Here is a 144,179-nt window from a genome sequence, read left to right on the forward strand (position 1 = left end):
ACGCTGGAAAGTTGCACAGGTCACACCAATATTCAAGCAAGACAGTAGGAGTAATACACTAAATTACAGGCCCATATCGTTAACGTCGATATGGAGCAGGATGTTGAAACAATATTTTGTGTTCGAACATTATGAATTACCTCCAAGAAAACTGTCTATTGACACATAGTCAACATGGGTTTAGAAAACATCGTTCCTCTGAAACACAACTAGCTCTTTATTCACATGAAGTGTTGAGTGCTATTGACAAGGGACTTCAAATCGGTTCCGTGTATCTGGATTTCCGGAAGGCTTTTGACACTGTACCACACCAGCGGCTGGTAGTGAAATTGCGTGCTTATGGAATATCGTCTCAGTTATGTAACTGGATTTGTGATTTCCTGTCAGAGAGGTCACAGTTCGTAGTAATTGACGGAAAGTCATCAAGTAAAACAGAAGTGATTTTTGGCGTTCCCCAAGGTAGTGTTATAGGCCCTTTGCTGTTCCTTATCTATATTAACGATTTGGGAGACAATCTGAGCAGCTGTCTTCGGTTGTTTGCAGATGACGCTGTCGTTTATCGACTAATAAAGTTATTAGAAGATCAAAACAAACTGCGAAACGATTTAGAAAAGATATCTGAATGGTGCGAAAAGTGGCAGTTGGCCCTAAATAACGAAAAGTGTGAGATCATCCACATGAGTGCTAAAAGGAACTCGTTAAACTTCGGTTACACGATAAATCAATCTAAACTAAAAGCCGTAGATTCAACTAAATACCTATGTTTTACAATTACGAACAACTTAAATTGGAAAGAACACACAAAAATTGTTGTGGGGAAGGCTAACCAAAGACGACGTTTTATTGGCAGGACACCTAGAAAATGTACCAGACCTACTGAGGAGACTGCCTACACTACGCTTGACCGTCCTCTTTTAGAATACTGCTGCGAGGTGTGGGATCCTTACCAGATAGGACTCATGAGGTACACCTAAAAAGTTCAAAGAAAGGCAGCATGTTTTGTATTATCGCGAAATATGGGAGAGAGTGTCACAGAAATGATACAGGAGTTGGGATGTAAATCATTAAAAGAAAGGCGTTTTTCGTTGAGACAGAATCTTCTCACGAAATTCCAATCATCAACTTTCTCCTCCAAATGCGAAAATACTTTTTTGACACCGACCGACATATGGAGGAACAATCACCACGATAAAATAAGGGAAATCAGAGCTCGTACAGAAAGATATAGGTGTTCATTCTTTCTGCACGCTTTACGGGATTGGAATAATAGAGAATTGTGAAGGTAGGTCGATGAACCCTCTGCCAGGCACTTACACGTGATATGCAGAGTATCTATGTAGATGTAGATGGTTTTCTTCGTCCATTCTATGGCGTGGATCTCACACTTCTCGATTTCCATCTGTTAGGTTCAATGAAGAGTCCCTTCTGTGGACAGCAGTAAATAGGTGGTGGGAAGGTTACTGATGCAGCAAGACATTGGCTCTGATGTCCACCAGAAAGTGTTATGACGTCAGCACACAGGCGCTCCCAGTAACATGGCGTAAGGCTGTCACATTGAACGGAGAAATAGAGTTTTGCAGCCAAAAGAGTGGGGAATAACATGGTTTATTGGAATACTGAATAAAATCAAACTGCTTTCAGAAAATAAAGAGTTGCGTTACTCACTGAACACCCCGCGGGAACAACCTGGCACGTCTGGCATTGTAACATCACAGTGCCTGTCCAGTATTCCAAGTTTTGGATTCTGACGCCATCGAACATGTCCCATTATTCAAAGTGAGCACCGTTTTGAATTTTCCGCCCATTTATACTTAAGACAACAGCCTACTTCCTTAATAAATACATCAGCACAATTGAGCATATTTTGATTTCCTGCGAAAACTTGCATCTGTGGCGGGGGAAACATGTGAATCATAGATGACGTCATTGATGTAGTAGAGGACATCATCATTGACGCCATAGCAGGAGGGAAATCAACATCCTTTGTTGTCTCAGACTTCTCCTGACGGTCTACTAACCACTGTTTGCTCCCCATTCAGACTCCATGGATGTCTGCAATGCATTTCGGATTGCTAAACACTGCCTAGACTTTCCAGCGCTTCACTGGTGAAATAATAGAGACTCATCTATTCAATATGGAAGGGCTCCAAGACAGGAGAGTGGAAAAAAACTGGTCTGTAGTCACCACAAGACAGGAAAACAACAGTTAACAGGTTATAGAGTACTGGAAGAACAACATGGCCTCTAGTTTACCTATCCAAGAAGAGGGGTGCGAAGAAGAAAAAAGAGAACAGAAACTACGAAGTAAAATAAAGTGAAATAATTAGCCAATTTAACATAATCAGTAATCTGAAATTGATTGAAAATCATTATCACTACTCACTATAACACGTTATCTAGTACTGTTACAAGGGTTAGATTTGTTATCATTTCATCTACATCTACATGGTTACTCTGCAATTCACACTTAAGTGACTGGCAGAGGGTTCATCAAACCATTTTCATACTACTTCTCCACCATTCCACTCTCGAATGGCGCGTGGGAAAAAGGAACACCTAAATCATTCCATTCGAGCTCTGATTTCTCTTATTTTATGATGATGATCATTTCTCCCTTCGTAGGTGTGTGTCAACAAAATACTTTCGCATTTGAAAGAGAAAGTTCGTAACTGAAATTTCGTAAATATATCTCACCGCAAAGAAAACCGCCTTTGTTTCATTGACTGTCATCCCAATACGCGTATCAAATCAGTGACACTCTCACCACCATTGAACGATAATAAGAAACGAGCTGGCCTTCTTTGCACATTTTCGATGTCCTCCACCAATCCTACCTGGTAAGGATCCCACCTGCGCAGCAACATTCCAGCATAGGAAGGATAAATGTAATGTAGGCTATCTCTTTAGTGGATCTGTCACATCTTCGTAGTGTTCTGCCAACAAAGTGCAGTCTTTGTTTCGTCTTCCTCACAATATTATCTATGTGGTCTTTCTAATTTAAGTTGCTCGTAATTGTATTCCTAGGCATTTAGTCGAATTGACAGCACTTAGATTTGTGCGATTTACCGTATACCGAAAATTTATTGGATTTCTTTTAGTACCCTTGTGGATGACCTTGCACTTTTCTTTGTTTGGTGCCACTTTTTGCATACATAAATTCTCTCTAGATCATTTCGTAATTGTAATTGATCGTCTGATGATTTTAGTAGACAGTAAATTATAGCGTCATCTGCAAACAATCTAAGGGGGCTACTCAGATTATCACCTAGATCATTTATGTAAATCAGGAACAGCAGAGGACCTATGACACTTCGTTGTGGAACGCCAGATATCACTTCTGTTCCACTCGATGACTTACCATTTATCCACAGTAGTGGGGCAACCTATGTATCACCCCACATTCCATTCGCCAGATGTATCCAAGATGGCAGCGATGACGTCATCCAGGATGGCGTCATGTAGACTTGGCAACAGTGCATGACGTTATTCAAGATGACGACCAGAGTTAGCATTCGACTGTGGATCTGCCGCATGTTACATCCGGATAGGTGTTGAGATGTGGATCCACAATATGCCATTCCTGGGATTGGGTTTGGAGGTGGATCCATTACGCGCAATGTATGAAGCGTTGTTTAGGATGCAGATCCACAATCCATCACATCTGAGTTAGCGTTCAGGTGTGGATCTGTCATGGGCTATATATACGGAGCTACACTCCTGGAAATTGAAATAAGAACACCGTGAATTCATTGTCCCAGGAAGGGGAAACTTTATTGACACATTCCTGGGGTCAGATACATCACATGATCACACTGACAGAACCACAGGCACATAGACACAGGCAACAGAGCATGCACAATGTCGGCACTAGTACAGTGTATATCCACCTTTCGCAGCAATGCAGGCTGCTATTCTCCCATGGAGACGATCGTAGAGATGCTGGATGTAGTCCTGTGGAACGGCTTGCCATGCCATTTCCACCTGGCGCCTCAGTTGGACCAGCGTTCGTGCTGGACGTGCAGACCGCGTGAGACGACGCTTCATCCAGTCCCAAACATGCTCAATGGGGGACAGATCCGGAGACCTTGCTGGCCAGGGTAGTTGACTTACACCTTCTAGAGCACGTTGGGTGGCACGGGATACATGCGGACGTGCATTGTCCTGTTGGAACAGCAAGTTCCCTTGCCGGTCTAGGAATGGTAGAACGATGGGTTCGATGACGGTTTGGATGTACCGTGCACTATTCAGTGTCCCCTCGACGATCACCAGTGGTGTACGGCCAGTGTAGGAGATCGCTCCCCACACCATGATGCTGGGTGTTGGCCCTGTGTGCCTCGGTCGTATGCAGTCCTGATTGTGGCGCTCACCTGCACGGCGCCAAACACGCATACGACCATCATTGGCACCAAGGCAGAAGCGACTCTCATCGCTGAAGACGACACATCTCCATTCGTCCCTCCATTCACGCCTGTCGCGACACCACTGGAGGCGGGCTGCACGATGTTGGGGCGTGAGCGGAAGACGGCCTAACGGTGTGCGGGACCGTAGCCCAGCTTCATGGAGACGGTTGCGAATGGTCCTCGCCGATACCCCAGGAGCAACAGTGTCCCTAATTTGCTGGGAAGTGGCGGTGCGGTCCCCTACGGCACTGCGTAGGATCCTACGGTATTGGCGTGCATCCGTGCGTCGCTGCGGTCCGGTCCCAGGTCGACGGGCACGTGCACCTTCCGCCGACCACTGGCGACAACATCGATGTACTGTGGAGACCTCACGCCCCACGTGTTGGGCAATTCGGCGGTACGTCCACCCGGCCTCCCGCATGCCCACTATACGCCCTCGCTCAAAGTACGTCAACTGCACATACGGTTCACGTCCACGCTGTCGCGGCATGCTACCAGTGTTAAAGACTGCGATGGAGCTCCGTATGCCACGGCAAACTGGCTGACACTGACGGCGGCGGTGCACAAATGCTGCGCAGCTAGCGCCATTCGACGGCCAACACCGCGGTTCCTGGTGTGTCCACTGTGCCGTGCGTGTGATCATTGCTTGTACAGCCCTCTCGCAGTGTCCGGAGCAAGTATGGTGGGTCTGACACACCGGTGTCAATGTGTTCTTTTTTCCATTTCCAGGAGTGTATGTTTGGAGACAGATCCACCATGCACCACATCTACTATAGGGTTCACGGGTGGACCAACCACGCATTACATACGGACACGTATTCTGTGTTCAAAGTTTGGTCGACCAGAAGATGGGACTGGGTCCTGAGAGCCGTCCACGAGGCGTGCATATACACAGACATACAGAAAGCAGAGCAAATACTCTCTGAATGTGCAGGTGACTGGATACAGTCGAGTGCAGTGCTATATTACACGTCCTGATCAATGCATTTGGGATAGATGGTGGCAGCTGTGCTACATTTACAATCAATTTTAGAACACAGAACGTGATATTATGTAATGATCGCATATATAGATTTGGCCTCAAATCGATAGAATTGCGAAAAATGACGAGGCAATAGGTATATATTGATCGAATATGGAGCCTAATGTGGTGAAATTGAGGTAGTACTTTGCTATCATATACAACAATTTGTATATGGGACCAAGTATGCTGCAACAGGAGGAATCCTGGAAAACGTGGACATCGAAACGAAGGGAATAAGGGAGGCAGTCAATTTTTTTTTCCCATTGAGGCCCCATTGTACTGTATGTCTATTGAGGTACCAGTGATTCCGGATGCACCAGTCACGTGACATAGCATGCATTCTACACGTATACAGCTATGCGTTCCATATGTGTTTTAAAGCACTGTCTACTTGCGATCGTTAACGGTAAACCTGTCGGTCATCAGAGGACTTCCTTCGCATGTGTGAAGAAACTTGACACACTCCTCTAAAGGAGCTTTGATTTATGTGACCGCCCCTGTCGCATCTTGGGTGTAAAATCGAGACTTCAGGGTCATAACTAACTTAACGGTGAGAGCTTGTGATACGGAGCAAAACTCTATGTACACATTTGCCTGACTGATGCGCTGTTTACAGAGTTAGTAACGGAATGACTTGTAATTTTTACATGTTGGATGCTGCTCCCGTGCGTTTATCTGTTTCTTTGTAGGATGTATCTCCTGCTACTATCATTTTATGTAGGCCTTATGCAGGCATCGTTTAATTTCTGAACCGTGATCGGATGTGAACAGTGGACGCTATATGTCTGCACAAAGCTATATCGCGCTCGTATCATGCAAAGCAAATGTTTTTCGATTCGATAAGATAGTTCAACGTAGAGAAACTGTGAAGAAGGATGTGTGTCTGATAGGCTAGAAAGGTATTCGATCTAACATTATAGCCCGTTTTTAAGTGCAGAACGTTGTAGTCCTAGGAGTGTGTGTGTTTATGTTCTCTATCTTACCAATACCTTCCAGGTACAGATCCCAGACTCTAGAACAATAATTTAGAGTTGATAGCTTCGTTGATTTAAGTAAAAATGTGTCCAACTGAATTTGTCTCGAACTCCATCACGTATAAAAATAAGTCTTTTCTTGTTCTTCTTAACTGCATTGTATTACATTACGGCACTTTGAAATCTGTTACTGTACATCGATGAGGAGTACTAAGCTCCTCGACATGGTCACATCTCGAGAAATCTCCTGCACTTGGATGGGTTGGGACTTGGAAAGCTATATTCATTCACGAAACGTGGAGTGTAGCGCTCTTCTTCTGATCGCTTGGAGATTAATTCTCTAATGGTGCTGCAGGGTGGGTTGATCAATGACTGTGTGAGGTTGGTCTTTTAAGCTAAGAGGGTGAGAATGCTGTCTGCCTCCCATACGCTGAGAGATGGATCGTAAATTATAGACTATGCTCGAGGTGATATAAATATGTAGAGCACTGTCTCGTATACTTTGATGATTTATGTGTTCGAGAATTAAGAGTTAATGGATGTACTGCTCAGTCGTCTGTCGATGTTCGCAATGATACTTGCAACGTGGAGAGGGCATGGTTTAGCTATGATTCTGAAATTGGGGAAACATGCTGTCACATCATTGGCCAGTGCTGAACTTAGTGTACAATTTTTCGCACTATCAAGTCTGTTGCTTAATATTACCGTACATCGATAGTTTCTTTTCCATCACATCCGCGCATTGGTTACCACATAATGATTGAGTGACATAGCTTGTTTGAGTTGGGGAAAAAGTTTTGTGGGTGGGTGACAACTTCTGGGGGTTGCTAGCAGCGATCACGTACATGAGTGCAAAATTACGAATAACTCTAAATGGAACACAGAGCCATCATCTATTCAGTCATGGTGACATATGAGTTTAAATATAGAAGACATGAATCACTTTCGGACGGTAGTTGGGAAGCTCTCGACAAGGCTGCCAAACTCTTCTAGTTTCCTCATGCTGTAAGTGTGTTTAATTTAAAAATGATTCAGTGTTATGCTATCCGCCGTAAGAATATGATTTACGTCATGTGATGTCTAGTTTTCTGTGAGAGGTCGTGGATCAGAGCGTCTTAATGTCAGTTTAGAAGCTGACACAGATCTCGAAGTCGTGGCAGAAAACGAAATGCTTGGTGTTGTACAAAAGCGTGTTAGAAAGCAGTGTTTGAAACAGGAGCAGATGGAGCGTCTTATACGATAATTCGCTTAGAGTACATATGATGAAAATTTAAAGTGATCTATGCGGTGTTTGTATATTTAATATGGTCGTCTCCACATCGGCAGCTGCGGTTTGATGTGTCGGACTTGGTGAACCATTAGGAATGCCATGGTGGCTGCACGCTACACTATTCTGGGGAAGTATTGTGAAATTTCTTTCTTCGCGCTGGAGGCCCACTGCAGCTATATGTAAATGCACACGCATCGGTGCCTAGATGACTTGTAAATAGGATGAGGTTTTATAGTTAGTAATTTTTCTATGTTGAAGGGGTAGAGAATAATGATGATATCATGTCTGGCTGATTGATTTGAATGGACGCGGATGTGTAGTACTTGTATCTAGTATGGGGTCGTAGGACATTGCGCGCATTTCCGTCGAATGGACAAAACACGCTCCTGTTGCAGTAACTCTGGTCGTTCTGTTTCTATATGGAGTGCGGAATGTCTTGGGTATGTATTTCTCAGACTTCTGTTCAATTCAGACTTAAATTGGAACTAACACTTGTGGAAAGCTGTAGAAATGGGAGCGACTACAAGATGTGTAGAGCGTGACTAAAGGAGGTTGTAATTTTACTGTAGCAGACAGGTTCGAGGAAGTTGACTCGTTTAGAGATATGAGAGTGCGTGAAATATGATTGACATGTGGGTGTGAGGCTATGCAAGTATGTGCTTGAATGGATATTCCAAATGATGGATATAATTTCTAACATACAGCATAACACTAGAGATCTGAGAAGCTAGTGTACCTCAATCGACACATCATCTACTACTACTGTTTGTGCTCCTTGTCAATAAGTCATCGCCTATAACTCAGTGGATATATCGTGGAATGTCTGATATGGTCTCGAGACAGAATGCGATGGAAATAGTATAATAATAATAATGAACGTATGGCATTGGTGGCCGGGAGACCCCTCGCGGGGCGGTTCGGCCGCCGCTCCACAAGTTCTTTAACGCTACTACGGCGACTTGCCAGTGAATGAGGATGAAATGATGATGAATGACACACAACGGAACCCAGTCATCTCGAGGCAGAGAAAATCCGGGAATCGATCTCAGGACACCATGCGCAGGAAACGAGAAAGCTACAGCAACACCACGAGCCGCGGACGAAATAGTATAGATTTATATGTTTGAAGGAGTCGCAAATACCACGTTCCTTAGCAGAATCACTTCCAAAGTTCATTGATTTTATCACGAGGTTGAATCGTTAGCTTATAATACGTATATGTACGATCACTGTCACGGTATTTGCCCGGAAAACACCACCTCATTCAGAGGTAATATCGTACCGCGATTTGTAAAGCGGGTATAGCATTTAACATGGATACTTGTGTGCACCTGTAGAACGGAGACTGCTTGTGACAGAAACATAAGCCGGCCGCGGTGGCCATGCGGTTCTGGCGCTGCAGTCCGGAACCGCGGGGCTGCTACGGTCGCAGGTTCGAATCCTGCCTCGGGCATGGGTGTGTGTGATGTCCTTAGGTTAGTTAGGTTTAAGTAGTTCTAAGTTCTAGGGGACTTATGACCTAAGATGTTGAGTCCCATAGTGCTCAGAGCCATTTTGAACAGAAACATACAGCAACTGTTGGGATAGAGTTTTTTTGCTTAAACATCCAGTCGATTACGTCTATGACATGGTGGTAGGACTTGCAAGAAGAACGTAAGACACATGCACACGAATCGTTGATTTTGGGTCAGTATTATTTCGTATAGTAGGCAAACACTTATTCACGAAATATATAATTTTTTCGGGTGCTATACAGGTACAAAAGGTAACTGTACTGTTTCTGTAAAATATGTATATATTGAATTGTAAAGTTAGTGTGGCTTACATTGTTTAAAATGTGTATATATTGCATTGAAAAGTTATTATGGTTTATGTTAATATGGCCTGACTAAAGAGGATGACTTTGTGTCCTATCGTAAGGGACGTATAGATTGAGCACATCGATGAAGACTAGGGTATGAGAGAGAGTTTTTAGGTGGAAAATTATAAGCGCTATAGATAATGGAGAACAGTCGCCAAGAGGAGACATTACGTGTACAATGATTGGTGTCGGACTGTAGCAGCAATGGTGGTATTTAATTGTAGTTACATTGGTAAATATATTCCGAGTTTCGAATATTCTTGTCAGCCTGGTATGTATTTGATAAGGTGGAGACAATTTTGCAGGTTTAACTGACAATGCAATTTAGTGATCTGTGTAAAATAACAGCTGGAAGTCGGAGAAAGAATACATGGATGGCGTTTTGATACCTGCGGCATAAGTAAATCGGCGTTTAAATTCGGTAAGAGCCAATCCGAAAGCTTGACTCATTGACATCGTTTGCGTTGTGACATACGAGTCTCTACATAGTAGAGGGACCGTTTGCGTAATTTGAAATCTGGAGAGGTAAGACGTTAGGATCGCTGGGGAGAGTGTATTCGCCGTTATTATCATAAACAGGTTCTGTTAGTTACGGTATGTCGATAATTTCTACTTATGGACCGTCTGACAGCAACTGAAGAAAACACAATTTTAGTGCCATACGCGTTTCGCCTTTATTTTCTGCAAGGCATCATCAGTGGCCTGCAAGATGTACATATGTTAGCTATTTAATTTACATTTTTGTTACTGTGCCTACAGGTTATAAACAATTCTGATGGTTGGTGTTTCCTATTAAGTAGTAATGTTTTGAACTGTACTTACAGGATGCGTGGACAATTTCTTACATATTACGCTCCTGTTGCGTTTTTGGTGTTGTTCTTTTTCTAAGGAATGCCAATTTGCTGTTTTTTTCCACATTCCACAGCACTATGAACTAAACGCTTGTTTCAATACAGTGCTTTGGTTTCTGTTGTCAACTGTCAAATGTTTTTGCCAAAGATCGAATGTTATTGCCAAACTTTCGAGTGTAAATGTTTAAGTATCTGTGATCTTTTCGTGTCTGCATTTCTGTGTGTGTGTGTGTGTGTGTATGTGTTAAGGTGTGTTGTATTTTTTTTTGTTTTCTGGCTCTGCGTATGTGTTTGTGTGTGCGTGCGTGTGTGTGTGTGTGTGTGTGTGTGTGTGTGTGCGTGTGTGTGTGTGTGTGTATTTTGGTGTGCTGTTTTTTTGTGGGCTAGTGTGTGTCCAGATGGTGTGAGGAAGAGTTTTTTTTGTTTTATGTTATCATTTCCTTTATTAAGTGTAGTAAGGAGCCTGTGCTGATGTGTGTTTGTTCATTTATCACATGTTTGTTTTCTGCTATGGCTTTCTGAAAATGTTCGAGTACAGTATATCTTCCAAAATCCTAAAGCAAATTGGGGTCAGGTCATGTCTGCAATTCAATCGGTTTCCCCGTTTTTGTTTTCTTGAATATTGGTGTGACCTGTAATACTCTCCAGTTTTTAGGAACAGACCTTGTGTCAAGTGAGCGGTTATATATGATTGCTAAGAAAGATGCTATTGTGTCTGCATACTCTGAAAGAAACCTGATTGGTATAGCATCTGGATCGGAAGACTTACCTTTCTTACGTGATCTGAGTTGTTTTGCAACACCTATGATATCTACTTTTATGTCACTCATGATTACAGCTGTTCTGGTTTCGAATTCTGAGATATTTACTTCTTCTTCTTTGGTGAAGGAATTAGTGATAACTATTTGGTAACTCCACTTTAGTGGCACCATCATTGGTAACATTTCCATCGCCATCACACAGTGACGGTATTTACTGTATTTTGCCACTGGTGTATTTTACATATGACCAGAATCTCTTTGGGTTTTCTACTATATTTTGAGACAATGTTTCATTGTAGAACCTATTAAAAGCATCTCGCATTGACGTCCATACTAAACTTCGAGCTTCTGTGAAAATTAGCCAGTCTTGGGGATTTTGCGTTCTTTTGAATTTGGCATGCTTTTTTCTTTGCTTCTGCAACAGCGTTCTGACGTGTTTTGTGTACCATGGTGGATGAGTCCGGTCTCTTATTAACTTATGTGGTATGAATCTTTCTATTGCTGTCGATACTGTATCTTTGAATTTGAGCCATATCTGGTCTACACTTCCATAATTAGATTGGAAGGAATGGAGACTCTCTCTTAGGAAGGCATCAAGCGAATTTTTATCTGCTGTTTTAAATAGATATAGTTTGCGCTTATTTTTAGTGGTTTTGGTTGGTATGGTTTTGAGCCTCGCTACAATGAGCTTGTGTTCACTAATTCCTGTATCCGTCATGACGCTCTCTATTAGATCAGGATTATTTGTGGGTAAGAGGTCAAGTTTGTTTTCGCAACCATTTACAATTCGTGTGGGCTCATGAATTAATTGTTCAAAGTAATTCTCAGAGAAAGCATTTAGTACAATTTCGGAAGATGTTTTCTGTCTACCATCAGCTTTGAACATGTATTTCCGCCAAATAACCGAGGGTAGATTGAAGTCTCCACCAATTATAACTGTATGAGTGGGGTACTTATTTGTAATGAAATTCAAGTTTTCTTTGAACCATTCAGCTATTATATCATCTGAGTAGGACGGTCGGTAGAAGGAGCCAATTATTAGTTTTGTATGGCTGTTGAGTATAACCTCTACCTATAGTAATTCGCAGGAACTATCTATTTCAACTTCACTACAAGATAAACTGCTACAAACATACAGAAACACAAGATCACCTACTTCGTTAATCTATCCTTTCTGAACACGGTTTGCACCTCTGTAAAAATTTCGGCAGAATTTATCTCCAGCTTTAGCCAGCTTTCTGTTCCTATAACGATTTCAGCTTCAGTGCTTTCTATCAGCACTTGAAGCTCTGTTACTTTTCCAACACAGCTATGACAATTTATGTCTACATTGGTCACCTGCTTGTAATAACAAAACTTGAGGCAGAGCACCTGGCCCATCTACAGCAATTTCTCATTCGAACATGGCTTAGTTTGACTAAGCCATCAAAACGTATCTTTGGTGTGATGGTACCTTGCTAGTTTTTTATTCATTTATCTAACTAGATCTGATTAGGGTCATTAGGCCTCTCTTACATTGGACCAGGGTTTCACTCATAAAATACCTTTTTGTCATAGTTTCCTAAGATACAACAATTTTATTTTGGCAAATAATATTATAATGATTTCAGTGTCTCAGGTGGCAATGTGAGTAAATAATACTGGCTATGAACTGATAAAGTTAATATGGGAATACTTATGCTACAACAGCTGCTGCCATTGATAATGATAATAATAGTAATAATAGCAATGATAATAATAATAATAATAATCCTGACAATAATAATGACAGTAATGTCTGTAATGATAGTGACAGATATATAAAAAATTTCTAGGTATACAAGACATAATAATAATAATAATAATAATAATATACAATTACAGAAATCCGTAATTATTGATACATGTTCAATTACCCGAAAGTTCCTAAATGCAATATAACATGTACCATACAGCAAAAAGGAAGTGACGCTTGATAAAGGTCCGCGTCACTCCATTCTTAACCAGACTTAACGTCTGAGAAAGTAAAGAAATAATAATAATAATAATAATAATCAACAACTCAACCAATTACTAAAGATAACAGAAGTATCCAGCAATGATATAAATATGGCTTTTGGAACAGAGAAATGTAAGAAAAATAGCATAGTCAAGGGAAAACACACTAAACAAGAAGATTACAAATTTGAACAACCACAGTGACTCCATAGAAGCGATGGAAAAAACAGATGCCTATAAATACCTAGGATACACCACAAAAAATAGGAATAGATAATACAAATATTAAAGAAGAACTAAAAGAAAAATATAGACAAAGGCTAACAAAAATACTGAAAACAGAATTGACAGCAAGAAACAAGACAAAAGCTAATAATACTTATGCTATACCAATATTGACCTACTCATTTGGAGTAGTGAAATGGAGTAACACAGACCTAGAAGCACGCAATACACTTACACGTTCACAATGCCACAAATATAGAATACATCACATACATTCAGCAACAGAAAGATTCACATTAAGCAGAAAGGAAGGAGGAAGGGGATTCATCGACATAAAAAACCTACATTATGGACAGGTAGACAATTTAAGAAAATTCTTTCTAGAACAAGCAGAAACTAGCAAAATACACAAAGCAATCACTCACATAAATACATCGGCTGCACCACTGCAATTTCATAACCACTTCTACAACCCTTTAGATCACATAACATCAACAGATACGAAGAAAGTAAATTGGAAGGGGAAGGCACTACATGGCAAGCACCCGTCTCATCTAACACAGCCACACATCGATCAAGACGCATCCAACACATGGCTAAGAAAAGGCAATATATACAGTGAGATGGAAGGATTCATGATTGCAATACAGGATCAAACAATAAACACCAGATATACAGCAAGCATATTATTAAAGATCCCAATACCACAACAGATAAATGCAGACTTTGCAAACAACAAATAGAGACAGTAGATCACATCACAAGCGGATGTACAATACTAGCAAATACAGAATACCCCAGAAGACATGACAATGTAGCAAAAATAATACATCAACAGCTTGCCTTACAACATAAACTTATAAAACAACACGTTCCCACATACAAGTATGCACCACAAAATGTACTGGAGAATGATGAATACAAATTATACTGGAACAGAACCATTATAACAGATAAAACAACACCACATAACAAACCTGACATCATACTCACCAATAAAAAGAAGAAATTAAGACAACTAATCGTAATATCCATACCCAATACAACAAATATACAAAAGAAAACAGGAGAAAAAATTGAAAAATACATCCAACTGGCTGAGGAAGTCAAGGACATGTGGCATCAGGATAAAGTTGACATTATACCAATTATACTATGAACTACAGGAGTCATACCACACAATATCCACCAGTACATCAATGTAATACAGCTACATCCAAACTTATATATACAACTACAGAAATCTGTATTTATTGATACATGTTCAATTACCCGAAAGTTCCTAAATGCAATATAACATGTACCGTACAGTTAAAAGGAAGTGACGCTTGATCAAGGTCCGCATCACTTTCCATTTTTAACCAGACTTAACGTCTGAGAAAGTAAAGAAATAATAATAATAATAAAAGGCGACGAAAAGAACAAACCACTAATAGGGCTAAACCCCCTTTTAGTGTGATTAGTTGGTTCAGGACAGAACTAATGGAGCCTCGGACAAGTGTTGTCATGGCCGGGGATGGCGCTTGAACCCATGCCTGTCCACAATGGTAACGACACTGCTAGCCACACGGAAAATGATTTAAATCCAAATAGAGGTGTTTTGCAGGACATGCTTCCTGCAACCACCCTAGAAGGAAAACAAAGACAGAGGATGAGATGATCTGATGAAGTTAACCGACACCTCATGTTCTGTTATTACCAAGCAATAAACTTAGGAGCCAACACAACTGGATACAGATCACAAGTATACACAACATTTATTACCAGATACCCAGAATTAAAATTTTTAACAGAACAACGACTAGCTGATCAGATCCGTATAATAATCAAAAATAACAGGATACCCCAGACAGAATTAGAAAACATCAAACAACAAGTACAACAAATACTGGAACAAAATAATGTACAGTCAGAAGAAGTAGAAAATACAGTAATGGACTCAAACATTCCAGAGCAAACAAACCAAGAACAACACGCATCAATTAAACAATCAGAGGAAAACGAAATCTTAAGACAGCCACCAGAACAAGCACAAAGAGAACACGAAGTGACACACATGTTAGATATAGAAGAAAATTTCAGCTGACATATATAGAATTCAAAGACACAAATACAGACATTAGACCATTCTTGCATAGACCACCAAATAACCCACAAGTCGAAACAATAATAACAACTATCAGTACAATCATACACAACAAAATAAATGAAAATACAACTATGGAAGAGTTACAACTACTGGTCTATACAGGAGCACTCACTACACTAAATATACACACTAGGCAGAGATCAGAACCAACCAACACACAGAAGAAACCCAAAAAACCAGTATGGCAACACGGGCTACAGATCAGAATAGAAAAACTTATGAAAGACATCGGACAGCTAACAGAATTTATAAGAAATGAAATATCAGACAAAAAACGAAAAAGGTTAGGTAAAATCTCACAACAAGAAGCGATAGAGCAATTAGATGAAAATAAGCAAAAATTACAAGCATTGGCCAAACTAACTAGAAGATACAAAAAAAGTGAAAATAGAAGGAAACAAAACCAAACATTCAACACAAACCAAAAGAGATTTAACCAGACAATAGATAACACACACATTAAAATAGACAATCCACCAAACATAACAGACATGGAACACTTCTGGAGCAACATATGGTCAAACCCGGTACAACATAACAGACATACACAGTGGACACAAGCAGAAACAGACATATACAACATGATACCACAAATGCCTGAAGTGGTAACTTTGCAACATGAAGAAACCTGAGCAATTAATTCTACACACAATTGGAAAGCCCCTGGAAAAGATAAAATAGCAAATTTCTGGCTAAAGAAGTTCATCTCAACACATTCACATCTAACTAAATTATTTAACAGTTACATTGCAGACCCATACACATTCCCTGATACACTTACACATGGAATAACCTATCTGAAACCTAAAGATCAAGCAGACACAGCAAACCCAGCTAAATATCGCCCCATAACATGCCTACCAACAATATACAAAATATTAAACTCAGTCATTACACAGAAATTAATGACACATACAACACAGAACAAAATTATAAATGAAGAAAAAAAGGGTGTTGCAAAGGAGCATGAGGATGTAAAGAGCAACTGATAATAGATGCAGAAGTGACATATCAAGCTAAAACCAAACAAAGGTCGCTACACTACGCATACATTGATTACCAAAAAGCTTTTGATAGTGTACCCCATTCATGGTTACTACAAATATTGTAAATATACGAAGTAGATCCTAAATTGATATAGTTCCTAAACATAGTAATGAAATATTGGAAAATCACACTTAATATCCAAACAAATTCAAATAATATCACATCACAGCCAATAGAGATTAAGCATGGAATATACCAAGGGGACTCATTAAGTCCTTTCTGGTTCTGCCTTGCTCTGAACCCACTGTCCAACAGGCTAAACAATACAAATTATGGATACAATATGACTGGAACATACCAACACAAAATCACACATTTGCTATACATGGATGATCTAAAACTACTGGCAGCAACAAATCAACAACTGAACCAATTACTAAAGATAACAGAAGTATTCAGCAATGATATAAATATGGCTTTTGGAACAGACAAATGTAAGAAAAATAGCATAGTCAAGGGAAAACACACGAAACAGGAAGATTACATATTGGTTAACCACAGCGACTGCATAGAAGCGATGGAAAAAACAGATGCCTATAAATATCTAGGATACAAACAAAAAATAGGAATAGATAATACAAATATTAAAGAAGAACTAAAAGAAAAATATAGACAAAGACTAACAAAAATACTGAAAACAGAATTGACAGCAAGAAACAAGACAAAAGCTAATAATACTTATGCTATACCAATATTGACCTACTCATTTGGAGTAGTGAAATGGAGTAACACAGACCTAGAAGCACGCAATACACTTACACGATCACAATGCCACAAATATAGAATACATCACATACATTCAGCAACGGAAAGATTCGCATTAAGCAGAAAGGAAGGAGGAAGGCGATTTATCGGCATAAAAAACCTACATTATGGACAGGTAGACAATTTAAGAAAATTCTTTCTAGAACAAGCAGAAACTAGCAAAATACACAAAGCAATCATTCATATAAATACATCAGCTACACCTCTGCAATTTCATAACCACTTCTACAACCCTTTAGATCACATAACATCAACAGATATGAAGAAAGTAAACTGGAAAAAGAAAACACTACATGGCAAGCACACGTATCATCTAACACAGCCACACATCGATCAAGACGCATCCAACACATGGCTAAGAAAAGGCAATATATACAGTGAGATGGAAGGATTCATGATTGCAATACAGGATCAAACAATAAACACCAGATATTACAACAAGCATATTATTAAAGATCCCAATACCACAACAGATAAATGCAGACTTTGCAAACAACAAATAGAGACAGTAGATCACATAACAAGCGAATGTACAATACTAGCAAATACAGAATACCCCAGAAGACATGACAATGTAGCAAAAATAATACATCAACAACTTGCCATACAACATAAACTAAGAAAACAACACGTTCCCACATACAAGTATGCACCACAAAATGTACTGGAGAATGATGAATACAAATTATACTGGAACAGAACCATTATAACAGATAAAACAACACCACATAACAAACCTGACATCATACTCACCAATAAAAAGAAGAAATTAACACAACTAATCGAAATATCCATACCCAATACAACAAATATACAAAAGAAAACAGGAGAAAAAATTGAAAAATACATCCAACTGGCTGAGGAAGTCAAGTACATATGGCATCAGGATAAAGTTGACATTAAACCAATTATACTATCAACTACAGGAGCCATACCATACAATATCCACCAGTAGATCAACGCAATACAGCTACATCAAAACTTATATTTACAACTACAGAAATCTGTAATTATTGATACATGTTCAACTACCCAAAAGTTCCTAAATCAATGTAACATATACCGTACAGTTAAAAGGAAGTCACACTTGATCAAGGTCCGCATCACTTTCCATTTTTAACCAGACCTAAGGTCTGAGAAAGGAAAGAAGATAATAATAATACTGACAATAACAATTACAATGATGACAGTAGTAACAGTGGTAGATAAATAAAGAATTTATAGGTGTACAAGACTGATGGTTTCTGATACAGTGAATTCTGGAGAAAAGAAATTTAAGGAATTGCACTAGCTAAGAATACTGGGAAAAGAGGAATATTTGGTTGGGAAGAAGGATGTACAAGGAGAACGAGTGTGTACAGGGAAAATGGTAATCCTTATTGCTGGTTTACTACTAACTGTCTTCTGAAGCTGGGCTGCCTTATTAATACACAAGAAAGGCTTCCACCTAAGGGGAGAGTGGAAGCTATTTATTAATTTCCAAAGCCCACAACAATATGTAAAAAGCTCCGTTTGTTGAACTTGAGAAATGTTTATTAACATTATACGTGCAGCTGTGCCTAGATGGCAACACCATTCAACAAATGTTTTAAAAGTTAGCTTAAACTTGGAGCAATTTTGCAATGTACTGATGAAAAGGAAGCATCGTTCAAAAGAGTGAAAGCTGCTATGGACTAGCCTGCTTAAATTAGCTCATCTTCCTGTTGACATGCCTTTTTCAGTTATGGAGGGTGCGTCATCAGTGCCACTGGACCTGTATTACAACCATGTGTACAGCATGACTGGCAAACTCTAGTCTCTTTGAAGAAAAATTATAACCAACGAAAGCAAACTATTGAAGATACAACTACGAAATCTATGGAACATGTATCACAATCCTAGTATTTAAGCATATACTCAAAAGTAGACCGTTATCACAGACCAAAAATCACTAGTTTTCGCATTTCCATCAGAAGCCAGACAAGCCATGCCAGATCCAGCATTTGGATTTCATCACGCAATTAACTAGGGACTACAGTGAAAAGAATATACCAGTAGACTCACAATTTCACATGAACACCAAAGTAAAGGAATTTGAATTTATAGCTCTGCTTTACGTTCAGGAAGGAGACAACAAACCGAAGCATTCCATTAGCATCTTCAGACTTACAGCTCTGATGTATTCAAATATCATCCTTGAACATTTCTCTACACTGTGACATAGCTTCTCAAGCATGGCCGTGTGTTGTGGCAAATTTTCGTCAGCAAGTAATTCCTTCTCTCCACAGTCTCTCTTATCTAAGTTTGAAGGGGCGTTCACATGATGCCTTTTTCTGTTCAATGTTGTGCATGCACATAAATTTCCAACGGCACACATTTGTGTATCCATATTTTTCTGGAAATTTTGGCCTTGTATAAAGATCACTGCTTTACGCCTTCAGTGGGAACTGTTGTCCTTCTTGATGACTGGGTGTTGTGTGATGTCCTTAGGTTAGTTAGGTTTAAGTAGTTTTAAGTTCTAAGGGACTGATGACCATAGCTGTTAAGTCCCATAGTGCTCAGAGCCATTTGAACCAACTGTTGTCCTTCTTAGCAGATGACAGACAGTTGGAGCCCATGTGTGTTTCATTGCATAGTTTGTTGAGAATACACTTTGAAGTGATTTATGTTTAATAATGTCCGTTGACTCCAAAGGGAGTGTCTGTCTGTTCATCTCATACTTCCACCTCTATCTGTCTAGCTCCTCCTCCCATTCTCTCTCTTTCTTAATCTCCTCCTACCCCTCTCTTTGTCCATTTCCTCCACCCACCGCTCTCTGTCCATATCTTCCTTCCCCTCCCTCTGACAATATACTCCTTCCCCCCTCTCTTTCCATTTCCAGCTCAACCTCTTCCTTTTCCACATACCCACCTTCCATCTCCCCCTCCTGCCCTCTTTCTGTTCATTTACTCCTCCCCCACACTCTATCCATCCCATCCTCTTTCCATCTCTGCCTGCCACCAGCCAAACTCATCAGCACATGTAGACCCTTCAATACAGCTCAGTAAAACAGGCCAATACTACTCCCGTGATACATCTGTCATGCACGGCGTGCAGGATGTGCTATACATAGGGGACTTGAAAATCATTTATTTGCCCCTGACATACAGGTCGCCACCAAAAACAGGTTGATTTAGTAGGCCTGTACTGTCCCCACACAAAATGCCTGTTATGCAGAGCAGGCTATAAGCCAGAGGTTTGAAAAACATGTTTTTGTCCATACCTCCATTCCTACTGGAACTAGGAGGCTATAAACCCCATAGAGCTGATACTTGTGAGGCCTGTTGTTCCTGTCCAAATTTTCGTTGAAATCAATACAGAGGTTTGGCATGAGATTTTGGACACACAGTCTGCTCCAGATGTGCACCCTGAGCATGAAGTATTAGATGAATAGAGTCTGTTATCTGATAATTTCACTGTAAATAATAGATACCATGAGTTTCTATGTAGAAAAACAGAGAAGAATAGGCTAGAAATTTATGAAAAGTGTATATGAAAACTGTGGATGAAAATTCATGCTATGGCGACACAATATCACAATAACTGTGAAGGTTGACATCTGTATGTGTCACTTCTCAACAAACTACTAGAAAAATAAATTAAGAACGTTGATGATGCAAAAAAAAGAAGTTGGAGAACATAACCTCCATTCCAGTGGATTCTGCCTTCTTTGAAATCCCCAGATTTGTTGAGTCTGAAGATGTTGATCTACATGTAAACTTTCATAATTGAAGTTGTGTAAACAATTTATTTTATAAAATACATTACAAATGATACATTGAAAAATTAATTAACCTTCACATAACAACTATTAATGTCCTTAAGTATTTCGTAATTTCAAGAATTAATAATTGCATAAGCTCCCAAGCAAACGAGTGGATTCATATCAGACTGCTTACACAACGAGGCAATGAATGGACACCAGTATGTCCATGCGTACGTGTGTTCTTTCCACAATTTTTTTTGCATGTCCTTTTATTCCCGTGTGTGTAACATTCTGCGTGATGGAAGAGCCATCACGTGGGCGTACCTCAAGAGTAACTAAGCAACTAGCGAAAAAGACAATATTGAAAAGTACTACGAAACATTTGCCGGCCAGTGCAATGTTTGCTGGAGGAAAAAATTATAACAACTCAGTACGTACTGCTTGGTACTTAAACCACAAATAGTCAACTATTAGAGCGTGTCCATATTTACATCGCTGTAGAATTACCGCTATCAGAAGGGTGCCAATACTGCCTGATACTGACGGATTGTTTCTCCCTTTGACCCAAGGCCATCGAATGAGAGATGCAACAGCAACAACTGTGCCCATAGTCTTCCTTCGTGAGTGGAATGCCTGCCTCAGCATTTTCCAACATGTAACTACCAATCACCACAAAAAGTTCACGTCATATCTTTTTAAAGTACTTTCAACATTGCTTGTCATCAACTGAACTCGAATCTGTGCCTACGACCCCATGCTAAATGGTCTCACAGGATGGTTCTACCTACAATTAAGGGCTTCACTCACTCGCTAGGTCAAAGAGCATTGGACTGACAGTTTCCGTATTGTTCCATCATCTTTTGGACGTGCATCTGAGGTAGTATTATTTCATGTTCCGATATTTCAGCTGATACATGTACAAACATCTTCAAAACAAATTGGTGACATGTCACTGTGACACCATGCTGTGGAGAAAATGTACATTTATGCTAGAATTTTTGTTGAAAATTTTTGATAAATTTATGTTTTGATTTATGTACAGCACATGTTTGTAGGTATGCTAGTACACCACATATCAAAAAGTACACAGCCTTTAAAGTACAGAAATGCATTTATTACTCGCAATACAAGATAAAAAATTTGTGTCACATGGAAACACTAGACAAGGAGAGAGATACAAGTTGATATTAAAGGTAGTATTATAATGGTCGACTGCTAGAGCGATTATTCCCACACAGCGCCCACATCCTACCTAAAGTGCGAAGCTCTTGGAAAGTAAGGGAACTGAAACTTTATTCGCTGGTCAACTCCTGTATGGATCGCTGGTCATGGTGCAGATGGGGCAGTAGGGTTGTTCAGCACTACACAGAGCACAGGACCATTTGGCATCCAAGTGACGCAAGCCACTGTTTGGTGCAATAAGCTGAGAGGGGCGCCCGAACCAAAATGTTCAAAACATAAACAATAAAACAGAGGAACTGGAGGTAATATTACAGGAATATGGGTCAAACATTCTAGTAGTTACAGAACATGGGCTAAAAGAAAATCACATAGGAATTTAAAACTTGAAGAATCATGTGAAAGTAGCCAGTTTTTTGCAGAACTTCCTATAAAGGTGGTGGGGTTGCCATTTTTTCTAACTATAAATCAACTAAAGCTATAAACATAACAAATTATGCTATAGAATTGAGTTTTGAAGCTACAGCACTGGAAGCTAAAATTTCTGGGAATTTAAGTTTGTACCGATCACCAAATGGTGTAATTAAAGCCTTCTTTGAACAGCTGGAAGACATAATCCAACACCTCTCAAAAACATATGCTTATTTGATCATTATAGGAGATCTGAACATAGACACAAGTAAAAATACAGACAATAATAAGACCCTACTGGATGTATTGTGCATATACAATCTAAAAATAAAAATAGATAAACCAACGAGAGTAACAAAGCATAGTGAAACTATAATTGATCATGTAATAACAAATATTCCTAGATGATAATGTGACACACAGGTAATAAACTCCACATTAGCTGACCATTTTGCGATCATGACAGATATAAATATAAAGACTAGTGATTCAGTGCAGATATGGGATCTGCTAAAAAAGGTGTTAGAGGCAGAAAACTTGGAAACAATATATGCAACTAAAGATGCAAACACCAAATGGAATCAGTTTTTTTAATTATTCAATTATTATTATGATGTTACATGTTCTGTTAGTAAAAGGCATGTCAAAAAGCAGCAAGAAAAGAAAATCTGGGTGACTGGAGAAGTAATCCATACCAGAAATAATATGAGAGTGTATTGTGACATCTCCAAAAAAAATACTGAGGTGTACAACACACTGTATAAAATAAAAAAGAAAGCGTACTGTAGTTTTATCAGAGAAACTAAAGCATCATTCATCCAGATGTCTATAGATAAGGGAAAGAACTACTCAAAAGGTTTATGGTCTTTCATTAATGAAGAGAGAGAGGAAAAGTAACAAATCGAGCAGAGGACATGTGGCCACAGATGAGTGGGAAAAGCAATGCAAACCCTCTAGAAATAGCCAATACTTTTAACAGATATTATATAAATGTTGCAGACGAATTAATAAGACAAAATAAAACAAATGCAGCAAGTAAATTGTTAAACTCCCCACATACAAATCATACTATGGTTTTCATACCTACAACAGGTACAGAAGCGTCAAACCTAATAAAACAACTTAAAATTAAAGATTCATCTGGCTTGGATGGTGTCACATCACATCTCATAAAGGAATGCTGAGAATGTATATTAAAACCATTGACACACATGCTGAATGCTGCGATAGAAGAAGGTATATTTCCAGATTCACTGAAAGTAAGTAAAGTGAAGCCAATATTTAAGAAAGGGAACAGGGATGAATTAGGAAATTACAGGTCAATATCACTGATCTCAACATTTGCTAAAATCTATGAAATGATAATAAAGAATATAAATGTAAGTTTTATAATGAAGTATAGTATACTGCATTCGTCACAACATAGTTTCAGAGAAGGGAAGTCGACAAAAACAGCATCAACAGATATAATTGAGCATATTGTTAGTTTCCTTGACAGGTAACAAAAGACATGTGGGATTTTTATGGACCTATCTAAGGCATTTGCCGGCCGCGGTGGTCTAGCGGTTCTAGGCGCTCAGTCCGGAGCTGCGCGACTGCTACGGTCGCAGGTTCGAATCCTGCCTCGGGCATGGATGAGAGGGATGTCCTTAGGTTAGTTAGGTTTAAGCAGTTCTAAGTTCTAGGGGACTGATGGCCATAGATGTTAAGTCCCATAGTGCTCAGAGCCATCTGAACCATTTTTATCTAAGGCATTTGATTGTGTGAACCACTCGAAATTAATGATGAAATTATGTCAGAATGGAATTAGAGGAAACTGCTATGACATATTTAAATCATACATTACAAATAGGAAACAATGCACGGAAATCAGACATACTAGTGGGGGAAATATAACAAACTACAGATCAGAATTGCCAACAGTTAAACATGGTGTGCCACAAGGGTCGGTGCTTGGGCCAATACTATTTATACTCTATGTAAATGACTTCCCTAGCTATATAAATCAGAAACTTATAATGTATGCTGATGACACAACGATCTTTTGCACAGCTGACACAAAGGAGGAGATTGAGAAGGAAACACTTCTGAATATCGAAAATGCAAATAAATATTTAACAGAAAACGACCTGTTTATGAATCAGTTTAAAACAATGAATGTAGTATTTCAGACCGAGTGTAGTGAAAATTATAATATAAATGTTAATATAAATGGAAAGACTATTAAAGAAGTAACCAGCACAAACTTTCTAGGAGCTATAATAGACAAACATTTGGCACGGGGGAGCACATAGATGCACTGTGTAAAAAGATAAACAAACAGATCTTCATCATGCATAAAACAGCCAAGACTGTGGATGATAACGTCCTCAGATCAATGTATTATGGACTTCTCTTCCCACATTTGCCTTATTCAATTCATATACGAGGAGGTGCACAAGCTGGCTACTTAAAAAGAATATTCATAATTCAGAAAAGGGCAGTGAGATGCATTGCAAAAATACCACCAAGACAGGCCTGTAGGCAAGCTTTTGTACACTATAATATTATGAGAGTATATTCACTGTACATAGAACAAAGCATAATGGCGGTAAGGTCAAGCGATAAACACCTCCTAAATGAAGATGTACACAAACACGGTACAATAGGAAATGAAAATTACTACATGTTAAACATAAATCTAAAACTGTCTATGACTGCCCTGAAGAAGCAGGCAAAAGGTTTTTTAATAAACTCCCCAAAAATCATTAAAAAAGAAATAGACCTAAAATGTTTTAAAATTCATTTGAAACTATATCGCACAGAGAAATGTATATACAGTTTGAGTGAACACTCAAATGGTGTTTAAATATGTTATGTCATTACTGAAATATACCTTTAAAAATAATCATTTCTGTATGTTGTTTGGATTTGTGTGTATATATAATGTGAAACATGTAATATCTTTGTATGCTTATAGACTATTTCTGTTTAATTATTTGTTTCATTTATATATAATGAAATCAAGTTTGATGTTAATAGCCTATTGTATGACACACCCAATAAACTCATCTGGATTTTAGCTGGAGTCCATGGGCAAAGAATAAATAAATAAATAAATATAATATTTCCATGCAGGACATGTACCAGCTGAGAGAGGCATGTGGCGAGCCCAGGTGCGAGATATGTATATAGAGAGTATCACAATTAGTAACGAAAACTGATGCACGTGAAAGCTTATGAGGGAAATGGAGAGAAAAGGGTGATGCCAAATGAAAAGTTGCTTCTCTGGAAAAATGTTCTCGAACTGGTCCCAGCATAGAGGTTTGGTCTATTAGGACTCAGAGTTGTTGCACCAACTCTGACAGTTTTGCTGGGAATGGAAGAAGTGCAGTTGTGAGACATTCAGCAGGAATGTGTCCAATGTCCAGCTTGTACAAGTGTGTAAATTTTTCTGTGGCCCATTTTAAAGAGCTTCTGAGTTGGATGCTTGATTAGTGCAGTTCAGATCACTAGCCCTAACTAGTGAAGATTCCAGTGCAACATGCATGCTTTTCATGAGGGAATGTTTTTTCTCTTCTGTTTCATATTGTTTACCTCTTTCAGTGATGATATTTCATCTGGTTTATTGTCAGGTGCTCACTGGGCTGGGAGTGTGCTGACATATGAGAGCATGTCAACCAGTAAGATCATGCCTGTATGACCATCTGATACATACAACTTTTGTGAAACAGCGGGACTTGTTGGCAGCTGTAGTATGTGAGGAGCTTTTGTGGATGACATACTGCTGCTGTAGATGTAAGAACTGTTATGGTGTGGTTTGTTTCTTGCTGTGCAACGATGTTGGATTTAGAGCAGGTGTTTCTTCTTGTTGCACACTATTGCTGTTTTGGTAGGCGCAAGGTATTGTGCTATGCTTGTAGATCAAAAGGCCTGTGATACCAGTGAATATGAATTACATTTTCCCTGTTGCTTGCACTCCCGTGGATGAGGTTTTGTAGTCGAAAACGCGTATGTTTACTGGTTCGCCCTGTTGCTGCTGCACCTGGAACTGCCTGGCTAGTGTCTCAGCTGTGGTGCGTAAATGATGGAGGTCTTTGGAAATACTTGGTATATGTTGGGGCATGATGGTGGGGTAGTGCAGTGTCGTCTTTTCAGCCAGGCTCGGCGTCCATAGGATGGAGTTGGCAGATGCGTCGTTTGCTGGTGACGTCATGGCAACCATTGCCAATTACTCCAGTATTGCATGCACTCTATCAGCCACTTTGAGCTACTTATACAATGGTTGACCATGTTGCATGGACAATGAAACTTTAACTTTTGATGCTAGTTGCAGTTACCAAATATGTACAAGTCATCGGCAACTGTTTATCATACCTCATAGATGCTTCAAAAATTCCAAAGGATTATGTTGCATAGTTTGCTTTTTTCTTTTTTTGATAAAGGACTTGTCTGAACCTTTCGTCTGGTGATTTGGTGCTATGAGGAATTACATCAGTTTTGAAGACAAAGTAAGTTTGCTGACTAGGTCGATGTGAAATAATGTGTGAAGTAAATGCAATTGCCTTCTGATCCATTTTGTTGACTGCTGAGGTAAATTGTTCATGATCACCTGAGATGTACAGAAGCACAAAAATATTTTCAATGAATGCAAACCAGTTTTGTGGTTGGTTGGGCGTAAATGACAGGTGCCCTTAACAGCAGATGGCATGAAAGAGCTGTTCGACCCAATGGATGTATAGTTTATTGTTCATTAATGTGGTTGTTAGGGTGGAAGAAATCACTGGAACTGACAAGTCTGAGTTAACGTTGCCTCATGGCATGCCAGAAATATCTAATGCAATGTGGTGTGAAAACGGTACTGCTGCTTATATTTGTCTAATGGGTACTGCATTTCCATTTGGCTCTTTACACAACACTGTGTCGACAGTTTCCTATGGGACAAGAGAGAGTTCCAAACCACTGGATCTCATAGCGAATTTCTTGAATATCGGTGTCAATGGCGTGCAACACCTTGTTTTTGTCCTGCATTATGGCATTGTATTTTACTGACCATAAAATAAATGGTCCACACAGTAACTCACTTTTTCTTCATTGCTGAAGTCACCAATTATGGGTGTAAGACTGGTACAGTACATATAAAAAGTAAATGGCTTTTAAGCTTACAGAAATGCATTTATTACTCACAACACAACATACATGTTATCTTGTTATATGAGTCACAAGATATAGATATAGAACTCAAAGATGCAAGTTAATAAGAAAGCTAACATATACCAAAGTCGATTGTTAGAACTGTTGTTCCCCACAGGCTTTCAGGCCCAAGAATTGTAAAAGCTAAATCTCTTTTGTTTCCAGATATTTGTGAGTCAATGACATAACTTAAACCACTCGACCCAATACTGCCTAGTAGATGTGCATTTAATGTTGTCACTGGCTCACCCTGAAGATGGCTGTACAGTACATATAAAAAGTAAATGGCTTTTAAGCTTACAGAAATGCATTTATTACTCACAACACAACATACACGTTATCTTGTTATATGAGTCACAAGATATAGATATAGAACTCAAAGATGCAAGTTAATAAGAAAGCTAACATATACCAAAGTCGATTGTTAGAACTGTTGTTCCCCACAGGCTTTCAGGCCCAAGAATTGTAAAAGCTAAATCTCCTTTGTTTCCAGATATTTGGCCTCTTTTGTGGAAGAACATTCACATTCATCTTCAAAGTGAGTCAATGACATAACTTAAACCACTCGACCCAATACTGCCTAGTAGATGTGCATTTAATGTTGTCACTGGCTCACCCTGAAGATGGCTGACAGTAATCAGCCAATATATCAGAAGAAGAAATAATACTATTCCAGATGTACTCCCATAAAGGTGAAAGAATATTTTGAGAACTAGGAAAACTTCAAGAGCCTCCTCATTGTCCTACTAAGACTCCGAATGGCTTTCAGATAACATCACAACACTGAAATGGCAGAGTTAGTATGTGGCCAAACATTCTGACTGCCAGGAGAATTCCTCACTGGCATATCAGTCAATATCATTGAGGCATCAAACGTCACACAACATGAGTGCATATAGGTCAGAAAGTTCTGCCTTGCAGGATAGTATCAGTATTAAGTAACTATCAGTGAAAGAGTTTATTAATGGATAAAGAAAAGTCCATATGACAAACGTTGTATGGTACATTTTTCCAACCTGCTGAAAAGTGAAAGAAATATTTCATAACATAGAAATATTTCACAACATTGGCACTTATTTATACTTAGAAGGTAATGTATCAAGCCTTTTTAACATACCCATTGTGTTTTCTTTATAAGTACCAAATAGCAAAAATTAACCTCTGGTTTTTCTTCTTCAGTAGTATAGACTTTTTCACTCTCAATAAAAAGGCATTTATTAAAAATTGTATGAGCAATTTATGTTCTTCTTTATGTGTAGTGTAGGCTTTCATTGGGCAGAAGCTTAATCATTTGCTGATTTCAGATATTTCGCCTCTCTTATTGAAGAATGCTATCATGAAAAATGTCGAAGTCTTCATGAACCCTTCACGAAATTTCATGAAAACAAAGAAAACAATGAAATAAAGATTAGAAAAGCTGAAGTCTCACACCATACAGATATCTTATCTAAATCATTTTGCAATTCGTTTTGGTTATTTGATGACTGTACTAGATGGTAAATGAATGGCAGCATCATCTGCAAACAATCTAAGAGGGCTACTCAGATTGTCTCATATGTTGTTAATAACTTCTGATGTTAGCAGGTGACACTACTCTCCCCCTCCCCCCTTACCACACGGTACTATTTGAAGTACTATCCACCACGTACTAGTGGAAGTGGTTTAATTTATCCAGATACAATTCACATTGGTCGAATTTCATCAGAAAATACATAGCATGAAAAAATAATAATAGAAGGATGTGTTGTGTAGTACCTTACACAATATAACATTCAAAACTGCACATACAACTTTGATTAATTACATAAATGTATGAAAAAGATATTTTATACAGAATACATTCCGCAGTTAACATTTACATACAAGTAAATAAGAGTTCTAAAATGTTTGTTCAAAATATAGTTTCATGTCATAGCAAGCAATTGATTGAAAATACTGTTGACATATACTACATGGATGTAATTATTTGCTACAATGTTAATGCAGATATTTGGTCATACTATAATAGCAGTTGGTCATTAAATATTGGAATACTACTTTTTAAAATGAGGACAAGTTCTTTTTCTTTCTTTTATCTGTGCAGAAGTTTGTTGCATAATCTAGTATTTTGAATGTTTGTTTGTTTTTGTGCTAAAGGCATGTTTACTCTTTTTACGTGAATGTCATTGCACATTCTTGTATTGTAAGAATGAGAATCTGAATTAGTTTTCAATTTTCAATGTAGTGGTACCTGATATTAATTGCAGTGTTTTTATACAAAGGCATGACAGGGGTAGAATATTCAGCTACTGAAATAATAACTTGGCGCGTATTGGCCTTCAACCATCGGTAATTAATCTAATAGTTTGTTTTATCTAGTATTATGGTGATTTTCACGTTTATAATATTATGAGCCAAGAAGCTCAGACCATACATAATGGCAGAATGGATACAAGCATAGCAGATATTTCTGCTACACTGTCTAATACACACAGAATTATTATGAACAATGCAAAGCATGCAGAGCTTAACTTGTTAGTGAGCTAGAGAGTGTGGGCTTTTAATGTAAAATTTCATCTATATTCACACATAAAAATTCTGTAACAGCTGCCCCATCCAGTTTGTTTATTTTGAACTCTGAGGCCCAGATCATAATGTGAATTTGTTTTCCCATTATGAATATAATTACTTTTCGAAATATTTAGGGTTAAATTGTTCATCTCAAACTAAATTTCTACATTGTACATGTGGCAATACCTGGATTATATCAGTTACAATAACTTTTTGCCATCAGTAAATGAGTATATGTGAGTACTATTTAATGGAATCTTGGTTGGTTTGTGGGGGTTGCAGGGACCAGACTACAATGTCCATCAGCCCCTTATCTTGATGTGTTTTTCATGTATATGAAATAAGGGAGGTACTAGAACACAGCCCTGTGGTATCACAATTGGTACACTCTGAATATCAGACCAGTTACTGACACCTTTCTTTTTAATGTTTGTGGAAGTAATTTCTACTACCTGTCTCCTATTATGGACATATGACCGAAACTATTGTTTCTTCAATTCTCGTATAGCAGTTGCTACTAATTTTCCCAGCAAAATATCATGTTGTCATTATCAGATGCCTCCGATAAGTCCACATTTATTCCTAGTGTACTATGGTTTCTATGTAGTCCCTCTATAATATTATCAGTGAACTGAATAATAGCTAATTCTGTACACATGCCTTTGCAAAAACGTTGTTGATTTACAGGCAAGAAATTGAACTTTTCGAGGTGATTTCTAATTCTATGTTATATGACTGTCTCTCTTACTTTTGAAAATAGAGATAACAGAGCTATTGGTCTATAGTTTCCCACTTCATATATACTGTCCTTTTTATACAATGCTTTTCCTTTTGAATTTTTATGTGTTCATGACATATGAGAATGGTTCTGATATGACACAAACACATGACTGAAATAGGAATCCCATCAGTCCTTGAAGACAATTTATTCTTCTTTGTTTTTATTATTCTAAGAGCTTCTAATTTATTTGGGGGACGTTGCAATATTGAATTATCACTTTGTTTTCTTGGGACTGATTTTTCACTATTTCTACAGCAATTTTTGCTCACGTTGACTAGAGTATGTACGAGGTAGTCATTTATTGGGTATGTAATTTGCTATAGTAATATTTGTGAGTCACACTAGGTGACCATCTGTTAAAACAATATCATCTTAATTTTTAACATTTTCGTTTATTTCTTTTTTTTTACTACATTCCATATTGTTTTTGATTTGTTTGCTGTCCTTATAACTGTGTTGTCATTGTGCATTGTCTCAGCTTTTTTCAATCACTTTCCTGTAAATATTCTTATATGTCTAAATGTAAAATACTCAAAAGCTGTCCTTTTCCTTCACTTTCAAATAACAGGTTAATGTTAAAATTATCTATATGTGACAGTAGTATCTGTTCCCGAAAGAACAGTTACCGTGGATGACCATGCAGCTTTGCTAGAAATGAAATGATAATTAAATGGACACCCTAGCTGCAAACAGGCGTGGATGTACTTCATTGGGGACATGTTGAAAATGTGTGCCCCGACCGGGACTCGAACCCGCTACGAATGTAGTGCTGTGGACATGTTGGCAATGTGGATCTCACGGGGAGCGTGCAAGGGATAAGTCCCTGCAGACGCACTATCCTCTGTGCCCGCGGTGGCTCAGGTGGATAGAGCGTCTGCCATGTAAGCAGGAGATCCCGGGTTTGAGTCCCGGTCGGGGCACACATTTTCAACATGTCCCCAATGAAGTACATCCACGCCTGTTTGCAGCTAGGGTGTCCATTTAATTATCATTTCATTTCTAGCAAGCTGCATGGTCATCCACGGTAACTGTTCTTTCGGGAACGGATACTACCGTCACATATAGTTAAAATATGGCTTCCCGGCCATTGACCTTCTTGTGCGAACACACACTATGCCCGAACTCGTACGGGACTTGGTAGATTAACCTGCCACGAGTAATGAGTATGATGGGCAAACATCTATTAGGCACGCTACGAATGTAGTGGTGTGGACATGTTGGCAATGTGGATCTCACGGGGAGCATGCAAGGGATAAGTCCCTGCAGACGCACTATCCTCTGTGCCCGCGGTGGCTCAGATGGATGGAGCGTCTGCCATGTAAGCAGGAGATCCTGGGTTCGAGTCCCGGTCGGGGCACACATTTTCAACATGTCCCCAATGAAGTACATCCACGCCTGTTTGCAGCTAGGGTGTCCATTTAATTATCATTTCATTAAAATTATCTCATAGCCTAACTGTAATTGGACTTCCTTTTTACACTAAGTGTTTGTCTCCATTTTTTAAATATATTTTTATCGTCCAGTGGTGAACTATGTGTTACATGACAATTAATTTTTTGCTCTTTTCCTCAGATTTTACCTATGTGACACACGATTCAAAACGTTTTTAAATAATTTGATGGTCCACTTCCGTTTTTGCTACGTGTAATCTTACGCTTCTGTCAGTAAATGTTCCATTTTTAAAAACGTTAAGGCAATGGTGATATCCTAATGTAAAACAGTTCATTAACCTTGCACCAGTGTTCACATTTCAATTCAATTCAATTCAATTTAATTTATTAGCGTCCTTGTAGTACATCATCGAAATGACATAGGACTTGTCAATAAACATTACAATTTAAAATACGTATATATGAAAATTTGTAATTGAATTTACTTGTCACTTAGACATTACAATTTTAATAGAACTTTTAGAACATTAACATAAAAATATGCAAGTAGGATAACAACATACAAAAAAGTTAGTGATTCTCACATTAAAGATTATTTACATTCTTACATTAACACTGTTTCACACTTTCATAGAAACAGCAAGTATTTAAATGTGAGCAATTACACATATTTATTATGTCAGGGAAATATTAACTGCGCTTTTATTGTCAACGATTCATAAACTCTTCAATACTATAAAAACTATTGCTCAATAACATGTTTTTTAATTCTCTTTTAAAGATGTACAGTTTTGGTATTATTTTTAGTTCTTTGGGGAGAGCACTGTAGAGGATTTCTGGTTGGTATAGTACACTTTTGTGATAAATAGCTGTTTTATGAATTTCTCTGTGGAAATCATTCCTATTCCTTGTTTCGTAGTTGTGAAATTCTCTGTTTAATGTAGAAAATTCCTCGTATTCTTTTAAGAAACATATGCTTTCATATATGTATAAAGATGGTAGTGTCATGATTTTTAATTCTTTGAAAGCTTGCCTACAAGAGTCTCTATATCCTATACCTTTTATTATTCTGACTGCCTTCTTTTGTAGTCTAAATGAGTGTTTTGTTAGACTGATGTTCCCCCAAAACTGTACGCCGTATCTTAATAAACTGTGCATGAATGAGAAATAAACACATAACACTGTTTTAATATTACATGAGCTTTTAAGCATTCTAAGTTTATAACATGTTTGACTTAATTTTTTGTTCAATGATATTACATGCTTTTCCCATCTTAAGTGTTCATCAAACCATACTCCCAAGAATTTAGTGTATGATGCTTGTTCAATCTTACACTTACCCAGTTCTACCGTAAGGTTAGTTTTTATTTTATTTGTAATATGTCTGAAGTTGATCCACGTTGTTTTTTTGGCATTCACAATGAGTCTGTTTTCATTAAACCATCTGTCTGCTTTGTCTCTTGCTAATGTGACTTTTTCCTGTAAGTCAGCTTCACTATTTGCTTTAACAAACAAACTTGTATCATCAGCAAACAGTACTGCCTCTGCTTCAGATAGTTGACTTGGTAGGTCATTGATAAATATTAAAAACAGTAATGGCCCTAATACAGATCCCTGGGGTACTCCATACAAAACTCTCTCGAATCTTGATGAATATGTCCTATCTGCCTGGCTTATCTCCACCTTCTGATACCTATCTGACAGATATGATTCAAACCATTTGTGGGCAAGTCCACGTATCCCATAGGCATATAACTTCCTAAGCAGTAACTTATGGTCGATGACATCAAAGGCCTTTGATAAGTCTAAAAACAATCCACAATTTAATTCCTTTCTGTTTATGGAATTTAGAACAAGTTGCAAAAGATTGAAGATAGCTGTTTCAGTTGATTTATTTTTACGGAAACCATTTTGCGCATTAACCAATATTCTATTCTTAATAAGAAATTTGTATAGTCTCTGATACATTATCCTTTCTATTATTTTTGAGAAACCTGACAACATTGATAAAGGCCTAAAGTTACTAACAACATATTTATCACCATTATTGTAAAGTGGCTTTATAGTAGACATTTTAAGTTTTGATGGAAACACCCCTGTCTTAAAAGATTCATTTATAATTTCAGTGAGATGCGAGGCTATGTTTCTTGCACTTTGCTTAATGACTTTTTCAGGAATCCCATCACACCCACATGACATTTTATTTTTTAACTTATTTATAGCATTTAGTACCTCTGAATCAGTCACTGGATAAAGGAACATTGTCATGTCATTCATGGGGATTTTTACCTTGCTATTGGAATTGCATTTAGTTTTAATTAAATTTATGGCTATATTTGTGAAATGTTCATTAAATATGTTGGCAATCTGAAGTGGGTCCTTAACAGTTTTACCCCCACTTTTAATGACAAAGCTGTTATCTTTTCTTTTGTGTCTACCTATATTTTTATTTATTACCTCCCAAGTTGACTTCATTTTGTTGTTACCTTTCTCAATATAGGTATCATTATCAAGCTTCTTAGCTGCAAATATTACTTTCTTGTACAGGCTTCTATAACATTTCACATGTGCTTTCAGTACTACATTCTTCCTGGCTGATTTATTTAACTTTCTGAGAGTGTCTGATGACTTTCTAATCCCCTGTGTAACCCATGTTTTGGTTTTATGTTTAGTTTTGACTCTTTTTATAGGAAAGGCAACATCGAAGCAGTGTTTGTAGCTTTCAAGGAATGAGTCAAACTTTCTGTTGACATCACCACTTGATTCACTACCCCAGTTGTTATTTTCCAGAATGTAATTAAAAATTCTTATGCTGTCATCATTTATAAATCTCCTTTCTCTGTAATGCAGGAGACATCAACAAAATAATTTAAACGTGCTTCTAAATCTAACACTTGTACATGGAGGATTGTTTAAAGCTCGTTGACCTCCATCGCGAATAAAAAGTTGCCCGTTCAATTTAACATGCACTGCATGCAAACTCAATTTCTGTCTCAACTAAAATTTCTTTCTGAGGCACCAAACGCTGGAAAAGGAAAAAAGTTTATTAATGCTGTGTAATTGTATTCCCCTGTAAATTCATTCATAATGATATAGTATCACGAATTTCAAAATTTCCACGTTTCGCAACAATGGTTATTTGTTTAAAATTCCTCCAAATTATGGAAACAATCACGTTACTACCTTGTTTTCGCCGACCAATGGATAAAGGCGTCCTTAGCGCAGTTTAAACGTATGTTTAATCCAAAATTATTTAATTTTTTAACTTGCATTTGTTTTCAACTGGTTGGTATGTTACATTTAAGTGCTTTTTACTGCCATAGAATTTCAACCAGCAATAAGATTACGGAAGTTAATTACAGATTTTATTAAATGGTGAATGGTTCACACACTTTTATTACCATCCAGAAATAGAACTGTTTCAAATTATTGTAAATGCTTTAAAGTTTTCGGTATATTTGTAGAAATTTTTGAGGAAACAAGTTCTTGCTGTAATTGACTTTTCCGAGCGTCCGCCATTTTATATGTTCATTGGTGAGCGGGGTGGATCGAGAGTGAATTATAGGGTGTACTCCGTTTTGTGCTCTTGTTTTTAATGTAATATTTTCCCTCCTCAAATCTGAATTTTTATCGATGGGTGAGAAATGAAGAGATAAAACAGCAGCTTAAAGTTTACTTTAATAATTATCTGTTTCCTCACTGCGCAGTGGAGTGAAGTCACCTGATAGTGTAATTCGGTAGTTTAGTGGCCCAGGAGTCCGATTTTGGGACATTAATTACTGTGTGTGTATTACATAGCTTTAAAACTGAAGACCTACACGGGAAGCGACATGAGTCGACCCGAGTCGGGGAAAATTACAGTTCCCGACGAACTGAGAGAAGTCCTTTTAGAATTCACCATTAGTTATTTATTGGAACAACCTGGCGATGTTGTAGAGTATGCAGTTGAATTTTTCCAAAAACTGAAGGAAAATAGAAGTACTCAAATCATTAGATTGGATACAGCGGGTTCGCCTGACGAATCTGTGATATCCACAGAAGAAGGTGAGTGAGTTAGTGACAAATTTCAGCTGTTCAGGATTTGCAGCAAATACGTAAAATAAAAAGCACATGCAGGATCGTTTTCACCAAGCATTTGGAGTAAGCAGACAGCCATTGAAGATCTTTTTTTATGCACATATATGTCATTCAGTTACGATTATGTTGACACGTATCGTTGTAACTATCAATATTATAAGAATATCGAACTGATGTAAGCTTCTGCAGAAGCGATGTTGTCCATACACAGCCAGTTGTCATTCGATTTCTATCAAATGCAGAGTAGACATATACCTTCTCTCGATGACCTTAGGTAAAGAATGAAATTTTGTTATGATTTATATTAAGAACTCTACTATGAATTCTTTCCACAGGAGATGCGAATATGTACGTCATGATTCTACAACAAATTTTGAAGTACCCAAAGTCACAAATGCATAAAATCACCGTACAACTTCCTTCTTTTTTCTCATAGTAGATTCGCTTGCTCTCTTGAGTGTGATATATTTAAGGTATCAGTGTAGCCGAATGTGCATCACAAGTAGGCCTAATGTGGCGCGCGTTCCTACAGTTTGATTATACATACCTTTGTGCCACAATGACAAGTAAATCTGACAATATTTTGTTTTTTAACATTTCTTTTGTATTTATATGTAGTTTGGAAGCTTTTTCTAGGTAAATTTAAAATAACTTACACATGCAGCCTCGCATTTACTTGAGTGAATTTATGAACTTATTTCATCAGTGAGAGACAAATTTTTTTATAACCATAAAGTAAGAAACTGCTATATAGAAAAAAATTAAAAGCTAGTAAACTCAAGACTGTATTGGCAATGTCACAGTCCACAGTAACAAGTTTGCTTTTGCAATGAGTGTTGTCATCTTACCTTGGACTATTTTCAAATCATCATTTCCATCATTCCTTATCACATTTTACAGTAAATCTTCTTCAGAAAATTTTTAATAGCATAAATATATTAGCATCAACTGCTGTGAAATGTGCAGCTGGTTGCAAACTACACAAAAACCCTTAACTTGTGTAGCTCACAAGCAGTAATTTTTTATTTCTCCCTATTTGTAGTTGGTATACAAATTCCAGAGTCGAAAGCAAATATTTTATTGACCTGGTTATTGACTACAACAGATCTTATTAAGTTTTCCCTGACCAAGCAAAGAAGTGTATTTCATTAAAGGTTGATTGTACATTGAAATACATGTTTAATGGACAAATCGAAACGAAGATTAAAAATCGTTTATTATCTCCTGATCATGTTCAAAAAATTGACAAACAATAGTGAGTACACATTGTATGTATGGGGGTTTCTAATTTTAATTAATTTGCTCTTTGTGTTACTTGGCGTCATACGTTTCAAAACTTCCACAATAAAAATAAATCAAACCACTTCCAGCTACAGGACAAACAGTAAAAAAGATTAAGTTCAATCAGGTATCAAAAGAAGTAAGCAATTTACTTCAGTTGTCAGTTACTGTAAAGCATACAGTAAGACTGTAACAATTTAGACATAAATCAATATCATGATCAGCTATCCAAAATCTGCTGCTGGTTAATAGTAGTCTTTGCCAGGCATTAGTCTTCATATATATAAGCATCAGTTTTGTTCAGACATGTTTTCTACTGACCTTGCAGTAGGTCATCATCTCAAACTTTTCATTTTTCTTGGTATTTAGGAAGTAACTTCTGTAATAAATCTACTATTTATACACTTACGTACTATGTATCCCAGTCATGTATATATTATTGTATGGGCCCTACACTTCCATTGTCCACACCATTCTCTTACCTTATCCACTTGTTTTTCATCTATTGCCCTGAGCAGTCCATTTTTTAATTGTTTTTGCACGAAATGCCATTGCTACAAGTTGTGGCTGATGATATAGATTCAGTGTAAGCATTGTGTTTCAGATACCGTATATTAGAAGCTTAATTTTTAAAACTCTTATTGTATCTGCTAAAAATGTTTCAGGCAATTTTTGCTTGCTCTGTTATTATTATTATTATTATTATTATTATTATTATTATTATTATTTGCACACCCATCCTTTATCTTCCTCAACTGGTTTGCTAACATCTTTGTTAGGTGGTACTGTATTCTCTTCATTATGTTAATTATACATGATGTTAGCTTTGGTATAATTGATTTTCAGGCCAACTTCCAATTTTGCTGTTTTAAGTTCTTCCATTTGTTGTTTAGCTTTATCTCTTTCAGAGCAAAACAGCACATTGTGTTAAGCAAAATTAAGGTAGCTGTCTGATATGTATATTTAACATGTACACCATCATTGTTTCATTAATTTATTTGTTTTAGAATTTGAAAAATTCTTTTAAAAGGATGTTGATAGTTGATGCAGAATCTACAACCTCATGATTAATCTGCAATTCACTATTGTGTGACAGAGGGTTCATTGAACTATCTTCAAGCTATTTTGCTACCGTCCCATCCTGGAATGGCGCACGAGAAGAACGAGCATTTAAGTCTTCTTGTATGAGCTCATATATTATCATGATGGATATTTCTCCCTGTACAGGAGTGCATGCCAGCAGAATATTTTTACTATTGAATGAGAAAGTTGGTGTTTAAAATTTCATGAGAAGATTCTGCCACAATGAAAAATGCCTTTGTTTTAATGATTGTCCCCCAATTCATGGATCATGTCCATGGCACTCTCTCCTATTTCACAATAATAGAAAACAAGCTGCCCTCGTATGAACTTTTTCAATGTCATCTGTCATCCCTTCTGATGCATGTCCCATGCTGCACAGCAGTATTTTAGAAGAGGGTGGCCAAATCTGGTGTAAACATTCACTTTAGTAGACCAGTTGCACTTTCTAAGTGTTCTGCCAATAAATCAGTCGTAGGTTTGCTTTACCCACAACCTTATCTGTGTGATTGCTGCAATTTATTTGTAATTTTAATCCCTAAGTATGCAGTTTATAATTCCTCGTAACTCTGATGCCATAGCTACTAATCTTTAGCATCAACTTTTAGGCCGTAGGCCTATACTAACACAGGTTGAATCAGTATCTGGTTTGTTAAGTGTGTAGTTCAGATTTTATTGTAGCATATTCCAAACCTTCTCAAAATCTCTGAAACCTGGATGCACGAGTAATTCATACTCATTACTGTTTGGTCATTTCATTCACAATTTATAATTTGTCCAGTGGACTATTTTCTAAAATCAGCCATTTCTTTTGTCAATGACCCCTCCCTCCGCCCATGTTGTTGGCAGTAGTTTTAGTAAACATGTTGTTCATTATGGGTAGGATACATATGTCATGATCCTTTTCTTATGAAGTTGATTGATTAAATGTTTGTTCCTGTTTTGTGGAACTGTCTTCCTCTGCAGACATTATGTTAATAACACTGCAAATACCTTTTGTAATGAATTAGATTTGTCTTTAACCATTTTTATTGAAACACCTCCATCTCCTGAATCTCTTTATATATATATATATATATATATATATATATATATATATATATATATATATATATATATATATATATATATAAGCTTAATTGGGCAGAGCTTGTGGAATGGTGTAATTCTCATCAGTAACTATCTGTGTTTTTGATCCATATGGTATAAAAACTTTCGAAAAATTGAGGAATGCTTGGACAATTCTCTCTAGATCTATACTGAGAAGCACATCACTGTCAGATGCACAGTGGAGGTTACATCCAATTGTACCATGTATAAAGGTTTCTTCCCATTCCATTTATGTACGGCTTGTGGCCATTAATGACAGTTTAAATGTCTCCATGCCTTTTGTAATTAGTCTAACCTCATGTTCACAGCCACCAGGATGGTTGGCATCTATTATCAAGCACTTGCCACTTCAGATTTTTCAGTGTTTCTGTGATGTGACCCAGTAAGCCAAGCACACCTGTGACTTTTTACTTTCTTTATGTTCTGTACTCCTGTTAATCATGTTTTGCGTGGGTCCCATACACTTGAGCAGTACTGTATGGGGCGGCACATGAGTGTTTTGCAAGCAATTTCCTTTGTAAGTAACCTCCTTTGTAGACTTATTCTATTTTCTTGATGTTCTACCAATGAACCTAAGCCTACCAACTGCTTTACTTACAACTTAGTGTATATGATCAGTCTATTTCATATCACTAAAAAGTGTTAAATCCAGGTATTCATATGCAGTTACTCATTCCAGTTATGGCTCATTAATATTGTAGTCATGAGATACTACATTTTTGCATTGTGTGAAGTGCACAATTTTACATTTCTCAATGTGTAATGAAATTTGCTAATGACATTACTACTTTGGAATCTTACTATAATCTGCCCATTTTCATATAGTAGCCTAGTTCATGATCTACTGCATTGTCTGCAAAAAGTGTGAGGTTACTGTTCATATTGCCTTCAGTTCGCAAATATACAACATGAAGAGCTAGAGTCCTAACTCACTTCCCTGGGCCAAGCATGAAGTTACTTTTACATCTCTTGATGACTCTTCAGCCAAGATAACATGCTGCATCCCACCAACCACAAAATTCTCAATCTTGTCACAAATTTAGTTTGATACCCCATACAATTAAAATATTGTTGATAAGTGTTGATATGACGCTGAGTAAAATGCATTTTAAAGTTAAGAAGTATTGCATCTACCTGATAGCGTTGATTCATGGAATTCGGGATGTCTTATAAGAAAAGTGCAAATTGTGCTTGCTGTCATGGAAGAGGTCGTTATATTCAAAATGCCTTATTGTGTTTGAGCTCAGAATGTATTCTAATATTCTACAACAGATGAGTGACAGTGATCTTGAACAGCCATTTTGTGGGCTCTGATTGTGGTTAAAAGAGGGCTAACTCAGCTGTAAATTCGGTGTAGAATCTCTCTGTTGTGAATTACTCTAGTATCTGCATCTTAGCTGAGGAAATGATTGTTATCCAATATAAACCTGTTTTGTCTTCATTGTTCTTTGTTTTCAGCTGTATCAATAATTTTGTTTAATTCAACATGTTCCTATTATCATTTGCTTGTATCTGCTGCCTTCATTTTAATAGCTACTATATTTAAGATTTTTCTTTCTCTTATTTTCTTTGCATTTGCAACATTCATTGCTGTTTGCCTGAATACTTCGTTAAAAAATTTTCACTTTATTCTAATCTTAATTTTACAAAATATTGAAGTCGTTGCTTGATTCAGTCTGTTACATCTCCCTAAAATAAAACTGTAATCAATGGAAAGGCTGGTTTGTAGACAAGTGTGCTTTAATAAGCATGGTCTTATTAGACCTTTTAACTGACTTACCCAGCCTGTTGTAGGGGGACATTACAGTTTTAATGTTGACTCCAAACCATGATGGAACCCAGGATTTTCACAGTAACAAAAATTGCCAGCAATGAAAGAAATAAATGTCAGATACAAATCCCTAGGACTGACCAAGGATCAAATGACAGATCTTCAGATCTTTAGTCTGCCACTGTGTCACCTTTCTGTTCTCAGATAAATTCTCATACTCTGCTTTCCTGACTTCCTGCCTGATAAGTCTGTTTCATTCTTTGCTTGAGGTCTATTTTTACGCTTCATCTTAAAAGTTTGTGATCACTGGTAATTCAAGTGTGCTTTAAGATTGTCACATCTCGTACACTTTGAGTTATTATTTGATAAAAAGTAGTGAATTTCATTTTTAGTTCCATTTAGTTCTTGCAAAGTCCATGTAGTATTCACTTTCATGCGAAAAATTTATTAAGAATGAATATGCTACATTTCTCAGCAAATTCTGCTATTATATGAGCTCTTTCGTTTAAGGTATCATAATAGGACTTTTCTCACTGAAGAATTGTTAGTTAGCTTTTATCCTACTCATGCTAAAGCTCTTGTAGTTAGATTTGCTTTCATTTATCACTTACGTAAGATTTTATAATGTGAGCATGTCACTGCGTATAATCGAATGATTTCCATGGAGTATCTTAAGTTTATAGTTAAAACCGGTATATTCCTTCAGGGACTACTTCAGTATGTATAATGTTGGTTTTAATTTTCTTGATGCTTCTGTAAGTCTGGTTGGTCCTTTCTCTTTCGGCCCACATTTGTATTCCATTAAATTTTGTTTATTTTTCTTCCAACTCCACTAAACTATTTGCAGTGATTTGATGTCTGCCAGATAAAAAGTGATATACACATTTGATTTCCTTAGGTACATGTTATTTCCTGTTTAGCCAAAACTTCTTGTAGCAAGATGTGTGTGCACGAAAGTAGCTGGACATGCCAAATAGCCAGAAATCATTGTCAGAGTATCCTCAGTCCCAATATTCTTTTATCCTGTCTGAGACACCAATGTCTATTTTCACATGGTGGTAGAGCAGACCTCTTACAACTGTGTCCATGATGTACTTGCCTACCAAGGCCCAAAGAATTTTTGCGAGACACATGAACAGTGCTAAATCTGGGTAGAGCTATGCTCACAAGTGCTTCTAAATCTCAGAATGCAGGGTCGGCACAACTGGTTCAAGTACTGATTACATTCCAACAAAGCCCCCAAGGCTTCAGTCAATAAATATTGCTTTTAGGGAAAAACTTAAAACTTTTTTTTAAATGGAAATAATTGAGATGGTACAGTTATTAAAATACTACATTCACTTTCATTTTTGAGAGCTATGAGATCTAGCAACAATTCTGCAACCTAAATTAAGGTTTCTGTGGCTTTCAAAAATTATACCAGTTTAGTGAATGTACAAGGATTGCCCAGAAAGTATTGCACCATTTTTTTTCTCACACAGAATCAATGCTATAAATGTGAAATGTTAAAGTGTGTTATTTGAAGTGTACTGAAGCTTCCGTCACTTCCAACAGATAGCTTAGCTTCAGGACAGTTTTGAACTGGCGTCTGTAGGTGAGTTACATTACACATCTGCTGTTGACAGAAGTATAGTTAGTCACTGGGCATGGAGGGTGAGGTCCTCAGAAGGCGGTTCGGCGGAGCTCCACTATTTGCACTGGTTGGCAAGACCATCCACAGCTGTCAAACCTGACATATTGCAGCAAGCTGATGTCATTTACGAGGACAGATGCATTGCGACTCGATAGTTGGCGTTGCATCTGTCAATCAGCGAAGGAAGTGTGGATGCAATTGTCTGCCACATAAAAGTCCGAGGACTGCTGAACACATCGCAAAACAGGGTTGGACACTGTTACCCAATCCACCTTACAGCCCTGATCTAGGCCCCTCAGACTTCAGCTTGTTTGGGCGATTAAAGGATGCCATTTGTTGAAGACCTTTTGAGGATGATGTGATTCAAAGAGTTAAGCACTGGCTGTGCCACCAGGACAAGGATTGGTACCGACAGGGCATACACACCCATGTTTTGTGCTGGAGGAAGGTCATAGAACACGATGGAGAGTACATGGTAAAATAACGTGTGTAGACAAAAATCATTCTTTCTTGTGTGCAATTCTTATTATGTTTAATAAAAATTGTTGAAGGGAAAAAAAATGTGCATTACTTTCTGGGCACCCCTCGTAGGAATCTTTAGAGAGTATGTAGCTAAATAATTCCTATCTCCATTTCCTTCAGAGATATCCCATCTGCAATGATCTAGTTTTCAATGAGATGCATTGCAACACTTCCCTACATTCGGTGAAAAGAAAAAACAAATTTAAAGGTCTAAAAGTTCAAAATAATGATATTTTACAGTTCACAGGAAAACTTTAAGTGAAAACACCGTAATAATGTGATATTTTTATTTTTACCAGAACCTTTTAAAAAGGTGATTGATTTACTATAGCTACTTCCATGAACAATATCTGTGTGTCAATGTCGCATGTGATTCTATCAAGTAAAGTGGGAAAAAAAACAGCTTTGTTTGTCTAAAAATGATATGGCCCATTTTGTAATGATTTCTCATTGAATTATTGGTATACTTTTACTCTGATTATTTTAATGTTTACACCAACGTTGTTGAAGAATTAGTGTAATACTTATGCACGAATAATTCTGTCCTCCTCAGAGCCACCTGTGGCGAGATTCTCGACACGACGTAAATCTGTTTTTGCAGAAGCGTATAACCCTGAAGATGATGAGGATGATGGTGAGAAGGTAAGGAATCATAGTTCGTTATGCATTATGAAATCTGTTGTTAATCTGTGTTAGTATGTTCTTAGCAACTAGTTTTCTGTGAGATGTAAACCTTTTCTTTAAGTAGTACAGTCCTTAATAAATACATACATGACGATTGTAGGTTCAAATTTTATAAGACCAGATATTTTCAACATACTTCCTAAACACAAACAAAAAAAAAATGCAGTGTAACCAAAGGTGCCTATTCATCTGTTAGTTTTTAAAATGTGGCCAGTAGTAGGAACACCAACATTGAATCAGGATTCATGAAGTATCTTTACCTTCAGCATTTTTGCTTTCACTGTGCACTCCTTGCTGCCTATTTCTTATTCCTGACAAATTTTGTGCTTAATTTTTAGTGTTTTATGTGGACCCAGTGGGTGCTTGTTTTTTAAGCCACTAAACAGCATTGTCGAATCACAAAAGGTAAACCACTGTGAAAAGAATGAGGGAAGAGACAACCAGTTTTAATAAATCAAATAGGTCTGTGACTTCTGTCTTATTTCACACAGTATAAACTAAGGACCTAGTATGTTTTTGTAAAGAGATCAGGCAATAATAATATAAACTATGTTTCTGGATGATGATCCTTTTTCCTTCACAATTGAGTTATGAATAAATGTTGAACAGTAGGTGTCCCTTTTTAAAAAGTTTGATACTCTTACCTCAGTAAACAATATACCCGTGACTTGTTTATATCACTAAGAAGCACACATTTTTAATTGGGTCACTGATGGATTATACATATCAGTTTCACATAGATACAAACCGGAAGGAGCTAAAACACGTAACTTTCTTTAATGTCATGCATGTCACTGGTACATTTGTTGTTTTCTGTTCAGTGGAGCTTAGTGAAAAGTTTTGCCAGTATAATACTCATCAGGAATGTTCGCAAAATACATAATTAACTGGTTACTGAGACACTTGCTTTTTCTTGGTGTGCTCTTTCACTTGTGAGTTTGAATGTTAATGTCAAAAAGGATGCTATCAGATACTGGTGGACATGTAGATCAAGAAACTTGTGGCTCCGTTGGAGGTCTTTCTGTAGGACAAATGTCAACAATTCACAGAAGAAAGCCCATCAGGGGGCTTCCAACTCTTTCATGATAATGTGTGTGACAAGCATGGGTCCCCAAGCTATTGCAGCACTTACCTCCTTTTTTGTCCTGCAATCTCCCATCCCTGACTATCCTTATTTCCCAAACAATGGAAACTCCAGATAGGAATGTAGAAAAAGGCAGATTGCTAGTTACCATAAAGAAGACACATTAAATTGCAGACAGGCACTATTAAATGACACGTAAGCTTTTGGCCACAGTCTTCATCAGTGAAAGAGAAACACACACCATTCATACACACAAACAAGCACATCTTGTGCACGTATCCCGCCAACTCGATTATCTCGGGCCGTAATGTAACTATCACGTGGGATGCAAGCAGCTATCCGGAGGGGACAGGGAAGGGAAAGGGATAGTAGTGTACAGGTGGGAAGAGAGACGAACTAAGGGACTAGAACGCCAACAAGCGTAGCATCAGGAGGTTGTCAGCCGAGGAGGTGGGGAAAAAAGGAGTGAGAAGGGAGAGGAGCAGGGAAAGATGCGTGGATGTGTTGGCAGAGGGCGGCAAATAAACAGGGTGGGAGACGACAATGGGGAGGAGATGATATGATGCACGGGGTGGAAAATGTTGGGTGGAGGGTGTGGGGACAGTATGTTACTGTAGGTTGAGGCCAGGATAATTGTAGGTGTGGAGAATGTGTTGTAAGGATAACTCCAATCTCTGCAGTTCAGAATGGATGGTGATGCAGGCTGTTGAGCATGTTATGCTCAGCTACATGTGGTGCCACAGGGTGGTCTACTTTGCTGTTGGCCACAGTTTGGCAGTGGCTGTTCATCGTGGTGGACTGGCAGTTGGTAGTCATACCAATATAAAAAGCTGGGCAAAGATTGCAACAGAGCTGGTAAATGACATGGCTGCTTTCACAGGTGGCCATGTCCCTTACTGTGGGATAAACCTGTGACAGGGCTGGAATAGGAAGTGTTGGGTGGGTGGATTGGGTTGGTCAGTTCTTGCACTTGAGACTTCCATAGGGATATGATCCTTGTGGCAAGGGGTTGGGATTGGGGGTGGTATAGGGATTGACTAGGATGTTACGGAGGTCGGATAGGTGATGGGACACCACTTTAGAAGGGGTGGGAAGTATCTTGGGTAGGATGTCTCTCATTTCAGGACATGATGATAGATAATCAAAGCCATGGCGAAGGATGTGGTTCAGTTGTTCCAGTCCTGTGTGGTACTGAGTGTTGAGGGGGACACTCATTTGTATCTGGTTTTTGGGGGTGGTGGGTGGATTATTGGGGGTGTGAGAGGAAATGGCATGGGAGATCTGTTTGTGGACTAGATGTGGGGGGGGGTTATAGTGTCTGTCTGTGAACACCTTGGTGAGACCCTCAGCATACTGAGCAAGGGAGTTCTTATCACTGCAGATACCCTGTCCCTGGGTGGCCAGGCTGTGTGGGAGGGATTTCTTGGTGATCCTTATTTCTCTTTCTTTCTCATGGTGGCAGCCTTAGATGTTGACTGAGCTGCTTCCCTAGGTTCTGTTTTCTTTTGTCAACATCTTAATTCATTTCTGTTGCATCACTCTTTGGCTGAAGTAATTGTGATCCCCTTTTAGGTCTGACCTAAAGTTTTAATTCCCCCCCCCCCCCCCCTATAATGTGGACTAAATTGGAAAGAATGCCTTCAGTAGCACATGTTGCATAAAGTGTTGATGACTCTCTGCTCACATTAACTTTGAAGACTCATATATATGCACTTCATAGCCAACACAGTGGCTAGTCTGATGTGGTGGGGTTGTTATGTGCTCTTATGGTAAAGCCCCCTGACGACACAGGGATCACACTTCTGGTGCATGAGCTGATAGCTCCCACGCATGCCAAGGTGTACGTGCCCATCCTCCTGGGGCATCAGGATTTTGACAATGGCCAAATGCTAGATGACTTGCTGTGGCTGGGTACAGAACCTTTGATCGGAGGAGGTGCCATCAGGGCCGACATTTTGCAAATGAAACGTGTCAAATTGAACCAACACAATGGCCATTCTGGAGAAATGTACAGTGGGTAACTACTGATTAAAACTACCTCTGCTGCTTGATCTTAAGCTCTCTAGGCCTGTGACCAACTGGATGACACACCAGTGACTAATACCTCACATAAAACTTTGAGTATGATGGAAGAAGTTACCTTTCACAGAGACCTTGTGTTCCAGACAGACAGGGAACCGTGAGCTCATCTCAAATGGCAAGGTGTACATTTTTTCTGACTCTTACAAGAGGTTCTAAGTATAATCTAACAGATAAGGGTGCTTTCATCTTAGACTCTGAAGGAAATTCCCTGCCAAAAATAGTTAAAATTATGGTGTAGAGGTGTTACATGGAACATGCCCGCCATCCTCGAGGTGTTGCTGATGTTTAAACTTAGGTAGTATGTCATCCAACTGTGCAACTAACCCAAAGTGTGGACAATCACTCCATGAAGGTCGTCCTGTGAGCCAGTCGTGCTGAACACCATCCTCCACATTCACCCATTTGCCCAGTATTTAAAAAATAAAATAACAAAATATAAATCATTTGATTGCCTGTCCTACGAAGACTTATTATGCAAAAGTCACTTCCCTCTCCTCCCCCTCCCTCCCGCCGCACCTCATTTGTTTCCAAAACAGAGCTACCATTGCCCTCGACACTGATGTTTCCTGTGACACCATCTTAAGAGAACCGTTTCCCATGCCTAGCTGGAGAAACAGCTTCCTCCTCTGGCATCTACTAGTGCCAGGGTTTCTTCTTAGGACACCTTTCCTTGGAAGCTCACCTATCAGAGGCCTGACTCCAGTCAGTGGATGAAGGAGCCATGGCCTATGGGTACCAGGGCTGCCCACTCTTTACCTGTCCTCACCCTGACAGTGAATAAGCCCTTGCAAGAATCTTGGCCATCAGATGTTGCAAAAAAAGTGGGGGGGGGGGGGGGGGAGGGGGCTACTTGAGTAACCTCATAGGAGCCAGATTCCCCTTTTGAGCCAATGATCACTGATGATGTGCCACCCACGCCAGTGGCAGACAGCGGTTCTTGCACATGACCGGTCCTCCTCACCCCTTTACACCTAATCAGGACACCGTCAACATGGCGATCCAGTAGAACTGTTATTTATTCTGTCTGCATTGCCATTCAAGAAATTTGCTTCACAAATGACCATTCCTTAATGCTTTATGGTTGCTGTTCATTCTGTTGGAATAATACTGGCTTCGGGAGGGTGACTGGAGGAGTCTGTGTGTTTGCACAGATGTCCGTGAGTGGATCCTCCTCTACACCATTTTGGAACCAATAGCAGAGTGAGTGCAAACTACCCCTGGAATCACTGTTTGAAACATTTATTTACCATCAGCAAGGCCGCTCACTCACAGGCCGCTCACTTCCTTTTAGATAACCCCATAATCCAACAGCTCGCTTCCACCCCCCCCCCTCCTTCCCCTCCTCCCCCCATTGTCCTATGGCGTTTCAGTGCCATCCTGTGTGATGAAATAACACTCCATCAGGTATGAGCCTTTCAACGGATCCCAACTCCTGTCAGATCTCAGTATGTCTCCCCTCTGTGAGTACCAACTCCTACCCACTTCAGTGCTGCTCATGACACCTTTCCAGCTATCAATCTTATCCTCTGTCACAGGGGCTTTCAAGACCCACTACTGGTTTTTGTCATTTTTAACCCATCGGTTGCTCTGGGTTAGAGTTGGCCCTTCATTCAGCTCCCCACGAGTCCAAGAGAATGGCGTCCCATAGGACTTTGTAATGTGTCAATCTTTTCTTCATTGCCATTAATGGTTTACTGACATCTGTTGGATCACTGGTCACCCCTGTGTTGTATGTCGATGATTTTTGCATTTGGTTCAGCTTTCACTCGGTAGCCTCAGCTGAATGCCAGCTCCAAGACGCCATCCAGCACTCCTCTGCATCGCTCATTCCCCTGGTTTCCAGCTCTCCTTTACAGAAATATTTCTGCTGTTGTATCACGGTCCACCCTGACCTGGAATTCAACTTAGGTACCCAGCACCTGGCACTACAGCACAGTCCTGTTACTTTGTCCTCCATTTTGATAAAAGATTAGCTGCAGGTGGAAGCTTAATGCTGTCTGCTTCTGTGCCCACACATTTTGGGGTGCAAATCTTGCTACTCTTATCCATATTTACCAGGCCCTGATTTGTCCCTACTGGACTATGTTTGCCAGCTTTATGGCTCAGTAGTTCCTTCAGCTTTAAAATTGTTAGGCCCAGCCCTTCGTTGTGGCATCCGTCTGCCCACTACTGTCTTTCAGGCTAGTCCTTTAGACAGTCTCCATGCTGAAGCAGGAATATTCTGCTTCAGATTCAATGTTGCCAACTCTTGGTCTCACTTCTTGGGGTGCCGATCGAACCCCCCTCCTCCATTTGTAGCGGTCCGTTGTCCGTTTGAAACTCGACTATGGGTGCTTTGTTTATGCATCTGTACGCCTATCCCTTTTACACTGTCTCAGCACTATCCATCATTGTGGCATCCATTTGGTGATGGGCGCCTTTTACACCAGCCCGGTTGAGAGTCTGTATGCTGAAGCTGCTGAAGTACCACTGTCCTACCGCCATGACTTTCTCCTCGGCAGGTATGCATTCCAGTTGTCTTCCATGCATGGCCACCATTCCTATGCCTCCTTCTTTGATGATTCCTTAGATCGTCAGTCTGGGGCTTGTCCCTCTTCTGTGTTACCTCCTGGAGTCCGCTTTCGCCTCTTGCTACGGCGGCTTAACTTCACGCTACCTGCAACTTTCCCTGTGGGTGTGGAGTGTGACCTTGGCTTTGAGAAGAGGCCCATGTTAACCTTGGCCTTCTTTCGCTTCCTAAGGACACTACTCGAGCCTCGGTCTATCGCCTTTAGTTTCACGACCCTCACATGGAACTTAGCGATAGCACCTTTGTATACACTTATGGCTCTCGGACTGACTGTGGGGTTGGGTGTGCATTCATCATTGGCACCCATGTCTTTCAATATCGGCTTCCAGCCCATTCCTCCGCATTTACAGCCGAGCTTTTCGCCTTGTATCAGGCCGCAGAGTACATCCGGCACAACCTTCCCAGTTGTGTTCTCTGCTCAGACTCACTCAGCGCCCTCCAAAGTCTTTGTGCGCTGTACACTGCTCATCCCTTAGTGCAGTGGGTACACAAAAACTGTCACTTGCTCACTCTTGCTGGAGCCAATGTCATGTTTCTGTGGGTCCCTGATCATATCGGTCTGCCAGGAAACGAGGCTGCTGACGCTGCTGCCAGAGTACCTGCATTCCCTCTGATGATCTCTGCATTGCCATCTGTCAGGTGGTGGTGTCCCTTTGGCATCGGCAGTGGTCCTCCCTTCGCGGGAATAAGCTTCGGCTTATTAAGCCTCTCTCGGCACCTTGGATGACCACCTCTCGGCCTTCCCGCTGGGAGGAGATTGTTTTAACTCTGCTGCGTATTGGGCACTGCGTTTTTAGCCATCGTCATTTGCTCAGTGGTGCTGCCCCACCACTTTGTATGCATTGCACCAAAATTTTAACTATCCACCACAAATGACGAAATGACGTGCCGGCTGTTGCCCACGTTTTACTTTTTATCTGCCAAAGCTATATGGTGAAGATGGTGAAGACCATTTAATTTTTAGTTTTGGATCTCCTTTTTTGTTTTCCCCCATGTGCCTTGTTTCGATGTCTCCTATTCTTTCCATTGGTACTGACATATAGTCCTTTCCCTTGTCTCTGTGTTTGCGTTGTGTAGTTTTGACTTGGGCTCGTATGACCTCAGTTGTTTTTGTGCCCTAAAACAAAACACACACACTCACTCTTGGTCTCTTATGCAATTGCCATTTGATAGTCCCCTGATCATCCCATGTATCCCACTGTCTTTACATACGAGGGGTGTCATCCTTCTGTGACACTACCAGTCGTAATGCACCTCGCTTCCTTCTGCCAAGATCTCCATCTCCATCTCTGGTCTCTGGATTGTGCTCCTCATGTTTTCTTGCACATTCCCCCTTTGATGGTGCTCAATCATGGATTAAGACCAATCTCTTCCAAGGTCCTAAACTGACCGATGCTATTCTTGCTACCCTTTGGTGACCACTGTTCATGACCTTGTCACTGACATTCATTATGCTGCCTGCTCAGTTTTCTTTCTGTGGGCCCCAAGACGTGGGTATACCAGGAAATGAACATTCTGACTGTTTGACCAGAGCAACACGTACTTGCTCCACCATCATTTTGCCGACTCCAGGTGTGGATTTGCGGGTGCACATGAGATCTCTGCTTGCTCAGAAATGGAATGACATCTGGCGGGCTACTGCCCCAGCTAATAAACTCTTGCACAATCAAGGAGACTACTGCAGCATGGTGCCCTACCTTCCGCATCTCCCAGAAGGAATCCATAGTCCTATGTTGTCTCCACATTGGTCATAACATATTAATTATTTATTTATTTTATGTAAAGAGCCACCCCACATTGTGGTTGTGGAGCCTTACAGACTGTGGCCCATTTCTTGGTGGAATGCCCCCTCCTCCTGGCCCTACACCCTAAGTAAGGACTTCCGGACTCATTGCCTCCAATATTGGTGAACAGTTCATGGATGGCTGAACTGATTCACAGTTTTCTCTCCATGAAAGTAGTTTTTATCCTCAGTTATAAGGTTCTGATCTACCTCCAGAACAGGGCAAGGATTGTTGGGGATGGGGCATCTCTTGCTTGCTGTGTGCTAGGTCTGGGGGATCCCCAACCCTACTTCCTTGATCAGGCTACTCTTTCATTCCTCTTTTACTCTGTGTTAATCACTTTTAGATTTGGTTTGCCTCCTTCTTGCTGCACCCAGTTTTCTATTCTGGGTTTTAACACTTTGTTGAATAGTTGGTGCTCTTGACTGCAATGGATCAGGGGTGGGACAGCTGTGGATTAGATCTTTCCTGTCGCATGCAGAGCCTTGCAGGCACCTGCCTGCTGACTTCCCTGTCTCCTTCATCATGCTTTTATTATTGGCGATATAAAATATGTCCATTATGTTTTTAGCCTTCTCGCGTTTACTGTTATGAATTTCCCGACTTGATTAGAAAATGTCCTCGGTGGATGTCTCTGGGTGCCCCACTCTTGGATCGAGGGACTAATGACCATGTTGTGTGGTCCCTTACTCTCCAATCAGCAAACCAACTAACCAACCAACTGATGATCTCACTGTTTGGTCCCTTAAACCCAACCAACCAATCTTTGGGAAGTGAGTTGATAAATCTTCAACAATTTTGAAGACTTGCCCACTTCAAATTTGACCACAACTAATTTTTTATGGCTGTTGTAACATGTAAAATAAGGATGTAATTGTTTTCAGGTTATTTATCCAAAATCTGATGGTCAGAGACAAAGATTGGCAGATAGTGTGAAGCATATCCTTCTTTTCCGATCATTGGATAAGGTGAATACAAAACATGTTCTTTTTAATTTCATCATTCTGTGGAATTAGTGAACACATTTCAATAATTTTTCCTCTGTTTTGATGTTTAAGTGTGGTTTCCTTTGCAGGAACAAATGCAGGATGTATTGGATGCAATGTTTGAAAAGAAAGTGGCTGCTGGAGAATACATTATAAGGCAAGGAGATGACGGTGATAATTTTTATGTCATTGAGAGGTGAGGGCCAATTTTGTATGGAATGTTCTTCAGTAGTCTCTAGTTTATCTTATTGTAAGATAATGTTTTTCATTTATTCAGTGGGATCTACAATGCCTATGTAGCAACAGAGCTAGGAGCAGAACCTAAACATATCCATACATATGAAAACAATGGTAGCTTTGGTGAGCTGGCTCTTCTGTACAATATGCCCCGTGCTGCCACAATTCAGGCAGTTACAGATGGATCTCTATGGGCAATGGACAGACAAACATTCAGACGCATATTGCTGAAGAGTGCATTTAAGAAGAGAAAGATGTATGAGACCCTTATAGAAAGTGTACCTATGTTGAAAGCCCTCCAGGTTTGTAATTTTTGGTGTCACGATTTTAGGCATATTGTTAAGAGTATTCTTTTAGTGCACTAGCATATCTGCATGTTACTGTTAAACTGAGATTGTATGAAATGTGTTGATATGTATTCACCTTGTAGCTGCACTCCATAATCAGTGATATACATTTACATGAATGTAAAATCAGATTTATTGTACGATATTGAGTAGGCTAAATATGTAGAGTGGAGTGTTTCTAGCCTTTGGATTTATCTGTGCTTCATGATGTGGTCCCAAATAATTTCGAGAAATGCGTAGTACACACACTTTAATTTGCATTGTACTAGTGAAGATAAATGCTGCTCTTGTAATTTTCATGTTCTTCCCCATTTGTTGTGCCCACTCTTGGATGGGTGGCTTTTGGTTCTTCTGATGAAGTAAAATTAATGAACATTTTGTTTGTCTCATGTTCATTAATTTTATAATTAATATTCACCCCCCCCCCCCCCCCCCCCCAAGAACCATGGACCTTGCTGTTGGTGGGGAGGCTTGCGTGCCTCAGCGATACAGATAGCTGTACCGTAGGTGCAACCACAACGAAGGGGGATCTGTTGAGAGGCCAGGCAAACGTGTGGTTCCTGAAGAGGGGCAGCAGCCTTTTCAGTAGTTGCAGGGGCAACAGTCTGGATGATTGACTGATCTGGCCTTGTAACACTAACCAAAACAGCCTTGCTACGCTGGTACAGCGAACGGCTGAAAGCAAGGGGAAACTACAGCCGTAATTTTTCCCGAGGGCATGCAGCTTTACTGTATGGTTAAATGATGATGGTGTCCTCTTGGGTAAAATATTCAGGAGGTAAAATAGTCCCCCATTCGGATCTCCGGGTGGGGACTACTCAGAAGGACGTCGTTATCAGGAGAAAGAAAACTGGCATTCTACGGATCGGAGCGTGGAATGTCAGATCCCTTAATTGAGCAGGTAGGTTAGAAAATTTAAAAAGGGGAATGGAGAGGTTAAAGTTAGATATAGTAGGAATTAGTGAAGTTCGGTGGCAGGAGGAACAAGACTTTTGGTCGGGCGAATACAGAGTTATAAATACAAAATCAAATAGGGGTAATGCAGGAGTAGGTTTAATAATGAATAAAAAAAATAGGAGTGCGGGTCAGCTACTACAAACAGCATAGTGAACATATTATTGTGGTCAAGATAGACACGAAGCCCATGCCTACTACAGTAGTACAAGTTTATATGCCAACTAGCTCTGCAGATGACAAAGAAATCGAGGAAATGTATGATGAAATAAAAGAAATTATTCAGATAGTGAAGGGAGACAAAAATTTAATAGTCATGGGTGACTGGAATTCGGTAGTAGGAAAAGGGAGAGAAGGAAACATAGTAGGTGAATATGGATTGGGGCTAAGAAATGCAAGAGGAAGCTGCCTGATAGAATTTTGCACAGAGCACAACTTAATCATAGCTAACACTTGGTTCAAGAATCATGAAAGAAGGTTGTATACATGGAAGAACCCTGGAGATACTAGAAGGTATCAGATAGATTATATAATGGCAAGACAGAGATTTAGGAACCAGCTTTTAAATTGTAAGACATTTCCAGGGGCAGATGTGGACTCTGACCACAATCTATTGGTTATGACCTGTAGATTAAAACTGAAGAAACTGCAAAAAGGTGGGAATTTAAGGAAATGGGACCTGGATGAACTGACTAAACCAGAGGTTGTACAGTGTTTCAGGGAGAGCATAAGGGAACAATTGACAGGAATGGGGGAAAGAAATACAGTAGAAGAAGAAGAATGGGTAGCTCTGTGGGATGAAGTAGTGAAGGCAGCAGAGGATCAAGTAGGTAAAACAACGAGTGCTACTAGAAATCCTTGGGTAACAGAAGAAATATTGAATTTAATTGATAAAAGGAGAAAATATAAAAATGCAGTAAGTGAAGCAGGCAAAAAGTAATACAAACGTCTCAAAAATGAGATCGACAGGTAGTGCAAAATGACTAAGCAGGGATGGCTAGAGGACAAATATAAGGATGTAGAGACTTACCTCACTAGGGCTAAGATAGAACTGCCTAGAGGAACATTACAGAGGACTTTGGAGAAAAGAGAGCCACTTGTATGAATATCAAGAGCTCAGATGGAAACCCAGTTGTAAGCAAAGAAGGGAAAGCAGAAAGGTGGAAGGAGTATATAGAAGGTCTATACAAGGGCAATGTACTTGAGGACAATATTATGGAAATGGAAGAGGATATAGATAAAGATGAAATGGGAGATACGATACTGCGTGAAGAGTTTGACAGAGCATTGAAAGACCTGAGTCGAAACAAGGCCCCGGGAGTAGACAACATTCCATTAGAACTACTGACGGCCTTGGGAGAGCCAGTCCTGACAAAACTCTACAATCTGGTGAGCAAGATGTATGAGACAGGCAAAATACCCTCAGACTTAGAAGAATATAATAATTCCAATCCCAAAGAAAGCAGGTGCTGACAGATGTGAAAATTACCAATCAATCAGTTTAATAAGTCCCAGATGCAAAATACTAACACACATTCTTTACAGACGAATGGAGAAACGGGTAGAAGCCGACCTTGGGGAAGATCAGTTTGGATTTAAGGAGATGGGACCTGGATGAACTGACTTAAGGGGAGGTTGTACAGTGTTTCAGGGAGAGCATAAGAGAACAATTGACAGGAATGGGGGAAAGAAATACAGTAGATGAAGAAGAAAAGGTAGAAATATTGGAACATGACGCAATACTGACCCTACGACTTATCTTAGAAGCTAGATTAAGGAAAGGCAAACCTACGTTTCTAGCATTTGTAGACTTAGAGAAAGCTTTTGACAATGTTGACTGGAATACTCTCTTTCAAATTATGAACGTGGCAGGGGTAAAATACAGGGAGCAAAAGGCTATTTACAATTTGTACAGAAAGCAGATTGCAGTTATAAAGAGTCGGGGGACATGAAAGGGAAGCAGTGGTTGGGAAGGGAGTGAGACAGGGTTGTAGCCTATCACCAATGCTATTCAATCTGTATATTGAGCAAGCAGTAAAGGAAACAAAAGAAAGGTTTGGAGTAGGTATTAAACTCCAGGGAGAAGAAATAAAAACTTTGAGGTTCGCTGATGACATTGTAATTCTGCCAGAGACAGCAAAGGACTTGGAAGTGCAGTTGAACGGAATGGACAGTGTCTTGAAAGGAGGATATAAGATGAACATCAACAAAAGCAAAATGGGGATAATGGAATGTAGTCGAACTAAGTCAGGTGATGCTGAGGGAATTAGATTAGGAAATGAGACACTTAAAGTAGTAAAGGAGTTTTGCTATTTGGGGAGCAAGATAACTGATGATGGTCGAAGTAGAGAGGATATAAAATGTAGATTGGCAATTGCAAGGAAAGCGTTTCTGAAGAAGAGAAATTTGTTAATATAGAGTATTGATTTAAGTGTCAGGAAGTCGTTTCTGAAAGTATTTGTATGGAGTGTAGCCATGTATGGAAGTGAAACATGGACGATAACTAATTTGGACAAGAAGAGAATAGAAGATTTTGAAATGTGTTGCTACAGAAGAATGCTGAACATTAGATGGGTAGATCATATAACTAATGAGGAGGTATTGAATAGGATTGGGAAGAAGTTTGTGGCACAACTTGACTAGAAGAAGGGATCGGTTGTAGGACATGTTCTCAGGCATCAAGGGATCACCAATTTAGTGTTTGAGGGCAGCGTGGAGGGTAAAAATCATAGAGGGAGACCAAGAGATGAATACACTAAACAGATTCAGAAGGATGTAGGTTGCAGTAGGTACTGGGAGATGAAGCAGCTTGCACAGGATAGAGTAGCATGGAGAGCTGCATCAAACCAGTCTCAGGACTGAAGACCACAACAACAACAACATGATAATACTCATTAACTCATTAAACAAGTCAAAGGGGACAAGAATTTAATCATAATTACAGACTGGAATCCATTCATCAGTGAAGGTAGGGAATAGAAAATAATGGGATACATCTTAGAAAATGAAATCAAAGCACAGAAATAATTAATAGAATTTTGCACAGGACACAATTTACTCATTGGGGGTACATGTTTAAGAACCTTTTGACAAGAAAATGTATGTGAAAGATTGAAGAGCAAAGAAGATATCAAATTGAATATATTTCGCTGAAACAAGACTCAGATATCTTCAGGATTGCAACAGTTATCTGACAGTCATAGTGACAATAGCCTAATACTGATAAACGTGTGTTCAGATTCAAAAAGTTTAAGAGAAAGCAGCGAAACATTGGAATCCAAACAAGTTGAAGGAGGTAAAGTCTCAAACTACCATGACAGAACATGTGATAAAAGATATAATGACCCTCCAGGGCGTTACTGGTGTGAAAAACAGATGGTGTAATAAATGTACCAGAAAAATACTGGAATTGAAAAATTCACAACAAAAAGGCAGCTGTAGTTGAGATTCAGAAATTAGTGAAGAAATCTACATCTATATTATGAAAAACATTGTGAAGTACATGGTAAAGGGTATCTCCCATTGCACAAATTGTTATGGTTTCTTCCCATTCCATTCTCATGCGGAGAACGGGAAGAATGATTGTTTAAATGCTTCTGTCCATGTTGTAATTAATTTAATCTCACCCTCAGGACCCCTGTATGAGCAATATATAGAGTGCAATATATTCCAAGAGTCATCAGTCAGAGCTGGTTCTCGAAACATTGGAAGTAGACTTTCCCAGAATAGTTTTTGTCTACCTTACTGAATCTGTCGGTTCAGTTTCTTCGGCATCTCTGTGACACTCCCACAGGTCAAACAAACAACTGACCATTCATGCTGCCTCCCTCTGTACATATTCAATATGTCACGTTATTCTTCTTTTGTATGTGCCCCACACACTTTAGCAAAATTTTAAAATGGGTCGCATGAGTGATTTGTAAGCAATTTCCTTTGTAAACTGGTTGCATTTCCCAGTATTCTTTAAAAAAAATAAATAAATAAAAAAAAGAAGAAGAAGTCTGAATGTACCCGACCTGCTGTACCTACAACAGAGCCTATGTGATCATTCCATTTCGTATCCCTACCCTCGACTCAGGTATTTGTATGAGTTGATTGATTCCAGCTGTAACTCATTAATATTATAGTCATAGGAAGCTTTGTTTTTTCGTTCTGTGAAGTGTGCAATATGACATTTATGAAAATTTAAAGCAAGTTGCCGGTCTTTGCACTGCTTTGAAATCTTACCAAGATGTACTTGAATATTTGAGTAACCAAGGTGCAAAAGCGACTAACTGCATGATAAGCGAAACTGCGGTAATCGTGAACCTTGTTCCATCCAAACTATTAAAGTTAAAGACATCATTTCTTTTCTGAAAATAATAAAAAATAATTAATTACACACTATTAATGGCTGAAATTTGCAGTTATGTTTTATATGTTAAAATCTTAAGTGAAATATTGACTCTGCAGTTTTTGATCTCTATTTATGCAGTTAGTGGATTTTGCAAACATATCAATCCAATTACAAAAAAAAAAAAAAAAAAAAAAAAAAATCCATTTGGTTGTGAAATTCGCTATTTGGTCATACAGGAATGACAGAAATGTGAAATTTAACTACTGCGACTATAAACAGAGTATGTTTTATTTCATAGAGAAGTCTGAAAAATTGTACAAAATTGGCATATAAAAATACGAAGGTGACATTATTTTACGAGGAGAAGCTGACTTACATAACTTCAAAAAGGGAACAAATATGAACATTCAACATAAGGGTTATATATATATATATATATATATATATATATATATATATATATATATATATATATATATATATATATATATATATATATATATATATATATATATATATAACAGAGGGAAACATTCCACGTGGAAAAAAGTCTTTAAATATGTCTGCTTGTGTCTGTATGTGTGGATGGATACGTGTGTGTGTGCGAGTGTATACCTGTCCTTTTTTCCCCCTAAGGTAAGTCTTTCCGCTCCCGGGATTGGAATGACTCCTTACCCTCTCCCTTAAAACCCACATCCTTTCGTCTTTCCCTCTCCTTCCCTCTTTCCTGATGAGGCAACAGTTTGTTGCGAAAGCTTGAATTTTGTGTGTATATTTGTGTTTGTTTGTGTGTCTATATATAATAGAGGGAAGCATTCCACATGGGAAAAATTATCTAAAAACAAAGATGAAGTGACTTACCGAACGAAAGTGCTGGCAGGTCGATAGACACACAAACAAACACAAACACACACACAAAATTCAAGCTTTCGCAACAAACTGTTGCCTCATCAGGAAAGAGGGAAGGAGAGGGAAAGACGAAAGGATGTGGGTTTTAAGGGAGAGGGTAAGGAGTCATTCCAATCCCGGGAGCGGAAAGACTTACCTTAGGGGGAAAAAAGGACGGGTATACACTCGCGCACACACACACATATCCATCCACACATATACAGACACAAGCAGACATATTCGTCTTTCCCTCTCCTTCCCTCTTTCCTGATGAGGCAACAGTTTGTTGTGAAAGCTTGAATTTTGTGTGTATGTTTGTGTTTCTATCGACCTGCAAGCGCTTTCGTTTGGTAAGTCACATCATCTTTGTTTTTAGATATACAGGGTGATTCAAAAAGAATACCACAACTTTAGGAATTTAAAACTCTGCAACGACAAAAGGCAGAGCTAAGCACTATCTGTCGGCGAATTAAGGGAGCTATAAAGTTTCATTTAGTTGTACATTTGTTCGCCATATCAGCCAATAAGGTTTTTGGTCCCTTTTTCTTCGAAGGTGCTACTGTAACTGGACTACAGTATCTGGAGATGTTAGAGAATTGGCTGTTCCCTCAGCTCGAACAAGAAGCACAACAATTCATATTTCAGCAGGATGGAGCGCCACCACATTGGCACTTATCTGTCCGTAACTACCTGAACATCAACTACCCGAGGCGATGGATCGGCCGCCAGGCAGCCCGTGACAGAGCACTTCATCACTGGCCTCCAAGAAGCCCTGATCTTACCCCCTGCGATTTTTTCTTATGGGGGTATGTTAAGGATATGGTGTTTCGTCCACCTCTCCCAGCCACCATTGATGATTTGAAACGAGAAATAACAGCAGCTATCCAAACTGTTACGCCTGATATGCTACAGAGAGTGTGGAACGAGTTGGAGTATTGGGTTGATATTGCTCGAGTGTCTGGAGGGGGCCATATTGAACATCTCTGAACTTGTTTTTTAGTGAAAAAAAACCTTTTTAAATACTCTTTGTAATGATGTATAACAGAAGGTTATATTATGTTTCTTTCATTAAATACACGTTTTTAAAGTTGTGGTATTCTTTTTGAATCACCCTGTATTTTTCCCACGTGGAATGTTTCCCTCTATTGTATACATACCATCGTGTTTTTGAGATCACATGATATTGTAGCAAATAAAATAAGCTCCAAATTGCGTCTTAGTAAAATATTGACAAATTTTAGAATGTAATAAAATTGACGAAAAGTTGTATATTAGTTAAAACAATTACAAAAGATTCTGGAAAGTGGAATTAGCTGTAAATTGCTTTTAAGTGACATCAACCTCAACTTTGCCCATCAACTCAAAATCGATTCTGGCTTGCTCTGACGGTGGGCAGGGGCAGGAGCGACTCTGAGTGCCTTCCTGCTCATGTAACACATTGCTGTAGAATTTGAGTTCGTCGTTGGTCACCCAGTCTTCATCAAAGTGGATATCAAAGGCTTTTTGATGTCTCCAAGATTGACTTCTGAAAGTTATACACCAGCTGTCATTGGTGTTTGGCCTCTTCCTTTGCTGAATTTTTTTTCCCTTCTTCAGGATGCTCTTCCTCCCTCTGGCTTCAGAGATGTAGAAGGGCTCTCCATGAACTAGACAAATCTTCCTGTTTTTGCTTTTTGTTAACAAGATTCTATTTGGTTTTTTGAATCTGGAAAAGCCAGTTACCAATAATTTTCACTAATCCTTTCATGTGTGTCATAACAATTTGTGTCAACACAGTTTTCATTGCATAACATTGCTTTAATAATACTTTTCCTGTTTTGAGAGCATTTCTTTTCCACTGATCGGGACACCTCTTACTATCCTAGAAGGGACCGTCGTCCTCTGTCTCATTTTGGTCATTTGCAACTAAACTGATGGGTTTGACTTCTTGCAAAATTCCTATTATTTCAATTACTCTTACTTCGTTTGTACTATCCTCTGCATTTTAATCACCCACAAAATCACTTATTTCCTTCAAAACACTCGTGAATATGTCAGCAGACATTCCACTTGAACTGTGATTACCAGCATATATTTGGACAACACATCGGCAGTGAGAGCTTCATTATTTTGTACATGTTTGCTGCAGTGCAGCCAGCCTAACTGTGAATGATAAAAATATCTCTTTTAATCATAACAAACTGAAAGGTAGCTTTGAATGTCTAGATTTTTTGCACTGATGTCAGTTGGCCTGCTGCTTAGAATCTGAACATGGCATGGCGACTGCCATGCCTGTTGAACTTGGCAGGTTTTGCAAACATTGGATGTTTAGCAGGCTTTGCACCTGAAAACATGCAGTTAATGGCTTTTGCAAACGAATACAATTTTCTGCAGCCAGTTTCAATGGTTTATAGTGTGTTTTGCACCCTCATGTAGGTGCTAAAAAATTCTATATGGTAGAGTGCTCAATGCGAAATCGGCTATTGCATCTGGCTACTCATTTATATGCAACTTCTTTCTGGTGGTACTTTGTTGTAGATAACTTTGTCATCTGCAAAAAGTCTGAGGTTACTATTAATATTGTCCACAAGGTCTTTAATATGCAGCATGAACAACAAGGGTTCCAAAACATTTCCCTGGGCCACACCCAAAGTGACTTCTACATCTGATGATGACTGTCCTCCAACGAAGATAACCTGCTGTGTCCACCCTACCAAAACATCCTCAATCCAGTCACCAATTTCACTTGATACAACATATGATCGTGTTTTTGACAATAAGTGTAAATGACGTACTGAGTCAAATATTTTTTGGAAATCAAAAAATACTGCATCTACGTGACTGCCTTATTCAGTGCTTTCATTCTGTCCGAAGTACCTCATTATGTTTGAGTCAGATTATTTTCTAAGACTCTACAAGAATATTGGATAGTAGTATTGTGAGTCACTTCTACTACTCTTTTTGTAAATAGGTGTGACCTTTGCTTTCTTTCAACTTCTGGGCATCTTTTTTTCTGAGGGATCTACAATAGATTATAATTAGAAGGTGGGCTAACTCAGCTGCAAATTCAAAACAGAATCTAATAGGGATACCATCGGACTGCAGAGCTTTGATCAGTTTTTATAATTTCAACTATTCCGCCACACCACAGAAAGTAACACTTACTTCACTCGTCTTTTCAGTGGTTAGAGGATTAAATTGGGATAAAAATGTTGAACTTATACAGCAACAGTATTGCTCACTCGGAACTGAAATTGTCAAGAAATGTACAAAAGCCAAAGAAGAATAAATGAAGGAAAGTTGTCTGAGACATAAAAGACTGGAACAAGCTAATGTAGCTGCTGCACATAGACTAATAAACAGACAATTTAGGAAACACAGGAGGAGGTGTGTAGTCATTAGAAATGAAAAAGATAATTGGGTAATAGAAATAGAAAAAGAGCAAAAAGATGGAAATAATCATGGAGGAACATACAGTTCGCCATAGAAAATAAGCCAATTTAAAACTAAGAGTACATGATGATGAAAATTTAATACTTATTTCTGAATTTAGTATCGGCAGTAAGTGTGACAACACTGCTACTAGACATTGTTGGCACAGGTACTACACAGGCCAACAGTGATTCAGTAACGACTGGGGAACATAATCGTGAATGGAATGAACTTACCGTGCTAATTGAACTATGGGAAGCAGAGCGTCTGAACCAACAGATACATACACAGTAATACACTCAGCACACGGCTGGTGAAGGCAGCTAATTACTGAGCACATGGAAACTTGGCACAAGCACAAGGCTAGGTTCAAGGTAGTTGAACTGCAGTGGAACTCTGGCCTGCCACTCGCAAGGAATCACCTCTGTCAATGGGTTTGCTCATATGATGCGACCTAGGTCTGCGGCAGTTGAACTTCGCAGGAGCACTGTCCTGGAGCTCTCAAGTAAACATTTCCATCAGCAGGTCAGCCCATATGACATGACATATGAACCCTCTGTGGCAGCTTTCTGAACTACTCCACCATTTTACCCATGTCAGCCCGTTGGGATGTCTACTGGCAGGGGTACTAAACTGAGTATCAAAAAGCTATATGCAAACTCAGAAGAGGTGAATATCGGGCATTATTTATGTACCAAAAATGTAAGCATAAGGCCAAAGTCAGAATAAGGACCATGCAAGCTCCTGAATAAAATTTATGTAACTCGAGAAGTTTCACCACATTTTGAAAATATTTTTATTGTTATATTTCTAGAGAAAGCAAGAGCATATATATGTGAAAATAACCACACAATTAGTGTAATATCTAATGCTTTAAAAATACTGTGAAGAGCTGACTGAATATGTGTGGTATTTTGAGATTGACTGACTCCATCCAGTCCAGGTAATGTTAACTGTAGACAATAAGGAAATAACAGTGTAAGATCCAAAGAAATGCCTCCATATGCAAGAGTAGCAAAATCCTAGTGATTAACAGCCAAAGCATCCACAACAAAGTGCCAGAGTTGAAGCACTCGTAAAAAGCAGTGGAACTCACATAATACTAGGTTCAGAAAGCTGGTTTTAGACAAAATTGATAGCAGTGAGATTATTGGGCAAAATTTAAGTGTACATCGAAAGGATAGGCTAATAGGAAATAGAGGTGATGTAGTTGTTGCAGTAGACCAGAAACTCAAATCCACTGAGATACAAATAGAAGCTGCATGTGAGATGATTTGGGCAAGACTCAGTATCAAAGGTGCACATAAACTTGTAATTGGATCCTTCTATTTACAGTCAGATTCCCCATCCCCCAGATATATTGGAAAACTTTCAGGCTTGCTTCAAAAGAGTGGTTTCCCACGTGGGCAGAATGTGTTATTGCCCACCGCAGTGTCATAGCCAGAACGCAGACAGGACACAGCAATCAGGTTGCAGAATGGCACTCATTGAGATTAAATGACCAGCTGTTACTTTTATTTGTGAACTCTTTGAGGAAACTAAGAAATTGGCTACATTACATTAATAGTAAACTGAAAGAGTATGGTGACATTCGCCATCTTTGCAAGGAGCTATGGCTCTGTGAATAGTTGCACAGCTGTTTTCTTATGTCTTGTGAACAATTCAAAACATTGCTCATGCTCATTGAACCTAAAATCGTGCATCATTTTAGACATCCAAGAATTTTATTAAATTATTCTCCAGAACAATATTGTTTTATTATTCTGTGCAGCTCCAGTAACTGCTTAGGAATTATTATGAAATACACTGCCTGACAAAAATGTGAAATATCAAGAAGACATGGTCAGAAGTCAGGGTAACACACACCAAATCAAATAAGTTTTGTTTTCGTACAACATTTCAGCGGGTTTGCTTGCCGCAGTCACAATCAGCCAGCAGACCGCTGTGGGTGTGAGCAGTTGAGGGTGGCTTTTTTGCCCAGGTTAGTGCAGCACATATAATGCCCTCTCTGTGTTTGACTGAGCCTTCAGAGAAAACCACAGTTCGCTCTTACATAATTTCCCCTGTAACACTGTAATTGTCAGGGCGAACTTTTAATCATCCATCAATCCATTAGAATTATTACAATTCTGTAAATAATGGCTGTTACAAGACATCCTGCAAAACATTACAAAATGCCTTCTCTGAAAACTACCTAGACTAGATTTTTCGGAACCCCACTTATGAGGGAAATATATTGAATGTAATGGCAGCAGATAGACCTGACCTCTGAGACGATATCCACATTGATCCTAGTATTAATGACTATGAGGCAGATATTGCAACAATGATTACAACTAAAATAAGTAGAAAGATTTATCTCAGTGAGGAACTTGAAACATTTAGCTCAGGGAAGGGCTGTGTAGTACGGAAAAATAGTAGACTATGCACTTATAAAAATGAACGTAGTGAAACAGTTCATGATTGGAGGGTCCCCCTATGCTGTACACCAGTCACATAAAGTAACTTCTAAAGAAACTGACTGCTGCATAACATGTTTAAAGCAAAGCATTGGACTGTACGTAAAGACATGCTGAACGAAACGTGTTCGCCTGCCAAGAGGGGAATGCGTAAAACCTTTAGTGACTATCATAACAAAACATTATTAAAAAATCTGGTCATATGTAAAGGTATTTAGTGATATTAAAGTTAGTGTCCAGACACTCGTAAACAAGACAGGAAATGAAATTGAGAGTACCAAAGCAAAACCCGAAATGCTCAACTGTGTTTTCAAAAGAAAATCTAGGAGCATTGCCCCATCATATTACTGGAAGTACTACAAAGTTGATTGAAATAGATACTAGTTTCAATGACATTGAGAAAAAGCTGAAATGATCAAAATTGAACATAGGTGCAGGGCCCAATGAATCCCTAACAGGTTCTCTACCAAATTTGCAGCTGAGTTAGTCCCTCTTTTAATCAAAATCACCATAGATCATTCGAACAAAAACTGTGCCCATTAGTTAGGTTTATGTAGTTCTAAGTCTAGGGGACTGATGACCTCAGATGTTTAGTCCCATAGTGCTTAGAGCCATCAACAGGATAATTGTCTGTGTCTGAAAGCCAGAACCACGCTGCAGTGGTTTGATCTGCACGATTGTGAACTCACATAGATGTCTTGATCACCAGATTCACCTGATGTGAATCCTATGGAACTCACTTGGATCATTATCGGGCACCATCACAGCATACACAAATCAGCGGCCATTTATTTACTGAAATTAAGTGACTTGTTCATAGACATCTGGTGCCACATACCTTCACAAATATACCAACAATCTGTAGAATGGTGCTATATAGTGTTATGAAGACGGCCCAATGAGCTGTTAAGCAGTTAGTCATAACATTTTGGCTCATCAGTGTATTTTGCACATGCTCGAACCAGTTGGCGCAAGGCCATGGCTGTACTGTCACATATGTTACAGCCCAGCTGCCGGACTGCCCATGCATCACTTGTTTGCCTACTGCTGCCTACTACAAGCACTCAGCTGACTTTGAGCGAGTGCTCAAACTGGAACAGCCTAGTCTAGCCCATCCCATTCTGCAGTCTGAACACCCAGAATATCAGCGTGAACTGTCTAGGTGTCTGATGTGTTCTGTATTGAAAGAGCGCAGTGTATGAATACAGGCTCAGCTGCATAGGTAACCTCTTAGTAGAACAACCTGGCACTTGTAATGCCCCATTGAGCTGCGTTCCAAACTCAGTAATAACATTTTTAATAGAAATCTTAACCCAAGACGTGTTGTTTCACTCAAAGACTGTCACAGTCTTCGCATAACTGTAGGAGCATCCTCTTATTATGATACTGATGCCATTTGTGCTATGCGTGCATCAGTGTGACAAAAAAAAACTGGCTGAGATATTTGGCATGTGTGTTACTGCATGACCTCCACTGTCTTTCACCCCTGTAAATGGTAGGTAATACAATACAGTGTTCTGATATTCAATGAAGAATATTATTATTTTTGAAGTATTTAACTATGTGAACAATTATTTCCATTCTAGGCATATGAGCGCATGAACTTGGCAGATGCACTGGTCCCTCGTTCATATACAGATGGTGAACTCATAATAAAGCAAGGTGATCAGGCAGATGGTATGTACTTTGTGGAGGATGGTTCTGTGAAAATTACCATTGTTGGAGACAGTGGGCATGAAGTTGAGGTATGTTATGTGAAGACTTTCATGTATTTGCAGTTATGTAAATAAACATGAATGTTTAAAAATAAATAATAATTTGCAGATTAATCGGATTAACAAAGGAGGATACTTTGGTGAACTGGCACTTGTTACCCATAAACCAAGAGCAGCATCAGCGTACGCTGTTGGTCAGATTAAGTTAGCATGTAAGTACCTTAAATATATCTATTGAATTCATCTCTGTTTGTACCACATTGTTATTATTGATGTAAACAGGTTAAAGTTTTAGCTGTTAATTTAATATACTGTATTTACCTGAGTATAAGACGATCCTTATGTTTTCAAGATACATATTGAGAATTTTTTTAAAAAATTTATTCTGACTAATCAGAATTATTAACTATTTTATTGATGCAAATTATCTGCCTAAAAAGTTAATATTCTACCTATTCTAAATTTGTGCCGATTATTGCTTTTCTACATTTTGATAATAAAGGAGAAATAAAATAAATGAAAAGAAATGGTGTACAATTTGCAGTCTGCTATATTTCTACACTTTTCACTTATTGAACCATCGTCTGTAGTATTTTTAATTATCATCATCCTAATAGCATAGCTATGAAATTTATATCTTCATTGTTGCAAATATTTGACTGTTTCTTCCAAATATGTTGCAATTTCTGAGGTTTTGGTTACCATGGAACCTGAGAACACAGCTGTTTTTATCCAAATACATATCGGTTGTGCTTCTGTGGTGGTGTGGGGATGTTACAAGGTCTCTTGCTTTCAGACTTACTGTCTGCCTGCTGAGAGACATTGGCTGCGTAGAACCTGCTGTCATGTCATTTTAAGCATAACATTGCAGCCGAAAACACCTAAGTACACCACAGGCCACTATCTAGACTTCTTCTGTCTCCAGCTGAAATCAATACTGTTGTTGAGTATTGGTCCAGTTTTAAAGTCAGTTCAGTTCCAAAACATGTAATTTGCAGCCTGCCCAGTACTCCCCTCACCGTGTTCATCTTGTTCTCAGTCAAACTGGTATCACTGTTCCCCTTCCAACCTTCCTGTAGTGCTATGCTTGAGTAAGTGTGAAACACAGACTGTAGTATCTTCTTGAGCGCAAGTTATATGTAACAGCAGCAACAGTTCATAAATAAAAGATCGCAATCATGATTCATTACAGTTTTCGAACTTTCACATGTCCTACAGTCTACTAATGTCTGTTGGTACCATCTCCACTAAAGGTCCTGCCACTGTGATTTATTCTCATGGCAACAATTACAGTCAGATAATATAATTTATTCTATTTGTTAAACAGTTCATTCAGGATTAATTTACTTCTTGTTTCACCTTAATGTCGCCATCATGTTCTAAAGCTGATTAAAAGCTGGACATGATTCTACCCAGTGCTCTGATACGTGCGACTGAATTTCTCACTTGCAACCCAGTTAGCAAATCATTAGTCTCCCATAAGAATAATAATAATAATAATTAATAATAATAATAATAGAAGTTGATTTGGTTTAGAATCAAATAATATTTCTGAAAGACAACATTTTAGATTTTGAATGTTATTTTTACTTAAAAAGGAACATTAATGTTTGTACATGGTATCCATACATGTATGAGAACTTTTACTGAAAACCTGTTCAAATACAACAAGAGTGGAGAAGTATATTGTTATAGTGGCTAGTCATAGTTTTTCACATATCCCTTGCACTAGCGCTGTGCAGGCCAAATTTCACATGATGGTTCAAGCAACAACTGTATCGAGCTCTTTGGCGTATCGGGAAATCTTGAATCTGTTCGAACGCGAGTATTGTTTGCTCAGCCCTGCCCTTCTGGACCTGCACGTGCCCTCTATAGCCAAAGCTTCATCTGTAAATGTAAGACAACCCTTACATGCTCTATTAAACAATGTAAAAATGTTAACCTCAACATCAATAGTTTAATCTGTGAATATAAGATGAGCCTGTATTTTTTTGAATGACGAATTTGGGGAAAAACCTCAACTTATAATCGAGTAAATATCATACATCCACTGATTTAAAAGTTACATAGGTAACTATTTAATATAAGTAAGATATTGAAGAGTCAGGATAGAATTGAATAATGAAACTGATAAATCGTGGCTGTAAGCAGTTCTTATTTCACAGTGAAGAGTGTGACTAAATTACAATAAACTCATTACATTTAGTTATATGAATGCACCTCGATTGGCAATGAATCCACTACCTTCAGTGCGGATACACAGTTATGTTCGACCTGTGGGAATCTCAAAGTAGTGGACATGGAGGACATAGGAGACTCGAGACAGGTGACACTGAGTGGGAATGTTGTTCAGCCAGGAGTCGTGATTAGATAGTCTATGCAGTTGCGATAAACACTATGTCTGAGTGGTGCTGTGGCTGACGCAACTGTCTAGTAAGCGGGAGGTCCTGGGTTCGAATCCCTGTCTGGCACACCCATTTACACTCATCGCCGCTGATTCCATACAAAGTCCCGATGCAGTGGATATCTTATAGTTCCTTTCCTTTCTCTCCCCCTCCATATTTAATATACATAACATTACATTCAGTTTCTCTCTAACACACATGCACAAACAATACCAGAGAAGGAAAGTTGCTACTCACCATATAGTGGAGGTGCTGAGTCGCTATAGGCCTGTGCAAACGCAACTTGCACACATGTCTGCAGTCTCAGAGAGCTGAAACTGCACTGTTGTTTGACACATGGACAAACCCTATTGATGGATTGACCAAACAATATGAGCAGAGGTCTTTATAGTGTAAATTAAAATGCTATTAAACACTCTTGTTCAATGCAGTGGGTGAGTTATGTTGGTGTCAGATGCAACAATAATATATCTGAAGAATGTGTAAGTTTTGTTATCTTGTGGTACTAACACAGCCAACACATGAACTGGCAGTGTATAAGAGGACTGGTGTAGTGGCACATTTGGGGCCATCCAGAGAGAGAGAGAGAGAGAGAGAGAGAAACGGACAGCATAAACCTCAACATAGCAAGTTACATAGTATAGTGGTTTAGACACTTCATTTTCATTTATTTATTTATTTCATTGGTTTTTGGTTTCCACAAATTAGTTAAGGTGACTGCCAGAGTGGTTAATGTGAAGAGGATACGGCTAATTTCCAATTTCATCCTTGTCCTATCTGAGATTGTGCTCCATATCAAATGACTTAGTCATCTTCATAGGAACAGAAATGTGTTTCCGCAATGTGCAGTCTGTGGGGATTTTTATGAAAACTTCACAGGTTAAATTTGATTTTACCTCTTAAAGAATAAAGGTGCATAAGACTGAATGCATGATTGGCAACTTGCTCTAAATGTTCAGAAATGTAAAATTTTGTACTTCACAAAATGAAAAACAAGTATCCTATGGCTATAATATCAGTGAGTCATTGTTGGAATCAGCCAACTTGTATAAATACCTGGATGTAACACTTTGTAGGGACATGAAATGGAATGATCACATAGGTTCAATCATAGGTAAAGCAGGTGGTAGACTTCGGTTTATTGATAGAATACTGGGGAAGTGCAATCAGTCTACGAAAGAGATTGCTTACAAATCACTCGTGTGACCCACCTGAGAATATTGCTGAAGTTTGTGGGACCCGTACTGGACTAACAGGTGATATTGAACATATGCAGAGGTGGTCAGCATGAATGGTCACAGGTTTGTTTAATTCATGGGGGAGCGTCACAGAGATACCGAAGTAACTGAACTGGCAGACTTGAAGACAGATGTAAACTATTCCGAGAAAGTCTGTTAATAAAATTTCAAGAACCACCTCTAAATGATTACTGTAGGGATATACTACACCCCCTAAGTATCCCTCACAAAGAGCTCATGAGGATAAGACTAAAATAATTACTGCATGCACAGAGGCATTCAATCAATCATTCTTTTCACACTCCATATGTGAATGAAGCAGGAAGACACCTTAATAACTGGTACAATGGGAACTACCCCTCTGCCATGCACCTCATGGTGGTTTGCAGAGTATAGATGTAGTTTTTGATTGTTAGGTTACCGTTGAATGAATTGTACCTCCTTTCAGTGCTCCCATTATTGTTGTCATTTGTATCGGGCACCTAAATAAGACATGACTGTAATCTGTTCTGGAGGTTTCGGTCCAAGTTGTGTTTCCTGTCATAGCAAATTCATTATCAATAGTGTCCAAACATATGCCATATGTGGAGTTTATTTAGAACTCTCATGTAAATATTTATCGATCTTAGGACTCTTACATTGAAGATAGCAATACAGCTCTGCTTCTATGGAATTGTTATTGGCAGGCATGAGATTTATTGTCAACAATATTCACTTGTTTATAAAGATTGCTTGCAACCATTCAGCGAATGCAGTACACAGAAATAATCTATAGTGATTAGTGTTGGTGAAAATTGAGCATTGTGCTGCAGCATGTACCTTCTACAAGCTTCTGCAAACAACTTCCTTTCATCTCCAAGAGGAAGACATTTTTCTTTGCAAATTCTCGTTCCCTGCAAGAATATTGCCACAAGCTGTGATGCACACATTCTGGTGTAGTGGTAAGTGCCACATACTGGTGTCCTGTGTATCGGTATTGCCATTTCAGACCTGACCATGAACAATTATTTGTTATTTGATATTTATCAATTCTGGAAGGATCTTGAAATACCTTTGTAATGTTTGTATATTGTGTAATATTAGATTTATGTATTAATACCAGCGTTCTGGAATATTTGAAGTTTGTATAAATAGCTGCACTCTCCATTGAGGAGTTCAGTTCTGTTCTGGCTGTACGTTAGTGTCTGTAATAAACATGCTTTCATGAAACTTCCTGGCAGATTAAAACTGTGTGCCGTACCAAGACTCGAACTTGGGACCTTTGCCTTTCGCGGGCAAGTGCTCTAGAGCTATATCCTTTCTTTCAGGAGTGCTAGTTCTGCAAGGTTCGCAGGAGAGCTTCTGTAAAGTTTGGAAGGTAAGAGATGAGGTACTGGCAGAAGTAAAGCTGTGAGGACGGGTCGTGAGTCTTGCTTGGGTAGCTCAGTTGGTAGAGCACTTGCCCGCGAAAGGCAAAGGTCCGGAGTTAGAGTCTCGGTCCGGCACACAGTTTTAATCTGCCAGGAAGTTTCATATCAGCGCACAACTCTGCTGCAGAGTGAAAATCTCATTCTGGAAACATGCTTTCAGCTTTCATTGATGAAGCTACCTTCGAATTTGGATTTAATTTGGTTTCAATGTGACGTTGTTTGGTGGAGATGCCGGATACTTCAGTCCACCTCCATCTCCATCCCCATGGCTCCAAATAGGCAAAATAGAAGCCATGGAAAACATGGACAGGAATAGGAATATCTGTGTATTAAGAAGATAGATGGATTCCAAATCAGTAGTAAGTCAACTGAACATCAAGCATCCTTTATAGTTTCCTAGAGACAGAGCCAATGAAATGGCTGAAAGGATTCTACCCAGTCACCAAATACAACAGGTGGGATGGCATGATGTGTTTGACAAATATCTGCTTTTAGTTGGTCAGCACAGCCCAGCAGTGGTTTGAGAACAACGAAGATAAGCTCAGTAGCTGGGACAAATTCCAGGCCATTTGGTGACAACCAGCAGCAAATCCACTTAGCAAAAGAATTGAAGAACAGGACCTACTGGTATGGCAAAATGACACAGCCATACATACGAAATGGTTTCTCTCTTTCAGCATTGTGAATGACAGTGGCAGAAGCTGACAAAATCTCACATTTGACGAAAGGAGTCACAGACAACATGTACCAAGCTCTTCTAGTTTTTGCTAAAGGATCTTACAGCATTGTAAGAATTCATCAGTTAGTGCCAACGCATCATGGAAAAGAGTCAGCCAAAAGAGGAATGATCGTGTCTCGTGTGTAGTCCTTATGGGTGTTGTGGAAGACCACTGTGAGCTTGCCTCTTTCTTATGCTAGATGGTAAGAGAAGGGATACAGCAGTGTATGGCAGGCAGAGCTGTCAAACGGAATACACAAGAGATAGAAGCCATGAACGCTGACCCCCACATGTCAGAGGTAATAGAGAATGTTGAGAAAGAGGTATATCAATCTTTGGTACCAATCTTCACCTCCAGTCAAACATGACATGAAGAATGGACTTGGCCAACTGAGACCTGCACTGCCATTGTCAAATGACAACCCAGCATCTGACCAAGACAAGTACAACCAACTCCGCCAAGTTTAATGAACAGAAGAATAGACATTTGGAGGACAGAAGACAACACACTGGTCTGTTATCGTAGTGGATGTCCTGGACACGTAGTATGCTACTACAGAGAAAGATGACGAGGTTTTGCACAGCTGTTACTCCACAAGACGTCAACCATCACAATACTCCTATTCACGTCACTGGCAGATTGTTATAGTCAACCTGTGAGCTGATGCTAATTGTCATACTCTGGATAAGGTTACTTCCGAATATGTTGTAGCTGCTCCCAGTTGATGGACAGAGTTACCAGCTGCTTCGCTACTTGCCTTATTCAGGAAAACTAAGGGAGGCGACCATCTGTGGAGGTGAAGCCACCACAGATGGCGCTTACATGGACTACAGTTGCCAGTATGACAGGAAATATCAAAGTTATCATCAACAGGTAACCAGTCCAAGCACTAGCAGACATGGGGACTTCTTTTTCTGTAATGTTGAATGCTTGTCATCACCAGCTAAAGAAGACTAAGTTCCATGATACAAAAGTGATTGTGCTGAAGGTGGCAAATGGGAAATATAACCAGCTGACAGATACATGTATTGTGGTAATAGCTGTCACCAACGGAACACAGCCCTTTGAATTTGTCATTTTAAGAGAACATGATTATGGTATCATTCTTGGACTGGACTTCTTGCAGGTATCGCAAGCAGTCACAGACTGTGGGACATCACAGTTTAATAAGCCTTGGTAAGTGTTTAAGATCTTCAGATCTCTTAACTGCAACAAGCAGCCTCAACTCGTGCCTAAAAATGTTTGCAGAGGGACAGCCAAACTGGACCAGGAAGGGCAAGTTAGTGTCACCAATGAAGAATTGTGCTCCACTATTACTACTGACTGTGTAGGGGAGGAATCTACTACTGAACTGCCAATAGGATCTTGCCTGACTGAGAAACAACATTAGTGAGTGATAGCCATTCTGTGTCAGTTTTCGGATGCTTTCAAATCCAGAGTGAAGAAAAGTCAGCAAGCAGGCCATGGTAAAATATTGTATTAACACTGAGGCTCATCCACACTCATATGGTGTGTCTCCAATTGAGCAACAGATAATCTGGGAGCAAGTGGAGATGATGTTGCAAGATGACATTGTTGAACCTTCACAGAGTCTTTGGTCCTCTCCTGTGACCTTTGTGAAGGAGGAGGATGGTACCAGGCGAGTCTGTGTTGACTACTGGTGGTTGAGCAAAATCATGAAGAAAAATGTCTGTCTATTGCCATGCATTTATGTCATCCTACACTGCTTGAAAGGAGCAAAGTATCTCTCAACCATGGACTCTGAGATGATTACTGGCAAATCGAGGGTTAGCGAGGCTGACCATGAAGAGACTGCTGTTGTAACTTCTGACAGCCTTTCAGTTATGCTGTTTGGACTGTGTAACTTTCAAGCCACCTTTAAATGTATGATGGACAACCTGCTTTGATACCTTAAATGAATGATGGGCCTTTGTTGTCAGGATGATATAATCACTTTTTTTAAACATCTAAGCTGTCTGACAACCATATTGAAATGTGTTCAGACTGCCAGTCTCTGCCTGAAACCAAAGAAGTGCCTGCATGTTGCCTGAGAAGTAAAAATCTTGGGGCATCTAGTTGATGGTGGTAGAGTCTGTCATGATCCAGAGAAAATAAGAGCGGTTATCGATTTTCCAATTCCTCAGTACATTCAGGATGTGAGAAGTTTTCTCAGAATATGCTCATACTACCATTGGTTTATAAAGGAACTTCTGTACCATGGCATGCCCCTTGCAGGAACTGCTGAGAGGAGATGCCAAATATTTCTGGAATGGTGCAAAAGGTAGATTTTTTTCCCTCCTCCTTGAAGGAGTGCTATCATCTTCTCCAGTTTCCCCTGCGGGTCCGGGGTAAGAATAGGCCCTGGTATTCCTGCCTGTCGTAAGAGGCGACTAAAAAGAGTTTCAACCATTTCGGCCTTGCATGTGATGGTCCCCCTTGGGGTTTGACCTCCATTTTTCAAAATTCTACTGAAGTACGAGCCTTTTGGGGAAGGACGCCTTACGTGGTGTCTCACTGGTCCTTGGTGCACTAAGACCTTGGCACTCAGCATTGTAACGGCGTTGTAACCACACCCACTATTCCTCAAATTGGGCCTAAACGCCTGATGGGTTGCACAAGTTACGCCCATAGTGCGTCCCCATCTGCACCTACGATCATGATGGACTTTCCATGGCACCCGAAATCCAGCACGGTAACCAGCCCGTTGTGGTGGGGTCGTCATGTACCCTCTAGGTTGTAGCCCCCTGACAACACAGGGATCGTACTGCCGATACCTGAGCTGCAACCTCCCCACGTCGGCCAAGGAGTAGATGCCCATCTCCTTGGGGCATCAGGACTCCCGGCAACGGTCATCCTGCCAGGTGGCCCTTGCTGAGACTGGGTGGCGCCCGTGGGGAGAGCCCCTGGTCAGAGTGGGTGGTATCGGGGCGGATGTTTCGCAGATGAAACGTCAACATGTATCGGGTCGCTCTGCGGCCGAGTCTTAAAAAGAAAGGTACTGTCTCTGGTTCTGGTTCTCCTGCCCTTTCCCCCTTGGCCACTCCCTGGGAGGAAGGACAGGCCCGCCGGCTTGGGGCGAAGTACTTCCCCCGCTATTTAGTCTGTTCTCGGACCGATGGCGGGACGTTCACCACCTCCAAGCCCATGTTCTTTGTCCAGCACATCGAGGACATCTTCGGGGAAATCGAGGCTCTCAGTAAAATGCGCTCGGGGTCCATTCTTATAAAGACCACCTCCGCCACTCAGTCGGCGGCGCTCCAGGCGTGCGACCGACTAGGGGACATCCCAGTGTCCATTGTCCCGCATCTGGCACTGAATAGGACGCAGGGGGTTATTTTTCATCGGGACCTCCTGCTGCAATCTGATGAGGAGCTCAGGGCCAACCTGGAGTGCCGAGGCGTGCATTTCGTCCGGCGAGTCCAGCGCGGCCCCAAAGACTGTCGCATCGACACCGGGGCCTTTATCCTCGCCTTCGAGAGGGACGTTCTCCCGGAGAAGGTAAAGGTGATGTGCTACTGGTGCGACGTGCGACCTTACGTCCCGCCTCCTATGCGCTGCTTTCGGTGTTTACGCTTTGGGCACATGTCGTCACAGTGTGAGGCTGAGCCCCTTTGTGGCGATTGTGGACGTCCTCTTCGTGAGGAACATACATGCACCCCACCACCTCGGTGCGTCAATTGTCCTGGCATCCACTCCACTCGCCTAGATCTTTAGACTGCCCCGCGTATCAGATGGAGAAGAAGATTCAAGAATTAAAAACTTTGGATCGCCTCTTATTCTGAGGCCAGGAAGAAGTATGACCGCCTCCATCCCGTGACGTTGACAACTTCGTTTGCCTCAGTCGTGTCTTCTCCTTCCACAGTATCCTCACCCCTATCCTGTCCCCCCTCCACCTCCTCACCCCTATCCTGTCCCCCCTCCACCTCCTCACCCCCTATCCTGTCCCCCCTCCACCTCCTCACCCCCTATCCTGTCCCCCCTCCACCTCCTCACCCCATCTGGGGTCTATGCCTCCGCCTCCCAAATCCCTCCCTTCCAAATCCTCCTCCCTCGCGGCCCCTGCCCCCTCTGCCCCAGGGGCCACCCTTCCTCCTCCTCCCCCTCCGCCGCCTGAGAAGCGATCCTCTTCTCAGGCGTCCATCGGGGAAACGTTCCGGACCCCGGCTTCCGAGGTCCAGCGTTCCAAAACGGACCCCGCGCATGAGGACCTTCTTCGGGTCCAGCCCACCATCCCCGTGCCTCATCGGACTTCCCAGAAGGCCTTCAAGAAGAAGTCTTTATCCCCATCTCCACCCCGGCGTGTTTCGTCTGACGCTCCATCCGTGAGTCGCTGCTCCCGGCCGTCCTCAGTTTCGCCGGGACGCTCTGCTGCCAGGCACTCAGCTGGCCTCTCGTCGGCGAATGATGCTGCCCCTCCTACGCAACCCGGGAAAGCGGCCGCAGCTGGCGACGACTCGATGGAACAGGATCCGCCTCCCGCCGGTTGTAGTGTTGTTCCCTCGAAACCTGGCCCTCCACGGCCGTCGAGGTGACCAGCTCTTCACCTGTTTCGTTCCCCCTTTTTTCTGACTAGCGATGGCTTTGTTACATTGGAACATAAGAGGTATTCGATCTAATCGGGAGGAATTAAAACTGCTCCTCTGCCTGCACTGTCCGCTTGTCCTTGGTCTCCAGGAAACCAAGTTGCGCCCAACTGACAGTATTGCTTTTACCCACTATACCTCGGAGCAGTCTGACCTCACCCCTGTGCACGGTATTCCAGCTCATGGTGGGGTCATGTTGCTCGTTCGGGACGATGTCTATTACCATCCCATCCCATTGACCACCCCACTCCAAGCAATAGCTGTCCGTATTACTCTTTCTGCCTTTACTTTTTCCGTTTGTACCGTCTACACTCCATCGTCATCCACAGTTAGTCGGGCTGACATGATGCACCTGATTGTTCAGCTTCCTCCGCCGTTTTTATTGTTTGGCGACTTCAGTGCCCATCATCCCCTTTGGGGCTCTCCTGCATCCTGTCAGAGAGGCTCCCTCTTGGCGGATGTCTTCAACCATCTCAATCTTGTCTGCCTCAATACTGGCGCCCCGACTTTCCTCTCTGACTCTACTCATACCTACTCCCACTTGGACCTCTCGATCTGTTCTACCACTCTTGCCTGTCGGTTCGAGTGGTATGTCCTTTCTGACACCTATTCGAGCGACCACTTCCCCTGTGTCGTTCGTCTCCTGCACCACACCCCATCCCCACGTCCTTAGAGCTGGAACATACCGAAAGCTGACTGGGGACTTTACTCCTCCCTGCCGACCTTTCCGGACCACGATTTTCTCAGTTGTGACAGTCAGGTTGAATACCTCACGGCTGTTATCATCAATGCTGCCGAACGTTCCATTCCTCGTACTACCTCTTCTTCATGTCGCGTTTCCGTCCCCTGGTGGAATGAGGCTTGTAGAGACGCTATCTGTGCTCGACGACGTGCTTTACGCACCTTTCGCCGCCATCCTACGTTGACGAATTGTATTGGATACAAACAACTCCGAGCGCTATGCCGTAGAGTCATCAAAGACAGCACAAAAGCTTGTTGGGCCTCTTTCACCAGCTCCTTTAACAGTTTTACTCCATCTTCTGTCGTCTGGGGTGGCCTGCGCCGGCTGTCGGGCATTAAGGCCCACTTTTCGGTACCTGGCCTGACTTCAGGTAATGAGGTCCTTGTTGATCCTGTGGATGTCTCCAACGCCTTCGGCCGCTTTTTCGCGGAGGTTTCAAGCTCCGCCCATTACCACTCTGCCTTCCTTCCCAGGAAAAAGGCATAAGAGGCTCGGCGACCTTCCTTCCACTCGCTGAATCTGGAAAATTATAATGCCCCCTTTACTATGCGGGAACTCGAACGTGCACTTGCACTGTCCCGGTCCTCTGCTCCGGGGCTAGATGCCATTCACGTTCAGGGATTCTTCAATCTCGACGGCTAATTACCAATGTTCAATGCGGCTTTCGTCGCCGTCGCTCCGCTGTTGACCACCTTGTGACCTTGTCGACATTCATCATGAACAACTTTTTGCGAAAGTGCCAAACGGTAGCCGTGTTCTTCGATTTGGAGAAGGCTTATGATACCTGTTGGAGAGGAGGTATCCTCCGCACTATGCACACGTGGGGTCTACGCGGTCGCCTGTCCCTTTTTATTGATTCCTTTTTAACAGATCAAAAGTTTAGGGTACGTGTGGGTTCCGTATTGTCCGACGTCTTCCTCCAGGAGAACGGAGTGCCTCAGGGCTCCGTCTTGAGCGTAGCCCTTTTTGCCATAGCGATCAATCCAATTATGGATTGCATTCCACCTAATGTCTCAGGCTCTCTTTTTGTCGATGACTTCGCGATCTACTGCAGTGCCCAGAGAACATGCCTCCTGGAGCGCTGCCTTCAGCGTTGTCTAGACAGCCTGTACTCATGGAGTGTGGCAAATGGCTTCCGGTTCTCTGAAGAGAAGACGGTTTGCATCAACTTTTGACGATATAAAGCATTCCTTCCGCCATCCTTACATCTCGGTCCCGTTGTTCTCCCATTCGTGGAAACAACTAAGTTTCTAGGGCTCACACTGGACAGAAAACTTTGTTGGTCTCCGCACGTCTCTTATTTGGCTGCCCGTTGTACATGTTCCCTTAATGTCCTCAGAGTTCTTAGTGGTTCATCTTGGGGAGCGGATCGCACTGTCCTGCTTCGCTTGTATCGGTCCATAGTCCGATCAAAGCTGGATTATGGGAGACTCGTCTGCTCGGCCATCCCTCTTACGCCGTCTCAACTCCATCCACCATTGGGGGTTACGTCTTGCGACCAGAGCATTCTACACTAGTCCCGTCGAGAGTCTTTATGCTGAAGCTGCCGAATTACCATTGACCTACCGGCGCGACGTACTGCTTTGTCGGTATGCCTGCCGGCTGTTGTCAATGCCCGACCACCCCTCTTATAAGTCCTTCTTCGCCAATTCTCTCGACCGTCAGTATGGGTTGTATGTGTCTGCGCTGCTGCCCCCTGGAGTCCGCTTTCATCGCCTGCTTCGACAATTGGATTTTGCCCTCCCTACCACCTTCAGAGAGGGTGAGAGCCCGACACCACCGTGGCTCCAGGCTCCGGTTCATATTTATCTCGACCTCAGCTCGCTCCCGAAGGAGGGTACTCCGGCTGCAGTGTATTGCTCATGGTTTGTCGAACTTCGTGTGCGACTTGCCAGTCACACCTTTATTTACACTGATGACTCCAAAACTGACGATGGTGTCGGCTGTGCCTTTGTCGTCGGGGCCAGCACATTTAAATACCGGCTCCTCGACCAGTGTTCCAGCTTTACGGCCGAGCTTTTTGCTCTCCATCAGGCCGTTCAGTATGCCCGCCGCCATTCATCGTATGTACTCTGCTCTGATTCACTCGGTGCTCTTCAGAGCCTTGGAGCTCCATATCCGGTCCATCCCTTGGTGCAACGGATCCAGCAGTCCCTCCATTCTTCTGCTGCTGATGGCTCTCCTGTCAGCTTTCTGTGGTTTCCCGGCCATGTAGGAGTGCCTGGGAATGAGGCTGCTGATGCTGCAGCCAAGGCTGCAGTCCTCCTGCCTCGGCCAGCCTCCCATTGTGTCCCGTCATCTGACATTAGTGGGGTTGTTTGTAAGAGGCTTGTGTCTTTGTGGTGGGATACTTGGTCATCACTTCAAGGAAACAAGCTCCGGGCAGTAAAACTGTTCCCAACTGCTTGGACAATCTCCTCCCGACCATCTCGGCGAGAAGAGGTCCTTCTGACCAGGTTGCGGATTGGGCATTGCCGGTTTAGCCACCGCTACCTGCTCTCCGGAGACCCAGCCCCGCAGTGCCCCTTTGGTCATGCATTAACAGTGCGCCATGTTTTATTGTCGTGCCCCCGTTTTAGTCAATCTCTTGTTGTCCTGTCTCTGCCATCTACTTTACAGGATATTTTAGCTGATGAAGCTCGAGCAGCTGCTCGTGTTCTTCGTTTCATTACTTTGACTGGCTTTTCCAGAGACATCTAACTCCTTCACTTATTTTATCTGCATCTTTGTAAGAACTTTCTGGTGCCCCCCCCCCCCCCCCCTCCTTGAGTTTTACTAGATTCTATGTGCTCTAACAATTGTGACTGGGCGCTCTAATGACCTCAGTAGTTGAGTGCCCTTAACCCCCCCACCCCCAAAAAAAAAAAACATCTCCAGTTCTAGCACTGAATAACGAGTGTGCTGAGACAGAATTTTGCCCCAACACTAGTGTCTATGGGATTGGTGCAGTTCTAAGAAGTGATTCTTATTTTTCCAGGATACTCTTCAAACCTAAGATGCACTATTGAACAACTGAGAAAGAGTGCCCTGCAGTTTCAGCTATCAACAAGTTCAGGCCATATTTATTGGCAAACCATTCACCATTGTGACAGACTACCACTCTCTATGATGACTGATTAGCCTAAAGGATCCATCAGACGGGCGCTGGGGCTTCAGGAATATATCACAGTGATATACAATAGTGTGCACAAATACGAGGATGCCGATTACCTTTCAAGGAATCTTTTAGCGGAACACAACAGCATGGACGAACTCTGTCACCTCTCACTTGAGTGATTGGTGCTGAACAGAGGGAAGATGCAGCACTGCTGGTAAAAATAGAAGCCTCGAAGGAGGAGGAACTGTCCAAAGGAGAATTCAGACTAAAGTGCGCGTCATTTATGTTGGCGGCCGAGTTTAGGTTCGTTCTGCGCATCTGACGTCACAAAACACAGTCAGCCAATGAACAGAGAACGACGTTGCCAGATCTCGACTGCAGTGCAGAACATGGACGAGTGTCTTCAGTTTTAGAAACGTTCAGTCATAAATAAAGTAATAGAACAAAAGCAATGTCTTGATAGCAGACTTTCTTTTATAGAAAGTTGGAAAAAGCATTCTTTATACCAATTGCTTCATATTCTATTAATTAATTAAACCAAACAAGCAATAAGAGTCCTAATTCAGGCGAGAGCAAGGAAAGGTGTTTGTATCAATCTCACGAACCGCTTTTTCGCAATAAAGAACAGCGGTAATTGTTTATTTCCTATTGTACTTCGACGAAGCGTGAGTAATTCATAGTCATACCAACAGTGTTTGTCAGTATTTTGCGTGATGTGTTACAGTGCTCTCGGCGTTATGTAGTTGAGGTGCGTTAGCGTAAAGGATAAGGTGTTGGACTTCTATGTGAGAGGTTATGAGTTCAAACCTTGTCTGGTGCCTAATATTTTCATTATTTAAAAACAATATCGAAGTGCCTTACGTCACGAATTATATTCGTTTGAATGCAATTTTTTGAAATTTCTAGTGCTTTGTCTCTTCATTAACCCTTTCGCTGCTGCAGACACGTGCTCCCCACACTTCCTGCACTGCTGGCCTGTGCAGACACATGGTGTTCCCACTGCTTTGACACACTTATCATTCGATTTCACAATCTAATTTTTGGGCCAAATAGTTTTTGTGGAATCGAATGATAAGAGTGTCAAAGCAGTCGGAACACGATGTGTCTTCACAGGTGAGCAGTTCAGTGACAAATTCGCGCACAGCGCGGCATGCAGGGAGCACGTCTTTCTGGCAGCGAAAGGGTTAATGTGGCCGTGGTGGCTTTACTTCATGAACTGCGCGCTCCCCCCTAAACGTAAGTTTGCGAACTATGCTATACTATGGCGCTGCTTCTATTGGCGCGTGCGTCGTGTGCAACTGGCAACGCAGCAATCTCCCGCGTCTGGGCGGGCATGCGCGAGCCGCCAAGATAAAAGAATTGAACTATAGTGGAGAATTGTATAAGATGAACTAAATGCTTGCTTGTCATCCCAACTCGTGTACAACCAGTTATTCTGAAATATTTCGACACTCCTAAATCTGGTCTTTTGGAATTTTTGAAAACTCTAGGTAGAAACAGATGCAGATATCACCGACAGGAAAAAAAATCACAACACCAAAAAATAATTAATGTAAAATAATGAAATTTCAAGAATACATTTTTCTAGGTAACTTATTTAAGTGATTAATATTGCAAAATCACAGACTAATGCATGCACAAGGTAAGCCATTGCAAATGTGAAATGTTGGTACATTAATAACCAGAGTAACAGCCAAAATGTTAAATGCAAGCATGCATTGTTTTACTGGTGTCAGGTGCTGGTTGGTGGAATGAAGTTCATGTCTGTTGCACTTGGTCGTCCAATACAGGGACGGTTAATGCTTATTGTGGATGACGCTGGAGTTGTTGTCCGATGATGTCCCATATGCACTCGATTGAAGGCACCTCTGGTGATTGAGGAGGCCAAAGCAGCATGTCAGCACTCCATAGAGCATGTTGGGTGACAACAGCGGTATGTAGGTGAGCAGACTCTAACTCCAGGTGTAGCTCCAGTTTGTCTAGCACGCAGACAGATTGGGTGCAGGCACCTAGACAGAATCAGCTTCCATCAGAAAACACACCAGACTTCCACCCTGTCCAATAAGCTCTTTAGTGAGTTGCAATGTTTTGGAGCATTACAATGCGCTAGAGCCACGTGCTGTACACGATGGTCATCTCTCCAGTAGTGTCATGTGACCGTCTGGAGCCCAGTCATCTTGCGACGGTACACTCTCGTGACTACCGCTGCCAGCAATCGTGTACAGTGGCTACACTCATCCCAAGTCGTCCTGCAATATTGCAGAAGACACATCCAGCTTTTTGTAACCCTGGAACAAGATCTCGTTCAAACTCGGCAAGGTGTTGATAATGGTGTCTTTGTCATCTTAAAGGAGTTTTTGATGAACACCAACTCATCACTTCCAATTTCAAAGATAACTAATGTCCACAACTATTACAGCATGTATTTGAAGCAAACCTGAGTTGCATCCTCATAGTGGCACTACTAGCACCACCCTCACATGACAGGCACAAAATTTTAATAGATATCATCTTTCAGGCGCAGAAATATTCCCACCTACTTTTATTTATGTTGCACAACTCCACCTTGGCATTGAGATTTTTCTTTTTCGTCAGTGTATGTGAGCCACTGTAGGGAATCACAATGACAAAAACATGTCATAATTACCTCCAGGGTTTCTGGTACCAATAGCATGCAGCATTTCCATTCCACTGAATTGGAATTGATCTCTTAGGGATCTTCCTAAAGTTGACAAATGGAAAATTTTGCTGACACCAAAGCTGTGCTGACTGCCGAAGCTCTGGAAATTGTCAAGTTTTTTGAAGCACGGAATGCTTCCTGTTTTCCGGCCGATACTAGTATCAGAAATAATTTCACATTATGGCCTCACCCACAGGATGGCAACTGCATACCATCCACAGATGAATGGCCTCGCATACCACTTTAATAAGACTTTGGCGGATGTGCTTTTGATGCACGCTGATGTTGGTCAGAGAGACTTGGGATACAGTACTCCCATCCACCTCAAAGCAGGACACTACAGGCTACACATTTTTTCTGCTTCACAGTTGTGAGGCTGAAATAAGAATGGACACATGGTTCCCATCTGAACCAGACGACACTGAGGATGACTGTGTGAAACACCTCACTATAAGGACTGAAGAAGCAAGACAGCTGGCTCATATATGGGCTGCGGATGCCCAAGAGTGAGACTAAGAACACGTGACGCCAAGCACTGACCAGTGAGATACAGCTTGGGAGACTTAATATGGACATTTACTGTCGAAAAAGTTACTGAAGTGTTATTTTGGGTTGTCTTGTATCCTTCGTCACTTCTTGGACATGAAATTGAGGTTTATGACCCTCCATCAAGAAGACAAAAGTTCTGTGATACTGTCCATGTCTCCTGTATGAAGCCCTACTAGAACCCAGAGGCGCAGATCGATGATGGGAGGTACAAGGAAACTGAAGACCCGCTCGATGACTGCATAAACTTTTATATGAAAACCTACTCTCTCCATTCAGGAGGCCGGTTCTGTTCTGACTGTGTCAGTAATAAACGTGTTTGCAGTAACAAATGTGTTTACAGTGCTAAACATTGTATTTCATTGACTCTGCCATTGGATTTGAACTTGCATGTGGTTTTGGTGTGACAGTATCTAACTGCCATTTAATTGTAATTGTAGTCATTAAAATAAGAGAAAAAGTTCTAGAAAGAACTGAGAATTTTTACCATTACACCTATCCAGAGTTGACTTTCCCCTTATGTCCCGGCATATAACTGATCTGATCAAAAGTGTTTGCACACCTATTAGTGGATGTAAATATGGGGGTTTTCGGCCCTTCACGTTTGTTGTAGTTTAAACTCTTCTGGTGGCACTTTCAGTGAGGTTTCTGAATATCTATGGAGAAATGGCAGTCCATTCTTCCTCAAGAACAAAAACCAGAGTAGATAGTGATGTTGGACACTGGGATGTGGAGTGAAGTTGACTTTCTAGTTCACCCCAAATATGTTTCATTGGGTTCAGGTCGTGACTGGACCTGCCAGTCCATTTCATGAAAGTTATTGTCCACAAACCATTGGCTCACAGATGATGCTTAATGACAAGTGCATTGTCTTGCTGATGAAAACAATCATTGTCTCCAAACTTCCTCTACTGTACACAGTACAGAGTGATGTAAAATTTGTTCATATCCTTCTGCATTTTGTGGCTTTACAAGTACAGTAAGAGGATCACAAAGTATCCATGAAAAACACTCCCATACCGTAATACCACCTTCACCATACTTCACTATTGGCACTATACATGATGACATATGCCAATCATTTGACAAATCCAAATACTCCTATCAGATTGCTGTGGGTATAGCATGATTCATCACTCCAAATGTATTATTACCGGTCATCCACCATCTAGTTGCTTCATTCTTTACATTGCCTCAAGCATTGTTTAGCATTGACTACTGAATTGTGTGACTCAAGAGAAGCTGGCTTGACCATTGTACCCCATTGTTTTTGTACTCCTTGTGCACCCATTGTGCTAGCTGGACTGCTGGCAGCACTTTGGAACTCGCAAGTGATTCCATCTGCTGGTTTCAAGCCACACTCGACAATACTCGATGGTCCCCACTTGTCTGTATGTGAGGTTTGCCAGGTGTTGGTTTAAGTCTGTCTGTTCCTTCATGTGTCCATATAACACTCACATCACCAGTAATCAACTTCGTCAGCTTTAGGAGGGTGGAAATATCCCTGGTAGATGTGTTACTCAGTTGTCATCCAGTGACTACTCCACATTCGAAGTCGGTGAGCTTTCCTCACCAAGCCATTCTGTTACTACCCCCTGCCTCCATTTATAATGATGGGTCAACCTCTTGTGTCATGTAGTGGTCAATTCTGGATTTCATAGGGCTGTCCAAATTCTTTTGATCAGATAGTGTAACATAAAGATTTCAGTCAGTGGGCCATTTTCACACTTTGACATTCTCCATTCCCTGCCCTTTATTAGTAATTTCAAAGTAATGTGTCATGCAGTTATACAAGTATTATGTAATATTCATATTAGCCAACTACGGGTACATAAAGACTTCAGTTTGAATTTTTTGTTAGGGGTTTCTATTTTTACAGTACTCCATCCTCTCGCATGTTGTCTTTTTTCCTTCTTTCCATGGTGGTCTTAATTTATTATTTCCTAGTCTTTTCCCTGCAGCTGTGCCTAAGTATACATACAACCTCACCTCTCTGTGTCCATGTCTTCCTCCATCTGTCTGTCCACCTTACCCTCCCATCTCTGTCTGTCTGTCTCCTCCTCCTCACTCTCTCTGCTTCTTATCTTCTCCTCTCCCTCTCTTTGTCCATTGCTTCCACAGCCCCCTCTCTGACCATCTCTTCCTCCCCCCTCCCTCTGATCATATCCACCTCCCCCCTCCCTCTGATCATATCCACCTCCCCCCTCCCTCTGATCATATCCACCTCCCCCCTCCCTCTGATCATATCCACCTCCCCCCTCCCTCTGATCATATCCACCTCCCCCCTCCCTCTGATCATATCCACCTCCCCCCTCCCTCTGATCATATCCACCTCCCCCTCCCTCTTTCCATCTCTGCCTCCTCCTCTTCCTTTCCCACCCACCCACTATATCTCCACACATTCCACCTGCTTCATGCATCTCTCCCTCCACCCCACACACTGTCCATTTCCTCCTCCCCCTCATTCTGTCCATTTTCTCCTCCCCCTCATTCTGTCCATCCCCCCCTCTATCCGTCTCAGCCTGTCTTTAGCCATGATCATTGGCATATGTAGCTCCTGCAATACTACTCCCACAATGCACCTATCATGCAGGGCAGGCTCTCATCAGAGGCTTTAAAATCATTTGTTCATCCCTGATGTATAGGCCACCATGCAAAGCAGGTTGATACAGCAGGCCAGTAGTATTCTGTCACAGCATGATTGTCATGCACGGCAGCATACATGTCAGGGCCCAGAAAATCATTTCTTGCTCATGACATGCAGGCTGCCCTGCAGAGCAGGTTGATTTAGTAGACATATACTGTTCCCACACAACATTCCTGTTGTGCAGGGCAGCCTATATACCAGGGTCTGGGAAAAACTAATTTTTGCCCCTATCTCTGCTCCTATTGGAGCTAAGAGGTATAAAACCCACAGTGCTGATACTCGTGAGGTGTGAGGTTTCTGTGCCAAATTTGGTTGAATCAATCCAGGGCTTTGGGAGGAGGTTCTGGACTCTCGCAAACATAAACTGTTTTATATTTGTATCCAGGACCTCCTCCCAAACCCCTGGATTGATTTCAACCAAATTTGGCAGTATATACATACAGATTATACCTAACTTTCAGTCTTATAATAAATACCACTCATTTAAAATAATGAAATGCTTCATGAAGGTGTGACAATGTTATAGTGATCCTGTGGAATAAAAATTAACATCTGATATATGGTTCATATGGCTCTGAGCACTATGGGACTTAACATCTATGGTCATCAGTCCCCTAGAACTTAGAACTACTTAAACCGAAGTAACCTAAGGACAGCACACAACACCCAGTCATCACGAGGCAGAGAAAATCCCTGACCCCGCCGGGAATCGAACCCGGGAACCCGGGCGTGGGAAGCGAGAACGCTACCGCACGACCACGAGTTGCGGACTAACATCTGATCATCTACCCCGTGTTCTGCTGTCTTTCATCCTGTTCTGTAAGAAAATTATGACAGCTTACACACACAAATTATACATATAAGAAGTTCCTTAATGTACTTTATGTATTTGTATTTGACACCAAGGAACTTCCTGTTAATGTGATTTCTGTACTGATTATTTATCTCAAAAAAGATCCATACAGCAGTTTTGAATAGTTTCATGATGAAATTTTTGAAATCATTAAAAACTGAGAAGGATTTGTGTGTGTGTGTGTGTGTGTGTGTGTGTGTGTGTGTGTGTGTGTGTGTGAAAAAATATGCACCTAAATCTGTTATTGCGTGAGCGTCCCAGCAGTTTCATCTTAGGAAAGTCCAGACCTCTTCAGCTTAATACATCTTGGGCATGCCAAGGAAGTAGTAGTGTCTTGTCATGCAGAGATAATCTTGCTGCAATGTGGTCCGAAACACACACTATTTTCCATAATTTTTATGATTTTCAATAGTTGTTGAGAGTACCCCACAGCCAAGTCCAATATAAATTTTAATCACGCCTTAAAGTGCTCTAGAATGCAAGGCATTCAAATGATGTAAAATTTGATAATTCACTGTGCAAAATATGGATCAACTTTCTCTAGCATCTTGTGCATCCTCAGTTACTGCAATTCACATTAAATCAAGCTTCATTATGGTAACTCCATCATAACTTAAGTACAATTCTTCTGTTTTTCCTGTGGATATGTGTATATTTTTTTCTTGTGTGCTCTGGCCTATATGCAGTGCAAATTTGCTGTTAATGTGATCAGTTTATCATGTTTCTAGCAATGAAGCAGGAGGAACAAGAGGCCTGAAACAGATAGGGACATAATATCAGTTGTCTGACAGTTAAACAGAATAAAAGAAAAAAAAAAGGCTAGGTGCAAGTAGGATTCACACACTGAGGGTTCTGTACAAACTTAATTATGTATATAGATGGTTCATCCATTCCGATAATTGAGAATCTCGGCCATTTTTGCCTATGGTCGACATTGATGCTCACAAATTGGTCCAAGGGATTCAAAGATTTTTGAGAATATTTTAATTTCAACAATATAAATGCGACATAGTCATGCAGGAGGTAGGTGACCATTATTATAGTAATCAGTAGTTCTGCATTGAGGCTGGCTGGGTCGCAAAGGTAAAAGTCAAGCATCAGACAAGGAATGACTTTATTGCTTATATGAAACATTTTGGAAGTTATCCATCAGTAGATACCCAGGATTAATTACTGCACATAGATATGGTATTTCAAGTTGTATGTGAAATGCCATATCTACATGCAGTACTCATTTCCTGGATATCTGGAGATGGATAAATTCAGAAATGCATTATATGAGCATTAAAATCATTCCTTGCCTGATGTTTGACTTTTGCCATTGCAGCCCAGTCTGCCTGAATACAGAACTACTGATCGTTTTAATTTCAAGTTTGACGTCAAGTAACAAATGACAAAAGAAATGTTTTTTTCGTGTGATACAATTACAAATTTACAGTTATCGCAGTTTTTCCTTTGGTTGTACTCTGAAACTTTGCTTCTTGCAAAATTTCATAATTCTAGTCCAACAGGAAGTATGCTAAAGGTTTCAATGAGTAAGTTTGTGAGTATCAAAATATCAGACATAAATGGTCATATCTTTTGAATGCACTGACTTAGAAGCTTCAATGTTTTGCACTGCCAATGGTGTACCTCAGTACGTGACATTCTAAAATTGAAAGTAAGAACAGGTGTAGAGAATATTAATAACGGGCAATATTTGAGCCATGTATGAACATCTACTTCTACAATTATATGGCTACTCTGCAGGTAACACTTAAGTGCCTGGCAGAGGGTCCAGCGGACCACCTTAAGAGATTCTCTATTATTCCACTCTCGAACAGCGTACAGAAAAAATAAACACCTATATCTTTCCGTGTGAGCTCTGGTTTTCCTCATTTTATTATGGTGATGATTTCTCCCTACGTAAGTTGGTGCCAAAAATAATTTTCACATTTGGAGGAGAAAGTTTGGTGATTGAGATTTTGGAGTACATCCTGCTGCAACGAGAAACACCTTTGTTTTAACACTTTGAGTGCTGCACTGGTGTGTGCAGCTGGCCGTGTCAAGCCTGCCCTTGGAGCTGCCTAATCTGTGTACCTGTGCTGGCAGCCACTTCCACGAACTATTGTGTGTGCCTGAGCTCTCCACTCTATTTCTGAAACCACGGCGGTCGTGACGGTCTCGCAGTTAGTGTGATTGCCGATGTTACAAATAAACACAGGATATCTGGATACGTATTCCATAGCTTTGAATCTGGAGATGAATTGCTTGACAGACCTAATGTACACTGAAACTGCTTACACTGCTAACATGTAACTCCTCATCAAAGGCTTTCTTTCATTTTCAATTAGATCTTGAGAATCATCATAAGGTCTCAGTATACGTCTGTGTTTTATTTGGCGTACTGATACTTCATTATCAGATTTTTGTACGCAACTTACGATGTGAACGCTGTAGAATCCGTAAATACCAAACGCTGACGTTCTTCTGTACTAGCGCAATAATTCGTCCACAAACAACATTCAAGGGGGAGCGTCTGGATGCCGAGACACACTTCTAAAGCTAATCACTATATTTTGAGAGCATTAACCTAATAAATTATCCCCAAGGAAACTTCAAAATCAAAATTCAACATTTCTGAATTCTTTTTGTATGGGATGCAATTGTTATTGTACAGAAGAAATAAACAATGATTTATAACTTTTGTTTAAGAATTAGATAAGGAAATACTCAAGTTTCTAAACTACCTAACCAAACATCACCTTTAATTCCTAATGACATTATGTGCTTCAGAAACGGGCAAGTGTGTACAACTGACCGACGTGTGCCGAGACACCATTTCCAAGTGTAGACCTGCAATTTTTTCACAGATTCAGTGTCCTGGAATAATAGGACAGCAATCCGTTACTGAATATTACAAAAAAAATTGTAGCCTGGGTTGCGGTAAAAGATATTTATTTAAGCGGCGACTAGTTTCGAATGAAGCCCAATTTCAAACAGCCCTGTCAAAAAGGAATGTGACAAACACATATTAACTGTTAATAAAACCATAGAATATCGATAGCTATCCATCTTCTATGGTTTTATTAACAGCTGTAATGCGGTTGTCTCAGTCGTTGTTTTACATGGTGGTTTGAAAATGGGCTTCGCCCGAAACTAGTCGCCGCTTAAATAATTATATGTTACCATAACCCAGGCTACAATTTTGTAGTAATAATAATGCTAGAATTTTTTGTTTACTTACTGATACTTGCACTAAGTTTAAGGTTTAACTTCTACCAAGAAGTTATGGAAGAATCCATAAATTTGTACTAAGTTGTATTTTTACACCTTCTGTTTTTTTTTTTAACCAGTTATGTTTCCCATCTTTCTCTCTCATCCGAGCTTAGGACTGGCAATGGTGAAGTTACAATATTTTTATTTTTTTTATTTTTAAGTAATTTTTTCCAGGAGTAAGGGCTTTATTTCATCTTCCAGCTGTAGTAACTTGGCTAAAAGTTCTTCTTTGTGTGGTATGTTTCAAAACACGGGTCAACACACAAAGGTACATTGCATGTTTTGCATTCATATGTCATTTCTCGGCGCACATTCTGTTTCGAGCGGACTGCACATCAATGCCATAGTCCACGTTTCGTGGACTGGTTGCTTGGAAAGTGCCTCCCAGTAAAGTGAAGAGGATTCTCGTCATCAGAGCGTCTTCCTTTCCTATCTCTTCTGCATTCTTTAGCAAATTTTTCCACAAGTTCTCGTACCAGACATAAATGAAAATCTGCTAGTGATATTTTGCTCACTATCATCACCAATCTGTGAAGAGCACGAGCATTCAAAACACAAAGGTCCACAGCATGAAAAAAAAAAAAAAAACTTTTTGTACCATTTAACAGATTTACGCACAGATGCAACAGAGCTTAATAGCATATTGGAGTGCTCTACTGCTCCCATATTTGCATTGTAATCAACAACACATTGCAGCTTCATTACTTTTTCGCCAGTCCCGTTTGTCTTTCCCGTGTCATGCATTTCTGTAGTGTTGCAGGTAGTCAGCATGAACACTTCTCTGTTGTCGCACCACTTGATGGTAAGCATTGCGTCAGTTGACATAAACTCAACTTCTCCTCGTTTCAGTTTCTTTTGTAGCTTCGGAAAGTTGCGCCTGTTCCTACCTACAGTACCGCATGCTGCTGTTCTCTAGTTGTTTAGCCAAAGGAACAAGGCTGGACTTGTATACCAATTGTCGACGTACAGGGTATGACCACGTTCAAGCTATGGCTTCATTAGTGTTGCCACACTATCACCAGATTTCCCCAAATTATGGACTTCAATTTCTGTTGTTGCGCCTGTGTGTACAATGAAATCCAAGACGTATCCAGTTTTACAGTCTAATGTTTTGATTCCAAATCTACTTCGTTTCGAATGAATGTATTGTTTAGACGCAGCGTATCACTCGGAATACGAATCGATTAATCAAGGCGTCTTCTCTGCCGGCGGACATACAGAGAAACCTGCGCAACACAGAAGCCCTACCACCTCGGCTGTATGGATTACCCAAGATCCATAAGAACAACGTTCCACTGAGACCGATCGTTAGCGCTCCTGGCTCACCAACGTATAAACTGGCGAAACATTTGGCCCCTCTGCTACAGCCACACGTGGGAAAGACCGACACATACATTAAGGACTCAGGACATTTCATTGAGAAGCTGAAGAAACTGAAACTTGCGCCAAACGACATCCTGGTCAGTTTTGATGTTGTTTCGTTATTTACGAAAGTGCCACTCAGCGACGCTCTGGAGCACATTGGTTCCATGTTCCCGCAAGACATCAAAAAGCTCTTCCATGCATGTCTCACCACGAGCTATTTCACGTGGAATGGCGATTTCTACGAACAGCTGGAAGGCGTCGCCATGGGTAGTCCTCTCAGTCCAGTGGTGGCCAACTTTTTCATGGAACAATTCGAAGCACAGGCACTGGACTCGGCGACTTGCAAACCTAAGGTGTGGTACAGGTACGTCGATGATACTTTCGTGGTGTGGAGCCATGGTGAAGAACAGCTCGGTGAATTCCTGAGACACTTGAACAGCCTCCATGCCAACATAACATTTACCATGGAGGTAGAAAAGGACAGGAAACTGCCATTTCTAGATGTGCTGGTCACAAGGGACGGCGAAAACCTGGGACACAGCGGGTATCGAAAACCGACACACACGGACCAATACCTCCACAAACTGTCAAACCACCACCCAAGCCAGAAAAGAGGCATGATTAGTACGCTCGTAACGAGAGCAGGACGAATATGTGAGCCTCAACACCTCAAACGAGAAATGCAACACCTGGAAACTGTTCTGAGGAGCAATGGGTACTCCACAAATTACATTAGAAGTGTAACAGAGCCAAACACTCGGCGAAGTAAGGAACCAGAAAAAGAAATGTCGGGTACGGCCTTTCTGCCATACATTCCCAGAGTGACGGACAGAAACGGCCGTATATTGCGCAAACACGGCGTAAAGACGATTTTCAAACCAACAAGGAAGATCAAAGAGTGTCTTAGATCGGCGAAGGAGAAAAGAGACCCACTTGCAATGTCGGGAATATACCGTATACCTTGCACATGCGGAAAAGTTTATGTCGGAATGACTGGACGATCCATTAACACCAGGATCAAAGAGCATAAGCGACATTGCAGGTTGGGGCAGGTGGAGAAATCAGCCGTGGCAGAACACGCACTGAATGAGACCGACCACGTAATAAAATTCGCCGACACGGAAGTTCTGGCTGTAGAGAAGCACTATCACACGCGCTTGTTCAGAGAAGCTGTAGAAATTCAAAAACACGCGAACAGTTTCAACAAGAAAGAGGAAAGCCTTAAGGTAAACGGATCCTGGCTTCCCGTACTGCAGCGAACGACCGTCGCAGGTAGCAAGAGGAGAACCGCACCGGAAATGACCGCGGAGAAGCCCTCGGACGTTGGCGCGCCAGGTACATATAGTCTGCGGCCGCGAGCTCGCCTCCAGTTCACCACCGGCAATGGAGGGTGAAGCTTTGACAATGCCAGCCACTCGTGCTGGCGAAACGTCAGAAAAATCATTAGATGAACGTCGGCCGAAGAACCCGAGACAGAAGCCAATAGGCAGTTTGTTAATATTCCTTTGTTCTCAACTTTTTAACTCTAGCCATAAGAAGCCAAATATCAAGGAAGCTATACATTTCCTCAAAACCAGTATCTTTCCAGGTGGATAGTCGAGAATGAACTGATTCTGACGTATTTGCCATGGTGAAAGTGAAAAATCGGTTCGTTTCAAGTGCTATAAATTTCAACAGATCTTCTGATAGAAATAGCATGAAAAAGTATAGAATGATTGAATCAGGCACTAGTTGGCAATTATGTCCTGAAGATGAGTCATCAAATCCATGAAGTACTGGATTGAAATCACGTTTTTGCCAATCAAATTTCTCATTCTCACTATGGCGTGGCCTTTTACATATCAATTCATCTTCACTTTCAGGATCTGAAGAACTGTCCTGGCGAGCTCTACTAGGTGAAGTACTTGGAGGTTTATTACTACGAGATTCTTCTGATGAATCTTCATAGTCACTACATTCATTGAAGATGCCACACTCACTGTCACTGTCACTCCTTGTCAGTATTTCCAGTATCTCTTCGTCAGTGCAACAACACCGATGTACCATTTGTCTGTGGAACTCAAAAGTGACAGCACTCTAAAAATCCTGATGAAACAGCAGATAGCCAAACGACACCACATAAGCAGAATGCAGAAGATCACATGAACCAGCTAGCACGAATGTCAAACAGCAACTGCGAAATCCATAGCAGAGTGTTTCCCAGATAGCAGGGACAGCCGCACAGAACAATAAGTAGGGTACGTCCATCTCAGGGAGTGCACGGGACAAAAGAATGTGTGACAGGCCATCTTGGAGCCCTGAGCAGCTATTGACGTGCTCAGGCCCACAGGCAGTGGAACCGGCTGCGGTATAAGCCGTCATTAGGACTCAAGTACTGATCAGGCCACATGGCGAATGCCACCTACAGGGCCCACGGGAAAGCCCACTTTAGCAGCAAACAACGTCCGCAGGCCCCCCGCGGCAAGGTGGAGCGCCGCGGCATATCTCGTCTGCAGTACTCAAAGGGTTAATGATGTCCACCTCAAATGTCAAGCTGATATCAATTTAATTTTCTACTTATGCCAAAGTAGCATTATGAGGTATGTCAGGAAAAGTATTGGTACAGTCCCAAAAATTAGTTTTACTATAAACAACTTAATATACTATTAATAATCCTCAGAATAACAATTGAGCACTAGTACACAATTTCTATTGGTTGCAGCTTGATCTTGATCCTTATGTTTTGTCTTCTACTGTGAATCTGCAGCCTCCTACTAGGAGGATGCACATGTTTAACAGTTACAGTGTGTTGTCCTTCAAGACTTCATATCAGTAAGTTAGTCCTCATAGTAATAAGGATGTGGCATTGACCTAGTTTTGTCTCTCTTCTGTTGTTTGACTGAGTGAGGCACCATAGTGAGGATGAAACTGGACTTTTATTTGTGAGAATTAGGGCACCAATCACGGACCGACTGTCCTGACTGATATTTTCTGTGGTTTCCCTAAATTGTTTAAGCTGAATTTTGGGATAGTTCCTTGCATGAGGTCACAGCCACATTTCTCCCCCTATCTCTTTTGGAATCATGTCTATGCTTTTTCTGTAATCGCCTAATTTTATACAGGAATTTAAACTCAAATCATCCTTTCTTTTTTGTGTTTGCATGACACTCAGAAGCACACTTTTTTGCCAGTTGGCTTTTGTTACAGAAACATGACTCACTTATCTATCTACACACTGGTGATAAATTTTCCTTTTTTTTTATTGCTGAAAACCTTTGGAATCAAACTGAAACAAACTTTTCACTGCAGAAATTAAACAAATTTTCTATTTGGTCAACTTTTAGTATAGTACTTAGATATCCATTAGTTCAAAACCAATTTTGAGTGGGAAAATTTTATCAGCATCCCACATATTCCCTCATCCTAGGGAACTTCCTTTCCACCCTGAACACTTCAAACCACCTAAACATGTTTTGTGATGAAACCTACTTATATTGCATGCTTTGTGGTTTATAGCAGTTGTCTCATGTACATAGTTTTCAAGTAAGACATTATTACTGATTAATTTTACCAAGAATTTTGACTTGTGACACGTTACTAAATCACTAGCAGAATTAGAAAGTTATCTGCACCCGTTGTAAAGCCTCTGAGGTAAATGTGAGGAGTTGGATTATTTATTTGCGATAGTATTCTTCGTATTGCAATTTTTCTCTCCAGTCTACCTTCTGCTGCCCAAAAATTATGTGTTGTTGCTTTCCCAGCTTATCTCGTACTTAAATTCTTGTTTCTACCAATAGTTTTTAAATGTATTTTTCATTATTTTTCAGTTCTGGATGTGGAAGCATTTGAGAGACTATTGGGGCCATGTATGGAAATCATGAAGCGAAACATTGATGACTATGAAGATCAGTTGATTCGCATTTTTGGCTCAAAGTCAAACATTAGCGACATTCGATGAAGAATCATTACTTTTAGTTACTAGTCCCTCGGAAAGTACCTATTTTCATACTGTGTTCTCTCTTTTATTTATTGTATGTAGCAACATACCTAGTTGTACAATTTTAAAACAATATAAAATATTACGGAATACATTAATGTTATGCATTGCATGTTCAATGGTAGGTGACAATTTCAGTTAGACTTAAAAAACAGCTGTTGCAGGATTGCTTTTAAAGTAAACTGCTTTATTGCAGTATAGCTCAGTTTAGTTCCCTGGTTATCTCTTTTTGTATCAGACTTCTTCACCTTATGCAAGAAACATACTTAGTGTTCTTCATTCTTTCTTCAATTCATTGTGTATAATAGACTGAAAACAAATGTTAAAGAGCATGGCTGTTGCACAGACAGTTGAAAGCCTGTGCCATAAGTGCGTCAGTAGCTTGTGCTTGTAGTTAACGAAGTTACTGCAGAAGTCTTCCTTGATCCCTGCACGATAGAAGTTGAAAATAACTAAGTGTATATTCATTCTGCCTTTGGTGCAGGTGGACATTAATAATTAAATATTCATTCGGGCCATTTACACCTTATATACGGTTTCAGCTGCTGTATTAGGGATTTGTGCAGCAGCCCATCAGTTGCTCTATTTGCAATAAAAGATGATTGTGTCGTAAAATTTTGTAATCCATTGATAGTACAGCATTTAATAGTAACAAGCGTTTTAATGAAGATATTTTTCAGTAATTATCGTACATGTTATTGTCGTTATTCATCAGATCAGTCACTGCCATAAAATTCAAGCACTGGCTTTTTCTCTAATGTTGTTAAAATTTTCCTGATTTTGAAAGATTCTTTATATTAAATGGATGATTAAGTATTGTCAGAATGACTGGAAGTGGAATTATTATGGTCCAAATGATGTTAACATTTACTGTCTAAACTTATTGTGTGGCACTTTTGCGGTAAGGAGGTTAAAGTCCTTCAAGTTTCTAGTCACCCATCAGACAAAGCACACTACAATGTCCAGATCTTATTTATTGCATAAATGTAAGAAAAGTATGTGTTTCCCTTTTTTAAGATTGTTATCTTTTACAAGTACAGAGAGGATCCAAATTACTTGCCTTTTCGATTATTGTGTAAATTTGCAGACTTGCTAACAGAGAGAAAGTTACAATGGCACCTAATATGATCATCTTGGGGGCACGTGGTGAACTATTGATTGCACATTCCATTTATAAGTTAGTCCATGTAAAGTAAATAATATGGAGAAATTAACATTATATTTAAATGAAACTTGTTTGATGAAACAAATTTGGGAAGAAAAAGATAACTAAAAACAGAGACTTGAAATAGTATAACAGGTTAAAAAAGCAATTCTAGTGAGGCAAATGTGATTTTGGGGTGCATACTAATGTAGTTAATCGTGGAAATATTCAGTTTACTTGTACCTGTAATTTTGGACTTAAATGCTGTCATATTTGTGTTTTTAAATAGGATAGGAACATGAGTTGTTGAGTACAAATGCACACACTCAAACTAATTTGTGAAATTATTATGTAAAACTAAAATAATTTGTAAGTAATGCTAGTCATACAAATACAAGTACCTTCTTTATTTCTTTAATCGATGAAAACAAATTAATTTCTAATTTTGTAACACTGAGTGTAAGTAAGTTCTCATGGAGTATTTGATGAAAGGTTGAAACTGCTACCCAACAAAAATGCCCTAATGTGATTGATTGTGCTATGTAACTTGAATCTCTGGAGCTCAAGGTTTCCATAATCTGAATGAAGAAGTGGTGGGAAGCTAGACAGATGTAACTGGTGAAGTTGAAATAATTGGTTTTTGGTGGTATTTTCCTCTGAGGTAGTAAAGTGGTCCCTACAAATGTGCAACCTAGTTTGTCTCTCTGCTGCTACATTTGTTCACAGACAGAATTATAATTTTTAAATACAAAGTTCAACATGAAATAATTATTGTGCATATTTTCATTGCCAGCATAATTTTAGTAACATTTTTGAGATCCTGGTTGGGCCATCTTTACATAGTTCCATTTACTAACTGTAACAGTATTTTATAATTACTAGAGAATTTTGTGCTATTATTATTATCATTGTATACAAAAATTTGATTTTTATACTTTGCAGTCACTTTCTCTATGATTACAAATGATCAGTATTGAAATTATATAATACTCAACTTTTTTGTTTTTGTCTGATGGTAAATATTTCTGTTATGAAATGTTTTTAGAAATGTCCAGTACTTTTATTTAACATTTTGAATTGTGTGTGTGTGTGGTAGTAAATTATGGTGTCATGTTATTTTTTCTTAAATGTTTACATATTTGTGCTAAGAACCATATTGTTATGCAAGTACTATTAGACTGGAAAGTTGGTGTTGGTTGACTGTTGTGCTTTAAATATGATTATACCAATAATTTTTCTTGCCATATTTATATTTAAAGATTTAGTTGAAAATAGTGCCATTTTGTTGTTAAATATTTAAATTTTAATGGTGTGTTGAGTAACAAGTTCTTACATTAATGACAATAATCAGTTATTAAATGTAAAAATAAGTATGATTTATAATACAACAAAGATAGAAAAGACTACTAACTACCCAAGCGGCAGTTAATGCATATGCCTTTAAGTATGTAGAAGATTTTTCTATCTTTATTTGCTTTAGTTAAATTTTGAAGATCCTAGTAACTACAGATCTTTGAGTATGATTTAATGTTTGAAATGACTCTTTATGTTATGCACGTCATATGGTATAGAGTATCTGTTAAGCACGTAATTTCCAAGATAATATGAAACAACTTTTCTAACAATTGAACTCCGATAACTAAAATATTTGATATCTGATGGCTATTAAAATTGCTTTTTAGTGTGCCTGTAAGATGATATCCAGTGTTACAGTGCCCAATATCTGCAACATATTTTGATTTCTAATTGTTTTTTGTAAATGGCGTTGTATTTTCTAAATTGCATTCAAACAGGTTGAAAAGTAGTTCAGGGAATAACAGTCCATTTAGTATGTATCCAGATGCCAGAAACTTTTTACTGTATTTCAGTGGTGCTTGTGAAGATACATTCATGCTGTCTGACATTAGTAAATCTCAATCTAAGTAATCTCGAGTAAGTTTTAGTGTAGAACATAATTATTTTAGATTGGCCACCATACCTAAATAACACACACTGGTTGGCAATAGAAGACATGTAGGCTTTTGATCTGAATCTCGAAGTTACTGGACTGCTATTTTACAATTATCGTACCTATAGTACAATAAGAAACAGCAGATGACTACATGTTATCAAGTCAGCCCTTTTTTTTTATATAATGAATAAAGGCAGTGGTCATTACTCTTTCCTCTTGTGTAATTTGTTACATTCAGTGGCCGTTACCTGGGTGCTGTCAGGGGCTTCACTGTTAATTCCACTGTTTAGTTTCTGCAGATATCTTGCCCACAGTTTTAATGTAAACCATTTATCTTTGGTGTTCAGATTTTAGTTCTGGAGTACTTTTGAAATGTTGGGTGACAGGTGAATTGATGGGCATTTCAATTTTGTACTTACTGTATGACTTGAGCTTTGTAGTATCTGACTTCTAATTTCACCAAAGTTAAAACAAATATTGTTACTCAAGTGCAATAATATTTTTCGATACTGTCTGCTTTTATATTACAACCATAATATATTTAATGCAGTCATTATATATTTTAGAAGAACATTATGCCATGTGACCACAGCATTAATGACATAGTGTTGTATTAAAGTTTACTCAATAAAGCAAATATTTGAATTTCCCTAAAAACCAGAGTTTTACTGTGGTATTAAATACTTCTAATAGTAGAAGTCAGTTCATTAAAAAGAACACTCTGAATAATCTGTGGGCACTTACATCTTGACGCTGGAGAGATCATTGCAATCTTGAAAGGCTGCTAAGTTTGATTCTTTTAGTTGTAAAAAGCTGCTGTGAAGTAATAGAAAATGAGAGGTTTAGCTTTACTGCATGCGCAGTTGTGGAAATGCTAATGTAATCATATTTGTAGTAATTAACTATCGGGAAGTCATAATACTCGGCAGCGAACACTGTACTCGAACATTATGAATCACCTTGAAGAAAATGACTTATTGATACATAACCAACAAGGATTCAGAAAACATTGTTCTTGTGCAACACATCTAGCTCTTTATTCTCATGAAGTAATGAGTGCTGTCGACAAGGGATCTCAGATCGATTCCGTATTCTTAGATTTCCAGAAGGCTTTTGATACCGTTCCTCACAAGCGACTATTATCAAATTGCGTGCATATGGAGTATCGTCTCACTTGTATGACTAGATTCATGATTTCCTCTCAGAAAGGTCACAGTTCATAGTGATAGACAGCAAATCATCAAGTAGAACAGAAGTGATATCCGGCATTCTGCAAGGTAGTGTCATAGGCCCTCTGCTGTTCCTGATTTACATAAATGATCTAGGTGATAATCTGAGCAGCCCCCTTAGATTGTTTGCAGATGACACTGTAATTTACCGTCTAGTAAAATCATCAGATGATCAATTCCAGTTCTAAAACGATCTAGAGAGAATTTCTGTATGATGCGAAAAGTGGCAATTGGAACTAAACAAAGAACAGTGCGAGGTCATCCACATGGGTACTAAAATAAATCCATTAAATTTTAGGTATACGAGATAAAAAGAGATTATTCAGGTAGTGAAGGGAGACGAAAATTTAATAGTCATGGGTGACTGGAATTCGAGATTAGGAAAAGGGAGAGAAGGAAACATAGTAGGTGAATATGGATTGGGGCTAAGATATGAAAGAGGAAGCTGCCTGGTACAATTTTGCGCAGAGCACAACTTAATCATAGCTAACACTTGGTTCAAGAATCATGAAAGAAGGCTGTATGCATGGAAGAACCCTGGAGACACTAAAAGGTATAAGATAGATTATATAATGGTAAGACAGAGATTTAGGAACCAGGTTTTAAATTGTAAGACATTTCCAGGGGCAGATGTGGACTCTGACCACAATCTATTGGTTATGAACTGTAGATTAAAACTGAAGAAACTGCAAAAAGGTGGGAATTTAAGGAGATGGGACATGGATAAACTGAAAGAACCAGAGGTTGCACAGTGTTTCAGGGAGAGCATAAAGGAACAATTGACAGGAATGGGGGAAAGAAATACAGTAGAAGAAGAATGGGTAGCTTTGAGGGATGAAATAATGCAGGCAGCAGAGGATCAAGTAGGTAAAAAGACGAGGGCTAGTAGAAATCCTTGGTTAACAGAAGAAATATTGAATTTAATTGATGAAAGGAGAAAATATAAAAATGCAGTAAATGAGGCAGGCAAAGAGGAATAGAAACGTCTCAAAAATGATACCGACAGGAAGTGCAAAATGGCTAGGCAGGGATGGCTAGAGGACAAATGTAAGGATGTAGAGGCTTATTTCACTAGGGGTAACATAGATACTGCCTACAGGAAAATTAAAGAGACCTTTGGAGAAAGGAGAACCACTTGCATGAATATCAAGAGCTTTGATGGAAACCCAGTTCTAAGCAAAGAAGGGAAAGCAGAAAGGTGGAAGGAGTATATAGAGGGTCTATACAAGGGCGATGTTCTTGAGGACAATATTATGGAAATGGAAGAGGATGTAGATAAAGATGAAGTGGGATATATGATACTGCGTAAAGAGTTTGACAGAGCACTGAAAGACCTAAGTTGAAACAAGGCCCCCGGGGTAGAACACATTCCAGTAGAACTACTGACAGCCTTGGGAGAGCCAGTCCTGACAAAACTCTACCATCTAGTGAGCAAGATGTATGAGAGGCGAAATACCCTCTGACTTCAAGAAGAATATAATAATTCTAATCCCAAAGAAAGCAGGTGTTGACAGATGTGAAAATTACCAAACTATCAGTTTAATAAGTCACAGCTGCAAAATACTAATGCGAATTCTTTACAGGCGAATGGAAAAACTAGTAGAAGCCGACCTTGGGGAAGATCAGTTTGGATTCCGTAAAAATGTTGGAACTCGTGAGGCAATACTGACCCTATGACTTATCTTAGAAGAAAGATTAAGGAAAAGCAAACCTACATTTCTAGCATTTGTAGACTTAGAGAAAGCTTTTGAAAATGTTGACTGGAATACTCTCTTTCAAATTCTAAAGGTGGTGGGGGTAAAATACAGGGAGCGAAAGGCTATTTACAATTTGTACAGAAACCAGATGGCAGGCATAAGAGTCTAGGAGCATGAAAGGGAAGCAGTGTTGGATGCTGAGGGAATTAGATTAGGAAATGAGACACTTAAAGTAGTAAAGAAGTTTTGCTATTTGGGGAGCAAAATAACTGATGATGGTCGAAGTAGAGAGTATATAAAATGTAGACTGGCAATGGCAAGGAAAGCGTTTCTGAAGAAGAGAAATTTGTTAACATCGAGTATAGATTTAAATGTCAGGAAGTCATTTCTGAAAGTATTTGTATGGAGTGTAGCCATGTATGGAAGTGAAACATGGATGATAAATAGTTTAGACACGAAGAGAATAGAAGCTTTCGAAATGTGGTGCTACAGAAGAATGCTGAAGATTAGGTGGTTAGATCACATAACTAATGAGAGGTATTGAATAGAATTGGGGAGAAGAGGAGCTTGTGGCACAACTTGACTAGAAGAAGGGATCACCAATTTAGCATTGGAGGGCATCGTGGAGGGTAAAAATCTTAGAGGGAGACCAAGAGATGAATACACTAAGCAGATTCAGAAGGATGTAGGTTGCAGTAGGTACTGGGAGATGAAGAAGCTTGCACATGATAGAATAGCATGGAGAGCTGCATCAAACCAGTCTCAGGACTGAAGACCACAACAACAAAAACATACGATAAATCGCACAAATTTAAGGGCTGTCAGTTCGATAAATTCCTAGGAATTACAATTATGAGCAACTTAAACTGGAAAGACCACATAGATAATATTGTGGGGAAGGTGGAACAAAGACTGTGCTTTGTTGGCAGAACACTTAGAAGATGTGACAAACCCACTAAAGAGACAGCCTACATTACACTTGTACGTCCTCTGCTGGAATATTGATGCGTGGTATGGGATCATTACCAGGTAGAATTGACGGAGGACATCGAAAAAGTGCAATGAAGGGCAGCTTGTTTCGTGTTATTGTGCAATAGGGGTGATAGTGTCAATGATATGACTCGCACATTGGGGTGGCAGTCACTGAAACAAAGGCGGTTTTCTTTGCAGCAAGATCTCTTTGCAGAATTTCAATCACCAACTTTCTCTTTCGAATGCAAAAATATTTTGTTGGCACCCACCTACGTAGGGAGAAATGATCATCATAATAAAATAAATCAGTGCTCAAATGCTATGATTTAGGTGTTCCTTTTTCCCACGCGCATTCGAGAGTGGAATGGTGGAGAAGTAGTATGAAAATGGTTCGATGAACCCTCTGCCAGTCTGAATTGCAGAGTAACCATGTAGATGTAGATGAAATGATAACAAATCTAACCCTTGTAACAGTACTAGTTAACGTGTTATAGTGAGTAGTGATAATGATTTTCAATCAATTTCAGATTACTGATTATGTTAAATTGGCTAATTATTTCACTTTATTTTACTTCGTAGTTTCTGTTCTCTTTTTTCTTCTTCGCACCCCTCTTCTTGGATAGGTAAACTAGAGGCCATGTTGTTCTTCCAGTACGCTATAACCTGTTAACTGTTGTTTTCCTGTCTTGTGGTGACTTCAGACCAATTTTTTTCCACTCTCCTGTCTTGGAGCCCTTCCATATTGAATATTTTTTCCCTGCACACTTCTGTCAATTGTTTCTTCAGCTTTTATAATATTTTCTCTGAACCCTTTTTTGCTTCATGGGTCCAACGTCTTGTTGATGTTTTATCTCACAAATATTTAAATGTCTTTGGTTAATCTATTGTCTTGCATTTGATATAAATGTCCAAGAAATACCAGTCTTCTTTTCTCATAACTTCTGATATGTTGTCTACTTTTCAGTAGATTCATCATTACTACATAATTTCCAACCTTCCATAGTTTTTCCATGGTCCTAATGTTTTCTAATTACTTGCCTTTCGGATTATCTCTCCAAGATATTTAAATTTTTTAATGTTTTCAGTTTGGCGAATATATGTTTTCAGAAATTCTTCAGCATTTTTTATATTTGTAAATTCATTTTCTCTCTCTCTCTCTCTCTCTCTCTCTCTCTCTCTCTCTCTCTCTCTCTCCCTCCCCTCTCTCCCCCCCTCCCCCTCCCTCCCTCCCTGGTTATTTCGTCTAAAAGATTAATTTGTAGCTGTCACATTTTCAGGAAGTATAGCAAAGTCATCAGCGAATACGAGACAGTTTAATTCTATGTTTTTGTTTCCATTTTCCATTTCAAACTCTCACTTTTTTTTAGAACACATTTAAAGAATTGAGAATGGGCCATCAGCTTGCCATACACCTGTGTTTGTTTCGAAGAGCTGAGGTATTTCTCCCATAAATTTCACTTAACATGTTGTGTCTGTAAGTGTTTCATCAGATCTCCAGGTGGGGACTACTCAGGAGGACATTATCAGGAGAAAGAAAACTGGCATTCTACGGATCGGAGCATGGAATGTCAAATCCTGTAATAGGGCCAGTAGGTTAGAAAATTTAGAAAGGGAAATGGATAGGTATGTTAGATATAGTGGGAATTAGTGAAGTTCGGTGGCAAGAGGAACAAGACTTTTTGTCAGATGAATACAGCAGTATAAATACAAAATCAAACAGGGATAATGCAGTGGTAGTTTTAATAATGAATTTAAAAAAAAAAGTAGGAGTGCTGATAAGCTACTACGAACAGCATAGTGAACGCATGATTGTTGCCAACATAGACACGTAGCCCATGACTGCCACAGTAGTAAAAGTTAATATGCCAACTAGCTCCACAGATGATGAAGGGATTGAAGAAATGTATGATGCGATAAAAGAAATTATTCGGATAGGTAAGGGAGACATTTAATTGTCATGGGGGACTTGAATTCAATAGTAGGGAAAGGAAGAGAATGAAAAGTAGTAGGTGAATATGGAATGGGGGTAAGGAATGAAAGAGGAAGCCACTTGGTAGAATTTTGCTCAGAGCATAACTTAATCATAACTAACACTTGATATAAAAATCACGAAAGGAGGTTATATATGAGGAAGACGCCTGGAGATACTTTAAGATTTCAGATAGGTTATATAATGTTAAGACAGAAATTTAGGAACAGGGTTTTAAATCGTAAGACCTTTTGCAGGGACAGATGTGGATTCTGAACACAATCTATTGTTATGAACTGTAGATTAAAACTGAAGAATCTGCGAAAAGGTAGGAATTTAAGGAGATGGAATCTGGATAAGCTGAAAGAACCAGAGGTTGTAGAGAATTTCAGAGTGAGCATTAGGGAATGATTGACAAGAACGGGGGAAAGAGATACAGTAGAAGAAGAATGGTTAGCTTTGAGAGATGAAATAGCGAAGGCCGCAGAGAGTCAAGTAGGTGAATTTGATTGATGAAAGGAGAAAACATAAAAATGCAGTAAATGAAGCAGGTGAAAAAGAATACAAACGTCTCAAAAATGAGATCAAAACTTTTAAGCAAGGACGACTAGAGGACAAATGTAAGGAGGTAGAGGCATATAACACTAGGGGTAAGATAGATACTGCCTACAGGAAATTTAAAGAGACTTTCGGAGAAAAGAGAACTACGTGTATGAATATCAAGATCTCAGATGGAAAACCAGTCCTAAGCGAAGACAGGAATGCAGAAAGGTGGAAGGAGTATATAGAGTGTCTGTACAACGGCGATGTACTTAAGGGCAATATTAAGGAAATGAAAGAGGACGTAGATGAAGATGAGATGGGAGATATGATAATGCGTGAAGAATTGGACAGAGCACTGAAAGACCTAAGTAAAAAAAAAAAGGTCCCGGGAGTAGACAACCTTCCATTAGAGCTACTGATGGCCTTGGGGGAGCCAGCCATGACAAAACTCTACCATCTGGCGAGCAAGGTGTATGAGACAAGTGAAATAACCTCAGACTTGAAGAAGAATGTAATAATTCTAATCCCAAAGAAGGCAGGTGTGAAAATTACCGAACTATCAGTTTAATAAGTCATGGCTGCAAAAAACTAACACACATTCTTTACAGTCGAATGGAAAAACTAGTAGAAGCCAAACGACATATCTTAGGAGATAGATTAAGGAAAGGCAAACCCACATTTCTAGCATTTGTAAACTTGGAAAAAGCTTTTGACAATGTTGACTGGAATACTCTCTCAAATTCTGAAGCTGGCACGAGTCAAATACAGGGAGTGACATGCTATTTACAATTTGTACAGAAACCAGATGACTGTTATAAAGAGTAGAGGGGCATGAAAGGGAAGCAGTGGTTTAGAAGGGAGTGAGACAGGGTTGTAGCTATCTCCAATTTTATTCAATCTGTATATTGAGCAAGCAGTAAAGGAAAAAAAAAGAAAAATTTTGAGTAAGAATTAAAATCCGTGGAGAAGAAATAAAAACTTCGAGGTTTGCCGATGACATTGTAATTCTGTCAGAGACAGCAAAGGATCTGGAAAAGCAGTTGAATGGAATGAACTTGTGTCTTGAAAGGAGGATATAAGATGAACATCAACAAACCCAAAATGAGGATAATGGAATTAGATTAGGAAATGAGACACTTCAGGTAGTAGATGAGTTTTGCTATTTAGGGAGCAAAATAACTGATGATGGTTAAAGTAGAGAAGACATAAAATGTAGACTGGCAGTGGCAAGGAAAGCAATTTTGAAGAAAAGAAATTTGTTAACATCGAGTATAGATTTAAGTGTCAGGAAGTTTTTTCTGAAAGTATTTGTATGGAGTGTAGCCATGTATGGAAGTGAAACATGGTTGATAAATAGTTTAGACAAGAAGAGAATAGAAGCTTTCGAAATGTGGTGCTACTGAAGAAGCTGAAGATTAGATGGGTAGATCACGTAACTAATGAGGAGGTACTGAATAGAATTGGGGAGAAGAGGAAATTGTGGGACAATCTGACTACAAGAAGGGATCGGCTTAACAGAAGCTCTCCTGTGAACCTTGCAGAACTAGCACTCCTGAAAGAAAGGATATTGCGGAGACATGGCTTAGCTTGTGTTAATTTTGGAAGGTAGGAGATGAGGTACTGGCGGAAGTAAAGCTGTGAGGACGGGGTGTGAGCCGTGCTTGGGTAGCTCAGTTGATAGAGCACTTGCCCGCGAAAGGCAAAGGTCCCGAGTTCGAGTCTCGGTCCGGCACACAGTTATAATCTGCCAGGAAGTTTCACTATACCATACACTCAACATGAGTAACATGAATTGCTCGAGAAACATCAAAACAGTAATGCATTTTATTCCACACACAAATCAACAAGTTTCTCTTTATGGAATTGACAGCTCCAACAATTCGATTTCTCAGCTCTAAGAGTAGCTGCCATAGGTGGGCCAAAAACAGTCTTTTATGTATCCCCCCCACACCCACACAGAAAAAAATTGCAAGGTGACCTGTGAGGCCAAAATCAATGAACCAAATCTTATTGCCCACATCTTCCAATCCATTGTTTTGAGATAGTGGTGTTCAGATAATGCTGCATTTCAAGGTGAAAATGAGACAGGGTGCCATCATGCATAAAGAACCAATTTGCAGCATGTCCAGGTATGACATTTCTATCACAGTTTCCTCCTCAAAGAAGACAGGCCCATAAACTTTGTGAACAGAAACAGCACAAAACGCATTCAGTTCAGTGAGTCTGTCATGTTCAATGAAGATTCCGGGATTTTGTGACCCCCAAATTCTTACATTATGCCAGTTTACTCTACCCGATAGATGAAAAGTTGATTTGTTATAAAAAATCAGTCTTTTTGGAAAATGTGTCCTCTACCATATGTACATTCTGTTACTGTCACTGGGGGACAATTGCTGCAGTAACTGTAACTTGTGAGGCCTCATACGCAGGTGTCGTTTCATAACATGCCACACTGTTGTTTTTTGAAGTTCCTGGTCTGCCTGTCTTGGGGACTTCCAAAGGCCCTGTGTGAATGCACATTGTATACGCTCAGTGTTTTCATCAGATGTACTTGACCGACCAGTGCTCCTTTTGCATATGCATACAGGTTCCAAGAATTTTGTACGCCGATCATAAAGCTGTTTGTGCAGAGGCGTCTTCTTGCTGAATCGACGGCAGATTGTACGTTTTCTCTTGTGATGTAGTTGCCATGTTGCTACAAACAAACAATAGTGCAGCTATGTAAAAACTTTGAACCGTACTGTATCCAGTGATGTGCAATGTGTTCCTATCTTTCATAGTTTATCTTTAATTAACAACTGAAATCTGTTCTTTTGTCTTGAATCATGCACTACTTGAAACATTCTTCATATGAGGGTAGGGCTTTCACAAACCATTTCATTAGTCCCTTCTTAATGTGTAGAGCTAACCACAGATTTTGTCAGATCACCAAGGTTCCAGCACTAAAAGAACCACCAATGAGCTGATGGTAGTTTGACAGTACTAACCTTATTTCAGGTGCATATTATTTTTAATTGAAATAGTATATGAAATAGATACCATTAAAATTGCTACAGGATGTGTTTTCTCAGTATTCAGTTTTAATTGTTAAAAAAAATCGTATGTGATGCAACTTTTCTTGTTATCATATTAGGATTCAACACGAGAATAAGCAACTTTCATTGAAGAAGGTTTGTCATCACTGACCTGTGTAAATTTTTGTTTGCCTTAAGTAATCAATCTAGGTAAAATCTTAAATTAAAAATTTGAATAAACCTCTAAAAAGTAAATTAATGTGTGTTGCCACTTTAAGTTTAATATAAGTACAGTATAACCTCGTTAGCGCGAACTCGCATGAGACAAACTCGCAATTAACGCGAAAAAAATATTGGTCCCGCCAGGAATACTTTAGTTCTTATGGTATGTTTTATCGGTTAACACGAATTTCGGTTAAGGCGAATTACGAACTCTGTTTCAGTTCCTAGCGGGATTAAATTTAACTGTAACACAATCTTCAGACCTTAGAGTATTCTAAAGCGTATTTTTTTTTTTTTTTTCCAAAATGAATGTAGGAAATGTAGCTACAAAGCTAATTATACTTACTGTTGACTCATTTCTAACGTGTTGTGGGTTGGTAGCTGCGATTATCACCTCAACAATCAGTGTATGCTGTACGTTGTAAGACATTCAATAATGTGTGCAGCAGCATTTAGGAATGTGCTCGGTGCCAGATTTGACAGGTGTTCTGTTAGTCGTAGCCGTATCGAGTTGGAATACTGAATAAAAGCCACAGTTACAACCGGTACCATAGCATGCGAAAATGGCAAAAAGGAAACAGCCAGCTCTAAATCTACAGTTAAAGCTTAAGATTCTAGATGAAGTGGACCGTGGTACCAAGAAAACAGCAATTGCAGAGCAGTTGGGGATACCTAAATCTACTTTATCTATGATTATTAAGAATTGATAAAAAATTATTAATGCTGCGGCATCAGGTTCTGGAATCTTATCTAAACGACTTCGTACCGCCAAGTATAAAGACATCGGGATGTTACTGCTAGAATGGTTCAATGATATGCGTGCACTTAACATACCTTTAACTGGCCCTATGATTCAGTCAAAAGCAAATGATATTGCTAAAGATATGGGCATCGAAGACTTCCGTTGTTCTGCTGGATGGTTGTATCAGTTCCAAAAGAGACATTCAATTTCATCTGTACAAATTTGTGGTGGAGCAAATAAAGTTGATGAAGAAAGTGCAAACAGCTGGTTGCATGAATTCAACCAAGTGAGGGAAAAGTATGCCTTGTGTGATGTGTTTAACATGGATGAAACTGGATGTTTCTACGATCTTTTTCCAAACCACACCTTGGGGATAAAAGGTGATAAGTGTCACGGTGGAGCACAAAGCAAACAACGTGTGACTGTTGTACTGTGCTGTAATGCTGACGGCAGTGAGAAGTTTCGTCCTTGGGTTATCGGTAAATTCAAGAAACCATGTTGTTTTAAAAACGTAAATGTGGACACTTTACCTCGCATCTCCTCTCACCACAAGAAAGCTTGGATTGATGGCACATCATTTCGCAAGTGGCTTCTTCGTTTCAGCAGTTGAATGGTTGCTCAAAATAGACATGTTCTTCTTACATTGGACAGATGTACTGTCCATAACGTTCATGATCTGAACCTATCCAACATGAAGGTTCAGTTTTTTCCACCCAGTGCCACAATACGCCTTCAGCCTTCAGACCAGGCATAATCTCTCTCATAAAGGGAACTTATCATAAGCGACTTGTAGGAGCTGCAATTCGTTCTGCTGAAAACAATAGTGCAACCCCAAATTGGAATCTGCTTGATGCAATAAAAGCCATCGCAGCAGCCTGGAACTCGGTATCGTCACATCATATAGTGAAGTGCTTTAACAGAGCTTGGAGACATAGCAACACTGAAGATGTCCATGAGTTAGAAGATGCCACTTCTCCTGATGAATGGACAGTTTGTGCTTCTGTGGAATCGGATGTGCCAAAATCTGTGAACGAGGTGCAAGAAGGACCATCAGAAGAAAGTCAAGAGGAAGAGAATACAGATACCATTCCACCTACCCGTCAGGAGATGTTTACAGCCTTGGACTGTTTAGAACGGTTCGCTTCAACATCCGACGTCACTGCTGGGTTTGCGGACGCTGTCATTACAATTGGTTGTGAAATTACAAATTATTATCGTTCCCATGAAACTCAGTGAACCATGACCGAATTTTTTCCAAGAAAGTAACATACATAATTTGTGAGTACTTGGATTTTACAATCGCTTTATAGTGTTATAAGTCTACAATAATGTGATAGATAGTGTAGTGTATTACACATTAGTTATACGGCTGTACATGTATTAAAATTTGTGTTTTCACTTAATACGAATTTTTTTTACACGAACTCCTGATTTTTTGGTCCCTTCGGATTCATGTTAACGAAGTTTTACTGTAGTAATATTTTGATCCAAGCATCATCATGTGCAGGGACTGTCAAGTAAATAATAATAATAATAATAATAATAATAATATGTTAACATCAGCTATCCTTTGTGGAACCACATACTTTTATTATTGCTGGATATAAGCCACTTCTGTTTGGCGTCATCTCTTCCAGACCTATGGATTCTGCATCCACACCTCAAAATACCTAGTGAACTTATAATTAGATAAAATATAAAAGAAAGAAATTTGGCATTCTACGGATTGGAGCATGGAATGTCGGATCCCTTAATCGGGCAGGTAGGTTAGAAAATTTAAAAAGGGAAATGGATAGGCTAAAGTTAGATATAGTGGGAATTAGTGCAGTTTGGTGGCAGGAGGAACAAGACTTCTGGTCAGGTGAATACAGGGTTATAAATACAAAATCAAATAGGGATAATGCAGGAGTAGGTTTAATAATGAATAGGAATGCGGGTAAGCTATTACAAACAGCATAGTGAATGCATTATTGTGGCCAAGATAGATGCGAAGCCCATGCCTACCACAATAGTACAAGTTTATATGCCAACTAGCTCCACAGATAACGAAGAGATGATGAAATGTATGAAGAGATAAAAGAAATTATTCAGATAGTGAAGAGAGACAAAAATTTAATAGTCATGGGTGACTGGAACTCGATAGTAGGAAAAGGAGAGAAGGAAACGTAGTAGGTGAATGTGGAATGGGAGTAAGGAATGAAAGAGGAAGCCGCCTGGTAGAATTTTGCACAGAGCATAACTTAATCATAGCTAACACTTGGTTCAAGAATCGTGAAAGAAGGCTGTATACATGGAAGAACCCTGGAGACACTAAAAGGTATAAGATAGATTATATAATGGTAAGACAGAGATTTAGGAACCAGGTTTTAAATTGTAAGACATTTCCAGGGGCAGATGTGGACTCTGACCACAATCTATTGGTTATGAACTGTTGATTAAAACTGAAGAAACTGCAGAAAGGTGGGAATTTAAGGAGATGGGACCTGGATAAACTGAAAGAACCAGAGGTTGCACAGTGTTTCAGGGAGAGCATAAAGGAACAATTGACAGGAATGGGGGAAAGAAATACAGTAGAAGAAGAATGGGTAGCTTTGAGGGATGAAATAGTGAAGGCAGCAGAGGATCAAGTAGGTAAAAAGACGAGGGCTAGTAGAAATCCTTGGTTAACAGAAGAAATATTGAATTTAATTGATGAAAGGAGAAAATATAAAAATGCAGTAAATGAGGCAGGCAGAAAGGAATAGAAACGTCTCAAAAATGATACCGACAGGAAGTGCAAAATGGCTAGGCAGGGATGGCTAGAGGACAAATGTAAGGATGTAGAGGCTTATTTCACTAGGGGTAACATAAATACTGCCTACAGGAAAATTAAAGAGACCTTTGGAGAAAGGAGAACCACTTGCATGAATATCAAGAGCTTTGATGGAAACCCAGTTCTAAGCAAAGAAGGGAAAGCAGAAAGGTGGAAGGAGTATATAGAGGGTCTATACAAGGATGATGTTCTTGAGGACAATATTATGGAAATGGAAGAGAATGTAGATAAAAATGAAGTGGGATATATGATACTGCGTAAAGAGTTTGACAGAGCACTGAAAGACTTAAGTCGAAACAAGGCCCCAGGAGTAGACAACATTCCATTAGAACTACTGACGGCCTTGGGAGAGCCAGGCCTAACAAAACTCTACCATCTTGTGAGCAAGATGTATGAGACAGGTGAAATACCCTCAGACTTCAAGAAGAATATAATAATTCCAATCCCAAAGAAAGCAGGCATTGACAGATGTGAAAATTACTGAACTATCAGTTTAATAAGCCACGGCTGCAAAATACTAACACGAATTCTTTACAGACGAGTGGAAAAACTGGTAGACGCTGACCTCAGGGAAGATCAGTTTGGATTCCGTAGAAATGTCGGAACACGTGAGGCAATACTGACCCTATGACTTATCTTAGAAAATAGATTAAGGAAAGGCAAACCTATATTTTTGGAATTTGTAGACTTAGAGAAAGCTTTTGACAAGGTTGACTGGAATACTCTCTTTCAAATTCTGAAGGTGACATGGGTCAAATACATGGAGCGAAAGGCTATTTACAATTTGTACAGAAACCAGTTGGCAGTTATAAGAGTCAAGGGGCATGAAACGGAAGCAGTGGTTGGGAATGGGAAGGGAGTGAGACAGGGTTGTAGCCTATCCCCAATGTTATTCAATCTGTATTATTGAGCAAGCAGTAAAGGAAACAAAAGAAAAATTCAGAGTAGGAATTAAAATCCATGGAGAAGAAATAAAAACTTTGAGGTTCACCGATGACATTGTAATTCTGTCAGAGCCAGCAAAGCACCTGGAAGAGCAGCTGACCGGAATGGACAGTGTCTTGAATGGAGGATACAAGGTGAACACCAACAAAAGCAAAACAAGGATAATGGAATGTAGTTGAATTAAGTCGGGTGATGCTGAGGGAATTAGATTAGGACATGAGACACTTCAAGTAGTGAATGAGTTTTGCTATTTGGGGAGCAAAATAACTAATTATGGTCGAGGTAGAGAGGACATAAAATGTAGACTGGCAATGGCGAGGAAAGTGTTTCTGAAGAAAAGAAGTTTGTTAACATCGTGTATAGATTTAAGTGTCAGGAAGTCGTTTCTGAAAGTATTTGTATGGAGTGTAGCCATGTATGGAAGTGAAACATGGACGATAAATAGTTTGGACGAGAAGAGAATAGAAGCTTTCGAAATGTGGTGCTACAGAAGAATGCTGAAGATTAGATGGGTAGGTCACATAACTAATGAGGAGGTATTGAATAGAATTGGAGAGAAGAGAAATTTGTGGCCCAACTTGACTAGAAGAAAGGATCGGCTGGTAGGGCATATTCTGAGGCATCAAGGGATCACCAATTTAGTATTGGAGGGCAGTATGGAGCATAAAAATCATAGAGGGAGACCAAGAGATGAATATACTAAACAGATTCAGAAAGATGTAGGTTTCAATTGGTACTGGGAGGTGAAGCAGCTTTTACAGGATAGAGTACCATGGAGAGCTGCATCAAACCAGTGTCCGGACTGAAGACAACAACACCAACAACAACAAAATATAAAAACCAACCCATCTTTAACAAGCCTAATATTAGTAAAGAATAGTTACCTATTTATTTTATTTATCTTAGAAGGCCTGTGTCCTGCAATGGTTTGATGGTAGTGTACTAACTCATGCTTCATCAAACTGTGAGTCGCATGATGCATGGCATGTAGCACTTGGGGCGTGACTAAGTAAGGTAACATGAATGGGTAGTCGTGTGAGCACAGGCATCATTGATGGTTGTGTCTACATTGCGAATTTGTCAGACTAAATTAATTAAGACTTGGACTCTCTGATTTTGATATTATTGTTTTGATATGTATCTACTCTGCCCAGGTAGCTGACTTGTATTTAAATTTCGTACTTTTTTATTTTTACATGTATTCTTTTTTTATTTAATTAGCGGTCCTCCGATGCAATGACGCTTGGATCAAAATATTACTACTTGTATTAAACTTAAAGTGGCAAGACATATAATTCTTTTTTACTTCTTAGAGTTTTTTTGTGTCCGGGTATTTTTTAAATTTCAATTTAAGTTTTATTTCATTCTTTTTAAACTTTGTATTCTTTTTAAACTTTGTATTTTACTAGTAGACATGGTACAATTGACATACTATCCCCACATTCACACAAATGCTTTCTGGGATGAAACATGAAATTGTTTCTTTGTTTAATACACGTAAACGTTTATTCACTGTGTTTTATTACATTTTAGCTAACATGGGTAGCATAAGCATGAACAATGACGATAATTCTAAATCAAATTGGAGGAAAGTGGGCTGCCATTCCATTCACTTGCAATAGGCTGCTTAAACTACTAGGGCAAAATCATTTCATTTAGTTCTGAATTGTAGACCCCAAAAAGAGTGGGAAAAAAGTCTGTGAGAGCTTTTGTTTATTTTTTACAGTTGAATCAAATTGCCCTTTTTCTGCTTTGTAGGTGCTGAAATGGGTAACTTCTAAAGCCAAAAGTCATCATTGTTGGTTAACCTTAAAAAATAAACATACGTCCTCACAGACTTTTATTTAGATATTTTTGAAGCTCTACAATCTGGTACTCTGTAACTTGATGTAGCTCTTATGTATTATGTAGCATATTCCAAGAGAGTGCACTGACATAATACATTTTTACTTAATTTGGCTGTTGAAGTTTGAATGGCTGAATGGAATTTCATGGGATATAGCTAAGAACCATTCCAATTAAACCAGCTTTCAAATACAACAAATTGTATTAAAATCGGACCTTTCGTTTGGGAGCTACTATGCCACAGACAGATACACGCATTAAACTTATAATACCCCTCTGTTTTGGCTGATGGTTACAAATAAATGTCATCACAATGAACAAGTGTAGAAACTGATTCACAGTAGTGAGAAATAGTTGACAGTGTGAAATGTGCCCACACGTTTTTCATGTAGGAGGCTGTGAAACAATCTGCTTGGTAGAATATGTGAGACACCTTTGGCACTTACAAGGGGGCCATGTGGTCTTGGAAATTCAGCTCTAGATGAGACTTCAGGGGTGTCCACCAATAAAAGCTGAAACGTTCACTAGCGAGAAAATGTGGAGAAAAAAGGCTCTAAAAATTTTACTTGCAGCTCTTGTACCAGTTGATCTATACACTTTGACAGTACTGCTAAATGGCTGGACCAGTAGCAGGCTTGCTTGGCATGTGGGCCATCTGCATTCAATCCTGCTGTCAAGTAACTTTTAATTTTGTTTTTTTAATTGTTTTAAAAATTATAACAGTTAAATAAAGGACCTAAAATATTATCTTCAAAATCTGGGAAGCTAACTTCAGGACTGTGTACTGACATTGTCAACTGTTGTTTAAAGTCTTACTTGATAAAAGAACAGCTTCTATTAATTATTGACCCTTGGGGAGGACAAGCAAAGCTTGAATAACATGGCAAAATCTTTCTGGATGACGCGAAATCACTGACATGTACAATGAAAGTGATTCTTCTGAAATTTACTCCTCTTGTTCAGTCTACTGACAGATGAAAGAATGTTATAAAGCATATGCAAAATTGCCTTATCTGATTGAAAATAATAGATAAATAAACTCACATGAAGACTACAGAAAAATACACTCAATAGTGCGTCAGCAGCTGCTATCACCATTTTTTAGTTAAATGTCCCAGGCTTTTTGATGAAAGAGAAGTTTTCATGAATGTTAATAGAGTACATTTCCCAACAGATCTTAAAACAAGGAGTTCATGTTAACAAATGTCTTTCATTTAAAAATATTTTTTGGTTCCAATCTTACTGTGGTAATTATCACTCTGGTGCTTGTGTGTAAAATAAGAAACTGACAAATAAAGATGATGATGTAAAAAATTTAATATAAAAAGCTCTACCTGAAATTTTATTACAGTGATAATTAAAGCTCCAATTTACCTTCATTAAATTCATTTGAAATTATACAACTTTAATTTACTTCTATTAAATGCATTTGAAATTATTCTACTTTTTAAAAAGAAAACTTAATTGTAATTCACATTTTACTTTAATTAGCTGTAACTGTTATTTCACAAATTAAATAAAATTCTTTGATTTAACAGATAATATTTTGTGCCATTAACTTTTAAATAAAGTCATTGTAATTTTTAAAACAATTAAAAAATAAATAAAAAGTTACCCAACGGTAGGATTGAACACACATCACTTGTGCGGCAAGTGAGCTAGCTACAGGTACAACCATTTTGCAGTGCTGCCACGACATAAAAATTGATCACTATATGAGCTGCAGATTAAACTATAGACCCTTTTTCCTTGGAATCTTCTGGCTGGTGCGCTTTACAACTTTTATGTAACAATGAAAATAATCGACTGTTGATAATATAACATAAATGGATAGATAAAAAATCTACAGGGGAACACAAACACAAAAAGATTTAACTTTTACAAGCTTTCAGAGCCAGTGGCTCCTTCTGGCAGAAGAGTTAAAGAGGGGTGAAGGAAGGAAAAGGACTGGAGAGGTTTAGGGAAAGGGGTGTATTTCAGAAAAATCGCCCAGAACCCTGGGTCAGGGGAGACTTTCTGGAAAGTCTCCCCTGATCCAGGGTTCTGGGTGACTTTTCTGAAATATACCCCTTTCCCTAAACCTCTCCAGTCCTTTTCCTTCACCCCTCTTCCTTTCCCTTACAACTTTTACAGATGGACATCTCTCTGCTATACTACTAACCTGCGAAGTCTCATCCCAAATTGAATTCCCGAGGATGTAAGGTCCTCCATCACAGTGGACAAGTATACTAACTGATTCAGAGTAGTAAGGAATGGTTGAAAGTGTGAAGTTTTCTGCATTGTTTTCATGTGGAATGCTGTGAAACAACCTTCTTGGAAGAATATGGGGCAGGATTTTGGCACTTATCAGCTGTGCTTATTGTTCCATCATATGAATGAGGAACTGTTGTTAGTAAAACTCAGAGCTGATGTGGCTGTAACATAAGTGGAATTAGAGCAGATGAAACATGTTGTTGGCAGCAATAAAATTAGGTGTGGGGTAGATGAATGGACCCGTGGTCTAGGGTAGCGTCTTCGGTCCCGGGTTCGATCCCCGCCACTGCCTAAATTTTGATAAATAATCAGCATTGGCGGCCGAAGACTTCCGGCATAAGAAGTCAGCCTCATTCTGCCAACGGCCTTGTCAAAGAGGGCGGAGGAGCAGATAGAGGTTCAGGGCACTCTCTTGTCCTAGGGGTGGGAAATTGCCCCTAAAGGCGGAAGAATCAGCAATGATCAACGACATGAGGATGCAGAAGGCAATGGAAACCACTGCATTAAAGACACGTAACGTGTATCCACAGGACATGTGGCCTGTAATTGAAGAAGTGTCATGATGATCTCTCCATTGGCAAAAGATTCCGGAATAGTCCCCCATTCGGATCTCCGGGAGGGGACTGCCAAGGGGGAGGTTACCATGAGAAAAATATTGAATAGTCAACAAAAGGATAACGTTCTACGAGTCGGGGCGTGGAATGTCAGAAGCTTGAACATGGTAGGGAAACTAGAAAATCTGAAAAGGGAAATGCAAAGGCGCAATCTAGATATAGTAGGGGTCAGTGAAGTGAAGTGGAAGGAAGACAAGGATTTCTGGTCAGATGAGTATCGGGTAATATCAACAGCAGCAGAAAATGGTATAACAGGTGTAGGATTCGTTATGAATAGGAAGGTAGGGCAGAGGGTGTGTTACTGTGAACAGTTCAGTGACCCGGTTGTTCTAATCAGAATCGACAGCAGACCAACACCGACAACGATAGTTCAGGTATACATGCCGACATCGCAAGCTGAAGATGAACAGATAGAGAAAGTGTATGAGGATATTGAAAGGGTAATTCAGTATGTAAAGGGGGACAAAAATCTAATAGTCATGGGCGACTGGAATGCAGTTGTAGGGGAAGGAGTAGAAGAAAGGTTACAGGAGAATATGGGCTTGGGACAAGAAATGAAAGAGGAGAAAGACTAATTGAGTTCTGTAACAAGTTTCAGCTAGTAATAGCGAATACCCTGTTCAAGAATCACAAGAGGAGGAGGTATATTTGGAAAAGGCCAGGAGATAAGGGAAGATTTCCATTAGATTACATCATGGTCAGACAGAGATTCCGAAATCAGATACTGGACTGTAAGGCGTACCCAAGAGCAGATATAGACTCAGATCACAATATAGTAGTGATGAAGAGTAGGCTGAAGTTCAAGACATTAGTCAGGAAGAATCAATACGCAAAGAAGTGGGATACGGAAGTACTAAGGAATGACGAGATACATTTGAAGTTCTCTAACGCTGTAGATACAGCAATAAGGAATAGCGCAGTAGGCAGTACAGTTGAAGAGGAATGGACATCTCTAAAAAGGGCCATCACAGAAGTTGGGAAGGAAAACATAGGTACAAAGAAGGTAGCTGCGAAGAAACCATGGGTAACAGAAGAAATACTTCAGTTGATTGATGAAAGGAGGAAGTACAAACATGTTCTGGGAAAATCAGGAATACAGAAAAACAAGTCGCTGAGGAATGAAATAAATAGGAAGTGCAGGGAAGCTAAGACGAAATGGCTGCAGGAAAAATGTGAAGACATCGAAAAAGATATGATTGTCGGAAGGACAGACTCAGCATACAGGAAAGTCAAAACAACCTTTGGTGACATTAAAAGCAACGGTGGTAACATTAAGAGTGCAATGGGAATTCCACTGTTAAATGCAGAGGAGAGAGCAGATAGGTGGAAAGAATACATTGAAAGCCTCTATGAGGGTGAAGATTTGTCTGATGTGATAGAAGAAGAAACAGGAGTCGATCTAGAAGAGATAGGGGACCCAGTATTAGAATCGGAATTTAAAAGAGCTTTGGAGGACTTACGGTCAAATAAGGCAGAAGGGATACATAACATTCCATCAGAATTTCTAAAATCATTGGGGGAAGTGGCAACAAAACGACTATTCACGTTGGTGTGTAGAATATGAGTCTGGCGATATACCATCTGACTTTCGGAAAAGCATCATCCACACAATTCCAAAGACGGCAAGAGCTGACAAGTGCGAGAATTATCGCACAATCAGCTTAACAGCTCATGCATCAAAGCTGCTTACAAGAATAATATACAGAAGAATGGAAAAGAAAATTGAGAATGCGCTAGGTGACGATCAGTTTGGCTTTAGGAAAAGTAAAGGGGCGAGAGAGGCAATTCTGACGTTACGGCTAATAATGGAAGCAAGGCTAAAGAAAAATCAAGACACTTTCATAGGATTTGTCGACCTGGAAAAAGCGTTCGACAATATAAAATGGTGCAAGCTGTTCGAGATTCTGAAAAAAGTAGGGGTAAGCTATAGGGAGAGACGGGTCATATACAATATGTACAACAACCAAGAGGGAATAATAAGAGTGGACGATCAAGAACGAAGTACTCGTATTAAGAAGGGTGTAAGACAAGGCTGTAGCCTCTCGCCCCTACTCTTCAATCTATACATCGAGGAAGCAATGATGGAAATAAAAGAAAGGTTCAGGAGTGGAATTAAAATACAAGGTGAAAGGATATCAATGATACGATTCGCTGATGACATTGCTATCCTGAGTGAAAGTGAAGAAGAATTAAATGATCTGCTGAACGGAATGAACAGTCTAATGAGTACACAGTATGGTTTGAGAGTAAATCGGAGAAAGACAAAGGTAATGAGAAGTAGTATAAATGAGAACATCGAGAAACTTAACATCAGGATTGATGGTCACGAAGTCAATGAAGTTAAGGAATTCTGCTACCTAGGCAGTAAAATAACCAATGACGGACAGAGCAAGGAGGACATCAAAAGCAGACTCGCTATGGCAAAAAAGGCATTTCTGGCCAAGAGAAGTCTACTAATATCAAATACCGGCCTTAATTAGAGGAAGAAATTTCTGAGGATGTACGTCTGGAGTACAGCATTGTATGGTAGTGAAACATGGACTGTGAGAAAACTGGAACAGAAAAGAATCGAAGCATTTGAGATGTGGTGCTATAGACGAATGTTGAAAATTAGGTGGACTGATAAGGAATGAGGAGGTTCTATGCAGAATCGGAGAGGAAAGGAATATGTGGAAAACACTGATAAAGAGAAGGGACAGGATGATAGGACATCTGCTAAGACATGAGCGAATGACTTCCATGGTACTAGAGGGAGCTGTAGAGGGCAAAAACTGTAGAGGAAGACAGAGATTGGAATACGTCAAGCAAATAATTGAGGACGTAGGTTGCAAGTGCTACTCTGAGATGAAGAGGTTAGCACAGGAAACGAATTCATGGCAGGCTGCATCAAACCAGTCAGTAGACTGATGACCAAAAAAAAAAGGATGAATGAACTCTAGACAAACATGCCAAATCAGGGAAGAGGTTTAACCCATTGACCCAATAACCAATTTCTTCTTCCACAACTTTTTAACACATTTAAATGGCATTGCTCCAAAATTGATGGCTTTGTTATTCTAAACTTTCTAAATACCTTACAGCTCATAAAGTTAAAAAACTTCTTTTCTCCCCCTTGCAAAAACTGAATTTGTTCCACTTGCATTCCCACAGTCAATATGACTAGGGGCTTAAAATTTCACAGATTGTACAAATATCGTGGTCAAGTTTTATTTCATGCCATAGGTGTATGTGTAAATTTTTTATTATGACAAAGTAAATATCTGAATCCTTAATGTTGAAATGCATGAACATTACACAGCACTGCAAGTCTCTGATTGCATTCAGATTATCATAGTACATTTTCACTAACAGTTTCATTTTATCAGTTGTGTGCACACACAGTTTGTGTACCTGAAGTAATAATTTCTTTGTAGTTATCATGACAAATAGAGTTCTTTCTGATGAGCAGCTGGAAACCTTAGTTGATGCAACTGACAGCCAGGAGAACATTTCTGAAGAAGAAAATTACACCATTGATGACAACAGTCATCCTTCACTTGAATCGGAAAACATTTCAGGTATTGATATCCGAAATGACAATGTGCAAGCTGTTCAACTGATTCACTCTAAATAAAAAAAAAAATGATGTGGAGCTTAGAACCTTTTCCACAGACTAGAATATCTTGTAGCGAAAACATTATAAAACTGACTCCCAGTCCAACAAGATACATTATCCCCAGAGTAAGTAATATAAAATCATATTTTCAAATTATGGTGAATGATAATATTGTGGTGCAGATGACTAATATTGTTGATCGAAGAGGTTATGGGGATAGCGGGAAAGCAGTATATGAAATTACACTTGAAGCCAATATTGACTTGTTAGTACTGGCTCGGATGTATAAATCATATGGTCTGTGGGATCCCGTAACAGGTAGAGCCGTCTTTCCTGCCATAATGTCGCTGAAACAGTTCTGTTGCATCTCACGTGTGTTACAATTCAATGGCAAGTCTGATCAAAGAGTAAATGCCAAGTTGGTACCATTATGAGTTCTGTGGGATAAGTGGGTGAAAGTACTTCCGCAACTCTACAATCCTGGCACAAATGTAACCATGGTTGAAGAGCTGGTGGCTATCCAAGGATGACGTCCATTCAAACAATATATACTGAGCTAACCCTCAAAATATTGGGTAAAAACAAATACACTACTGGCCATTAAAATTGCTACACCAAGAAGAAATGCAGATGATAAACGGGTATTCATTGGACAAATATATTATAATAGAACTGACATGGGATTACATTTTCACACAATTTGGGTGCATAGATCCTGAGAAATCAGTACCCAAAACAACCACCTCTGGCCGTAATAATGGCCTTGATACGTCTGGGCATTGAGTCAGACAGAGCTCGGATGGCATGTACAGGTACAGCTGCCCATGCAGCTTCAACACGATACCACAGTTCATCAAGAGTAGTGACTGGCGTTTTGAGATGAGCCAGTTGCTCGGCCACCATTGACCAGACGATTTTAATTGGTGAGAGATCTAGAGAATGTGCTGGCCAGGGCAGCAGTTGAACATTTTCTGCATCCAGAAAGGCCCGTACAGGACCTGCAACATGCGGTCGTGCATTATCCTGCTGAAATGTAGGGTTTCACAGGGATCGAATGGAGGGTAGAGCCACAGGTCACAACACATCTGAAATGTAACGTCCACTGTTCAAAGTACCGTCAATGCGAACCAGAGGTGACTGAGATGTGTAACCAATGGCACCCCATACCATCACGCCAGGTGATACGCCAGTATGGCGATGACGAATACATGCTTCCAATGTGCGTTCACCGCAATGTCGCCAAACACGGATGCAACCATCATGATGCTGTAAACAGAACCTGGATTCATCCAAAAAAATGACGTTTTGCCATTTGTGCACCCATGTTTGTCGTTGAGTACACCATCGCAGGCGCTCCTTTCTGTGATGCAGTGTCAAGGGTAACCGCAGCCATGATCTCCGAGCTGATAGCCCATGATGCTGCAAACGTTGTCGAACTGTTCATGCAGATGGTTGTTGTCTTGCAAACGTCCCCATCTGTTGACTCAGTGATCGAGACGTGGCTGCATGATCCGTTACAGTCATACGGATAAGATGCCTGTCATCTCAACTGCTAGTGATACAAGCCCATTGGGATCCAGCACGGCGTTCCGTATTACCCTCCAGAACCCACCGATTCCATATTCTGCTAACACTCATTGGATCTTAACCAACGCGAGCAGCAATGTCATGGTACGATAAACTGCAATCGCGATAGGCTACAATCAGACCTTTGTCAAAGTCGGAAACGTGATGGTAAGCATTTCTCCTCCTTACATGAGCCATCACAATAACGTTTCACCAGGCAATGCTGGTCAACTGCTGTTTGTGTATGAGAAATTGGTTGGAAACTTTCCTCCTGTCAGCACGTTGTAGATGTCGTCACCTGCACCAACCTTGTGTGAATGCTCTGAAAAAGCTAACCATTTGCGTATCAGAGCATCTTCTTCCTGTCGGTGAAATTTTGCATCTGTAGCACGTAATCTTCGTGGTGTAGCAATTTTAATGGCCAGTAATGTTTATTTTGTGATAGTGCTACTTCTTTCTTTTTGAAGAGACAAATCTATTCAAGAAAATTACCTGTGCAGGAATATGAAAAAAATCAAGGTATTGGGGTTGTCATGGCTCTGAAAAATGAGCTAAAAGGACAGAACATCATATGTGACAAATTCTTCACATCATGTGCTTTAGGTCGACTTGTCTGACATCTTACAATGCTTGGGACAGTGAGAAAAAGTAAGCCTGAACACACTAATAATATATGAAGCAAAGTGGATGTTCACACTTCAAAGTTCTTTTTTACCAAGAATACCACAATCATACCCTCATGAGCCATGGACCTTGCTGTTGGTGGGGCGGCTTGCCTGCCTCAGTGATACAGATAGCCGTACCATAGATGCAACCTCAACAGAGGGGTATCTCTTGAGAGGCCAGACAAATGCGTGGTTCCTGAAGAGGGACAGCAACCTTTTCAGTAGTTGCAGGGGCAACAGTCTGGATGATTGACTGACCTGGTCTTGTAACATTAACCAAAACGGCCTTGCTGTGCTGGTACTGCGAATGGCTGAAAGCAAGGGGAAACCACGGCCATAATTTTTCCCGAGGGCATGCAGCTTTACTGTGTGGTTAATTGATGATGGCGTCCTCTTGGGTAAAATATTCCAGAGGTAAAATAGTCCCCCATTTGGACCTCTGGGCGGGGACTACTCAGGAGGACGTCGTTATCAGGAGAAAGAAAGCTGGCGTTCTACGGATTGGAGGGTGGAATGTCAGATCCCTTAATCTGGCAGGTAGGTTAGAAAATTTAAAAAGGGAAATTGATAGGTTAAAGTTAGATATAATGAGAATTAGTGAAGTTCGGTGGCAGGAGGGACAAAACTTCTGCTCAGCTGAATACAGGGTTATAAACACAAAATCAAACAGGGGCAATGCAGGAGTAGGTTTAATAATGAATAAAAAAATATGAGCATGGATCAGCTATTATGAACAGCATAGTGAATGCATTATTGTAGCCAAGATAGACACGAAGCCCACACCTACCAAAGTAGTACAAGTTTATATTCCAACTAGCTCCACAGATGATGAAGAGATTGAAGAAATGTATGATGAGATAAACGAAATTATTCAGGTAGTGAAGGGAGACGAAAATTCAATAATCATGGTGAACTGGAATTCGATAGTAGGAAAAGGAAGAGATGGAAAAGTAGTAGGTGAATATGCACTGGGGATAAGGAATGAAAGAGGAAGCAGCCTGGTAGAATTTTGCACAGAGCATAACTTGGTTTAAGAATCATGAAAGAAGATTGTATATATAGAAGAGGCCTGGTGACAATGGGAGGTTTCAGATTGATTATATAATGGCAAGACAGAGATTTAGGAACCAGATTTTAAATTTTAAGACATTTACAGGGGCAAATGTGGACTCTGACCGCAAACTATTGGTTATGAACTGTGGATTAAAACTGAAGAAACTGCAAAAAGGTGGGAATTTGAGGAGATTTGACCTGGATAAACTGATAGAGCCAGAGGTTGTAGAGAGATTCAGGGAGAGCATTAGGGAACGATTGACAAGAATAGGGGAAAGAAATACAGTAGAAGAAGAATGGGTAACTTTGAGGAATGAAATAGTGAAGGCAGCAGAGGATCAAGCAGGTAAAAATCTAAGGGCTAGTAGAAATCCTTGGGTAATGGAAGAGATATTGAATTTAATTGATGAAAGGAGAAAATATAAAAATGCAGTAAATGAGGCAGGCAAAAAGGAATAGAAACGTCTCAAAAATGAGATCAACAGGAAGTGCAAAATGGCTAAGCAGGGACGGCTAGAGGACAAATGTAAGGATGTAGAGGCTTATCTCACTATGGGTAAGATAGATATTGCCTACAGGAAAATTAAAGAGACCTTTGGAGAAAAGAGAACCACTTGTATGAATATCAAGAGCTCAGATGGAAAACAAGTTCTAAGCAAAGAAGGGAAAGCAGAAAGGTGGAAGAAGAATATACAGGGTCTACACAAGGGTGATGTGATTGAAGGCAATGTTATCAAAATGGAAGGGGACGTAAGTGAAGATGAAATGGAAGATGTGATACTGCGTGAAAAGTTTGACAGAGCACTGAAAGACCTAAGTCGAAACAAGGCCCCAGGAGTAGACAGCATTCCATTAGAACTACTGCTAGCCTCGGGAGAGCCAGCTGTGACATAACTCTACCATCTGGAGAGCAAGATGTATGAGACAGATTAAATAACCTCAGACTTCAAGAAGAATATAATAATTCCAATTCCAAAGAAAACATGTGTTGACAGGTGTGAAAATTACCAGACTATCAGTTTAATAAGCCACAGCTGCAAAATACTAGCACGAATTCTTTATAGACAAATGGAAAAACTGGTAGAAGCCGACCTTGGGGAAGATTATTTTGGATTCCGTAGAAATGTTGGAACACGTGAGGCAATGCTGCCACTGACGATACAACTCACCTTAGAAGATAGGTTAAGGAAAGGCAAACCTACGTTTCTAGCATTTGGTGACTTAGAGAAAGCTTTTGACAAGGTTGACTGGAATACTCTCTTTCAAATTCTGAAGGTGGCACAGGTGAGATACAGGGATTGAAAGGCTATTTACAATTTGTACAAGAACCAGATGGCAGTTATAAGAATCGAGGGGCATGAAAGGGAAGCAATGGTTGGAAAGGGAGTGAGACAAGGTTGTGCATGCAGTAAAGGAAACAAAAGAAAAATTTGGAGTTGGAATTAAAATACATGGTTGTTGTTGTTGTTGTTGTTGTGGTATTCAGTCCTGAGACTGGTTTGATGCAGCTCTCAATGCTAGTCTATCCTGTGTAAGCTTCTTCATCTCCCAGTACCTACTGCAGCCTACATCCTTCTGGATCTGTTTAGTCTATTCATCTCTTGGTCTCCCTCTACGATTTTTACCCTCCACGCTGCCCTCCAGTACTGAATTGGTGATCTCTTGATGCCTCAGAACATGTCCTACCAACTGACCCTTTCTTGTAGTCAAGTTGTGCCACAAACTCCTCTTCTCCCCAATTCTATTCAGTACCTCCTCATTAGCTATGTGATCTACCCATCTAATCATCAGCATTCTTCTGTAGCACCACATTTTGAAAGCTTCTATTCTCTTCTTGTCTAAACTATTTATCGTCCATGTTTCACTTCCATACATGGCTACACTCCATATAAATACTTTCAGAAATGACTTCCTGACACTTAAATCTACACTCAATGTTAACAAATTTCTCTTCTTCAGAAACATTTTCCTTGCCATTGACAGTCTACATTTTATATCCTCTCTACTTCGACTATCATCAGTTATTTTGCTCCCCAAATAGCAAAACTCCTTTACTACTTTAAGTGTCTCATTTCCTAATCTAATTCCCTCAGCATCACCTCACTTAATTCGACTACATTCCATTATCCTCATTTTGCTTTTATTGATGTTCATCTTATACCCTCCTTTCAAGACACTGTCCATTCCGTTCAACTGCTCTTCCAAGTCCTTTGCTGTCTCTGACAGAATTACAATGTTATCGGCGAACCTCAAAGTTTTTATTTCTTCTCCCTGGAGTTTAATACCTACTCCAAACCTTTCTTTTGTTTCCTTTACTGCTTGCTCAATATACAGATTGAATAGCATTGGTGATAGGCTACAACCCTGTCTCACTCCCTTCCCAACCACTGCTTCCCTTTCATGTCCCTCGACTCTTATAACTGCCATCTGCTTTCTGTACAAATTGTAAATAGCCTTTCACTCCCTGTATTTTACCCCTGCCACCTTCAGAATTTGAAAGAGAGTATTCCAGTCAACATTGTCAAAAGCTTTCTCTAAGTCTCCAAATGCTAGAAACGTAGGTTTGCCTTTCCTTAACCTATCTTCTAAGGTTAAATTGTAGGGTCAGTGGCAGTATTGCCTCACATGTTCCAACATTTCTGCGGAATCCAAACTGACCTCCCCAAGGTCGGCTCTACCAGTTTTTCCATTCGTCTGTAAAGAATTTGCGTTAGTATTTTGCAGCTGTGACTTATTAAACTAATAGTTCCTTTTTGCCTGCTTCACTTACTGCATTTTTGTATTTTCTCCTTTCATGAATTAACTTCAGTATCTCTTCTGTTACCCAAGGATTTCTACTAGCCCTCGTCTTTTTACCTACTTGATCCTCTGCTGCCTTCACAATTTCATTCCTCAAAGCTACCCATTCTTCTTTTACTGTATTTCTTTCCCCCATTCCTGTCAATTGTTCCCTTATGCTCTTCCTGAAACTCTCTACAACCTCTGGTTCTTTCAGTTTATCCAGGTCCCATCTCCTTAAATTCCCACCTTTTTGCAGTTTCTTCAGTTTTAATCTACAATTCATAACCAATACATTGTGGTCAGAGTCCACATCTGCCCCTGGAAATGTCTTACAATTTAAAACCTGGTTCCTAAATCTCTGCCTTACCATTATATAATCTATCTGAAACCTTCTAGTATCTTCAGGGTTCTTCCATGTATACAACCTTCTTTCATGATTCTTGAACCAAGTGTTAGCTATGATTAAGTTATGCTCTGTGCAAAATTCTACCAGACGGCTTCCTCTTTCATTTCTTAGCCCCAATCCATATTCACCTACTACATTTCCTTCTCTTCCTTTTTCTACTGTCGAATTCCAGTCACCCATGACTATTAAATTTTCATCTCCCTTCACTACCTGAATAATTTCTTTTATCTCATCATACATTTCATCAATTTGTTCATCATCTGCAGAGCTAGTTGGCATATAAACTTGTAGTACTGTAGTATGTGTGGGCTTCGTGTCTATCTTGGCCACAATAATGCGTTCTCTATGCTGTTCGTAGTAGTTTGCCCGCATTCCTATTTGTTTATTCATTAATAAACCCACTCCTGCATTACCCATATTTGATTTTGTATTTATAACACTGTATTCACCTGACCAAAAGTCTTGTTCCTCCTGCCACCGAATTTCACTAATTCCCACTATATTTAACTTTAACATATCCATTTCCCTTTTTAAATTTTCTAACCTACCTGCCCGATTAAGGGATCTGACATTCCACACTCTGATCCATAGAATGCCAGTTTTCTTTAATCCATGGAGAAGAAATACAAACTTTGACATTTGCCGATGACATTGTAATTCTGTCAGAGACAGCCAAGGACCTGAACAGAATGGACAGTGTCTTGAAAGGTGGATATAAGATGAACATCAACAAAAGCAAAATGAGGATAATGGAGTGTAGTCTAATTAAATCAGGTGATGCGAAGGGAATTAGATTAGGAAATGAGACACTTCAAGTAGTAGATGAACTGTGCTATTTGGGGAGCAAAATAAGTGATGATGGTCGAAGTAGAGAGGATATAAAATGTAGACTAGCAATGGCAAGAAAAGTGTTTCTGAAGAAAAGAAATTTGTTAACATCGAGTATAGATTTAAGTATCAGGAAGCCGTTTCTGAAAGTATTTGTATGGAGTGTAGCCATGTATGGAAGTGAAACATGGACAATAAATAGTTTAGACAAGAAGAGAATAGAAGCTTTCGAAATGTGGTGCTACTGAAGAAGCTGAAGATTAAATGGGTAGATCATGTAACTAATGAGGAGGTACTGAATAGAATTGGGGAGAAGAGGAAATTGTGGGATAATCTGACTACAAGAAGGGATCGGCTGGTAGGAGATGTTCTGAGACATAAAGGGATCACCAATTTAGTATTGGAGGGAATCGTGGAGCGTAAAAATCGTATTGGGAGACCAAGAGATGAATACACTAAACAGATTCAGAAGGATGTTGGTTGCAGTAGTTTCTCGGAGATGAAGAGGCTTGCACAGGATAGAGTAGCATGGAGAACTGCATCAAACCAGTCTCTGGACTGAAGACCACAACAAAAACATCATCTTATATTCCAAGGAAGAACAAACACATTGTCCTGATGCACAACAATGAGGAAATGAGCAATACAGAAGAGTAGAAACCAAAAATGATATTAGATTACAGTGCAAGTAAGGGAGCGGTTGATACAGCGGATCAGCTTATTGGCAGCTACACTTGCAAGAGGAAAACCAAACACTGGCCGAAGGTCACTTTCTACAGTATTATTGATACTTTTGCCTACACTGTTTTTGTGCTGTAAAGAGAAATAAATCTCTGGTGGGAAAAAAAGTCTTTTATAAAAGAATATTATTTATCGGTGTATTGGGAAGACTTCTAGTTACCCCTTACATTGAAGCTAGAAAAAATGCTGCCATTGTGAGAAGAATACAAAGTCCATGAACACCAAGCTCCGGCACTGGCAACCAAAACTGCAAATGTGCCAGATGCAAATTTGTCCATCAAGTTGTGACAACAAGACACCAATGAAGTGTTTAAATTGTAACAAACATGTTTGTAAAGCCCACATTAGATACCACTTCCCAAATTGTGGTATTTTTCCTATGATTGACAGTTTATACACTAAGTAAAACACTTTTGTGCAACAGCTTGTTGAGTGGCAGAGCTTACATCATTTTTTAGATTTGTTTATATTGAAACAAATAAACCTACATTTAAAATTATAGTAATTTTTAACAGTTTGTGATTATCATGTACTTAAAATGTCATACCGGATTATTATAGGCCAAAAGAGCATTTGTGTACAGCTTTTTTAAGGAAGGTAGCAGGGTTGAGAAATACTGGAAGTCAGGTGAGTGTAATTTAAGTGTTTCCAACAGCTTCAGTGCTCTGAATACTGTGCATAAAAGTATGCACACAACCCAAAGAGTTCAATAACTCAGACAAGACAGTGAAAAAATGCATGTCTAGTGTAATAGTAATCAGGTACTTAGAGACCAATATTATTTTTCTGATCAGGAGCAGCCATGCCTGGCTAGAACTAAATAAGAAAAATTACCATTTTGGCATTTTCTGAGATACTGCCAAAACATTTTCTTTTCTGGATCATGCCATGTAAACTAAAATGTTATGGTGTTAATGGCTCTCACTTTGCATGGATAAAGTCATACTGTAAGAACAGAAAACAGAAGGCACATTACCAAAAGATGCAACAGAAATAAAACTGAATTCAGAGTGGAGTAACATGAAATATGGTTTCCCACAAGATTCCGTTCTTGATGTGTTCCTGTTCTTGATTACTTAAATGTTTTATCAGGGGTATTGGAGGACTCTTAAAAAAAATGTGATGTGTGCTCTGATGACACAAGTATAGTGATGAAGGACCTAAACAGTAATGAGAGTAATGGAACAGACTTACAACTGGTTATTTATTTTTATTTATTTATATACTTGTTCCATAGATCTGTACATGTGAGCAAGTCACTCAGATGTGGAACGTGTCAATATACATAATAAAATACATAGAATAAAGACATTGTTATAGTATTAATAACAGTGCACAAAGGTCATACTTATTAGCTTAAAAACTAGTCAACATAAATGTGAAGATAGCAGTTTCATATTTAGGGCATTATTGCATTTATTTTAACCTTGAACAGTAATCAAAACTTCCCACTTTGGGTTTAAAAGTGACGCAAAAATGGAAATGAGAAAAACAGGAATTTTTACATTAGGGCATTATTACATTAGTTTAACAATAAACAGTGTCAAAAAATTTAAAAACATCTTTCCAATCTGGGTTTTACTTATTTCTCTGAAAGAATTCCTCTACTGAATAAAGTGAGGTCTCAAGTAAATAATTTTTCAAGCTACGTTTAAATACTGATGTACTACTCCTTATACTTTTGATGCTGTTAGGTAGGGAATTGAAAATTTTCGTTCCAGCATACTTTACCCCTTTCTGAATAAGTGTCAAGTTCTTTAACTCACAGTGGAAATCCTCTTTTCTTCTGGTGTTATGTTCATGATGTAGGCAATTCGTTTCATACAGAGTGGGGTTATTTATTATGAAGCACATCAGTGAATATATGTACTGAGATGTTGCTGTCAGTATTTCAAGTCGTTTAAAAAGGTTTCGACATGAGGTTCGTGGGGGTACACCACAAATGATTCTTATTGCTCTTTTTTGTGCTATGAGGATTTTCTTTGCGGCAGGTGTATTTCCCCAGAAGATGATGCCATAACACATGACTGAATGAAAATAGCCAAAGTAAGCTGACTTTGAGACGGTAATGTCATTGAAGCGTGACAAAATTCGTAAAGCAAATGTTGCCGACGTCAGCCGTTTTAGTGTTTGTAGAACGTGATGTTCCCAGTTCAGCCTACTGTCCACGTATATGCCTAGGAATTTTGATAAGTACACTTGCTTTATCATCTGATCATTCTGTGTGATAACTATTTCTTTTGGGTTTTTGTGGGTTGTCTGGAACTGGATAAAATTGGTTTTTTTCAGGTTTATTGAAAGGGAGTTAATACTAAACCAACCCAGAACTTCTTTAAGGATATCATTGACCTCAGATTCTAAGTCAGTAGTTGACACATTATCCACCACAATGCTCGTATCATCAGCGAACATTGTAAATTTACACTGCTTATTGATGGATAAAGGCAGGTTATTAACATATATGAGGAACAGCAAGGGGCCAAGCACTGATCCCTGTGGCACTCCATGCTGCACAATTCCCCACTCAGAGTCCACTATATATTGTGATACACTATCTGAAACATCTAGAATAATCTTCTGCTTCCTATTTTCGAGGTACGATTTTAACCAGTTCCCTCCAGGTCCTGTAATTCCATAATGACAGGCCTTCTTGAAGAGTATCTGGTGATCTACACAGTCGAACGCCTTTGATAGGTCGCATAAGACACCAATTGGCAGCCTCTTGCTGTTTATAGACTCTAGAACATCATTTTTGAATGAGAAAATTGTGTTATCTATTGAAACTCCCTTTTGAAAACCAAACTGCTGACTGTTAATGATGTTCAGGTCACCAAGGTGTGCCACAATCCTGTTGTACAGAGCTTTTTCTAGGACTTTTGAAAATGTTGTTAATAGAGAGATAGGGTGATAGTTTGACACATTTGTAGCATCCCCTGCTTTGTACAGGGGCCTGACAACAGAGTATTTCATTCTGTCTGGAAACACTCCTTGTTGCATGGATGTGTTGCAGATCTGAGACAAAACTTCGGTCACTTCACTACAGCAAGCCTTCAACAGCTTGCTTGATATATCGTCGATACCAGCAGAATGTTTATTTTTCAAAGACTGTATGATTTTTTTGATTTCATTGGCAGTAATGGGAAGCACAGTTATTTGACTGAAAGGTGCTGGAAAATTATTTTTCATTATACAGGCAGCTTTATCTACAGAACCATGGCAACCTATCTGTGTTGGGACAGTTAAAAAATGTTGGTTAAAGATTTCAGCAATTTCCTCACTATTAGTTATCTCTGAGTTGTCAACAGTTAAAACAATATTTTTGTCTTTGGTGTAGTTTACAGTCCCTGTTTCTCTCTTTATCACATTCCAGATTGTTTTAATTTTATTTTCAGAATTAGTAATTTCAGATGCTATACACATACTTTTAGTGTTGTTAATTACTTTGGCAAGAATTTTACAGTAGAGTTTATAATGTTTTAGCTGAGCAGGGTTGTTAGAAGTCTTTGATGCTATGTAGAGTTGTGTTTTTCTCTGACAGGAAGCTATGATGCCCTTAGTGAGCCATGGTTTTTTTGCAGACCTAGCAGGTTGGACTCTGTATGACTTTTTTGGAAATACACTTTCAAAGGTACCTGCTATCTCATTTGTGAATAAATTGTATTTTGAATTAGCAGTTTCTGCTAGATAAACAGGTGTCCAGTCAGTATGCTGAAGACATGATCTGAACGTTTGAATAGCTTCCTCACTTATTTTCCTTACTGTTTTCCATCTAAGTGATGTGTCACTCAGAGGAATTCCCAAGCTGTTGAAAGTAACTCGTTGTGCGTCATGGTCAGACAGACCATTTATAACCATTTCAATATTAATATGGTTGACTTTACTCTGATCAACAAAAACGTTATCAATGAGAGTACTGGAAGAGGTTGTGGTTCTGGTGGGTGAGCTAACCACGGGAACAAGGTTGTACGTGCACATGAGATTTTCAAACTCCATCTTGCAGGGAGAATTAACCAAGAAATCTATGTTAAAATCCCCAACAACTACCATGCCCCTATTTTTTCTACTTAAGTACAACAAAAGAGTATATAACTGTTTAACAAACACTTTAAAATTTCCAGATGGTGCCCTGTAAACTGCCACAACTGTTAATATGGAGACAGTGTCTGGCACCTCTATAGCACATACTTCAAAAATGTAGCTCAAAGCAGAATCTTTGTACATCTATTGCCGTGAACAAGACATTGTTTTTTTTACATATACAGCTACTCCTCCTTTGTCCATATAGTTCCTGCAATAAGACGTTGCCAAAACATAGTTGGGAATAGGGAACACTTCAATACCAGCAGTGATGTGGTGTTCTGTTAGACACAGAATGTGGGCACTGTTTATACCTTTTGTGTCTTCTATATTTGCTGTGAACTGATCCAGCTTGCAGTATAGGCCTCTTATGTTCTGATGAAACACTGTTAACTTTTGTTTGTCTTTAATTGTATTGCTGTTTGAGTGAACTTTCGTTTGTGTATTAATTACTTGTTGCAGATTTTTGTTACTGGACCAAATCCTGCTAGAGTTGGCCCAGCTCACTAGTTCCCCTCGTTAGTTAGGGCTATGACTCGTCTGCTTTCATGATCGTTATTGTTTAGGCCTATTATTTCATGAAAAGCTTTTCCAATGTCTGCTGCTAGTTTATTTTTGCCAAACTGATTTAGATGTAGTCCATGCTTTGTGAAGCAGTGTCTCTCATACCTGTCTGTATCCAGTAGTGTCACATTCGTAAACTTAGTGCAAAAGTGTTTCAGTTTACTACTCGTTAGGCGAATTTCTCTGTTCACACAAGACCAGTCTGCCAGGTCATATCTCGTGGGCACAGTTGTTAGTATTATGTTTGTATGCTGTAATAACTGCAGCAATACGAGTAGCTTTTTAATGAAAGTGCTGGCCTCGTTGCAATAAACATCGTTTGCTCCTGCGATTATCGCAACACAGTCTTTTTCCGTGAATTTAGCACATTCTGTGTGTATGTCTTCTACCACATTCATGAATTTTGCTCCTGGTTTAACAATTGCTGATATACACGAACCATCTTGAGCAGAGTTCGACATGCATGTCGAAATATTGCGAGCATGACTGTCTCCAAATATTTTTACATTATTTTTCCGTTGTGTTTGTTTATGTACGCGATCGGAACTTTTTCTTACGCAACCACGCGTTAACAGGAGACAGTCTAACCCTTAACCTTACATTCATATTACACAATTTGAATGAAATGAAAATGTCTTATTATTACCAGAAGTGAAAATGAATGGGTACTCACTGAGTGAGGTTCTGTGAGTGAAGTTTGTAGAAATACAGGCGGAACAAACAAGAGGTGGCAGCAGAATGTGACTAAGTTAACAAAAAAGCTCCTTCACCCTGCTTTGCACTTAGGAACCTCTGACACTGTATAGACCTATAGATGGAAAGTTGTATAGGCATGCTTATTCAAATACAGAGATATGTAAGGTGTCTGGTGCAGTTGTTACATCGGTTACTGCTGCTACAGTGGCAGCTTATCAAGATTTAAGTGAGTCTGAATGTGGTGGTATAGCTGGTGCATGAGCGATGGGACACAGCTTCTCCGAGGTAGTGATGAAGTGGGGATTGTCCCATATGAGCATTTCACGAGTGTACCGTGAATATCAGGAATCTGGTAAAACATCAAATCTCCAACATCGCTGCGGCTGGAAAAAGATCCTGCAAGAATGGGACCAATGACAACTGAAGAGAATCGTTCAAAGTGATAGAGATGCAACCCTTCTACCAATTGCTGCAGATTTCAATGCTGGCCCATCAACAAGTGTTAGTGTTCGAACTATTCAATGAAACATCATCGATATGGGCTTTTGGAGCCAAAGACCCACTTGTGTACCCTTGATGATTGCTTTAGGCCTCGCCTGGGCCTGTCAACACTAACGTTGGACTGTTGATGACTGGATACATGTTGCCTGGTCAGACGAGTCTCATTTCAAATTGTATCGAGTGGGCGGATGTGTACGAGTATGGAGACAACCTCACGAACCCATGGACCCTGCATGTCAGCAGGGGACTGTTCAAGCTGGTGGAGGTTCTGTAACGGTGTGGGGCATGTGCAGTTTGAGTGATATAGGACTCCTGACATGTCTAGATATGACTCTGACAGGTGACACGTCCATAAGCATGATGTCAGATCACCTGCTTCCATTCATGGTCATTGTGCATTTCGATGGACTTGAGCAATTCCAGCAGGACAGTGCGACACCAGACACATTCAGATCTGCTACAGAGTGGCTCCAGGAACACACTTTTGAGTTTAAACACTTCCGCTGGCCACCAAACTCCCCAAACATGAACATTATTGAGCATATCTGGGATTCCTTGCAACATGCTGTTCAGAAGAGATCGCCAGCCCCTCATACTTGTACGAATTTGTGGACAGCTCTACAGGGTTTATGGTGTCATTTTTCTCCAGCACTACTTCAGACAGTAGTCGAGTCCATGCCACATCATATTGCGGCACTTCTCCATGCTCATGGGAGCCTACACGATATTAGGCAGGGGTTCCAGTTTCGTTGGCTGTTCAGTGTATATGTACTCTTCAAAAGTGTGCAGTATCAATATTCTATTAAGTTAAAGTACTCTTTATTTGCCCATAATAACTTTAATCTTGTACATCATAATTTTTTCCTTATATTGATAACAGGGTGAGCAGCAATCTTTAGCTGTTTGCTGATGGTGGTTTGGTGTACGGAAAGGTGTTGTCATTGAGTGATTGTAGGAGGATACAAGATGACTTAGACAAAATTTCTAGTTGGTGTAATGAATGACAGCTAGCTTTAAATGTAAGAATGTAAGTTGATGCAGATGAGTAGGAAAAACAAACCCGTAATTTTCAAATACAGCATTAGCAGTGTGCAGCTTGACAAAGTCTCTTCAATTAAGCATTTAAGCATAATGTTGAAATGGAAGTAGTGTGTAAGAATTATAGCAGGGTGGGCAAATGGTCAGTTTCAGTTTGTTTGGAGAATTTTAAGAAAGTGTGGTTCTCCTTAAAGGAGACTGCATATAGAACACTAGTGCAACCCTTTCTTGAGTACTGCTCGAATTTGATCCATACCAGGTCACATTAAAGCAAGACATTGAAGCAGTTCTGAGTCAGGCTGCTAGATATGTTACTGGTAGGTTCAAACAGCACACAAGTGTTATGGAGGAACTTGGATGGTAACCAATGGAGGGAAAGTGATTTGCTTTTTCTTTTCTTTCTTTGAGGAACATTGCTGAGAAAATTTAGACAATTGGCATTCGAAGATGACAGCAGAACAATTCTGTTGTCACCAAAGTGCTTTTTGTGTAAGGTAAGAGAAATTGGGACTCATATGGAGTCATATAGATAGTTGTTTTTCCCTTGCTCTATTTGCGAGTGTACAGGAAAAATGGACTGCTGTTATACCAAACATCAGACTGAAAATTATACATTCCCAGATATTTTTAAGTCATGGGATAGCAATATGCACATATACAGATGGTGGTAGTATCGTTTACATGTGATACAGAAAGGTAGTTCTATGTCAATTCAACGTAGCACTTAATCCGCCCACTCAGACTTCTTTCAAATTTCTTGCATTCAGTGATCCAGATAAGAGATGGGAAACTACCATTTTGCAGAGGGATATGACAGTTGTGAAGGAAATTGCAAGACTGCAAAGTTTGGAAATTGTGTGAAACTTGCATGCATCTGTCTCAACACAAATCACTATAATTCTGTTTCTAATCCATATACAGCAATGAATCCTGTATCACTGAAAAGCTAATTAGTAGAGTATATATATATATATATATATATATATATATATATATATATATATATATATATATATATATATAGAGAGAGAGAGAGAGAGAGAGAGAGAGAGAGAGAGAGAGGGAAACATTCCACATATAGAGAGAGAGAGAGAGAGAGAGGGGGAAACATTCCACGTAGGAAAAATATATCCAAAAACAAAGATGATGTGACTTACCAAATGAAAGTGCTGGCAGGTCGACAAACACACCATTCATGCGAATGGACAGTTTGTTGCTGGTCATTCCCACATAGAATGCATCACAGTGTAGGCAGGTCAGTTGGTAAATCCCGTGGGTGCTTTCACAGGCAGACAGTGTTTGTTGGTAATGAGGATCACCCTGTGGCTAAACATGCCTTGGTGCACGGCCAGCACATCTTGGCACAGTGTTACACCATCCGGGTTATCTGGATACTTCCCACCAACACCAACCTATCCGAACTCCGGAGATGGGAACTTGCTCTTCAATATATCCTCTCTTCGCGTTACCCACCAGGCCGCAATCTCCGCTAATTTCCAGTTGCCGCCACTCATACCTGTCATTCAACAACATCTTTGCCTCTGCACTTCCGCCTCGACTGACATCTCTGCCCAAACTCTTTGTCTTTAAATATGTCTGCTTTTGTCTATATATGTGTGGATGGATATGTGTGTGTGTGTGTGTGCGAGTGTATACCTGTCCTTTTTTCCCCCTAAGGTAAGTCTTTCCGCTCCCGGGATTGGAATGACTCCTTACCCTCTCCCTTAAAACCCACATCCTTTCGTCTTTCCCTCTCCTTCCCCTCTTTCCTGATGAGGCAACAGTTTGTTGCGAAAGCTTGAATTTTGTGTGTGTGTTTGTGTTTGTTTGTGTGTCTATCGACCTGCCAGCGCTTTCGTTCGGTAAGTCACATCATCTTTGTTTTTATATATATAAGTAAAACTAAAGAAAAACGTTCATATAAAAATAGGTCCACAAATTAGTTACGGAGTTACAGCTAATAAAAGATTTTGCTTCAAATTTAGCAACTTTGCTAATATGAATCCGGCGCAAAACTGTACGAGGTTAAAGTAAAGCACGATTTCCATTTATTTTGTTGTTATTGGTCTGGTGAATCTAATGAACCATGTCCCAGGCGTGTATCTGCAGTAGTTTTTCAGAACATCCACGTAGCAATACATTGAGGACACTTCCTTACCGTGTGCTCCTGAACATTCTTCAAATTCTTCTCTACTCTTACATGACCTTCTTATTTAATTGAATTGCAAACAGAACAGTTCTGACTTGAAATACATTTTTTATAAACTTTTACTACATACTACTTCACAGCACTTGTGCACTGCCATTTGAGTAAACAAGCCACAACTACAAAGCAAGCTAATTATGTCAGGTTAAAATAAAAGATTCTCTGATTGACTTTTCACAGCACTAATCTTCACCAGCTTGTCAGAACAGTAGATTATCATACAAGTACATTTGTTTACTTTCTATTAAGAATGTAAAAATCTTTATCATTGTTGGCAACCATCAGTGAGTTGTTTCAGTCATTTCCTAACCTTGAAACAAGTTGGTTTTCTGTATTGGACAGTGGAAGAACATAATAACAACCCTTAACACTCAGATTTTTTTTTCTGGTTTAACATGAATTCACGTGTGCTATGGTATTAATAAAAGCAGTTTATCTGACACGTTCATACAGTTTCAGTTAACATTATTACCATCATTTTTCCAAAATTAAATTCTCTGCAACTTCTGTTGAAAACTTTCTGCAGTTGTCCGGAATTAAAAAACAAGTTGGGCCAAGTAGTTAATCAATTAAAAATTTTACGAAATTACTTCTTTGCTTCTCTGGATGTTCTGGAAAACTACTGCAGACACACGTCTGGGTCATGTGTTATTAGATTCACCAGATCAATAACAACAAAATAAATGGAAATCGTGCTTTACTTTAGCCTCGTACAGTTTTGTGCTGGCTTCATATTAGTGAAGTTGCTAAATTTCAGGCAAAATCTTTTATGAGCCGTAACTCCGTAACCAAACACTTGCGGACCTATGTTTACATGAACTTTTTTTTTCTTTGGTTTTACTTGTAGAATAACAAATTAAAAAATTTGCATATCTTCATGAATTGTGTTGTATTTCCCCCAATATGCTACTATAAACATGGTAAATGTCAAGATGGCACACCAGAGGCTTCATGACCAAAAATTTGTTTCGTCTACATCACTACACTAACAAAATGCAGTAAGCAGCTATGGATCTGGGTTTTTTTCCAGAACAGCAGACACTAGCACCACTACTGTTCTGACAAACTGGAGAAAATTTGTGCTGTGAACAGCCAATCAGAGTGTCTTTTATTTCAACCTGTCATAATTAGCTAGTTTTGTAGTTGTGGCTTGTTTACTCAGGCTGCAGTGTACAAGTTCTGTGAAGAAGTATGTAGTAATAGTTTATAAAAAATGGATTTCAAGTCACCACTGTTTTGTTTGCAATTCTAATTATGAAGGTCATGTGAGAGTACAGAAGAATTTGAGGAATGTTCAGGAGCAGATGATAAGGAAGTGTCCTTAATGTATTGCTATGTGGAAAAATGTGCAGCACATGTAGATAGGAAATATCACAAAAGACATATACCCCTACAGGTGTTGTCTTGGTTGTGCTATGTACTTCCATAGAAGATGTTAAGTGAAGATGAAATAGCATCAGATCTGGACTGGAGTCTTTAAATGAAAGCCTTCAGTTTCTAGGTGAATCACCTGTAAATAAAAGGAGGCTTCTGTATGAGAAAAAGTACCCAAAGGCAAAAACGTAAAAAGGTTGCCTTAGTGTTGGAGTGTACTTATGTGGCAAAAGTGGGTAAAAAGATTGTGAAAAAAATGGAGAAAGAGTGATTATAGCCCAACTGAAAAGTAAATTTCATTATGCAGAATATGTGTGTGACAAAATACAAATTTGGACAGTACTTCTAAAGAACTGCAGAGTAAGAATTTTACACTTCACGTTGCATGGTGCACAGTGCAAAAGAGTTAGTAACATAAAATGGTATATTTGTGACACCAAATCCAATGCTAGGTAAGAAATGTTAAAAACCTATTCAAAGTGTACATGATTTTTACCATTATCTTAATGTGAGATGTATGATGCCAGGAAGGAAAGACTATGTGTCTAAGAAAAAAAAAGTAATTGCAGTACATAAGCAGAAGCAACTAGGGTTGTATTATTTTAAGGAATTGTATTCATATTTCAAAGATATGTACCCAGATGTAAATACTGGACTCTCAATTTTCTTTTAGTTTTGGCCAAAGCACTGTGTTCTTGCCTATTCCAGTGAGACCTATGCTGTTTGAGTGTCTCACACCAGAATTTTAAGTTAATGGTTGAAGGGTGTAAGTTGAAAGAACTAATGAAGTGTGAAGAACACAAATAACTATTGTTGTGGTATCAGACACCAAATGTGGCATATTGACACCAAATGTAGTGGGTGGGTGCCAGGAGGTGCCGTATTAAAAACTCGGTGAGAACTTTCCAAATGGTTTATTATTTTTTAGCTACAGTACCCTCGTTCCTCTTGGTCTGCATCACAGGGTCCCGCAATGCTGAGGAAGTACCCCAGTGGCCCATGTAATGCAATGCTGTGTAGAGCCAGCTTTGTATGCCAGCGGAGTGCGCTGCTCAGTGTGAGCTGCAGGCAGCCAGCTGCGTCCTTCTCCTTGCCGGCGTGGCTGAGATCGCAGCGACCAACAAGCGACACCTATCCGACATCCGTATCTGTGGCCCTCGCGTTGGGAAGTCTCCGGCATGCCGAGACGACTGCCCGCAGTAGCAAGCTGAGTAGTGGCCTGCCCTGGCTGGCTGCAGACCCCACATCGGCCTCAGAGGGTCGAACCAATGACCCACCGTGGACTGGGATGCTGTCGCCCCATCTGTTGCTGCGTGTAGCCCGGCGGTGAGAAACGCCTCGCCGTCCAGGAGAGCTGCCACACTTGAATGAATCTTATTAGAAACGACACCTATTTATACTTGGCTGTGCGCCTCTGTTTTGCGAAGCGCGCTGGTTTACGTCACATACGCGTAATACTTAGGTTGGCCAGTGGCTTTTTTCTGCATGTGACTTGCGCCATGGAAACTGCTGTATGAGGCCCTCTCCGGCAGTTCTACGCCCCTGTGGCCTCTATTTGCCTTTGCAACTGCTGGTATGTGTAACTTACTGCAATCCGGCCGGCACCTGGCTGTAACTCGTACTCTGAATATCGTGCAAAACTAACTTTCCCTATCCTAAACAGTGGTGCCGCTACACTATCATAAAAGCACTGTGTAGCATTTGTTACATGCATTCATGCTCTTCCAGAATATTTCTTAGATGCATGCTCCTATTGTCCAAGTTTGGCAACACCGGCTATTTACCTGTTGGTGCTGTTTGGTAGGAACTGCATTGGCATAGTGGTTGGTTAACTATAGGCAGAGTAGTTCAAGAGACTGCAACAAAATTAACAGATGATTTCATTGAGGTGTTTGCATCAAATAAACAGAAGCTCCCTCCATACTCGTGTCTCATCTACCAGATCTTTAAAATCAGTTACGGAAAAACTCTGAGTAAATGAATGTCTTCTTGTTGTTGATTTTGTACACAATTAGTCCTTCACAATTCAGGACGAAGTACAGCGATTTCACTGGAATAAGTCATAGTTACAATTTGTTTGTTTGCTTGTTGCAGAGGCACGTATACTAATGAAATAGACCATGTGTCACATGTGGAAATATCTGGTTACCTTCAGCGTGGTACAGTATGAGCGTTTTCTTCCCAGTAAAATTTCATCAGTTTTTTAAAATGTCACTTTCCAACTCCAAAGCATGATTATTACTATTCGGATGAGTGTGCTGCACAGTAGAAAAACAGAAATAATTTCACCTGTCCTATCATTAGCAAGATTTTGAATTTATTTATTTCTTTCTTTTTTACAGTACATGGTAAAGAACCTTGTGATGAGGTTGCCAGCCTCACGTGGCCTCATGAAAACCATATTTTGACACCGTGAAAGTTGTTTCAGTGGTGCAAATGAAATATTCCTTCATGTATCTTCGGCTATAATTAAGACATTACCAAGCTGAAGCAATGTTTCAAGAATAAAAGTATGATCCCAGATCTCCATAAACTTCCCTGTGGAATACCTGTAGATTATATTATATTAGATTAGATTAATTATTCATTTCATAGACCCACAAAAGAGGGGATCCTCCTGGGTGTGGAACATGTCAGATAAACAAATTACAAAAATGTAATTACAAAAACTTGGAAGTAAAATTATGTACATGAATTAAAATAAAACTTCTAATACACTACTGGCCATTAAAATTGCTACACCATGAAGATGACGTGCTACAGATACGAAATTTAACCGACAGGAAGAAGATGCTGTGATATGCAAATGATTAGCTTTTCAGAGCATTCACACAAGGTTGGCACCGGTGGTGACACCTACAACGTGCTGACATGACGAAAGTTTCCAACTGATTTCTCATACACAAACAACAGTTGACCAGCGTTGCCTGGTGAAACGTTGTTGTGATGCCTCATGTAAGGATGAGAAATGCGTACCATCATGTTTCCGACTTTGATAAAGGTCGGATTGTAGCCTATCGCAATTGCGGTTTATAGTATCGCCACATTGCTGCTCGCGTTGGTCGAGATCCAATGACTGTTAGCAGAATATGGAAT

The 144,179-nt window shown here is 39.8% G+C and overlaps 1 protein-coding gene across 1 annotated transcript; it reads left to right on the forward strand.

Moving 5' to 3' along the window:
• The first annotated feature begins 35,916 nt into the window (after positions 1-35,916).
• LOC126262269 (cAMP-dependent protein kinase type II regulatory subunit) lies at positions 35,917-100,780 on the forward strand. The gene is made up of 8 exons (XM_049958777.1): positions 35,917-36,556; positions 44,540-44,628; positions 53,074-53,157; positions 53,265-53,371; positions 53,453-53,714; positions 67,394-67,552; positions 67,632-67,734; positions 96,871-100,780. The coding sequence occupies exons 1-8, from the start codon at positions 36,343-36,345 to the stop codon at positions 96,999-97,001; spliced, it is 1,149 nt and encodes a 382-aa protein (XP_049814734.1). The 5' UTR covers positions 35,917-36,342; the 3' UTR covers positions 97,002-100,780.
• Positions 100,781-144,179: the final 43,399 nt, after the last annotated feature.

This window comes from Schistocerca nitens, chromosome 6, assembly GCF_023898315.1.
Source record: "Schistocerca nitens isolate TAMUIC-IGC-003100 chromosome 6, iqSchNite1.1, whole genome shotgun sequence".
Taxonomy (NCBI): Eukaryota; Metazoa; Arthropoda; class Insecta; order Orthoptera; family Acrididae; genus Schistocerca; species Schistocerca nitens.

Excerpts from the sequence above, each read along its gene's own strand:
- LOC126262269 (XM_049958777.1), top strand. The coding sequence starts at position 36,343 with ATGAGTCGACCCGAGTCGGGGAAAATTACAGTTCCCGACGAACTGAGA. Across the intron at positions 53,372-53,452 it reads AATTTTTATGTCATTGAGAG|TGGGATCTACAATGCCTATG; the intron begins GTGAGGGCCAAT and ends TCATTTATTCAG. Across the intron at positions 67,553-67,631 it reads ACAGTGGGCATGAAGTTGAG|ATTAATCGGATTAACAAAGG; the intron begins GTATGTTATGTG and ends AATAATTTGCAG.